Raw genomic sequence first — 144,179 nt, 5'->3', positions numbered from 1 at the left:
GGTGATCACAAAGGCAATCTTGCGGCGATCCGTAGTGTAGGTGGTAGGCTGAAGCTCAAAGGTGAGTTGACACTGGGTAAGGAACTCTCGGCACTCACTGTGCTTGCCGTCGTACCTCTGTGGTGCAGGAAGGCTGGGTTCGCGAGATGAAGAAGGCAGCATGGCAGGTGGCACAGGAGCAGGAGCTGCAGGCAGAGATGTCAGCTGTGCCAGGGTTTTCCCGATTTGCTGAAGCAGTTCCTCGTGGCGAGCAAGGGCCTCACGTTGGCTGGTGAGCATACGTCCATGAGCGTCCATGGTTGCTCCGAAGCATGTCAAAGCTGCCGTAATTCCCTGAAGGTTGGCCGGGTAGACAGTTGAAGCAGCCTCTGCTGAGTCAGTCATGACGGAGTCTTTCTGTTAGGGTTTTGCTGGGATTCGAACCTGGTTCGTTGGTGTGATGAGCTAGCAAACCCCCACTAGGCCACCAGGGGGATGACTCAAATGCAGAGGCGTGAGGCAGAAGTAGAAAAAGTAACAAAAGGTTTATTTATACTATGTACACTATATACAATTCAGGGCAAAACAAAAAAACAAAAACAAAGAGTATAATACAAAAGTTCAAAAGGAAAAAGGCAAAAATGCAAAAAGCTCAGAAGATCCACAAAACACAGTACAAAGGAAACTGGAGATAAACATAACAGCACAAAGACTCCGTGACAAGAGGACTGAACTCAGGGGTATAAATACACAAACTAATTAAGGACACAGGTGAAGATAATCAGGACTAAACAGGCAATTAACAAAAACACAAAACACAGGAACAGTGGCGGCCTCTAGAGGCCAAAATAAACATGACACGAAAAGGAAATAACAGCGGCCTCTAGAGGCCAAAACAGTTCAAGTCCTAACAAAACCTTTAAATTATTGACTTTTTGCTGAATCATTTGCACCTCGAGTAAACTTAATGTCAGTAACAGTGGTAATGTTTGAGTCATTATTAATAATAGCTTGTGATTGGTGAAGAGAATAGAGACAGTTCAACATGAGAGACATCATCTTCACAACCACTATTACACCAAGATGAAAATCTGTTGATGAAGTGTGTGTCATTGTGTCTCTGTAGGTTGTGGGGTTGTGGTGTCTCAGATGAAGGCTGTGCTGCTCTGAGTTCAGCTCTGAGATCAAACCCCTCACACCTGAGACAACTGGATCTGACTAATAATAATCTGGGAGACTCAGGAGTGAAGCGTCTCTGTGCTGTACTGGAGAATCCTCACTGTAAACTGGAGAAACTGAGGTAAGATCATCTTTCTGAGAGTCACAATAACTCACTAAAGCAGCAGTTAATAGTTGTATACAGTGTTGTTTATCAATTAAATTTTTCTGTAAAAGTAAAACATGCAGAACAAATATATTTGTCATGAAGTGATCATTTCTCCTCAGAATCACTTTTACTTTAAAGAAATAATTAAATTTATTTACAATTAAATATGTTTCCATTAAAAATCCAGTCAAGCAGGGATAAATTCTACAAAACCTGACTCTTCACTTAAACCTTTAAATTATTGACTTTTTGCTGAATCCTTTGCACCTCGAGTAAACTTAATGTCAGTAACAGTGGTAATGTTTGAGTCATTATTAATAATAGCTTGTGATTGGTGAAGAGAATAGAGACAGCCCAACATGAGAGACATCATCTTCACAACCACTGTTACACCAAGATGGAAATCTGTTGATGAAGTGTGTGTCGTTGTGTCTCTGCAGGTTGTGGGGTTGTGGTGTCTCAGATGAAGGCTGTGCTGCTCTGAGTTCAGCTCTGAGATCAAACCCCTCACACCTGAGAGAACTGGATCTGTCTAATAATAATCTGGGAGACTCAGGAGTGAAGCGTCTCTGTGCTGTACTGGAGAATCCTCACTGTAAACTGGAGACACTGAGGTAAGATTATCTCTCTGAGAGTCACATGACCTGCTCCTCAGTTAGACACATTCTCTAATAGTGAGACTGAAGCAGAGGTTTTAGGTTCATCATCAGTGTCCTGAGGAGGAAGATTGTTTCTTTTCACTGCACACTGATGATTTGTCACAGAGTCTTTGGGTCAGATGGACGTATGTGAGAAGCTGCAGCACAAAATGGGACTTGATCCGACTGCAATGTTTCTGATTTTTTTTTTTGGAAATTAATTAAAATGAGTAATCATCAGATGGAAAAAAATATGTTCCCAACTGATGGTCTCAGATTTACTTCATAATTTTAGAGTCAAGTTACTGTTCCCAATAAATAGTGTGTTAAGTTCCAGGCTTTTATCTGCATTAGTTTCTGAGATATCGAGGCTTTTAACAGGCAGCGTGGCTCGAATTTTACTGTAAAAAAAAAAGTGCAACAGAAAAACATTACAAAGATCAATTCATTGTTATTTTTAACTTTTCTTTCTGGTTGAATGAAATTTTGAGGGATTAGATTAGATAAAACTTTATTGATCCCTTTTGGGAGTGTTCCCTCAGGGAAATTAAGAATAGTGTGGAATGTAGAGTTTCAACATTATTTTTTTTTTTCAACTTCATCCCAGGATCTCCCTAAATCCAGCCCTGACGTGGCTACAGATAATTGCTGTTTTTTTTTTATTTTTATTATAACTGTTGTTGTTGTCCTCCACAGTATACTGCTGAAGAAATTAAATAATGAAGATGAGCTCAAAGTGCAGACTTTCAGTTTTATTTTGAGGAAACTTGCATCCAGATTGGATGACTGGTGTTGAAATTACAGCATGTAATTACAGCACTGTTTATATGTGGTCCTTCTTTTTTGAGGGATGAAAAACTAATTAGACAAATGAACATCATAAATTACACTGACACATTTTTATTCCTCCGACACTGAGAGGTGAAACCAGTATGTTTTCGGGTTTTCTTTTCATTTTTTTCTGAAACTCTTGTTCGCACGCTGTCTCAAGAACGAGTGGCTGAATGTTTGTAGGATTTATATGGAATAATCATTGTTTACTTCTCTGATTCTACAATAATATAAATCTATAGTGAAATATAAATGCACTCTGTAGACTCTGGAGAAACAAGTTTATTGCCCCGGTGTAGTGCACTATAAGTCTCGTACAGAACCATCGGAGATTCAGTCTCTCTCTCTCTCTCTCTGATTAAAGTTCATGGTCTCTCTGCTGTTCTCTGTTCAGCTTCAGCTGCTGATGGTTTAATATCACACACAACAGAGGAGAGAAACTAAATATAACACTCAGTATTATCATTATTAATTACACTGTTAATGAAAATAAACAGGTGATATTAAATCCTCATGACATTCTGAATAATACAACCCCGATTCCAAAAAAGTTGGGACAAAGTACAAATTGTAAATAAAAATGGAATGCAAGAATTTACAAATCTCAAAAACTGATATTGTATTCACAATAGAACATAGACAACATATCAAATGTCGAAAGTGAGACATTTTGAAATTTCATGCCAAATATTAGCTCATTTGAAATTTCATGACAGCAACACATCTCAAAAAAGTTGGGACAGGGGCAATAAGAGGCTGGAAAAGTTAAAGGTACAAAAAAGGAACAGCTGGAGGACCAAATTGCAACTCATTAGGTCAATTGGCAATAGGTCATTAACATGACTGGGTATAAAAAGAGCATCTTGGAGTGGCAGCGGCTCTCAGAAGTAAAGATGGGAAGAGGATCACCAATCCCCCTAATTCTGTGCCGACAAATAGTGGAGCAATATCAGAAAGGAGTTCGACAGTGTAAAATTGCAAAGAGTTTGAACATATCATCATCTACAGTGCATAATATCATCAAAAGATTCAGAGAATCTGGAAGAATCTCTGTGCGTAAGGGTCAAGGCCGGAAAAACATACTGGATGCCCGTGATCTTCGGGCCCTTAGACGGCACTGCATGACATACAGGCATGCTTCTGTATTGGAAATCACAAAATGGGCTCAGGAATATTTCCAGAGAACATTATCTGTGAACACAATTCACCGTGCAATCCGCCGTTGCCAGCTAAAACTCTATAGTTCAAAGAAGAAGCCGTATCTAAACATGATCCAGAAGCGCAGACGTCTTCTCTGGGCCAAGGCTCATTTAAAATGGACTGTGGCAAAGTGGAAAACTGTTCTGTGGTCAGACAAATCAAAATTTGAAGTTCTTTATGGAAATCAGGGACGCCGTGTCATTTGGACTAAAGAGGAGAAGGACGACCCAAGTTGTTATCAGCGCTAAGTTCAGAAGCCTGCATCTCTGATGGTATGGGGTTGCATTAGTGCATGTGGCATGGGCAGTTTACACATCTGGAAAGACACCATCAATGCTGAAAGGTATATCCAGGTTCTAGAGCAACATATGCTCCCATCCAGACGACGTCTCTTTCAGGGAAGACCTTGCATTTTCCAACATGACAATGCCAAACCACATACTGCATCAATTACAGCATCATGGCTGCCTAGAAGAAGGGTCCGGGTACTGAACTGGCCAGCCTGCAGTCCAGATCTTTCACCCATAGAAAACATTTGGCGCATCATAAAACAGAAGATACGACAAAAAAGACCTAAGACAGTTGAGCAACTAGAATCCTACATTAGACAAGAATGGGTTAACATTCCTATCCCTAAACTTGAGCAACTTGTCTCCTCAGTCCCCAGACGTTTACAGACTGTTGTAAAGAGAAAAGGGGATGTCTCACAGTGGGAAACATGGCCTTGTCCCAACTTTTTTGAGATGTGTTGTTGTCATGAAATTTAAAATCACCTAATTTTTCTCTTTAAATGATACATTTTCTCAGTTTAACCATTTGATATGTCATCTATGTTCTATTCTGAATAAAATATGGAATTTTGAAACTTCCACATCATTGCATTCCATTTTTATTTACAGTTTGTACTTTGTCCCAACTTTTTTGGAATCGGGGTTGTACAATTAATTTTACACTCATCATCTTTCAAGTAAGAATTAATAGTTAAGAGTTAACTATTAACTATTAAGAGTTAATAGTTGTATACAGTGTTATTTATCAATTAAAATTTTCTGTAAAAATAAACATGCAGGCCTCATAGCAAGAAGGTTCTGGGTTCGAGTGCAGCGGCTGGCGAGGGCCTTTCTGTGTGGAGTTTGCATGTTCTCCCCTGTGTCTGTGTGGGTTTCCTCCGGGTGCTCCGGTTTCCCCCACAGTCCAAAAACATGCAGCTTTGGATAATTGGTGTCTGTAAATTGACCGTAGGTTTGAATGTGAGTGTGAATGGTTGTTTGTCACTCAGTGCATTTACATGCACATAGAGAAAATCAAATTTCTGCCGTTGCTCGACTGAAATCGAAGTTCTAAATGGCATGGAAACACCTTAGCTAGGCTGAAATTGAACCGAACTTGATTTCTTGTAACCGAGCTACATGACCTAGATTATGCGATTTTTGCCGAGCTACTTAGTGCATGTATACCCTATCGAGCTACGTAGTCAAGCTACTTACTTCAGCACTGCCCCTTTCGGAAGTGACAAGTGACGAGACCACAAGCGGGAAACACAACAGCCTCGGTCGAAAAAAAAAAAACAGCCTCGGTCGGCATGACACTTCAGATCAACTTCAACTTGGTGCCCATTTTATTAGGAACACTTCTGTTCGTACATACAAACTACAAACACTCTTCTTGTGAACACGGAACTGATAACTTTGTTTATACTCTTGAACAATGTTGCCAGATAATCGCCCAAAATATGTTCAAAACCAACCAAAATGCACTTAAAACCGCCCAATTAGGCGGGAAACCGCCCAATCTGGCAACACTGCTCTTGAATAGCTCTTCTTCATGACGACAACCGGAAGTGTACCAACACGATGGGACGTGTAGCGCCACCTGTGGCTCGGGTGCACAATGTACCTCACACAATAGCTCGATTTCCTTAGTGCATGTAGGATTGGATTTCTCTGGCACCCCTGCTGGGACCCTTTGCTCGATTACCGACAGCAGCTCGATTTGGATGTGCATGTAAACGTACTGAGTGTGTCAGCCCTGCGATGATCTGGTGACTTGTCCAGGGTGAACCCCACCTCTCACCCATAGTCAGCTGGGATAGGCTCCAGCTTGCGTGTGACCCTGTACAGGATAAGCAGCTACAGATAATGGATGGATGGATTGATGGATGGATGTAAAACATACAGAGCAAATATATTAGTCATGAAGTGATCATTTCACCTCAGAATCACTGTTACTTTAAAGAAATAATTAAAATGTCTTTCCTATTAAATATGTTCGCATTAAAAATCCAGTCACGCAGGGATAAATTCTACAAAACCTGACTCTTCACTTAAACCTTTAAATTATTGACTTTTTGCTGAATCATTTGCACCTCGAGTAAACTTAATGTCAGTAACAGTGGTAATGTTTGAGTCAATATTAATAATAGCTTGTGATTGGTGAAGAGAATAGAGACAGTCCAACATGAGAGACATCATCTTCACAACCACTGTTACACCAAGATGAAAATCTGTTGATGAAGTGTGTGTCATTGTGTCTCTGCAGGTTGTCGAGTTGTGGTGTCTCAGATGAAGGCTGTGCTGCTCTGAGTTCAGCTCTGAGATCAAACCCCTCACACCTGAGAGAACTGGATCTGTCTAATAATAATCTGGGAGACTCAGGAGTGAAGCGTCTCTGTGCTGTACTGGAGAATCCTCACTGTAAACTGGAGACACTGGGGTAAGATCATCTCTCTGAGAGTCACATGACCTGCTCCTCAGTTAGACACATTCTCTAATAGTGAGACTGAAGCAGAGGTTTTAGGTTCATCATCAGTGTCCTGAGGAGGAAGATTGTTTCTTTTCACTGCACACTGATGATTTGTCACAGAGTCTTTGGGTCAGATGGACGTATGTGAGAAGCTGCAGCACAAAATGGGACTTGATCCGACTGCAATGTTTCTGATTTTTTTTTTTAGAAATTAATTAAAATGAGTAATCATCAGATGGAAAAAAAATATGTTCCCAACTGATCGTCTCAGATTTGCTTCATAATTTTAGAGTCAAGTTACTGTTCCCAATAAATAGTGTGTTAAGTTCCAGGCTTGTATCTGCATTAGTTTCTGAGATATCGAGGCTTTTAACAGGCAGCGTGGCTCGAATTTTACTGTAAAAAAAAAAAAGTGCAACAGAAAAACATTACAAAGATCAATTCATTGTTATTTTTAACTTTTCTTTCTGGTTGCATGAAATTTTGAGGGATTAGATTAGATAAAACTTTATTGATCCCTTTTGGGAGTGTTCCCTCAGGGAAATTAAGAATAGTGTGGAATGTAGAGTTTCAACATTATTTTTTTTTTTTCAACTTCATCCCAGGATCTCCCTAAATCCAGCCCTGACGTGGCTACAGATAATTGCTGTTTTTTTTTATTTTTATTATAACTGTTGTTGTTGTCCTCCACAGTATACTGCTGAAGAAATTAAATAATGAAGATGAGCTCAAAGTGCAGACCTTCAGTTTTATTTTGAGGAAACTTGCATCCAGATTGGATGACTGGTGTTGAAATTACAGCATGTAATTACAGCACTGTTTATATGTGGTCCTTCTTTTTTGAGGGATGAAAAACTAATTAGACAAATGAACATCATAAATTACACTGGCATTTTTATTCCTCCGACACTGAGAGGTGAAACCAGTATGTTTTCGGGTTTTCTTTTCATTTTTTTCTGAAACTCTTGTTCGCACGCTGTCTCAAGAACGAGTGGCTGAATGTTTGTAGGATTTATATGGAATAATCATTGTTTACTTCTCTGATTCTACAATAATATAAATCTATAGTGAAATATAAATGCACTCTGTAGACTCTGGAGAAACAAGTTTATTGCCCCGGTGTAGTGCACTATAAGTCTAGTACAGAACCATCGGAGATTCAGTCTCTCTCTCTCTCTCTCTCTCTGATTAAAGTTCATGGTCTCTCTGCTGTTCTCTGTTCAGCTTCAGCTGCTGATGGTTTAATATCACACACAACAGAGGAGAGAAACTAAATATAACACTCAGTATTATCATTATTAATTACACTGTTAATGAGAATAAACAGGTGATATTAAATCCTCATGACATTCTGAATAATAAAATTAATTTTACACTCACCATCTTTCAAGTAAGAATTAATAGTTAAGAGTTAACTATTAAGAGTTAATAGTTGTATACAGTGTTATTTATCAGTTAAAATTTTCTGTAAAAATAAACATGCAGGCCTCACAGCAAGAAGGTTCTGGCTATTCTTTAAGTTCGTTTCTTAAGACACGTATTTTTTAGTATGTTACCTCGTTTGTTGACAGTTTCGGCGAACACTTCCGCCTTCTTCAAAACAATCACCAGATGTCGAGTGGTGACGTGCCTTATCAGCTGATGTACTCTATGGAGGCGTGAACGTCCCGCCCAATTTGACAGGTAGTCCACGCCTCCTTCTGTCAGGTCGCTGCCCCAGGACTGCGCTCCAAGTGTGTGACAGCGCGTACGCTCCCTCATCTCGGTTCATCGTCCTCTGCGCCCGCTTGCGTATCGCCACTGCCTCCAAAATCCAACGCTGGTATCTATTCTCTTCAGCGCGAATGACTCTGGCCTCTTCCCAATTCATAATATGATTTTGTCGTTTGCAGTGGTCTGAAATGGCTGATTTTAAGTTTTCTTGGTTTGCTTTTTCTTTTTCGGATCTAGTGAGTCTTTTTGTTGTTTCTTTTTCACATTCTAATTGGTGTTCTTTCCTGCGAGTGTGGAAGCATCTGCCCGTTTCGCCAATATAAACTTTATTACATGAACGGCAAGGGATTTCATATATGACATTGCATTTATTGTCCAGTTGTATTTTGTCTTTGGGGTGAACTAGCAGCTGTCGGAGGTTCTTGTATGGTTTGACCGGGGTGTTGATGTGGTATTTCCTCATGGATCGTTGGATGCGTTCTGTAACTCCTTTTATGTATGGTAATGTGACAAAGCCACGGTTTGTTTTTTCTGTGTTTTTTCTTGTTTGTTTTTTTTCTTTTATTTGTGTCTGTAATTTCCCTTTCCGAATTGCCCACGGTGGATATTGGCAGGTTTTTAATGCCTGTTGGATGTGTTGTTCCTCCTCCTGTCTGTCTTTCTCCTCCGTGATGCTCTGTGTTCGGTCGTATAGTGTTCTGATTACTGACATTTTGTGTGCGATGGGATGTTCAGATGTCCAGAGAAGATATTGGTCGGTGTGTGTAGGTTTTCTGTATGTTGTAATTCTGATATTACCTTCTTCTGTGTGGTGTATTTTTAGGTCCAGAAACGCTATTGTCTTGTCCGTTTCCTCTTCGTGTGTGAATTTGATGTTGCCTGTCTTGTCTATAGAGTTTAAATGATCCGTGAGTTGTTGTGTGTGGCCTGTTTTGGTTATTTCAAGAATGTCATCAACGTATCTTTTCCAGAAGATAGGTTTGCAGTCATCCGGTGCTGTTTCTATGGCTCAGGTTTCCAGATCCTCCATAAAAAAGTTGCATAGAGTGGCAGATAGCGGGTCCCCCATTGCAAATCCCTCTTTTTGTCTGTAAATTGTACCTCTGAATTGGAAATATGTGGACGTGGAAATGAAATGTAATAGTTTTGTTATGTCCTGTGCTGTAAGTTTTGTACGTTTTTTTCAGGGTTCTGTCTGCTTTTAACCGGTTTTCTACTATGTTGAGAGTGTTTGTGACCGGTGTTTTTGTAAAGAGGGATATGACGTCATGTGATACAAAGATTTCATCCTTTTTTATCTTGATTTCCTTTAGTTCTTTCGCCAGTTGTTTTGAGTTTTTGCAGTGGTATTCCGTGAGTCCGAGGAGTGGTTTAATTATGTCTGCCAGTGTCTTGGAAAGGTTGTAAGTAACTGATCCTATACTGTCTACTATGGGTCTTAGTGGTGCTCGGGGTTTATGAATTTTGGGTGTGCCGTATATCCGGGGGGTGATGTCTGCTGTGGGGATGAGGTGGTTGTATGTTTGTTTATCGATTTTGTTGTCGTCCATTAACGGTTTGAGTAATAGTTTTAGTCTTTTTTTCTTTTCCTCTGTCGGGTCTTTTCTGAGTATTTCATATGTGTATGGGTCCGCGAGCATTTCATTCATTTGTTTTTCATATTGATTAGTGTCCATGATAACCGTGGTCCTCCCTTTATCAGCCAGTAGTATTGTTATTTTCTTGTTCTTTGTAAGTGTTCTGATGGCTTCCATTTCCTGTTTAGTTGTGTTTCTGGGTGGCAGTTTAGCTGAGGTGAGGATGCCTGCTATTTCGTTCCTTAATGCGGCTTTCTGTCCTTGGTCCTGTAACATGTTGCATGCTAGTTCCGTAGCCAGTATGAATTCTTCATTCGGGATTTTATTTGGTGTGATGGCATAGTTTAGTCCCCGTGAGAGTATAGTGTGTGCTGCTGTTGTTAGTGTGTGTTTAGACAGGTTGCATATCCATTTTTCATTTATTTGCTTGTCCTTGCATTTATTTTGTTTCTTTTTGATAAGCCTATTTAGTTTTTTAATATGGCGTGTTTTTATTTTTGAGAATTCTTGTTCTTGTATTGCATTTAGATGTTCTTCCATACTTTTTTCCATGTCACTTCTGAGTTTGAACCGGTGTTTGAAATCTTGTGTTCTTTGTGTTATTTCTGTATTTAAATTGTTGATTTTGTTTGTCGTGCATCTAATTCTTTCTCTTACCAGAGTCATTCGTGCTCTTTCGATGGTCCTTTCCGCGTTTCTTGTTGGAATTGGATTTTTTTTATGTAGAGGCTTGCTGGAATGATGCCTTCGTCCCGGCAGCGGAGATTGAAGCGGAGATGGTTTCTTTGTCGCGCCAGTTTTTTCTTTAGTTTTTCCAGGTAGCGTACCTCTTTGGCACAATCTTCTCCATAACTTATTTTTAATATGTAGTGAAAATTCATTATGTCTGATTATTATAACTATTCTTTAAGTTCGTTTCTTAAGACACGTATTTTTTAGTATGTTACCTCGTTTGTTGACAGTTTCGGCGAACACTTCTGCCTTCTTCAAAACAGTCACCAGATGTCGAGTGGTGATGTGCCTTATCAGCTGATGTACTCTATGGAGGCGTGAACGTCCCGCCCAGTCCTGGGGCAGCGACCTGACAGCAGGAGGCGTGGACTACCTGTCAAATTGGGCGGGACGTTCACGCCTCCATAGAGTACATCAGCTGATAAGGCACATCACCACTCGACATCTGGTGACTGTTTTGAAGAAGGCAGAAGTGTTCGCCGAAACTGTCAACAAACGAGGTAACATACTAAAAAATACGTGTCTTAAGAAACGAACTTAAAGAATAGTTATAATAATCAGACATAATGAATTTTCACTACATATAAGAAGGTTCTGGGTTCGAACGCAGCGGCTGACGAGGGCCTTTCTGTGTGGAGTTTGCATGTTCTCCCCTGTGTCCACGTGGGTTTCCTCCAGGTGCTCCGGTTTCCCCCACAGTCCAAAGACATGCAGCTTTGGATAATTGGTGTCTCTAAATTGACCGTAGGTTTGAATGTGAGTGTGAATGGTTGTTTGTCACTGTGTGTCAGCCCTGCGATGATCTGGTGACTTGTCCAGGGTGAACCCCACCTCTCACCCATAGTCAGCTGGGATAGGCTCCAGCTTGCGTGTGACCCTGTACAGGATAAGCAGCTACAGATAATGGATGGATGGATTGATGGATGGATGTAAAACATGCAGAACAAATATATTAGTCATGAAGTGATCATTTCACCTCAGAATCACTGTTACTTTAAAGAAATAATTAAAATGTCTTTACAATTAAATATGTTCGCATTAAAAATCCAGTCACGCAGGGATAAATTCTACAAAACCTAACTCTTCACTTAAACCTTTAAATTATTGACTTTTTGCTGAATCATTTGCACCTCGAGTAAACTTAATGTCAGTAACAGTGGTAATGTTTGAGTCATTATTAATAATAGCTTGTGGTTGGTGAAGAGAATAGAGACAGTCCAACATGAGAGACATCATCTTCACAACCACTATTACACCAAGATGAAAATCTGTTGATGAAGTGTGTGTCATTGTGTCTCTGCAGGTTGTGGAGTTGTGGTGTCTCAGATGAAGGCTGTGCTGCTCTGAGTTCAGCTCTGAGATCAAACCCCTCACACCTGAGAGAACTGAATCTGAATAATAATAAACTGGGAGACTCAGGAGTGAAGCGTCTCTGTGCTGTACTGGAGAATCCTCACTGTAAACTGGAGACACTGGGGTAAGATCATCTCTCTGAGAGTCAAGCAGAGAGAAATTCTACAAAACCTGACTCTTCACTTAAACCTTTAAATTATTGACTTTTTGCTGAATCATTTGCACCTCGAGTAAACTTAATGTCAGTAACAGTGGTAATGTTTGAGTCATTATTAATAATAGCTTGTGATTGGTGAAGAGAATAGAGACAGTCCAACATGAGAGACATCATCTTCACAACCACTGTTACACCAAGATGAAAATCTGTTGATGAAGTGTGTGTCATTGTGTCTCTGCAGGTTGTGGGGTTGTGGTGTCTCAGATGAAGGCTGTGCTGCTCTGAGTTCAGCTCTGAGATCAAACCCCTCACACCTGAGAGAACTGGATCTGACTAATAATAATCTGGGAGACTCAGGAGTGAAGCGTCTCTGTGCTGTACTGGAGAATCCTCACTGTAAAGTGGAGACACTGAGGTAAGATCATCTCTCTGAGAGTCACATGACCTGCTCCTCAGTAAGACACATTCTCTAATAGTGAGACTGAAGCAGAGGTTTTAGGTTCATCATTAATGTCCTGAGGAGGAAGATTGTTTCTTTTCACTGCACACTGATGATTTGTCACAGAGTCTTTGGGTCAGATGGACGTATGCATGGATTAAAGCAAAAAAAAAAATCATCTGACTGAAAAAAAAAAAAAGCTCCATGTCGTTGGCCCCTACCACGTCAGCGATGTGTCAAATTTTAAACGCCGTGTTGTCCATTATCCCCTAGGCCCCTACTTATAGTACATTTACATAATTTTAACAATGACTAAAGCTAAGGCAAGACTTTACCATTGTCATTACTGGCTATAAATGATGAAACATCAAGTTTTCAGCGCAAAGTGCAAATTTATTTCAACAATACTTTAGTAATGCACAACAGTGGTTAAGAGAAAAGTACAAGTGCAGTCGAACTTGAACCATGCTTTCAAAAGAGTGGAACAGGAAGAAAAATAAGAAAATCTGTTGACATAAAACCAGGAAACAAGAAAATTAAAGTGAAAGTTCACTTTTTCTGCTTCTTCGCAGTGAAGCCAAAGGCATCTAGTTTTTTGCCATTGCTTCCATAGACTTTTTTTTATGGCAAACTACACAAAAGCACAAACCTGCCATTTTCATCTTTTTGCACCATGAACTAAATGGCTTGCCATTATCGCCCATTTCATTTCGCCAAGCCCATCTTCACTTATTCTTTACCGTTTTGTCGATGTCTGACACATCTGTGCCTGCATTTAAAAGAAGCACGTCCATGCTGGCAAAACCGAAAGTAATTTGGCGCGCTCTAGTGATGGAAATCGAAGGGCCTATGTCAGGTGAAATATGGCCTTATACACAGTACTTGAGTTGAGGGGGGGGATGTGGGGGGAGGCTAGCCTAGTAAACTAGACCCACTCGCCTAGCGGCCAAAAATATTTTTGCCTACGAGTGGGTCTAGCCTCGCACCATATCAACAAAACACCCCGGGCATCAAATCGTGCCCACCAATCACAACGCAAGGTTTTTGTTTGGATTCTTTGGGCAGGCTTTTGCAGGAGTGATGACAAAGCTGCGCGACGCTGGAGAAAGCACAGCAGGAAAGATGGCTACGGCTAGTGAACAGCGCTCGTTTGACTCCGCTTTGGAATCAGTTTTAGAAGAATTAGACTTGGAGTTTTCGTTGAAACATGAGCAGGAAGAGGCTCTCCGCTCATTCCTTTTCAAGAAGGACGTTTTCGCTGTTTTGCCGACCGGCTATGGCAAAAGTCTGATCTACCAGCTGGCTCCGCTCGCAGCCAAAAGGATGGGGCTAGTTTGTGCAGTACGAAGAATTAATAAACATCTTTGAAACATTACTTTTTGATTGTTTCTTATTTTCCCGTTATTTTAAATTTAATGGAAATTATTTCACCAAACACCACTAAATAAAAATAAAAACTCTCAAAAACAGTTTAAGCAAACCCTTGAAAAACACTTGAAAAAAAAATAAGAGTTATGTGGTACAGACTCCAAACTTGTGGTCATTATCTCCAAACTTCTTAATATCTAGAACCTGTTTATTAATTAATATGCATTTTGAAAAATTATTTATTTCAAGGCCTCCCCCACTGCTTTCTGTCGCTCTGACTACGTCACAGTCACTGTTGCACTGATTGGTCCGAGCGTTGGCCTATACGCACAGAGACAGTTTGAAAGACAGCGGGTTGTTCCTCACACCCCCTTCGGAAATGTCTACGACCGAGACCAGACTAAATATTCACATTTAGTCTGGCTTGCCAGGCTAATCTAACACTGGAACATTTTTAATTGCAGCTACATGCCTGGAGTCTTTCTCTTTTTTTAATTTTCTCTTTGCACAACCACTCAATTGATGTCTGTCCATTTTTCATTTCTACCGCGGTTTTTAAAAAATTGATACATTTCACCGTAGGTGGACTGGCTCAACTGACAGGTTGAGGAAAGGGGGGTTAATGGTCACATAGGCCACTCTTGCTCGGAATTATGATTATTGTTGTTGTTCTTATGAAATTAGTGTTCATAATGAATTATATATGACTATTTAACAATGTCAAGTGTATAACCATTTTAAGTGTACAAACATTCACGAAAAATATTTTTAAAGTTTCTGTCATGTGGTGCCCCCCCACTGGCTGTGAGTGGTTAGTGCCCCTGGGCACTGTGCCGCAGGCCCATATAGTTAATCCGGCCTTGTTGTGCACTTGCGACACCGGAGCCACTTTCCTGAATTTTGAGCTTCGGCGTATTCGCTTCTTTATCTATTTAATCAATGAATTTATTTGTCACATACATTAAATTACTAATGTAAAACATTTGTAGCCTCTTTAAGCAATAGCTGTTTTCTCCACTGTTTTCTGACCTTTTGTGCTTAGTGAATGAGACACTTCATTACACTCCACTGACTTCCAATTCCGGACTTTTTTGAAAATGTAAAATATAGGCCTATGAGATGTTTTTTTGGGACTTAATTCGCGTTGCTCCTTCACTATTAATTTCTGAGACTGACGAGGCACTAAATACTGTGGAATTATTTTCTCCTTACTATGAAGTTTGGCATCTTAAACAAGTGTCGGGAAATCTTGCAGCCCAACTCCGCAGCCTCCAATGTTTAAGCGAACTGCTGAAGCCATAATGTTTAAAGATTAAATTGTAGGCTAATCAAACCAAAGAAAAACACAGCCTTTCCAGGACATTGTCTGCCGAAGCCTGTTTAACCTATAAAAGGCTTAATAGCAAAGGTCTTGCTGCGGCTTCAACTTTTTCACCTGATCACCTTTCAATAGGCAAATATCATTATTACTACTACTACAAAAGCCTAGTATTAGTAGTAGGCAAGTAGTTGGACAGCCAAATTGTTTCATCAGTGGCCTACGCTGAGCCTCCCCGGGACTAGACAGTAGCGTAGGCTTTATTTATTTATTTATTTATTTATTTATGCCTATCTAGCGCAACAACTTATTCCTTTACATATACTCAAACATAGCACAAGAAAGGGTTCAACAACAGGCAATCACAGCAGCTTGGTGAAGTTCTAAATCACATCGGTGTCAGACCTATGGGCCTACCCCCCCCTTTTTTTTTTTCCTCGGATCTGCATCAATCTCATTATTGACCTTTAGCACTCCCAGTTGACGGAAATCCGTCGTAGCGACGGAAAACTTTAATCCATGCGTATGTGAGAAGCTGCAGCACAAAACGGGACTTGATCCGACTGCAATGTGTCTGAAATCACTGTGAAATTTACTACAACACTGTAACTAATCACACAAACTGCACCTGAGACACAAACTAACTGCCCTCTGTGTGAGCTGCAGGGTTTAAAAGCAGCAGTGACATGGTGGAAATGATCTCGGGATATAGAGTTTAAAAACTAAAATGAGACGTTAATGCCATAGAACTGATGCAGTAAAAATGAATAGATAAAAAAAGGCTTTTAAATAAAAATTAAAAAGGAGCAGAAAAGAACTTCCAATAAACTGCAAGCCACGACAACAATCATTTTGTTATTTTGAATTTTTTAATGAAAAGAATTAATGATGATGATGATGATGATGATAAATGTAAATAATCTTCCAGTCCATCTTTGTCAGTGGTGATTTGCTTTAAGCCGACACTGGAAGCCCGGCTTCCCCTCACATTTCATTAAAATGCAGAAATGGAGTTCCGGTGACATCATCATCCTGAATGGCAGCCTAAAGTAGCAGCTCCCTCGCAAAAATAGTTATTTCGCCCCGTTAGACTGTCAAATGTTAGGTTTTCAGGTACTACTTGAACAGACAAGAGGGGTGAGAATGGGTAAGTAGCAAACACAGGCCCACCGACAGGGGGGGACAAACGGGTATGTTGTCCCGGGCCCAGGAATGGGGGGGCCCAGAACTGGGCTCTCATGAAGTTGCGATTATTTTATTTCATTTCAAAATGTGTTGTTTTGGGGGAGAAATGTGCTATATTTGCATTCAATAAATGATTTCTAGATCTTTTGCCTTTATTGTCTTTGAAAAAGGCGTCAAGAACCCCCTACCACCCCTAATGCAAAAATGGTTTGGTCTGACTCTTTGATTAAGGGGAAAAAAACAACATCGTTCGATCATAGCGCTTCGACAATCAGCGTGCGTGCCATTTGCCAACATGCACAAGTCAGGAGCACAGAAAAGAGAAAAAGAGAGGAAGAAACCAAGAGACTCAGGGGCTCACTGCATAAATATTTTAAAAAAGAATCGGATGATGTAGCAGGTACTAGCAAAGGCAGTGGGGCAGCTGAGTCAGGTAAGACCAGTGCTGGGCACGTTACTTTCAAAAAGTAATTAGTTAGTTACTAGTTACTTTTCCCAAAAAGTAACTGAGTTAGTAACGGAGTTACTTTGTCATAAAAGTAACTAATTACCAGGGAAAGTAATTATTCCGTTACATTTTGTTCCCCCTCAAAAAAAAATCAAATTCAATTAGTGTAATCATAATAAAAGTGAATGTTAAATGTGTTTAAAGACTGAAATGGACACTTAACAGAACCAATGTTGGTAACTTGCCAGCGCCCCCTATAACGATCCCACAATTCCTTGCGCGCTCCACCCGGATGTGACGTAAAGTGGAACTGCTTTAACTGTGTCGAGAGCGCCTCGGTTCGCCATCTCGTGTTCTGACTACTGGAGTGGTCGGACGGACTGTTGGCACACTCGCCTACAGTGTTGAGACTAACCGCTATTGTCTGAGAACAGCCTGTTCAAATTAGTTTCGGCCGAACTTTTGAACAACCTGCTAAGTTTCAGTGATATAGTGGTTTCGATTCTAAACCTTTGCAAAGTTTAACTACAGTTAAGTAGTTTTCCACGCTAAGAGGCATTTGCGGACAGCTTCGCTCCTCTCAGCCTTTTCTCGTCGACGCATCACCGGAGGTTTCTCCCGAAGCACCGTGGGCCAGCTAGGCCTCCATCTCCCTGCTTCGTTAGCCGCGGTTGGACGCAACTCGCCGCTAACCTCCTCTCCTCGGACCGCGACACTCAGCGCGGACATTGGAGAACGAACTTCCATCGCATTGAGTAGGCACTTGGGCAAATTTTAATTTGTAGCTTATTCAGATGGTTGTTAGGGTCATGTTTAAGCTTTGAGCTGTTTAGCATACCCGCTCAGACACGGAAGGTGTTTGTTTTTATTGTTTGTTTTTATTGTTTGTTTTGGTTCTGTTTTTTTCTTTGAACGTGTTAGACAGGGTATCTTGCATGATATCTTTCCTTAACTCCATCGCTAGCTTCCCTATCTGATTAGCAGCGCAGCGACAAGTTTGTTACTTTAAGCTCCGAGGCTGGACCGCTACAAGGCCTAGTCCTCTCTATCCAACACCTATTACACACACTCTCTCTCTCTCTCTCTCTCTCTCTCTCTCTCTCTCTCTCTCTCTCTCTCTCTCTCGTTGAGTTCTTTGCCTAGATAGTCTGTTGGAAATTAAGTACAGTGTTTGTATCCAGCTGTAACGTGGTCAGATTCTCCTTAGCAACTTATTGCTAGCTACCTCAGGGTGATACGCTAGCTGGTAGGCTTGTGTTCTCGACTAGGCCTGCCGGCGCCATATTTCCCGACGCCATTTTGTTACCTCCCTCATTGAGTTACCTGTGATACGACACCTAGGCACTGACCGCCATTTTGTTTAAGCATTGCCAAAGTGGCTAGTCATTAGCATCTGCCCACAGATACCTACACAAAGCACACATTGGCCACAGAGCTAATCCTTTGTTCTATTTAGCTAACATTCCTTTGTTTTAGCTAACATTCCTTTGTTTTAGCTAACGACAAGCTAGGTCACACACACACACACACACACACACACACGCCTCCACACACACGCACACACAAGGGATTCTCTTTTCCTATCTCTTTCTCTCTCTTTTCCTCAAATTTATGGTCCAGGTGTAATTGTTCCATTGTTTTGCCTTGTTATTACCTTTGCCCGACATTGAATGTATTTTGTGAGATTATTATTAGTAAGTAGTAGACAAATAAAAGCTAATCAAATTGAATTACATTTTACTTGTTCCTGTTGTTTATTCACAAGGTCAACTATTTAGAACTCCTTTTTCCTTCAGAATTTAGCTTTTGTATACAACTGGGTTTCCCATCTAATGCAGAGCTACCATTAATCTTGAATGTAACCATTCACGGTGAGTATTAAGATTAATAATTTAAGATTTTATGAGACTGATCTTATTAATAAAGTGATTAATTCAATTATCAATTATTACATAATTTATAATTTAATTAATGCTAATTCCACCTACATTAAAGTGGTGCCCCGTGTGAGGAATAGTTTAATGACCTTGTGAATTTCTCAACAATAACTTGTAAACTGCTGTCTACCTAAAATCAACTGCCAAGGTATAACACAGGTGACTTTAATGGTGAATAATTAAGTGTGTTAATCACAGAACTGAAATTCAGCCGTCAACCACAGTTAGCTGATAAACTGGTTTAATTGATTAGTACATTAGAGTAATATCTAATCCAGGTACTTAATTAATATTATTAATAATAATTATTGTTGTTAATTAATATTATTAATTAAGCTAATTAATACAAGTGAAACATTAGTGAAAAACAAAGTAGCTAAGAAACCACCTCAATTATTTAGCAACTTGGATTAAATTAAATTCTAACCTAATCAACACCTAGTATTAATTTCCTTTAAGTTAATTAATACATTTCGAACAAAATGTCGCATTCCCCATCAAGTGAGTCAGAAGGGCCCCTCCTCTCTCTCTTCGACGTTGTAGGTGATTTAGGCCAAGTCCTGGAGGATAGGAGAAATTACTTCTGTGATCTGGACCAAAAGGCTCGCTTTGATGAAATACACATAGCTGTTAGGGAACTTAAGGAGCGTACTATGACTCTCCCAGAAGGGCTACCCAAATTGTTCATGATCTACTATAAGGAAATGGAACATGTGTGTATGACCCTCGAACAAGAGAAAAGAACACTAAAACGACAACTGGCCGAAGCTCAAAGGAGAGCAGACAGCGCGGAGAGTAGCCTCGTGGGCCTGAGAGCCACACAAGATGAACTGAAGCGCGAAATAGAATGCCTCAGAGACGAAGTGACGCAAGCACGTCGCTCAGATGAGGGATCGGCCAAATCCTCCCAAGAACGGAGTTCCGCTCTGGAGGAGGAAGAACCTGAGCTTAGAACGGTAGATCAGACACCGCACTCAAGCTCAATTCGCGTGAAAGCCGCGCGATCGCCACCTCGTGGCGCTGGGAGTTTTTACTTTACTCCCCACTACACCCCCTCGCGCTTCAATATCGCTGCAGCCTCTAACCCGCAGAAAACGCCGCGCTACGTACCCTCAGACTCCTCTGACGGAGAGGCCGCCTACAAGCCGAAACGCAGACATAGGCGATATGAGAGCAGTTCAAATAGCGAAGACAGCGAGGACCCCTACGGGTCAAAATCAAAACGCCTCGTCGCAGAACGCAAAACTAGGATCCGCCAAATCGACGTCCTTGCGAAAGACATAGAGCGTTTTGAGCCGGAAAATCATAGACACCGAAGCGTTAATGATTATTTCCGGGAAATCGAACGTAGCCTCCTGGACCTGCCAGAGGCTACGTCGCATGAAAAGGCCAGACTTGTCTGGAAAACTTTAGGCAGTGGCGTACGAGCATTCGTTGAGACCCTACCGCAGTCAGTTCTCGACAACTACAAGAAAATACGTAAGTACTTGAAAGAGGAATACTCGTTGTACGAGGACGAGACTGCTGCGACGATGGGTGCCATTCTAATCAGACAGAAACGAAGCGAACACCCTCGCGAGTACTACCGTCGGCTCCGCGCGGCATACTTTCAGGGCAGAAGCGAGCCCGGGCTAGAGGAAGATCGCAACTTCAAGTCCCTCTTCCTCCATAACCTTCACCCGTGCATCCGTAACCAGGTAACACTCGCGTGTCGCCAGCACCCCCATACTATGAGAGAAATGCGTCGCACCGCACAACTAACGTGGGAGACGTTCGTCCGACCCACGGACCGCCACGAGGACGATCCCAGAGTCCTCAGCCTATATGAGCAAGAAGGTCAGTCCTTAGGCCTAGAAGGGGGTGAAGCCCCAAACCGCGGACCCCCTTTGGCGAACCCAAACCCCGGCCACCAGACGTCGAGTCAACCCAAAGGTAACTGGAAAGTTCGACAAGCTGGAGCCAAGGGGGGACAGGGCCCCAACGCCAAAGGGCAAGGTAACCGCAAACCTGGCAGTCATGGCCCTAAATCTCAGAGTAGCAGACAGTCAAGGCCCCATCGCAACTCCTCTAGAAGGGGGCAGAGTCCTAAGCTAGCTACCGCTAAACAAGCCAACCAAGAGCCGCTTGGGATGGCAGAACTGAGGGCCGAACTAGCGTGGATTAGACAAGCCGACCAAGAGCCGCTTGGGATGGCAGAACTGAGGACCGAACTAGCACGGGTTAAACAACTGCTGAGCAATAAGAACAGGAAGGGTAAGCCGAGCAAGGACAGGGACGAACCGTCAGCATGACTAGGCCGGGACCCGTCCCCACCACCACGTGTCTACCTCGTGGGGTGGGGAAAGGACCCCTGCCCAATAGGCAGTGATGAGTTGAAACCACCCCCCTCGTTAGTGAAGCCTGACCCGCAGGATGCACCCCTGACGCAGTTTCTTGGAGATTTGGTTAGGAAAGGCAACGCCAAGCGTGTCTATACCCCAGTGGTGGTAGAAGGCAACGTTTCCCTCCAAGCTCTCTTGGATACTGGGTCGGAAATCACCCTGATGTGTTCCAAAGTCTTTGCAGAGGTTTCTGATGCGTGGCGCGCGCAAGGTAGACCCATCAGAACCGAACGTTGTGACGTCAACTTGGTTAGCTTCACCCAGAATCAAGCCCCAGTAACAACCATTGCATGGTTAGAACTCACGTTCCAGGGCATGTCCATCACTCACCCCACTTACATCTGCTCCGTTGGGGTAGAACCGTTCCTCATTGGCCAAGACCTACTTGATAGGCTAGCGCCCCTCATTGACTGTCGTCGTGGGCAACTGTGGGCTCAGGTCGCGTCCCCACAGACCCCAGATCCTCGTCGTCACGATCGAGCCCGTTGCGATGAAGTTAGCGTGGATGCTACTCCACCGATAGCTGAGTCAGGGCAGGTCCTCGAGACCACTCCGCTCCACACTGAGCCGAGTCAAGAAGCACCAAACTCAACCGACACTCTTCTCAACCGCAACGTGCTTGATGGCCACCCGTCTTTCCTTTGCTTTCTTGGCGAATCTGCCCCAACCAGGTACTACCCCTGGATATCTGGCAACATTACTGTCAATGGCGTCACGGCACCGGGCGTCAGGTTAGCGCTTTGGTCAGAGAAGTCAGCCATCAGCCAAACGTGGTTCGACATAGTGCGTCAGAGCACTCCTTCCCATGTCTTTGTGCAGAAGAGCCACCGGCTACTGTCAGCCGAACAACCACAGAGCCCCACCAAAGCTACGGGCGTCTGCGCCGTGTCGCTCGCCATCGGTCAGAGAGAATTTCTCCATTTCTTGAGTGTTGTCCCCGGACTTCCTGACTCACTGGTCATCGGGGCAGACCTCTTGGTCAGACTGGGAGCCCAACTGGACCTAGTCAACCGGGTCATCTGGACCCAAGCCGATGCCGCTAAGCACCCGTTCCAAGCTGACCCGGAACAAATGCGGTCAGGACAAACGATTCCCCAAGCCTGCCATGTCGCTAGCGAAATCGACGTTGTCATTCCCGCTAGGACTGCTGGTTTCCCTCTTAAGCTGGTCATCATGAAAGACCAACTGTTTCGTAGCTCCCAGGCGTTCTTCCAGCCTCTCAGATTCTTCATGGAGCTCGACTTAGCCGTGTGTGGGACTCCGCTGCTTGAAGTGAGTCATCGTTCCGCTTACCTCCTGGTTCAGAACTCCACGCGGGACGCCATCACGATCCCCGCCCGTCAGCCTTTAGGCCTTCTGATAGACCAGGCATTCCATGACTTTGAACTCACCATTCCAGTCATCGGTGAGCTGCCAACACCGGACACTCATTCCGATCCAGTGGAACCTCTCTGGGTTACTCTTCCTTTCCACATGATCCGCGTCGAACCTCACGACATGCTTCGCGATGAGCGCATAGTCATGACCAAAACTGACGCCCCAAAACACATGCTGGTGTACGCTCTTGCCACGCAATCGAGCAACGTCACCCCTGCAACTGAGGTCGTTGATTCAGCTTTAGGCGAACCGTACCCAGGCTTTGAACAAGAAGTTCAACAACAGCTGATGAAAGCTGACAGCCTGACCACGGACACCCAGAGACGACAGCTCCGTGAACTGTTCTACGACTTCAAGGCGATTTGGGCACGAGATTCCAATGACTGCGGAGTCACGAACATCCACACCGTCCGAATCCCAACGGATCCGAACGCTCCACCGACGTTCGTGCGGCAATACAAAATCCCGTTAGCCGCATACGACTCAATACAAGAAACACTGGACACTCTGCTGGAAAAGCAGATCATTCGCGAGTGTAACTCGACGTACAACTCCCCCTTGTGGCCGGTGCTGAAACCGAACGGCAAGTGGTGCCTCACCATTGACTATAGGCAACTGAACAAGCAAGTGCCCTTGTCAAGATGGCCCATGATCCATCTGGATCAAGAACTTGCCAAGGTGAAGGGTGCAAAGTTCTTCTCCACCGCCGACGTGGCAAGTGGATTCTGGACCATGCGCGTGGATCCAGCTGATCAGCACAAGCTGGCCTTTTCCTTTGGGAACCGCCAGTTAACCTTCAACCGATGTCCGTTCGGCTACGCGAACTCCCCCGCCGAATTCAACAACATCTTGCATAAGGCAATGAGTGATGCCGCAGCTCGTGGCAACTTGATCTATGTCGATGACATCCTCATTAGGTCACAGACTTTTGATGCACACCTTGAAGAGATACGCCATGTTCTGTCTCAGCTGTCCAGAGCAGGAGCGAAGCTCTCTGTCACCAAAGGGCAGTGGTGTCACACCAAAGTCGAATACGTTGGGCTGTGCGTCGGGCCAGATGGCATTGAACCCCAGTCGGGGAGGGTGCGGGCTATCCAAGATATTAAAGCCCCATCTAACGTACCCGAACTCAGGAGCTTCTTAGGGGTCTGCAACTACTCCCGACAGTTCATCGAGGACTACGCGGAGATAGCACGACCGCTCACCGAGCTCCTCCGAAAGGATAAACCTTTCCAGTGGAGCGACCCTCAAGAACTCGCGTTCAAGAGCATGAAGCAGAAGCTCTGCTCCGCTCCCTGCCTCGCGTATCCCGACAAAGATAAACCGTTCTTCTTGGAGGCTAGTTTCTCCACCCACTGCCTGAGCGCCGCACTGTCACAGCAGCATGACAAAGATCGCCGTGTCGTAGCATACGCCAGTCGGCCCCTCAGTGCTGTGGAGTTGAAATTTTCAGACTGCGAAAAAGCCCTGCTGGCCACGGTCTGGGCCGTTGAACACTTTCGCAGTTACATTGGTGGCCAGAAGGTGGTGATAGAGACCAATCATCAACCGGTCTCGTTCTTGAACAGCCAGAGGCTGAGAGAGGGAAGAGTTTCGAACAGTCGCATCGCAGCTTGGATGATGGCATTACAGGGCTACGACGTCGAGGTGAAGTACGCCCAGAACCACAAGATGGTGCTTGGCCGAGGCCTGGCGGATTGCCAGCATTGCGATTGCGAGAACAGTCCGGATCAAACTGAACTAACAACCGTACCTGCTCTCCCCTCCGACCACCACTACTATGACGAGAACGTCTGCAAAGACCTCCCCACAGCTTACATAGATGGATGCTCATTCCATCATGAACGCAAAGTCCAAGCCGGTGTCGGTATCGTATGGGTGAACGGCCCTATACTAGGGAAATACCAACATCGACTCGGGGCTAAGACTAGCCAATATGCGGAGGTAGCAGCCGTGCTCATCGTCCTGCAACAAGCTGCCCGTGAGAACATCAAGCAGTTAGTTCTCTGCTCCGATTCAAACTATGCCAGGCATAGCTTCGTCTCACACTTCCCCTCGTGGAAGGTGAAGGACATGAAAAACGCAAGGGGCAAGGAAGTGAAACACTCCGAACTCTTCCTAGCATGCGATCGACTCGTAACCGAACAGGGAATGTGCGTCTACTGGAAGAAGGTGAAGGGACATTCTCAAGTCCCAGGACCTGACAAAGTCGGTAACGATGAGGCAGATGGCCTCGCCAAAGCGGGAGCCGTAGACGGCCCCCTTTGGGAATTCCAGCCGTCATGGCTTCCCGAGACGCCACGCCATAACGTAACCGCGATTACTCGCCGACAGGCTAGAGCAGGTCAAACTGACGCAGTACCCCAAGCGGGAACAGTGCAACTCGGCCGACTGCCCCAGGACGCCGACCTGGTGTCTATGCAGGAAAGGGATCCCGTGATCCACCAAATCCGTAAGTTCCTTGCGGACCCCGTGGCGTTCCCAGTTTCCCCACAAGAGTTGCAACAGTCCCGAGACTTAAGTCACCTTCTCAATCTCAAAAACGGCTTAAAACTCGAGAAAGGACTCCTGGTGTACACACCACGCAACCAGGGACCTCCCTGGTGGGTCGTGCCCACAGATCATAGGGGGGTCATGTTGCAGTACGCTCACGACAGCCCGTGCGGGGGCCATAGGAACGCTCAGGCGACTTACCAGACACTCCAACAGATTGTCTATTGGCCCTTCATGATTCAGGATGTTACCGAGTATGTCAAAGGGTGTTTGATTTGCTGCCAATTCCGACCAGCCCAACCGTTGAACTGCGCCCCCCTGCAAAGCAAAGGCATCTCATTCCCCTGGTCTAATCTCCAGATAGACTGGGTCGGACCGGTGCCGAAATCGGCTCGAGGTAATAAGTACCTCCTGACCGTCACTTGCGCGTTCACGAAGTGGGTGGAATGCTTGCCTGCCCCGAACGAAACTGCAGAGACCACCGCTCTCCTCCTTATGAACCATGTGTTCAGCCGTTGGGGCTTGCCCCTATCCATTGATTCCGACCGAGGTACTCATTTCACCGCAGAGGTCATGAGAGTGTTGTGGGAGATGCTCGGAGTCGAGGCAAAATTCCACATCGCGTATCATCCTCAGTCTTCCGGTCAGGTCGAACGCGCCAACCAAACCATCGTGAGCATGCTTCGCAAGTATGTCAGCCACCATGGCAAAGATTGGGACATCAAACTCCCTCTGGTGCTGATGGCCATTAGGTCCACTCCTCACCGCACCACCGGAGTCACCCCGTTTGAAATGATGACTGGCCGCGAAATGGTTCTCCCCTTACACCTCCTCTACCGACCAGAGGACCTAAGCGTTGCCACTGCGTACACCGCACACCAGTACGTCACCGACTTGCAACGCCACTTGCAGGCCACATTTGCGTGGGCCCAGGAACACCTCGAAAAGAGTGCGAAAGGCCAGAAAGCTTACTACGACAGAAAGGCGACACACCGTGAGTACGAAGTAGGCGACAGAGTCCTATACTTCAATTTCACCAAACCGGTAGGAGTAGCCAGAAAATTCTTACCCCGTTGGTCCGGTCCTTTCGAAATCGTCGGTAAACTGTCCCCCGTCGCCTACCGCATCAAAACTTCGAAGCCCAGCCAGGCGCCTTCGTATAGATGGGTCCATAGCAACCAAATAAAGCTCTTTGAGCAGTCCACACTCCATAGGGGGGTGGACAAACAATAAGTTATAGCCTGCCCAACTTAGTTGCATGCCTCTCAATCCATAAGCGTGCATCTATAAGTAACCACCCTTGTTACCACCCAAATCGGAATAACAAACTCCTGTATGTTGCAGAATGGCCCCTCTCTGGATCCTCGGCATCTTCCTAGTCCTGCAGACCACACGGGCAGGTAACATAGTGGAACCAGGTCCGCCGAGCGGCATCATTCTCCAAGATGCCCCAGGACTGCTTCTCACCAATTGCCGCGTCCACACCCAGCGCGTGTACACCCGCCTTGATCCTTGGGACGTGTATCGTAAGCATTTTAGGTCGCCCACACAAACAAACCTCGAAACCGGACCTGACTCCGAGATTGGGTCCAACATCGAACACGCCAAGCGTACCACAGCTCACATGCTCGAACAGTTACAGAAGTTCATAGTCACTGAGGAGGAACTCAGCGGCAAAACACGCCCTAAACGGTTCCTTGGAGGACTACTTACTGCTGCATCTGCCATCGGCGCTCTGTTCTCACTGGGCCTCTCTGCCGTTAACACCGTTAGCCTGACCGCGGTCAAACGAGAAATGAACATTCTTAAGGAAGAAATGCCAGAAATCCAGGGTAGACTACTAACTCAACAGGAGGAGCTGCAGGGCCTAGGCAAAACCCTGCAGGGAACCATACTAACCGTTAACATGCATTCTACATTAATCACGAACACAGTACATGCCGTAGACAGGCTAGCGACAATCATGAGAAGCGAAGTCAAGTACGTCCGAGTAATCTGAGACCTAATGCAGGACCTGATGAGAGAAGTAAGTAGCTCTCTCAGTACCCTGAGTGGAGGTAAAATCCCACCATATTTGATACCCCTCAGCATGGTTGACAGCATACTCCGATCTACTACCACGACTAACGTTTACTCATCACAGATTCACCTGGCTTATAGTCTTGGCAGTGCTATTCCCATTTTTGTGAACCCTCAAAACCTAGAAATAGGCTTCATCCTCAATCTTCCCGTTATTGAACGGCAAAACATATACAGAATCAAATCTGTCCTTAATGTAGGTTTCTGGAACAATGACGTACACGTACGTTTGCAGACACCTCCTACCATAGCCTATCACGATGACAACCCCTCTATCTACCTCATCCCTAACTTAGACATGTGCACCTCTACCAAAGATATCCACTGGGTCTGCCCCAGCAATCCCTTTATCCGAGACACCACAGACCGTCTCTGTGGATTGACAAAAGTCCCTGATCAGAAGTGTGCAGGCAAATTGTCTATTAAAGATGAAAGAATCGGAACTAGAGTAGAAAGGGCTGGTAATCGGTGGCTAATCAACACTCCCCAAACTGAGATTCTGATATCATATGATCAACATAACACTGCCACTAGAATGAAGATCCCTAACGAAACCTCTCTCCTAAGTGTCCCACTAGGAGCCACTGTTCACGTGGGTGACATCACCCTCCATCACCTTAGCGCTGACCAGTATGAGACTGAGATAGAAATGCCCGATGCCTTCCCAGGTCACGAACTTGAGATAAACTCCACCCTCCAAGCACAACTACTGCTGGAAGGGACCAAAACCGTGCAATTCAATCTTAAGCCCACTGGCATCGCTACCACTTTCTTGAATAACCGCGCAAACCCCTCGTCCGATCGAGGACCTTTAATAAGCCAAATTGCGCTGGGATTTCTAGCTAGCGGTTGGGTTATCAGTCTTCATAGCCATCACTCTACATAGGTACATACTGACACTACACCGCAAACTGGACAAAACGATCTACGCACCTGAGAAATTAGATCGTGGCATTGTCCGATTCTCCATCAGGCCTAAGGCCTCCACTAACTTTCTTGAAGAGTAGGCTTGCTAACACGCTAACTAACCCCTCTTTTCCATTTTCTTTTATGGAGTTTTGATTATTTTTTTTTTTTGGTTTGCTGTGTGAAATGTATGTAGAAGGTAGTTAAGTAGCAATAGTGTAATTGTTTTCATGCCCAAGTGCCTATGCTTTCATGCCCAAGTGCCTATGCATCTTATGGACTGTATGAAATGAATTGAACTGTTGAACTGTGTCTGAAAGACTTTTCACAGAAAGGACCCTTGGAACTACCTCATTTTGGAACTACCTCATTGTGGAACTACCTCATCGTGGGTCGCGGACTAAACACCATGTGCCCATAGGGTATCACTCCTTTCAGCGCCTATGGCCAAGGGGGGAATGTTGGTAACTTGCCAGCGCCCCCTATAACGATCCCACAATTCCTTGCGCGCTCCACCCGGATGTGACGTAAAGTGGAACTGCTTTAACTGTGTCGAGAGCGCCTCGGTTCGCCATCTCGTGTTCTGACTACTGGAGTGGTCGGACGGACTGTTGGCACACTCGCCTACAGTGTTGAGACTAACCGCTATTGTCTGAGAACAGCCTGTTCAAATTAGTTTCGGCCGAACTTTTGAACAACCTGCTAAGTTTCAGTGATATAGTGGTTTCGATTCTAAACCTTTGCAAAGTTTAACTACAGTTAAGTAGTTTTCCACGCTAAGAGGCATTTGCGGACAGCTTCGCTCCTCTCAGCCTTTTCTCGTCGACGCATCACCGGAGGTTTCTCCCGAAGCACCGTGGGCCAGCTAGGCCTCCATCTCCCTGCTTCGTTAGCCGCGGTTGGACGCAACTCGCCGCTAACCTCCTCTCCTCGGACCGCGACACTCAGCGCGGACATTGGAGAACGAACTTCCATCGCATTGAGTAGGCACTTGGGCAAATTTTAATTTGTAGCTTATTCAGATGGTTGTTAGGGTCATGTTTAAGCTTTGAGCTGTTTAGCATACCCGCTCAGACACGGAAGGTGTTTGTTTTTATTGTTTGTTTTTATTGTTTGTTTTTATTGTTTGTTTTGGTTCTGTTTTTTTCTTTGAACGTGTTAGACAGGGTATCTTGCATGATATCTTTCCTTAACTCCATCGCTAGCTTCCCTATCTGATTAGCAGCGCAGCGACAAGTTTGTTACTTTAAGCTCCGAGGCTGGACCGCTACAAGGCCTAGTCCTCTCTATCCAACACCTATTACACACACACTCTCTCTCTCTCTCTCTCTCTCTCTCTCGTTGAGTTCTTTGCCTAGATAGTCTGTTGGAAATTAAGTACAGTGTTTGTATCCAGCTGTAACGTGGTCAGATTCTCCTTAGCAACTTATTGCTAGCTACCTCAGGGTGATACGCTAGCTGGTAGGCTTGTGTTCTCGACTAGGCCTGCCGGCGCCATATTTCCCGACGCCATTTTGTTACCTCCCTCATTGAGTTACCTGTGATACGACACCTAGGCACTGACCGCCATTTTGTTTAAGCATTGCCAAAGTGGCTAGTCATTAGCATCTGTCCACAGATACCTACACAAAGCACACATTGGCCACAGAGCTAATCCTTTGTTCTATTTAGCTAACATTCCTTTGTTTTAGCTAACATTCCTTTGTTTTAGCTAACGACAAGCTAGGTCACACACACACACACACACACACACCTCCACACACACGCACACACAAGGGATTCTCTTTTCCTATCTCTTTCTCTCTCTTTTCCTCAAATTTATGGTCCAGGTGTAATTGTTCCATTGTTTTGCCTTGTTATTACCTTTGCCCGACATTGAATGTATTTTGTGAGATTATTATTAGTAAGTAGTAGACAAATAAAAGCTAATCAAATTGAATTACATTTTACTTGTTCCTGTTGTTTATTCACAAGGTCAACTATTTAGAACTCCTTTTTCCTTCAGAATTTAGCTTTTGTATACAACTGGGTTTCCCATCTAATGCAGAGCTACCATTAATCTTGAATGTAACCATTCACGGTGAGTATTAAGATTAATAATTTAAGATTTTATGAGACTGATCTTATTAATAAAATGATTAATTCAATTATCAATTATTACATAATTTATAATTTAATTAATGCTAATTCCACCTACACCAATTAGTAACGTTATCTACACTACATTAATATTTTTGTGGGACAATGTGAGATAAGACATCTATCAAATGTAATATATTTTTGTAGTTATTAAAATTGTTACTAATTACTGGCCACTGACGAGGACAAACGCTTTGTTCCTCGACATAATGTGCATTGCACGTAAACACTCTTGCCTTTTATTTCAAGTAATGAAAAGTAATGGCTGTATTTCCAGTGTGAAAGCGCAGTGCTGGGCTGACTGCTCGCCATCGCTGTGTCTTCCGATTGAAAGAGCGCGCAGTCGTGCAGTAGGCGTGGCCTACCTATGTATGTTGTCCAAATCTACTCTGATTGGCTTACTGTGCCGTTGTCTCGCGTCTCCCCGCCCCACACTAAAGCAGAGGAAAGAAAGGCTGAACGAGCAGCGTGCCAGATGAGAACAGCTTTAATAAAGTAACGCATAGTATTTTATTGTAAGTAACGGGAACGGCGTTATAACGATGTAAAAAGTAATTAGTTAGATTACTCGTTACTAAAAAAAGTAACGCCGTTAGTAACGCCGTTTATTTCTAACGCCGTTATTCCCATCACTGGGTAAGACAGCCAACTTTTTCCAGCCCCGTAAAGTAACCCCACCCAAGGCACGCGCGGCACGCAATTCATGTTACAAACGAGGGGAGAGCAAGTCACACTGAACACCATATCAAACGCACAGGGCATTGAATCATTTCATAACCACAACGGCTTAATAACATTGTGTTTCATATATCTGATTGAAGCTAAGAATATTCACATTAGCCCGCAATCATATCCCGCCGTTTCTCGAGCGGTGTGTTCTTCTCTGCTTTTCACACTGGACAGTACGCACGCACAACAAAAGTCCGGCGCATTGCATTTCGCACCTGAATAGTTGCAGACTAAGGAAATGATAAAATGTTAAAACTGTAAAAATGTTGAAATGCTAAAATTAAATGGTTGTTGACCGGTTGAATGGTTTTTGAATACCTGTCATTTAAGGGTTGGAGTGAGTAGAGACTGGGATAAGAGAGGTGGGTGTGTGTGTGTGGGTTGGCTGGCCTGGGGGGGGGCCCATTCAGAGCATTTTGTCCCGGGCCCAGCCAAAGCTGTCAGCGGCCCTGAGCAAACAAACAAAGAAAACACCGATGCAGTGCTTTGCAAATGAAAAAATCCGGAGAACAGCTCCCCTACAGGCACAAGATGGCGGAGCTAATGCTAATCCTTACTCAAATGACGCCACAAGTCTGACCAAAGTTTTGGAGGAAATTCGGGACTTCCGAAGAGACACAAAAGAACAACTAAACGATATAAAATCCGAGATCACTAACGTCAACCAAAAAATAGCGGAGGCAGAGGTGCGAATTGAAAAAGTGGAAGACCGTGTTCAAAACGTGGAGCAAGTGTTGAACAAGATGATAAAAGTCATGTATCAGCAAGAAAACAAGCTACTCGATCATGAAGGGCGATCCTGACGGGAGAATTTAAAGGAACAGTCCACCGTACTTCCATAATGAAATATGCTCTTATCTGAATTGAGACGAGCTGCTCCGTACCTATCCGAGCTTTGCGCAACCTCCCAGTCAGTCAGACGCAGTCAGACGCGCTGTCACTCCTGTTAGCAATGTAGCTAGGCTCAGTATGGCCAATGGTATTTTTTGGGGCTGTAGTTAGATGCGACCAAACTCTTCCGCGTTTTTCCTGTTTACATAGGTTTATATGACCAGTGATATGAAACAAAGTTCAGTTACACAAATTGAAACGTAGCGATTTTCTATGCTATGGAAAGTCCGCACTATAATGACAGGCGTACTAACACCTTCTGCGCGCTTCGGCAGCGCATTGATACGGAGCTCAGATAATCAATGCGCTGCCGAAGCGCGCAGAAGGTGTTAGTACGCCTGTCATTATAGTGTGGACTTTCCATAGCATAGAAAAAAAGAGTATTACCAGGAAATGGTTATCACAGGAGAGCCCAACTTTAAATATATGGATGGACATTACAATGGACATTTATAAAATGGAGAAGATAACAGCTTTCGTTCATCACAAATTGGAGAAATTCGCTTCACACTGGGAAAACTGGGTCAAATATGTCACGCCCCATAGGCCTGATTTTTATTTTCACGAACCAGTGACCGTACTAGATAAAAAGGATCACTCCCTACTTGTACATAGGTTTTTGTTTTTTTCTTCTCCTTCTTGTTTGTTTTTCTCTTTTCATTCTTCAGATACAAAACAAAAATGCTATTTTGGCATTTGGGGAAGACAACAGATGTAAGAAATATGATGTACCAGATGTGAATGTCTGATTCTGAATGTTAATAAAAAAATTAATAAATTAAAATGCAGCAATGAAACGTTTCCCAAAGTGTCTATTTTATTCATCAGTCTTGGTGTCATTCAATATTTTAGTGAATCAGATTGATGGAGTATCTCACTGCAATATCGCGCTGTTTGTTCATTAAACTCACACTGTTTAGTGGTGAACAGTGTGGCCTGTGTGAAAAGCCCCTGACGCAGAGCTGACAGACCCCCACTGAAGCCTCTGCATCTATTAGTGTCTGTTAGGTGTTTTAATGGGGAGAAAGACGAAAGCTCATTGGACAACAGGACTTAATGCATCATTTTGAGCCCCGCCCAGACACACGGCTTCACTGGGAGGGAATGGAGTGTGGGCGAACGTGTTTTACACAGAAGAAAAAAAAAACATCTCAGCATGAGAGAGAGAACGGTAATGAAGAATAGACGTTTTCTCTTCTGAAATTAAAATTCTTTCAAATACTTGGAAAAATTCACAAAATGTTTCTTCATAAATAACAGGGGATTTTTAAAAAAATATTTCACTCCTTGTGTTTGTAAAAAATTTTTTGAAGACTTTGACATTTCCTGGTTTTCTTTAATAATAAAACATGGTCTAATCTTCATCCGAGTCAGAATCGTAGACAAACACATTCTGTCTAAAGAAAACAGTCACACTTGTTCTCGTCAGTCCTGAATAAACCATTTAAACATTCACACGCTGGGGTTTAAAAAGTGTGTGAACCTCTGAGCGAACAACTTCTCCAAGAGCTCATTAGAAAGCAAAGCAAAAACATCAAAGCAAATCTTGATGTTCATAAACTGAGGGAGTGAAGTGTGTATCATTGTGTCTCTGCAGGTTGTGGCATTGTGGTGTCTCAGATGAAGGCTGTGCTGCTCTCGCTTCAGCTCTGAGATCAAACCCCTCACACCTGAGAGAACTGAATCTGGTTGGGAATAAAATAGGACACTCAGGAAAGAAGCTGCTCTCTGCTCTTCAGGATGATAAACATTACAAACTAGAGAAACTCTGGTAAGTAATAAACTTTTTAGGTGACTGTTGGAAAAAAAAAAAGAATTTAATCTCATTATAATTTTTCTTTAATTTCAGTAAATGTCACATGACCAGGCCATGAAATGAAACCAGTTTTAGAAATTTTCACTGTGTTCTATTTAATCAACTTTTTCCTCCCAGTTGTCTTTAATGCTGTTTGTTGTTCAGTAAAATTGATTTAAAATTCATCTGAAAGCAGAAGATGGAGTCAGTCAGAGTCTCCAAAATGTCCCGTCTGAGTGCATGAGAGTGATTGTAAATGAACACCTCGTCTCCTTGTGACACCCTGCTGCCTCTGACTCCATCCTGCTGCTTTTGTCTGAATAAGATGATCTCGGCTTTTCCCTGTTTCTGATCAGCAGCACACTTTCTTCTCAACTCTCCTCAAAACTCAGTAAAATGATCATCTTTAATGCCACACTGCCACAAATATGTGATTTAAGGAGCCACTTGACTCACTCTGACACTCCTTCCTGCTCTCCACCTCCACACCGTGTCTTCTGTCGTTCCTGTAAAATTCACCTCGGCTTCCTCTTAAAGTCTGCACTTAAATCTACATGTAGAACAAGAGATCAAACCCACCGCAGTGTTAGTTACTGTTTAAAAAGCTCCAAAGCCTGTGATTGGATAAGAGCAGTGATGTGATGGGAAACGTCTGCTCACTTTCCTGTGAGATCTTGTGGAAGTTCTCGTTTGCTGGAGCTCAATGTTAGAACACAGATGTTATATAAGACTGAATAAATCTCATCTCATTATCTCTAGCCGCTTTATCCTGTTCTACAGGGTCGCAGGCAAGCTGGAGCCTATCCCAGCTGACTACGGGCGAAAGGCGGGGTACACCCTGGACAAGTCGCCAGGTCATCACAGGGCTGACACATAGACACAGACAACCATTCACACTCACATTCACACCTACGGTCAATTTAGAGTCACCAGTTAGCCTAACCTGCATGTCTTTGGACTGTGGGGGAAACCGGAGCACCCGGAGGAAACCCACGCGGACACGGAGAGAACATGCAAACTCCGCACAAAAAGGCCCTCGCCGGCCACGGGGCTCGAACCCAGACCTTCTTGCTGTGAGGCAACAGCGCGAACCACTACACCACCGTGCCGCCCAGACTGAATAAATGTTGAATTAAATTATAAACAGGAGATAATAATGTTTCTCTTGGAGCAGAGATGATTACATGCTGTTGGTCATGAAGTACCACAGTCCAGTGTGTGGGGATTAATCCAGATGTTTTTATTTTATTTTCAGGGTGTGATGAACATCTGTGTGTGAGATGAAGACTCTGGTGTTCCTGCATTTCCATGTTGGGGAACAGACAACACCATTCATAAACACGTCAGTCGTTTAGTTCTAACAAATGAAAGAGACTTGGAGACGTGGTCAGTGTGTGTTCATGGTGCACAGTGAATCAGACTGCACACAATTCTACACTGAATGTGGAACAACTTGTGATCTGCATGAAACTGCCTGGACCTCAGTCCCTTAAAAACCCTGAAAGAGCAGGTGAAAAAGCACAGGGACTCGAGCTGAACCCAGTCAGTGGAAGATGGAGCTGAAATGGACAGGAACAGTTTCAGGACATTGGTGGGATTCTCACCTGACAGGATCGGCATTTGGGGAGTTAATCTGAGGAAGCCCCGAGGAGACTCACTACAAGGCACATTTATCACTTAGTCCTTTGGTTGGTATTTAATATACTCACTGAGCACTTTATTAGGAACACCTGGATGGAACCGCCTTGTTGATGAGAGGGTTCACCGGAGAACGGCCAGACTGGTTTAAGCTGACAGAAAGGCTACAGTAACTCAGATAACCACTCTGTACAATTGTGGTGAGCAGAAAAGCATCTCAAAATGCACAACACACTGAACACTGAGGTGGATGACCACGTTGGGTTCCACTTCTGTCAGCCAAGAACAGAAAGCTGAGGCTGCACTGGGCACAGGATCACCACAACTGGACAGGTGAAGAGTGAAAAAACGTAGCCTGGTCTGATGAACCTCGATTTCTGCTGAGGCTCACAGATGGTGGCGTCAGAATTTGGCACCAACAGCATGAATTAGTGTTCCTAATAATGTGCTCTGTGACTGTAGATTAGATCTTTTTGTTACAGGGTCAGACCAAAGCTGTTCATTTTTGTTCTCTTCTAAACTTTTTTCCTCTAGATTTTAAAGAAATTATATACAGGGATGAGAATTTTCCGCCGATTGGCGGATTTCCGACTTTTACAGACCAAAATGATCGTTTTTGAGATCGATGTAAATCCGTTGAGAATTTTTTTTTTTTTGGGGGGGGGGGGGGGGGGGGTTATAATTAACGATCTGTGGTCGCCTTATAACGCAGACATCCCAAGTCTCCCGGAAGTTCCGGGAGTCTCCTGCATATTGATAGAAGCGAGCAAGAGCGTGCGCGCGCAACATTAAGGTCTGCATCACGGATCTTAGAGTGTGCGCGCGAGGGGGTGCGCAAGGGAGACTGTATGCAGTGTTGCCAGATACTGCTGACGTTTTCCAGCTCAAAATATGTTCAAAACCCCGCCAAAATGAACTTAAAAGCACCCAATCTGGCAACACTGCCTGTGTGCCTGTTCATGTAGCGCATGCCAGACAAAGAGCATCTTGATTGGGTTACTCAGCAAAATAAGCCAATCAGCTTTCAGTGTGGGCGGGCTTTTATCTCTTTTCTCGAGGACCCGAGTTTGAGTCAGTGCAGCCTACAGGATCGGCATGGCAGAGAGAGCGCGCGCCCCAAAAAATATATATCAATTACACGTCATATGTAAGTGTGTATCTTTTATAAATGGGGTTAGCTTATCTAATGTAGCATGTTGGGGAGAATCATAGTATCATATCTATATTTCTGATAAAATTTTAGGTATGATAGCATGTATAACTCTCATACTTATTGCTCATTTCATAGGGGGAATTGCTGGCATGTGCCGCGCGGGAGCGTCTGCCCACATTTTTTAGGCCGAGATGAACTTATAGTTTTTGATTTTAAAAAAATTTCCAATATGTAATGCCCATTGTACATGCCTGTTCTTTAATTCAAAATCACTATCTCGATCTTCAAATTGACCGTATGGTATCTGTATTACATTACACAACATCCTGTCCAGATAAAACCTAGTTAGTCCACACAACAGTTGAAAGGGAAGTGATAAGTGATGTTGAATGTTGCCTGCTTAATATGCAAGACCTCCTGCTACCATGATAACATCAGAAGAAAGCTTAAGAGAATTATATGATAGAACTTTTTTCTGATTTGCACTTCATTTTAAAGGATTGGAGTATTCAAAGATGAATCACAAAAATGCAGAAATATAATACTGTAGAGCTCGTTTATATTAAAAGGTGCATTGATTTTTTGAAATCATCAAATGTGAATTGATTAAAAAAAGTCTCTTGTACCATATTAATCATTTTCACCTGGGAGTCCACCAAGAAGGGGAATTTATTTCCAAATAAATTGCAAATTTTTGCTGATAAAATTAATGGTTTTGGGTAAAAAAAAAAAATAGCCAAAAATAATTAGCCCCATGGGCCCCGCCCCGGTTTTTTCAGACTTTTAAAATATTTTTCATTCTCACCCCTGTATATAAATACCACGTGATTTATTTTCTGTTGTATAAAATTAGTTTCTGTATTTAAACTTTTTTTTTTAGCAAAAAAAGCCAACAGTTATTGAAAATAAATTTATGCGCAACGCTTGGGTGTTAGTACTCGGACGGAAAAATGGATTTCCATCAAAATCAAATCGCGAAACTTTCATTTTCAGTATCTGTGTAATTTCTGATTTATTGTAAGTGTGAAGGCAGCCATAGAAAGTAATGGCTACCCTTTATGTTCTTCTTCTTTTTGTTTTTACATATTAAAATATTGCACATATTTGATATTAATTATGATTGTATTAAAAATGTAATGGACTTTATTTAAAAGAGAAACATTGTAAAGATGGACATTGTAATGGTTTGAGTGGACTCAATCTCCCATGATGTATGTCACTTCCTGTGAAATGTTTTGTTGGGGTATCCGCTGGAGGGAAAGATGGATGCGTAAGAGCGAAACGGGGAGCGGCTTGGTGTGCGAGGAAAGTGTTGTCGTTTGACTACGAAAAAAGAGGGTGCTGGTGAAGGAGCTTGGAGCTGGCTGAGACGAGTGGAGGAAGTGTCATAAAGGCGGTTGGTGACAACTGGACTGGGAATGGTCAGAAGTTTGCAAAGGGAAGTGATGTTTCAGGAAGTGAGTGTGAGGAAATGGAAGAAAGCGGGAGTTATGAACCATGGTCATTTTTATCAATAAATGCAATTAAACGATTATAAATCAATTTCTCAAAGACTCTATTAAAGACTGAAAGTAATGCAATTGGTCTATAGTTACTTGGATCAGAGTCATCATCTGATTTGAATACAGGAATAATTTTAGAGAATTTTAATTTAGAGGGATATGATCCAGTGTTAATAAAAGAGTTTATTAGATAGGCTAAGTGATCACGAATAAGGTGACATGAGGCTTTAAGTAGGTCAACGGGACAAGAGTATAGACCATAAGACTTATTTTGGGGCAAGGCTAGGATTTCATTTTCAATTTCTTGTCTTAAAACTGGTGAGAAGAAGAAAGACTCTTTTAGATCCAGATTCTTTAAATAATCAGAAAAATGTTTATTAGCCAAAGGAATATTGCTAGCTAGTTTAGGCCCGATCGAAGCAAAATGCATGTTCATAATATTGGACAAATTTCGAGGATTGAATTCCAGTTTTTCATTATTTAATGGGTCTTTAAGATGGGAAATGGTTTTCGATCTTTTTTTATTGTTATTAATAAGCGTATTAATACCTTTCCATGTTCGTTTCATGTTTTTTATATTAAGTTCAAAAAAGTAGTTGTAGTAAAGTTTTTTAGAGATATGTATTAGGCTAGATATTTTATTTCTATAGTATTTATATTTGTCAGTATCGCCAGAGCAAAAAAGCTGATTTTTTACTTTTAATTGATCTTTGTATACCCTGTGTTATCCATGGTTTTTGCATTTGTTTTAGTCTCCGGTTGGAAGGAAATTTCATTGGAGCATGTTTATTCACTAAATTGTTTATCTTTTTATAAAATATGGAAAAGGAAGTCTGTATAACCATTACCAAAAAATGACGCTGCGGGGTATTTGGTAAATTCAGATTTGGAAAGTTCATTTACGAAATTATTGATAATGTTATTATAAATAAATCTTGTTTTATGTTTGCTAGTTTGTATTTTGAGTTTGGTTGATGAAATTATACAGAATTGTCAGAAATGTCAGAAATTATATTTCCACTCGAAGTCAGTTTTTCCGTCATGTTCATAAAGATATTATTGATAAGGGTGGCAGAGGTATTATAGACCCTAGTAGGCTTAACAACAGTTGGTAGCAGATAATTACTCTGCAACGTAGTCAGAAAGTTATAACTGTGATGACAAGTTTCTAATTTTAATAGGTCGATGTTGAAATCTCCAAGTGGAAATCTTTCCTTCTTATTGCCCTTGGTAAAATTTTCTATAGATTTCTATAGAAAAAAATCTATAAAAATTCTATAAAATTTCTAAATGAAATTTTATAGAATTTTTATAGACTTTTTGTTGAAATTTTATAGTTTTAATAGAAATTTTAGTTTTAATAGAAACTTTATAGTTTTAATAGAAACTTTATAGAGTTTTAATAGAAACTTTATAGTTTTAATAGAAACTTTATAGAGTTTTAATAGAAATTTTATAGAGTTTTAATAGAAATGTTATAGAGATTATACATAGAAATCTATAGAATTCCTATAGAAAGTCAACAGAACGATTAGTTCTTGAGAATGGTTTATATTTCGTATCTGAACATTTAAAGCATAAGAAACAAGAAAGAAATAATTCCTGCTTTCACTTAAGAGATGGTCGGATTGGGACCCTGCAGTTAGTGGTTGCAGTGTGTAAAAATGAACCTCATCTCATTATCTCTAGCCGCTTTATCCTTCTACAGGGTCGCAGGCAAGCTGGAGCCTATCCCAGCTGACTACGGGCGAAAGGCGGGGTACACCCTGGACAAGTCGCCAGGTCATCACAGGGCTGACACATAGACACAGACAACCATTCACACTCACATTCACACCTACGGTCAATTTAGAGTCACCAGTTAACCTAACCTGCATGTCTTTGGACTGTGGGGGAAACCGGAGCACCGGACACGGGGAGAACATGCAAACTCCACACAGAAAGGCCCTCGCCGGCCCCGGGGCTCGAACCCAGGACCTTCTTGCTGTGAGGCGACAGTGCTAACCACTACACCACCGTGCCACCCGTTTAAAAAAAAAAAAAAAAAAAAAAAAAAAAAAAAAAAAAAAAGAATTGTACTGTAAAAAAAGAATTGTACTGTATATTTCGACGTTTAACATCTACTCGAATAATGTTTCAATTAAATACAGGTATATATAAAGTTAAGGGGCATCAAATTAGAGAGGTTGAAATCACTAATGAATTGATAGCATGTAATTTATCTGATATAGCAAATAAGTATATTTACATGAAAATACAAAGAAAGACGTTTGTTTCACTTCTTCCAAATGCCATTGAGCTTGACTGAAAATTAATGTATAGCATATATCAGCGTTTATTTTGGAAGTACATTTATTAAATTATGTCTTAAACTGTAATTTACATTTGGATCAATTGAGTTGTTGATCAGAAGTGTTATGTGAGATAAAGTAAATGAAATAAAGAACATTTTTATTGGAGATAAGTACTAAAGTTGTTCTTTGGATGCAAGGCCTTTTGTCTCAGACTGGAATTTCTGTAGGGTCTTTAAAATCCACCAAGTTGTGTTTTTATGGAAATAACCATTATGAAATTTATAAAATTCTGTTGGCCCTAATAAAGTAGAGCTTCTATAGAACTCTGTATCAATTCTATAGAAATCGTTTTCTATAGACTACTATTTATATAGAATTCTGTTGAGATTCTATAGAAGCTGTTTTCTATAGAGTACAACTTCTATAGAATTTATACTATTTCTATACAACTTCTATAGAAACTATTTTCTATAGAGTATTAGTTCTATAGCGTTCTATAGAGATTGTATAGAAAGAGGGGTTTCTATAGGATTTTCTATAGAGTTTCTATAGAATTCTAAAAAACATTTTGACAAGGGTGTATAGATCTAAAGTGTTTTCCAGATCCTTCAAAAAGTTAACTGGAGAACTATGTTGTCTGTAAATTATACCACAGATATTTTTTTGATTAGTAATCATAATTTCAACCCATAGGGCTTGAAAATCAGAATTGGAAGTTTTTTTGAGAATTGAATAATTAAGATTCGAACTGATATACATGCCAACACCTTCAGAAGCTAAAGGTGTCGGAACGTATTCAAAAAAGTAGCCGGGAATATTCAAATTAGTTATAGGAAGGGGCGGCACGGTGGTGTAGTGGCCTCACAGCAAGAAGGTTCAGGTTCGAGCCCCGTGGCCGACGAGGGCCTTTCTGTGTGGAGTTTGCATGTTCTCCCTGTGTCCACGTGGGTTTCCTCCGGGTGCTCCGGTTTCCCCCAAAGACATGCAGGTTAGGTTAACTGGTGACTCTAAATTGACCGTGAGTGTGAATGGTTGTCTGTGTCTATGTGTCAGCCCTGTGATGACCTGGCGACTTGTCCAGGGTGTACCCCGCCTTTCGCCCGTAGTCAGCTGGGATAGGCTCCAGCTTGCCTGCGACCCTGTAGAACAGGATAAAGCGGCTAGAGATAATGAGATGAGTTATAAGAGGCAAACTAGAACTAGTTAATTTTGTTTCTGAAATTCCAATAATATCAAATTCGAATCCAAGCTCATTTAATAGATGAGTTTGAAATTTTTCTAAATTTGCATTTAAACTCCTTACATTGTTATGAATTATTGAAAAACTTGCTTCAGAATTATTAGAGGTTAAAGTGCTTTTCAGTTTTTGGAAACTATGTGGCGAATAATAGTTTGAGGTAATGTTATTGGGTCATTCCGTGCCAACTCACCTAAGGGTCCCCACATCACCGTCTCAGATTTTGCTCAAAAAATTCTATAATCAAGAATCATATGTTTGTACCACACATGCAAAATATTAGCTCCCAATTCATTGTAGTTTTGGAACTACTGGCCTTTGAAATTTTGATGTCAAAATACCACATGACGAAATGGCTCTTTCCCCAACTTCAGAGACCCATAACTTTTTATTGCAGCTATCTAGACAGTTGTGTTTGCAGATTCTTACTGAATGATACCCACTCTTTTCAAATCTGTTGTCAGAAAGCCTCTGAAGGACATACGTTTTGCATAATGGGAAGCCAAAAATGACGTTTTGGCCAAAATCACATAAAATTCATTAAAACTCTAGGGGGCATAGTAGAAATATGAAGCTAGTTAGATTTTTTTCCTCACTACATAGTATTTGTAGGGTTGTTATCTGTTCACAGAAACATATTTTGCCATGAAATTTCAATTCCTGAATTTACAAAAAAAATTTTAACATCTTACGTCCTTTCCGAGGGGGCTAAAATAGGGCATTTTCGCCATCTTATTTGGTCATGTGGCTAGGGGTTTAGGATCTTCAAATTTTTTGTGAAGATGCTCTCATATAAGATGTAACTACTCCCTGATTTTTTTTAACAAACACCCCTTGCTTCATATTTTAATAATTTTTTTTGTACATGGACAGTTTCATCATTTTTCACTTTTTTCCACATTCAGAACTCTGTAACTCTAAATTGGAAGATTCCTACTAGCAGCTATTTCAGATTTACATACACTGACACACAAATTTTCATATTTTAGTAGTTGTATGCCCAAGAAATTCATATTTTTCTTTCTATTGGGACCTAAAAACAGCTATTTGGCCAAAAATGACAAAAACGCTGGGCAGCTTTTAATAAACAAGGGAATAATAAAGGGGTGTTTTGCACACAAATTAAGGCTTATAAGAACCTAATCTAGGCATACACATTTCCTGAACAACTTTTTCTGTATTGTATATTATTTTTTGCAATTAGAAAATTTTAGGTATAATTGCAATTTTTGTTGAATATCCTTGGAAAATATAGAAAAATAACAACAAAATTCTGGAGTAGTATTTTTTATATACTTCAAGGTTGTGTAAGCACAAAACATTTAGCAATGAGGTTTTATTTACATATTAACACATTCAATGATCCATGATCATGATGTTGAAAAACATCACAAGATTTGTACATAATTTAAAGTCAAATATGGGCATCCGTGATAATGGGTAATTCATTCACAGGCAGTACAGTTTCATGTGATGTGCTAAGACACTCATAAACTGTCATCTAGTAGTACATAAGTTAAAACTTAAGTCTTTCACAAGTTTGAAGTCATCCTCTGTTAGTTGGTAATGGCGTCCCCCACTTTTTATGTTTGGGGCCTCTACCACACAAAGGACATGAAGCAAAGGCACCCAACATTCATCTTTCCTGCTTTGTGGTGGCCATGAGAATGTGTTGCCTCGTCCTTGTCTCATGAAATTGACATACACATCATTTTCTTCTTCATTTCTGGTGACAATATTTCCAATGTACCATTTTCTGTCATAAACACAGGCAATATATTTGCCTGGCTGGTACATATTTGGTGCAGATTGGGACATTTGGCTTGGGGCCTGTAACTGGGACTGTAAAACTGGTGTGGTTTCAGGTCCTATGTCCACTACCGATGATGGTACCACATCAGAAGAAACCCTTCTCATCTCCAGCTGAGTGGGTGCAATTGGGCAGAAGCTGTGATGAGATCTTGTTCCAGGATAGAAAAAGTCACCACATCTTTAATTTATGAGGAAAATAGCCCATTCCCTCCAGAACTTGAAAAATATCAAGTCAACATTTTTGTCATTTTTGGCCAAATAGCTGTATTTAGGTCCCAATAGAAAGAAAAATATGAATTTCTTGGGCAGACTACTACTAAAATATGAAAATTTGTATGTCAGTGTATGTAAATCTGAAATAGCTGCTAGTAGGAATTTTCCAATGTAGAGTTACAGAGTTCTGAATGTGGAAAAAAGTGAAAAATGATGAAACTGTCCATGTACAAAAAAAATTATTAAAATATGAAGCAAGGGGCGTTTGTTAAAAAAAATCAGGGAGTAGTTACATCTTATATGAGAGCATCTTCACAAAAAACTAGAAGATCCTAAACCCCTAGCCACATTAACAAATAAGATGGCAAAAATGCCCTATTTTAGCCCCCTCGGAAAGGACGTAAGATGTTAAAAAATTTTTTAAAAATTCAGGAATATAATTTTCATCGCAAAATATGTTTCTGTGAACAGATAACAACCCTACAATTACTATGTAATGAGGAAAAAAATCTAACTAGTTTCATATTTCTACTAGGCCCCTTTGAGTTTTAATGAATTTTAAGCGATTTTGGCCAAAATGCCATTTTTGGCTTCCTATTATGCAAAAAGTATGTCCTTCAGAGGCTTTCTGGCAACAGATTTGAAAAGAGTGGGTATCATTCAGTAAGAATCTGCACACACAACTTTCTAGATAGCTGCAATAAAAAGTTATGGGTCTCTGAAGTTGGGGAAAGAGCCAATTTCGACGTGGTGTTTTGACATCAATATTTCAAAGGCCTGTAGTTCCAAAACTACAACATAATTGGGGGCTAATATTTTGCATGTGTGGTACAAACATATGATTCTTGATTAGAGAATTTTTTGAGTAAAATCTGAGACGGTGATGTGGGGGAGTTCCTGAAATTTAGGTGAGTTGGCACGGAATGACCCTATTTGAAATGTGAAAGTCAGGACTGATATCAGGCTTAGGAGAAAAATTTGTTTTAAATAAGTCTAGATCATAAAGTCTATGGAGCTTATCTAAGCAGGTTTTACAAGGAAGATTCTGAGTATTTGACGATAGTAAATTGTTGAATTGACCATGACTTAACATGATGTTCGTATTATAGTAGGGAAGTTCCTTGAGTAAGTTTTTTTTGTTTCTTTAGTGAACACTTATCTTGCTTCATTTAGAGTAATTCCTATCTTCAGTTGTAGATTTGATCACAGATGACGAAGAACTTCTGATCAACTTACTTTGATGGTAATAGATTCATCGTCTTTCTTGAGATACGGTAAATAGCCGAGTTCTTTGTCCAGCAACACTTATAGTCGTGTTTTTTTTCTGGAATTCTTTTGCTTCACTTAGGAGTTGTTGTGATCTTGGGGTAAGGTGATCCATAACTTTAATTTGAGACTTTGTTGGTGATGGAAAACCAGTAATATCAGAAACATTGATTCTTGCTGCCTCCTTCTTTCGATTCATAACTTGTTCCTTTGCCAGTCTTCTCGTAAACTTGCAAATGATAGCTGGAGGGTAAGAAGATGGTCGGCAGTTTGGAATTTGGTGGACTATGTCGATTTCAGATAGAGAAATCGAGGTTGCTCCCATTTTGTGAAAAAGATTCATGCAGATGTCAGCAGATTCTGTTGCAGATTCACGAGGGCCTCCTTGTGGAACACCGAAGATTTTCACGTTATATTGGTAACTATATTTATACATGGTCTTCGATTGCCCCATCAATGGAATAGACTCTTTTGCTAAGTCTTTCTAACTTAGCAGATAACGATTTGAATTCTTTTTCCACTGAAAACTGGGAGGATTTCATATCATCAAATCCTTTGCTCATAAAATCAAGGCTCTTGATAATTTCAGTGTCCTTGTTCGAAGGTGCAGGAAGAGACGCTATCTTGTTCTTTAGTCCTTCCATTTCTTGGCTTAACTCATTGATCTGTAATTTGAGTTCGCCATTTTCTTTTCGTAACTTTTGGATATTATCTTTCGACATTATGATTTCACTTAAGATTTGTCTTAAATATGGAAAAATTCATACAGTAGAGGATAAATAAAACTCTAATTTCTACGGAGCCGAGTTAAAGCATGACCACTCGTCACGCTCAATCGCCCCTATCTCATGCCAGAGACTCAGAGACCACGAGTGGGAGGGAGTCGCGGCGGAAGCGACGCCAGCATTTCACAGGCATACGATACAAGCAGGGAAAAGGAGGGCCGCTGCTCCACAGGTGAAGCCGCACACAGAGGCTCCCGACCGGGAAAACCGTACCCGAGAGGATGCCGCAGGCGGAACCGTCCCTCCCGAGAGCGTGAGCACAGGAAAGCAGAGCCGCACGAGGAGAAGAGCACACGTACATCACACAAACACTCCACGCCTCTCCCACGAGTACGGGACCGCTCTCAGCCCGCTCTCGCGCAGCCTCTCTGATAATAATAAATTATTTATCTAATAATAAAAATGAGTGTGGCAGTGAGGGTGTGGTCGAGTGTCGGCTGTGAACGGAGAGGAGTCAGATTGAACCAGCAGGTAACATGGGACGAGATCCAACTGTGTCTAATTACTGGCTGTCTATTAATGTGTGTCTCTGTGTGTCTTTCAGATGGCCAGGAATGAGAAGGAGAGTGAGTTGAAGTAGTGGCCCTGAAAATTGACCTTTAGAAATAAAAGTGCACCTTGGATTGTAGTGCCTGTCTCCATTTCCTCATTTGTCCCAGCATAAACACTGTCACAATGATATAACCTGTGAATGTGTGTGGGTGATAATATTTCTTGTAAAGTTAGATATAACCTCCCCAACCTATCTATGCCAATCTCCTTTAAAATAAATACAAGCCCCAGGAAATCTTGACTGAGCCCCTGGTCTTTTCAATAGCTAGAAACGCCCCTGCTTGTTAATTAACGTTCATTAAACCCCTTAATACTCAGCCCTAACAGCACAAGTTTATAGGGTGTTAGATATGAAAAATAAAATGTTCCTTTACTCAAGATAGCATCAAGAGAACAGAAGAGAACTACAGGTACTTCGCTTTGTCAAAAAACATGAATGACATTCGATGAATATGTATTCTTATTACAGTTTACTCTTAAGTGGACAGTTGTGTTGTTTTATCAGAATAGTATCTCTGTAAATGAGCTTAGCGACTCAGAGTAACCAGCGCAGCTACAAAAGCAAAATGTTTGTGGCAGATTTGCAGCAAACAAATTAGTTTGCCAAAAAAAATGTTGTCACAAGTTTGCCAAAGTTCACCACGAGACAAACTTCCAGCAGCATTCTGGCAATAATGAGAAGTTTGCCACTACTAGCAAACATTCAGCAGTGGAGGATGTAAGCAGGGTTGGACAACATTTCTGGAGGATGTAAGCAGGGTTGTGTGATCACTGACTGCGCCATCTTGTGTTCACCAAAGGGAAAAACCTTAACACATGAATAAATGTTTACCAATTATACAGAGCAGAAAGACTAATTTTTTTTTTAATAAATTTAAAAATATTTTCTCTCTCTTTTTCTCTCTCTCTCTCTCTCTCTCACACACACACACACCGGCTGCATCGTTTGTGTGTGTGTTACAGAGAAAAGGAGAGAGTGAGAAAAGGAGACAAAGTTCATGTCTTAAATGAAGGGTCACTTGTTCAAATCTGCTATTCAAATCAGCAAACACCTTTGGAACACCTTCGTCTGTTTAGGTCTTCACACTAATATGGATCTGCACCTTGGAGAGTGCTGTATTAATCACACATTTTTTGTGTTTGTTTTTTTAATAACATTGCAGCAAATCATGAAGTATTGTAACACAGTAATAGTGTACGATGGTAAGACAAATGTTGACTATTAACCACAAAAAAAAGTAAAGAGTTCAAAAAATAAATTCACAGCTTACGCAGGTGGCTGTTTGTAAACAGAAAAGATAAGTGACTATACAGTACATGCATGAATATTTAATGTAAGTGAATATAGTTTGATTTTCTTTAATGTTTCTCAGGTTTCAGGCACAATTAAACTGTTCACATCCTGTGGCTCAGTCTTTCACCAAAGAGGTAATTCTTCTGCCAGACCATACATCTGCACGTGTGTCAAGAAAGCTTGGCTTTTTGAAAATGGACACATAAAATCTGCCTTGGGATTTGGCTGTGACTGGGACTCCAACAGAGTAATGCAGGAAATAACGGCAGCCTTCCATCCAATTGTGGAGGAATGCAGGTAAGCTTTTGATCTGTTTTGTCATGTTTACCTGTTTTATGTGCTTTGTGTTTTTGCAATAATAGCATGATGTACTATAAAAGGATAATTTTGAGTGTTTATTTTAAATTGAAATATTTTTGATATTCCCTTTTGCCTACTCATCACTCAGCTCTGTCCTCCCTCTCTTCTGCCAACCTCTGGCTGACTAAAACAGGTTTTCCTCCAGAACTGTCCTGTATTTAGTGCCATCCATCTTTCCTTTAGTCCTGACCAGCTTTCCTGTCCCTGCAGATGAAAAAATATCCCCACAGCATGATGCTGCCGCCACCATGCTTCACTGTAGGAATGGTGTTCTCAGGGTGTTGGGTTTGCGCCACACATGGCATTTCCCATGATGGCCAAAAAAATCAAGTCCAGGGTGTACCTGGCTTCTCGATCATGATCAGCTCGGATTGGCTCCAGCTCACTGATGACCTACAATGGAAATGCAGTATAGAAAATGGATGGAGGGAGAGAACAATATACTCTATAAATGAATATTTTAATTATGTGTTTTAGTGGTGCCTCTACATGTGCCTCTACTCCAGATATGTTTTTTTCATCTTAATTCTTGTTAGTGTCACAATAAAACAACAATTTTTACCTTTAAAGTGGGAGGCATGTTGTGTAAATCAAATGGTGCTAACCCCCAAAAATTCATTTTAATTCCAGCTTGTAATGCGACAAAACAGGACAAATACAAAGGGAGATGAACACTTTTGCAAGACAATGTAAGTTTGATTCTTCAGATACAAATATGTGAAAGATGAATGAATAAGCATCTAAACTATTTAAAGAAGAATCTTGCCAGTAATCAGATCTTGGCAATGACACATCTGGCTGTGAAAAGACCTCTGCACATCCATAAGGTATGAGAGGGTATTTTTGCACTGCCGGGATTTTTTATTTATTAATTTTTATTTTTTTTTTATTGGAGAGTGATAAGTAGCTATTCAGTCACTTTCATCACCTTCTCTCTCATACAGCTCACCGTTTCCTGGCTCTGTGGGGTGGCTTCAGGCCGGTTTGTCTAGCCAAAGGCTGAACACCAGTGGTGCCTGACTTTGATTAACCTGTAACATTAAAATGAGAAAATAACTAAACTTTCCAACCATTTAATTTTTTGTGACTTGTTTGAGACCTGACCGTTTTTTTTTCTTCTCCTACATGTAAAGATTTACGATTGAAGCTACTATAGTAGGCTACTATTATATACAGTATCTTGGCTATACATATCACAGATGTAGGCCTATAAATTAAATATGAAAACATCAGCTGGAGTTTGATTATTGACAGGAACGCTGTTGACCCCAGCAGTAAGTGATTTCCATACCACATTTTTTCCTGCCTTCCTGTGATGCTACTGTTCAGGCTGCCAAAGAGAAATAATTTATTCCATTGGATTTGTGATGTTAACGCTTCTATTCTGAGAGCAGATAAGTTTCTCTTCTTGACCATATTACGCCTCTCCATGTCGTAAAGTCAAGGAGCAAGGCCTCTAAACTGATAATATTTAGGATTGTGATATTTAAATGACGATGGTTTTCACCCAGGGTGGCACGGTGGTGTAGTGGTTAGCGCTGTCACCTCACAGCAAGAAGGTCCTGGGTTTGAGCCCCGGGGCCGGTGAGGGCCTTTCTGTGTGGAGTTTGCATGTTCTCCCTGTGTCCGCGTGGGTTTCCTCCGGGTGCTCCGGTTTCCCCCACAGTCCAAAGACATGCAGGTTAGGTTAACTGGTGACTCTAAATTGACCGTGAGTGTGAATGGTTGTCTGTGTCTATGTGTCAGCCCTGTGATGACCTGGCGACTTGTCCAGGGTGTACCCCGCCTTTCGCCCGTAGTCAGCTGGGATAGGCTCCAGCTTGCCTGCGACCCTGTAGAAGGATAAAGCGGCTAGAGATAATGAGATGAGATGATAATATTTAGGATTGTGATATTTAAATGACGATGGTTTTCACCCAGGGTGGCATGGTGGTGTAGTGGTTAGCGCTGTCACCTCACAGCAAGAAGGTCCTGGGTTTGAGCCCCGGGGCCGGTGAGGGCCTTTCTGTGTGGAGTTTGCATGTTCTCCCTGTGTCCGCGTGGGTTTCCTCCGGGTGCTCCGGTTTCCCCCACAGTCCAAAGACATGCAGGTTAGGTTAACTGGTGACTCTAAATTGACCGTGAGTGTGAATGGTTGTCTGTGTCTATGTGTCAGCCCTGTGATGACCTGGCGACTTGTCCAGGGTGTACCCCGCCTTTCGCCCGTAGTCAGCTGGGATAGGCTCCAGCTTGCCTGCGACCCTGTAGAAGGATAAAGCGGCTAGAGATAATGAGATGAGAGGTTTTCACCCACCACATTTATCAATGCCCAATCATTCTTACACTGTGATTGGCAAGATACAAACGTTTCATGAATCACACATGAACCCTGTCATATGGTGATTTCTACACTTTGACCTGCGCTGGTTTCTACATTAGATTGATAAATGAGGATTATTGTATCATCCTTGTTAGTATAGTGGACAGTATCTCCACCTGTTATGTGGAAGACCGGGGTTCAATTTCCTGACGGGGTTGCTTTAAAACTTTACTGATGTGGGTGGCTCAGTTTAAAGGCATGAAGTTTACATGGGCTGGTCTTGGGCTGAAGTGCCCTTGAGCGAAGTACTGAAAGGAGGTACACAGAACCATGGCCTCACCTTTAGCTTTTGAATGCCTTGAGACCTCAAGTATGGCATCGGAATAGATCATACACACCACCTAGTGGCCAGTGTTAGTAATTACCAGTCATACACTCCGCCTAGTGGCCAGTGTTAGTAATTACCAGTCATACACTCCGCCTAGTGGCCAGTGTTAGTAATTACCAGTCATACACTCCGCCTAGTGGCCAGTGTTAGTAATTACCAGTCATACACACCGCCTAGTGGCCAGTGTTAGTAATTACCAGTCATACACACCGCCTAGTGGCCAGTGTTAGTAATTAGCAGTCATACACTCCGCCTAGTGGCCAGTGTTAGTAATTACCAGTCATACACACCGCCTAGTGGCCAGTGTTAGTAATTAGCAGTCATACACTCCGCCTAGTGGCCAGTGTTAGTAATTAGCAGTCATACACTCCACCTAGTGGCCAGCATGGCTCTAAGGCTGCTGGGCCATAGAAGGTTCACGCTGCACGCTGCATGCTGCACGCTGCACGCTACACGCGTGTAAAGAAAAGTGGACAAACGTAGCATGACTTGCTCTGGGCCATAGAACGGCGTTCACGTTGCACGCTGCACGCTGCACACTTCACGCGTGAAGCATGAAATGAACATGCACACTTTTTTCTAGGCGTGAAGACGGAAATTCCAGTCAATGCATGCGGTCACCGCCGCGCCAGCCAATCAGAACGGGTCTAGGGAGATAACGCTATGCTTTCAGGGGAAAACTTCAGAAAAAATATAATTGAATGGTATAATTGAAAAATAGTTCTTCATCGGGATTGTCAAGCAGATTATAGAATGTTCGGTGAAATTCACCACGGGTTTCTCTCAGAAGAAAGTGTTCTCGGCTCCAAATTCTGTTCCTTTTTCTCTTCCTCTGTCTCAGTAAAAGCAGAATGAGGCAATCGTCGTCATCCGAAGAGTCCATATTGTTGGTTACTCGGTCAAAGTAGAACAGACGCAACACGTGAACATCCAAGCATGAAGTTTAATGGCCCAGGGTCCGGTTCTTCACGTGAACGTGTAGCGTGCAGCGTGCAACATGCAGCGTGCAGCGTGAACCTTCTATGGCCCAGCAGCCTAAGACAACGAGGGAGGCTCAGCCTCCTCTAAAAATGACGAACATCGTGTAGGATGAATTGCGCTAGGCTTATGTTATAGCCGACCTTATAACATTGCTATTTCAGATCCAGAATCATAGAAATATATGTGCTCAACCCAACTACAGTGTGAAATCATTCCGTTATAACTTTCCCCAGTTCGCCTAATGTGTGCATGAGTTTTTTTTTCCCCCTCGTGACAGCACAATGCAGCCCAGCCTCAGTGGACTTCAATGGCATTTGGGAGCTATGCGCTTTTCAATATCAAAATGCAAGACGGTTATTGGACAAATACTGTGAAAATGCCCGCCCACGGAGTCTCACAGACTCCCAGCCTCAGTGGACTTCAATGGCATTTGGGAGCTCTGCGCTTGTCAGTCTCAAAATGCAAGACGGTTATTGGACAAATACTGTGAAAATGCCCGTCCACAGACTCCGAGCCTCACAGTGGGAGGGACATGGCAGTTTCCGCGAGGAGACTGGTGATTGGTGAAAGCGGCCAGATATTTTCTTTGATTGACAGCTCGTTTCAACTATAGACAGGCAGCGGTGAATTTCAGTTCAGTCCCATGCGGATTCGCAAGTGCTGTGGTGTATTGTAAGAGATCAGCTTACATTTCGATTTCATTCATTACATACGGTTTCTACCAGCTTTTTTAGTTTGTATATATTTTCATTGTAAATAAAGTGTAAATATAGTGTTGTCAAGTTTGCTATCTTAGTTCCAGAAATTTTGTTTGAGTGACTGAACTTGAACTTGAGGGGGCTAGTCAGCTAGCAAGAAAGCTGCGCACAGATGCCAATCATTGCTGATTTAATTTTGGCGAAGCCATTTGCCAGTCTTCCTTTCGAGGAAAAAATTAAAGAGCAGGGTAGACCAACGCCTCAAATTGACTTGGTGAAAAAGGTAGGGAATAATACTCGTTCCTTTCAGCTCTCCTGGTACGAGAAAGTGAATTGGCTAACAGCAAGTGACCCACATCAACAACAGTAAATAGGCTACTTGAGTAATATGTCATGGATGGACCAAAAATATAGAATCTATTTAAAATGTTTATGCTGAGTATATTATATTGGAATATATATGTGGCAGGCGGCACGGTGGTGTAGTGGTTAGCACTGTTGCCTCACAGCAAGAAGGTCCTGGGTTCGAGCCCCGGGGCTGGCGAGGGCCTTTCTGTGCGGAGTTTGCATGTTCTCCCCGTGTCCGCGTGGGTTTCCTCCGGGTGCTCCGGTTTCCCCCACAGTCCAAAGACATGCAGGTTAGGTTAACTGGTGACTCTAAATTGACCGTAGGTGTGAATGTGAGTGTGAATGGTTGTCTGTGTCTATGTGTCAGCCCTGCGATGACCTGGCAACTTGTCCAGGGTGTACCCCGCCTTTCGCCCGTAGTCAGCTGGGATAGGCTCCAGCTTGCCTGCGACCCTGTAGAAGGGTAAAGCGGCTAGAGATAATGAGATGAGATGAGATATATGTGGCAGCGGGGGCGTGGTCAAGCGCCGGTCTGTGACAGGAGGGCGGAGCCAGGGAAGGTGAGTGGCAGAATCACTACACCTGACGGTAATTAACCCGTGTTTGTGTGTCTTCCCAGTACTGCGCCCTATTTAAGGAGGCAGAGGGAGAGCAGAGGAGAGCTCTTCCCGGGACAAGAACACAGCGTGTGTGTGTATTTACCCGAATATAACTGTTGTTATACTGAAAAGTCTGGCAATAAAAGCCTATTCTTACCTGAAGCTTTGTCCTGCCGTCCTCCACCCACACCCAAGAGAGCTCTACAGTGGTGCCGAAACCTGGGAGTAAAAGGTGGAGCACCAACTCAGCAGCCCCATGGAATCCTCCCCGTTCACGGACCTGGTCCACGCTCTCGCCACGGCTCAGCAAAGCCAGCACCAGGCGCTCATCACGCTCCGAAAGGAACAAGAGTGGCGCTTCGAAGCCCTGGTGCTGGCCCAGCAGGAAGATCGCGAGGCATTCCGGCATCTCCTTGCGTCAGCGGGGTCCACCAACACCCTGGCCGCGGACCCGTCTCCCCTCACCGTGACCAAGATGGGCCCGCAGGACGACCCCGAGGCGTTCCTCGCATTGTTCGAACAGGTCGCCGAAGCCTCGGGGTGGCCGATGGAGCAGCGCGCGGCGCGCCTCCTCCCCCTCCTGACAGGAGAGGTGCAGCTGGCCGCGCTACAGCTCCCCGCCGACCGCCGGCTGGCCTATGCGGACCTTCGCCAGGCCGTCCTCCAGCGCGTGGGGCGCACACCAGAACAACAGCGCCAGCGCTTCCGTGCGCTGCGGTTGGAGGAAGTCGGCCGGCCGTTCGCGTTCGGCCAGCAGCTCCAGGACGCCTGCTGGCGGTGGCTGAGGGCCGACGATCGCGACGCCAAGGGAATCATCGATCAGGTGGTGCTGGAGAAGTTCATTGCCCGCTTACCAGCCGGAACTGCGGAGTGGGTCCAGCGCCACCACCCGGCGTCACTGGATCAGGCAGTAGGACTGGCGGAGGATCATCTGGCGGCTGTTCCGGCAGCAGGACAGCCGACGACGTCTTCTCTTCTCTCTCTTTTTCTCCCCTCCCTTCTGTGTCCCATCCTCGCCCCATTCCCCCACCACGGAGACGGGGGCCGGCTCCACCCCAGCTGGCCCGCCGCACCCGTGGTGCCCTCTCGTTTCTCCCTTCTGTGTCTGTCTCTCCCCCCCCTCAGGTGAGTGAGCCCCAGAGCACCGGTGCAGAGGGAAAGCCCGGGCCGGTTTGCTGGCGCTGCGGGGAGCCGGGCCACCTGCAACAACAGTGCGCAGCAATAGAGGTGGGTGCGGTGGTACGGATCCCCGACGCGCCAGAAGCTGCCCTCAATCGGGCCAGAGCGTATCGCATACCGGTGAGTGTCCAAGGGGCTACATATCAGGTGTTGGTGGATTCTGGTTGCAATCAGACCTCGATCCGCCAAAGCCTGGTGCAAGATGAGGCATTGAGGGGAGCACAGGGGGTGAAGGTGTTGTGTGTGCACGGGGATGTTCACAGCTACCCTTTGGTGTCGGTCCACATATTTTTCAGAGGGGAAAAATCTATAGTGAAGGCGGCGGTTAATCCTCGCCTTACCCACTCTTTAATTTTGGGGACTGATTGGCTGGGATTTCGGGGTTTAATGACGCGCCTAGTAAAGAGTGGGTCCTGCCATTTGACAGGGGGAGGTCCCGGTGTCGCTTTGGCTGGAACTGCTGTCGCAGAGCCGTCTACGTCATCTCCGCGACAGAGTGAGGAGCCGCCGGCTCCTCCTCTTTCTGTTGGGCAATCCCTCGCGGATTTCCCATTAGAACAATCGCGAGACGAGACTCTGCGACATGCATTTGACCAAGTGAGAGTAATCGATGGTCAAACGCTCCAGCCGAACGCCACCCCGTCCTTCCCCTATTTTTCTATTATGAAGGATAGATTATACCGAGTGACGCAGGACACTCAGACGAAAGAGCGAGTCACACAGCTGTTAATTCCAAAGAGCCGCCGGGAATTGGTATTTCAGGCGGCTCACTTTAATCCCATGGCTGGACACCTAGGGCAGGATAAGACACTAGCCCGGATAATGGCCCGATTCTATTGGCCGGGGATTCGCGGAGATGTCCGTAAGTGGTGTACGGCGTGCCGCGAATGGCAGTTAGTAAATCCAGCGGCCATTCCAAAAGCGCCTTTGCGCCCCCTACCATTAATCGAGACCCCGTTCAAAAGAATTGGGATGGATCTCGTCGGGCCATTAGATCGGTCAACACGAGGGTACCGCTTTATATTGGTTCTGGTGGACTATGCAACGCGATACCCGGAAGCGGTGCCTCTTCGCAATATCTCAGCACGCAGTATTGCGGAGGCCCTCTTCCACGTCATTTCCCGGGTTGGAATCCCGAAAGAGATTCTGACTGACCAAGGCACCTCGTTTATGTCACGAACACTGAGCGAACTGTATGGGCTATTAGGTATTAAGCCGATCCGCACCAGCGTTTATCACCCACAAACGGACGGTTTAGTTGAACGGTTCAATTGCACCGTCAAGAATATAATTTAAAAATTCGTAAGTGAGGACGCACGTAACTGGGATAAATGGCTCGAACCCTTGTTATTTGCAGTGCGAGAGGTCCCCCAAGCCTCCATGGGGTTCTCCCTGTTTGAATTGTTATACGGGCGTAAGCCGCGCGGCATTTTAGATGTTCTGCGAGAAAATTGGGAGGAGGGACCTTCACAGAGTAAAAACGAAATTTAGTACGTTATGGACCTGCGCGCAAAACTCCACATGCTCACCCACCTAACTCAGGAGAATTTGCGGCAGGCCCAGGAACGGCAAGCCCGCCTGTACAACAAGGGCACGCACCTTAGAGAGTTCACTCCGGGAGATAAGGTACTCGTACTGTTGCCCACGTCGAGCTCCAAATTAATCGCCAAGTGGCAAGGACCCTTTGAGGTCACACGGCGAGTCGAGGACGTCGACTATGAGGTAAGGCGAACGGACAGGGAGGGGGCGCTACAGATTTACCACCTCAATCTGCTTAAACTCTGGAACGAGGAGGTCCCCGTGGCGTTGGTGTTGGTAGTTCCGGAGAAGGCAGAGCTGGGGCCGGAGGTTCAAAAAGGGACATTGGCATCACGTACCTCTCCGGTCCCCTGTGGAGACCACCTCTCCCCGACCCAACTCACGGAGGTTGCCCAGTTGCAGGCCGAGTTTTCGGATGTGTTCTCGCCCCTGCCTGGTCGCACTAACCTCATAGAACACCACATAGAGACGCCCCCGGGGGTGGTAGTGCGTAGCCGCCCTTACAGGATACCTGAACACAAAAAAAAGGTGGTTCGGGAAGAACTTCAGACCATGCTCGAAATGGGCATCGTCGAGGAGTCCCACAGTGACTGGAGCAGCCCGGTGGTCTTGGTACCCAAGGCCGACGGGTCGGTCCGGTTCTGTGTGGACTATAGAAAAGTCAACGCGGTGTCTAAATTCGACGCGTACCCAATGCCTCGTATTGACGAGCTGCTCGATCGACTAGGCACGGCTCTCTTTTACTCAACACTGGATTTGACGAAGGGATATTGGCAGATCCCCTTGACTCCATTATCCCGGGAGAAAACGGCCTTTTCCACACCGTTCGGCTTACACCAATTTGTCACATTTCCTTTTGGGCTGTTTGGGGTGCCCGCTACGTTTCAGCGGCTGATGGACAGGGTCCTCCTGCCCCACGCCACCTATGCGGCCGCATATCTTGATGATATTATCATCTATAGTAACGACTGGCAGCGGCACCTGCAACACCTGAGGGCCGTCCTTAGGTCGCTGAAGCGGGCGGGTCTCACTGCCAACCCGAAGAAGTGTGCGATTGGGCGGGTGGAAGTACGGTATCTGGGCTTCCACTTGGGCAACGGGCAGGTGCGTCCCCAAATTAATAAGACAGCGGCGATTGCGGCCTGCCCGAGGCCCAAGACCAAAAAGGGGGTGAGACAGTTCCTGGGGCTGGCTGGCTACTATCGTAGGTTTATACCTAATTATTCGGACGTCACCAGCCCGCTGACTGACCTCACTAAAAAGGGGGCGCCAGATCCGGTCCAGTGGACGGAGCAGTGCCAGCGGGCTTTCTCTGAGGTAAAGGCTGCATTGTGTGGGGGGCCACTATTACACTCCCCTGACTTTTCTCTCCCTTTTGTGTTGCAGACCGACGCGTTGGGCAGAGGGCTGGGGGCGGTGTTGTCCCAGGAGGTGGAGGACCGCCCCATCCTGTACATCAGCAGGAAGCTGTCAGTGCGTGAGGGGCGCTACAGCACTATTGAGAAGGAATGCCTGGCGATCAAGTGGGCGGTCCTCGCCCTCCATTACTACCTGCTGGGGTGCCCTTTCACCCTCTGTTCGGACCACGCGCCCCTCCAGTGGCTCCACTGCATGAAAGATGCCAACGCGCGGATCACCCGTTGGTATCTGGCACTCCAACCCTTCAATTTCAAAGTGGTCCACAGGCCGGGGGCGCAGATGGGCCTGAGTCGGGCGGTGGGGGTATGTGGCAGCAGGGGCATGGTCAAGCGCCGGTCTGTGACAGGAGGGCGGAGCCAGGGAAGGTGAGTGGCAGAATCACTACACCTGACGGTAATTAACCTGTGTTTGTGTGTCTTCCCAGTACCGCGCCCTATTTAAGGAGGCAGAGGGAGAGCAGAGGAGAGCTCTTCCCGGGACAAGAACACAGCGTGTGTGTGTGTATTTACCCAAATATAACTGTTGTTATACTGAAAAGTCTGGCAATAAAAGCCTATTCTTACCTGAAGCTTTGTCCTGCCATACTCCGTGCTCCACCCACACCTAAGAGAGCTCTACAATATATTTTTCTGGATATGAATTAAACACAGCTACAATTTGGAAAACATTTTTAAACAAAAACACAGCCGAGAACATTTCACACTACAGACCTGGATTAAAAGTGAAGGGTTATCAAAATTGTCAATAAAACATTTCTCAGTCAAAATAAGTAAAATATAGGGAAAGTGTCATTGAATGAAATATGTGGCACCCAGCTCTATGTTTGGCTGCCCAAGGTCAGTGCTTGTGCCTATTCCAGAACACTCTGCTGTTACTGCTGAGGTTCCTGACAAAGAGCTGCTTTCAATAATGATCAATTTTTAAACAACATGCCACAATTTTAAAATATAAAATGTTAAAATATACCCCCCCAACACCATCATCATGTATATTGGACAGTAGGCTAATGGGCCAAAAGAACCTGTTATTTCACAGTTTGTGACCCTGCCAACAATCAGCCAGGTCAGAGGCAAGAGTATGGGCAAAATTGATGTGTTTTTTTTCTTTTAAAATCTGGAAATATTAGTGTAGGCTCATTTGTCATGAAATAAAAATTCGTGTATTTTTTTTGGTAAAAGCAAAAACTCGCCTGATTCTGTTAGAATATGATATGAACATAAGAAAAAAATAGGGTGCCATTTTTTTTTTCGCGCTCTAATGCCCTGAAATCCAAGATGGCTGCCATGATACAAAAACGGCATAAATTAGACATTACGATTGATATAAATCTGGTTCCAATATTTTTTTCAGCATCTATTACTTATAAAACTAACTTTAAATAGAGATTTCCACATGGATAACAACTTCCCTGTGATTACTAATCTTTTTATTTTGTGTTTCAGAGAGACTGCCATCTTGAATTAAACAGGGTGGCCCCATAATTGATGTTTGAATGCAGTCGCTGGACGCAGTTTTTCCGCATTAGCTTAAGGTTTAAACATTTGGTGTATATGTGTATACAAAGATGTATTTTCTTTGTATTTGCAGGAAACAATTACCCACAGCAACCATAGCGTAGCTTAGAGTCCATATATTAACCAACATGGCAGAGTCTTCATCTAACAAGAAGTCAAAAACTGTGGACTTTGAACTTTGTTTCATTTGTCAGCTGAGGAGCAAACAAACAGATTATACAAACTATGTGCTTCACCCTTTTTTGCTTTCAGTAGAGAAACTAATTGCATCAACTGTTGTTCGATGTTCATACGGGGAAACAGAGTTCTCTGCATTAAAGGATCGCATAAGTGGTTTGTCTGCCGATGAACTGCTACAGAAAAGTGTTTCCTACCACAAGACATGTTACAAGGATCTCACAAACAGAACACACGTTGAACGAGCAAAAAGGAGGACTTGTGGTCAGTTCTCCAGACACGGATGTCTTGTTGCTACTGGTCCACATGTATCCACACTTGCCAGTTTCTACAGTCTTCCTCACTGGAAAGGGCAGGCTGAAGAGGAACATTTCTGTCTGTAACATATACAACAACTTAGGACAAAAGCGCGCTTCTGCACTGTTGGGTCTTCATGCTCTGACAGGCTCCGACATGTCTGGTAGATTTGCTGGCAGAACCAAAGACTGGTGCTTCAAGGCATTCATGTCTTGTGACGATGAGATCCTGGATGCACTAGCAATGCTAGGAAATGACAACGATCTGCCCTCTGATGCATGCTCTCAGCTGGAACGTTTTGTTTGCGTGCTGTATCGATCAAAAATCCACACAACAGTAAAAGAGCTTCGCTGGTTCCTCTACTCAAATCGTGCAGCCGAAGGAGAAAACCTTCCACCAACTTCTGGTTCACTGGACTTACATATTCAGCGTGCACACTACATAGCCATGATTTGGAGGAAAGCTGATGAAAATCACCCACGCCTCCCAGCACCTGCTGCATTTGGTTGGACATTTGACACAGGTTCAAGTCACTTCTCTCCTGTTTGATGTTTGAATCCACCAGCTCCTGAGGCAGTACTGCACCTGATAAAGTGCGGATGCAAAAGTGGATGTGAAGGAAGGTGCAGTTGTCGCAAAAACAATATCCCATGTACAGAATTCTGTGGATGTTGGGTTTTCACTTGCAACAACAAAACAAGCCAACCAGGGATAAATGAAGAGTGTGAAGACATTTGATATCCACTGCTAAAACTACATCTACTGTATATACCATGTGACTTTTTGCATTTTTTTTGTTCATAAAATCACTGAACAATAACTAACGTGGTTTCACTATAGTTATATAGATTTGTTTATTGACTTGTTCATATAATGTGTACCACGTGACCAATACATTACTTTAATCAAACAGATAAGGTCTTTGAACATTTATTTCCAATATCATTGTATGGACTACAGTGTCGAAATAAGTAGAATTTTGTGTAAACGGTAGCCATTTTGGACACCATCTTGAAATTAGGCATGTAAATCACAACTTTAGCCTAAATTTGATGATTCCATTGGTTTTCTTGTGTCAGAAAACCTATGTTTAGATACTTTGTTTGTAATTATATCATGTGTACTAGCGAAGATATTGAATTATTGCTAAACGGCGGCTATTTTGGCCGCCATCTTGGATTTCGGACCCTTAGAATGTGAAGAAAAAATGGCACCCTAATTTTTTTTAAAACTTATGATATCTTCTTTCAAAATCAAATGAGTTTTTGCTTTTACCCAAAAAATTACACGAAATTACAAATGAGCCTACACTATATCGTAACCGACCAGCCTCCCGTTTGAAAGACTACCAGCCGCCACTGGTGGCCAGTGTTAGTAATTACCAGTCATACACTCCGCCTAGTGGCCAGTGTTAGTAATTACCAGTCATACACTCCGCCTAGTGGCCAGGGTTAGTAATTTGCAGTCATACACTCCGCCTAGTGGCCAGTGATAGTAATTACCAATCATGAACACCGCCTAGTGGCCAGTGTTAGTAATTACCAGTCATACACTCCGCCTAGTGACCAGTGTTAGTAATTTGCAGTCATACACTCCGCCCAGTGGCCAGTGTTAGTAATTACCAATCATGAACACCGCCTAGTGGACAGTGTTAGTAATTACCAGTCATGCCCACCGCCTAGTGGCCAGTGTTAGTAATTACCAGTCATGCACACCGCCTAGTGGCCAGTGTTAGTAATTACCAGTCATACACACCGCCTAGTGGCCAGTGTTAGTAATTACCAGTCATACACTCTGCCTAGTGGCCAGTGTTAGTAATTACCAGTCAAACACACTGCCTAGTGGCCAGTGTTAGTAATTACCAGTCATACACTCCGCCTAGTGGCCAGGGTTAGTAATTTGCAGTCATACACTCCGCCTAGTGGCCAGTGTTAGTAATTACCAATCATGAACACCGCCTAGTGGACAGTGTTAGTAATTACCAGTCATACACTCCGCCTAGTGGCCAGTGTTAGTAATTTGCAGTCATACACTCCGCCCAGTGGCCAGTGTTAGTAATTACCAATCATGAACACCGCCTAGTGGACAGTGTTAGTAATTACCAGTCATGCCCACCGCCTAGTGGCCAGTGTTAGTAATTACCAGTCATGCACACCGCCTAGTGGCCAGTGTTAGTAATTACCAGTCATACACACCGCCTAGTGGCCAGTGTTAGTAATTACCAGTCATACACTCTGCCTAGTGGCCAGTGTTAGTAATTACCAGTCAAACACACTGCCTCGTGGCCAGTGTTAGCAGAGTCCCATATGCATAGAGTGTGGATATATAAAGAAACCCATCGAGTTGTTTTCTAATGGTTTTGGTTCTGTGCCACCACAGGAAACCCAACAACTGAGTCGTGAGAAACCCATCGAGTTGTTTTCTGATTTCTTGCCATGATGAATTTCATTGTACCGCTTACCTTTAACTGACAAGCATAATTTTATAATTTAAAGAAGTGTATGCTTATTTACATATCTGGTTTTCTTTCAGCTCACCAGCAACCAGTTACTTTCTCTTTTGGATGAAAAGAAGCCCAAAGATTCCAGCCTACAGAAATTGTCTAAAAATACAGCCAGATGGCCGATCACTGGAGTTCATTCTGTCTCAACATACTATATTATGTGCATTATTCATTTTGATAACCTTTTAATAAGGACCTGAGACCTTCGTGCAAAACGTGCACACTTCTAAAAAAAAAAATGTTCATCTTTTACAAACAAACAATAACTCTAGAAAACTCTTTAATGGTCTTTCTAGTTTCATAACACAATTTCTTAATGTTAGTATGTTGATAATGCCGATGCTCATCTCATCTCATTATCTCTAGCCGCTTTATCCTTCTACAGGGTCGCAGGCAAGCTGGAGCCTATCCCAGCTGACTACGGGCGAAAGGCGGGGTACACCCTGGACAAGTCGCCAGGTCATCACAGGGCTGACACATAGACACAGACAACCATTCACACTCACACCTACGGTCAATTTAGAGTCACCAGTTAACCTAACCTGCATGTCTTTGGACTGTGGGGAAAACCGGAGCACCCGGAGGAAACCCACGCGGACACGGGGAGAACATGCAAACTCCACACAGAAAGGCCCTCGCCGGCCCCGGGGCTCGAACCCAGGACCTTCTTGCTGTGAGGTGACAGCGCTAACCACTATACCACCGTGCCGCCCAATGCCGATGCTGAGTGTTTTAAATATTTCCTCAACTGCACTTTTTTTTGACAAAACCTCGATCATCTTTTCAAAGTTAAAGCTCGAATCCCCGGAGCTCCATGCGCTGCATTCGGACGAGGAGTCCGTTCCCGGGAGGTTCTAATCCCACTGGGGTTTTATGCCGGGGTTTTGTACCGGGCAGCGGATTCATTGTATTATATTTAGTTTTCAAAATGATATTTTTCCAATATGTTTTTTTTTTTGTATTCTTGTCTCAGCAATGGTGAAATCGAATTTGTAAATAAAATCAGTGCCCTGACTCTACTCATCAGGCCAGAGCTATTCTCTTTCTGTGTCTGTTTTGTACAACATAAGGAAACAGTATAGTAACTATAACGGTAAAGAAATAAAACAAGAGAGGCTGGCTATGATATAAGAAAATTCTACAACCCAGAAACAGATGGGCTTTTTGGCAGTGCCTCAATCTATATATTACCACTTAAAACTATTCCTATGCCATTCTTGAGGTCTCAAGGCATTTAAAAACAAGAAGTGAGGCCATGGTTCTCTTTCAGTACCTTGCTCAAGGGCACTTCAGCCTGAGACCAGCCCATGTTAACTGAACTCCATGTCTTTGAACCGTGGGGTTAACCAGAGCTGACACAGGGAGAACACACAAACTCCACACAGAAAGGCCCCCACCAGCCGCTGGGCTCAAACCCAGAACCTTCTTGCTGTGAGGCGACAGTGTGAACCACTCCATCCCCCTGCTGCACAAGTTAATACATTTTTAAAGTCTCCCCGTCGGGGAATCGAACCCCGGTCTTCCGCGTGACAGGCGGAGATACTGTCCACTATACTAACGAGGATAACACAATAATCCTCATTTATCAATCTAACGTAGAAACCAGCGCAGATCAAAGTGTAGAAATCACCGTATGACAGGGTTCACTTCCGTTTATGAGGGAAAGGAACATACACCCTCCCGACAGTCAATGCGTTATTCGCTTAAAACACATTTGCAAATTGGTAGAATGAGTTAATCATCACATGCAAAATTTGCAATTAATCAAATTAATTGATTATTATTATTCATGAGTTAGTACAATTCTGAACTTCAAATGTTAAAAGTGTGGACTTTGGAGAGATGATGGATCTCTTTTGGTGGAACACAACGGGGCAAAATATTGTGACTCTAATGTTAACCGGAAGTTGGCGCCACTGGGGGTTGGCATTGGGTTTCTGTCCCCACCAGTGTTAATACCAAACCTGCGCCCTTGGCTGAGAGTCTCCCAGCCCCCAATCCAGTGTCACTAACCTGATCCAGTGTTCAGTGCAGCTCAGGTTTCTCTTCACTGACCGCAAATCTTTCACCTTTTACTAAACATTTCCGGGGAGAGGGATGTTAATGAGCTCAGCTTATTTTTGCAGGCTTTGCTCTGGTAGAGCTGGACATGTTTCATGGTCAAATGTTAGAAATATCGAAACCCCCCCCCCCCCCCCCCCACCACACACACGGTGACGTCTCTCTTCAAAAGGATCCAGCTGTTGGGGGCGGAGTCTAGCTGTGTTTACCTTTCTGGAGTTTAATATTTGGAAGTGGTTTATTTAAAGCTGTTGACTACAGCAAGCTATCGCTTTTTGGATTTTTTTTTTTTTTTGGCTAAGGTCAAGTGTAGTAGTTGTTTTTTTTCAGTTTAGTATCTGATATGTTATGTAAATAAGAATGTTATATAAGCAAATTTTTATAAAATAGGAGCTTGTTCTATAGTATTGAAGTGTCTCTAAGAATATAACTTTTGTTCAAAAAAGATGCCTTTTTTTCTTTAATAGATTTCAATGTTTGGTATGTTTTCCTTATAAGAAGAGTAGATGGATATTTTACAGTGAAAAATTTGTGTTAGGACAGGCTTTTACTATTCTATGCATCTTCATGGCGCTGGAGTAGTTCTAGAAATAGTTATCTTAAAAAAATGTTTCTTTGCTTGGTTTAACTTTTCTCCATGCTCAACAAGCAACTGCAGTAATTCTTTTCCCTACTTTTTCATTAAACAGATCACACAACACCCCCTACCCCTTCTTTATCTATCTATCTATCTATCTATCTATCAAGAACGCTTGTTGGCCAGACATTTCTCTGCCTATTTGCAATGGCTAACAAAGCTGCAAAGGTGCAAGAGATGGGCCCAGGCCACCTTACCCTATACCAGCTTTCTGGACCTCCAATACAGTGTTCTCACCGATGCCACCAAACCATGAAAGTTCTGGATGTGTGCAATATTAGAGATATTGATTTCCATAAACAAACAATGCTTGCATTTCATGCAGAAAAGAAAAAAAAAACTTGATTTTTGTAATAGTATTGACTAAAAAATTTGCAATAAGAAGACAGAAGCTGCTAGAAAGTATGTAGAAAGCCTAGAGCCCAGTGTAAGAGCCTACTATATGGCAAAATCGCAGTTAATCAATAGTCTGGAACCATATGAAATGGGAGAGGAGCTGAGTGAAGACAATGCATTGCTGCTGGCTGTAATATACCCACACATCATCAACTACTTAATTTTTTTGCTAAGTCCCCACACTGCTGAGGATCTGAAGTGTTTCAAGGGACTAGAAGCTTATTACCAGATGTGCTGTGGCTGGGTCAGGGAATGAAAAGCATGGAAATTTGGTGACAAATATCTGGTGAAAGCAAAGGTGTGTACTGTGTACATTACATGTACAGTGATATACTGTAGGTCATGAATCACATCCCCTGTGGGGGATGTTCCAGCTGCCTCACTGTCCCCCTCCTCTGTTATCATTGTGGCAGCGCGCGCAGCGGCTTCTTCCCTCTCACTCAGTCCGTGCGCGCCCTCTCTCTGGCCGCATGCGAGCGGAGCAGCAATGGACAGAGAAGCGGCAGCTCAACGCACACAGCCACCCCGGATTACAGCGCACACAACCACCCTGCATTACAGCGCACACAGCCACCCCAGATTACAGCGCACACAGCCACCCCGGATTACAGCGCACACAACCACCCTGGATTACAGCGCACACAGCCACCCCGGATTACAGCGCACACAGCCACCCCGGATTACAGCGCACACAGCCACCCCGGATTACAGCGCACACAACCACCCCGGATTACAGCGCACACAGCCACCCCGGATTACAGCGCACACAGCCACCCCGGATTACAGCGCACACAACCACCCCGGATTACAGCGCACACAGCCACCCCGGATTACAGCGCACACAGCCACCCCGGATTACAGCGCACACAGCCACCCCGGATTACAAGAACATTGGTAGATTGCCGTGGAGTTTTTGTACCGCCGTTGTTTTAAACTTCTAACAGGACTGTATTACTTATTATTAGGATTATTATTATTATTATTATTTTAAAAGGGCAACATTTAATTCGAGGCAAAAAGGGCAGGGGCTCAAGCACCCCTAAAGCCCTATGTGTGCATGTGCCTGCAAACAAGGACGCACTAAGCAGTTTTGAGTTTACATGTCCGAAAAGGAGTGGGCTGAAGTAAAAACTTATTTAATCCCACCCCTCTACTTTAGTCAATATAAATTGATTATCGAGCTTCCTTATATATATATATATATACACACATACACACACACACACATATATATATATATATATATATATATATATATATATATATATATATATATATATATATATACTGTATATTACTTATTATTTCAACTCTTCAGATATCAATTCTCTATGACTATATCCAGGGGCGGAGCTGGGGGGGCAGGAGGGGCCGTGGCCACCCCAGGGCACGCCTTGGCCCCGCCCTGGCCACCCCAGGGCCGGACAATAAAATTTATAAAACCGGTATGTCCCACGAAATGTTAGTTCCGCCCGCTGGATTTTTGTTCCGCCTATTTGGTTTCTGCAGGGATGCATATTACCGTAGCACATAAACGTTTCGCGTGTTCAAGCAGCAGGTGGTATCAGATAGTCATGCTCTAGTCCTACAACACAACAACCTACAAACTACGTGAATGTGCGATTAATTTGGGAGGTAAGTTATTCATCTCTTATACTTTCTTCAAGTTCTCACTTTGTAGATATACAGTTACAATTCTGTCCTCAGACAATTCAGAGTTTCCAGAAATCTCCTGAGTTTCCAGAAATCTCCACTTTGCCTGGGGTTTTCGAAAGTATCCGTTTTCAGTGACTGAAACCTTCGTTTACATGTAAATGCAACCGTATAGATAAATATGTGTCTTTATAGATATCCGGCTACAGTGGGATTTGTGCTGTGTGCACACATAGATATAGATACTAGATACACAGTAGATATAGAGAAGTTGTGTGATGTTTATATTAATGTGTGTGAGATGTTGTGTGTTACTGGTGGGAGTACACATTGATTAATAATTGTCACACTCATACATACACAACACTCAGTGGACATACATTCTCAACACACACTGTCCCCCTACCCCTCTCATGCGCCACATTTCTATATTTACATGTAACACACTCACTCATACACAACACTTATGCACTCTCTTAACACACTGTCTATCTCTCACACACACACAATTTGTGCACTACATTTCTATATTTACATGTAACATTCATACACTCTCAACACAGACACACAACTCATGCACTAAATTTTTATATTTAAATGTAACACTCATGCACTGTCTTAACACTCTCTCTCTCACTCATATATGAACACACACTTCACTCTCTTAACACACACTATGTCTTTCTGTCACTCACTATAAGATACAACTCATGCACTCTCAACACACACCCTCTCTTACACACACACACCACTCATGCATGATGCACTACATTTCTATATTTACATGTAACACACTCACTGGTATACACAACATTCGTGCACTCTCAACACACACACCACTCATGCACTACATTTCTATATTCACGTATAACACACACAACACTCATGCACTCTGAACATACACTCTCTCTCACACACACACACACAACTTATGCACTTCATTTTTGTATTTACATGTAACATATCTTCACACACACAGAGCTCATCTATATCTACATGCAGTGCACATACTTTCCCCCCTGTCTCTCACACACACACACACCACTCATGCACTACACCTCATCTATGTCATGTGTTACATCAGTGTAACACTTGCACTCACTCACACACATGCACGCGCACACACACACATTTTGTAACTCAACACATTTAGTTTGTACAGTACTTACAATGGACAATATCACAACGTGTTGTAAGTGTTTACATATGTTGTATGTATGAGTTAAGTATACAAGTATTTTCCTTTTCCTGAGCAAAGCACTCTTTATTCAAGCCTGACTAATATCCTTACTACTTCCCAGGTGCCTGGGGCAGGTGATCTTTTAGTTTTTACTTCAGCATTTTAGTAGTGATCGTTAAAATCCTGATGCTTAACTAGAGTAAACAAGTTGGATGGTTTCTTTGTTTTGCAGATGCTTTATGTTACATAAATAAATGAATACATTAATTTCTGACCTCTTGGCTCACATGGGTTTTGTTCATGAGTTAGGCACCAGATATGCCACCAGATACATCAGAATACAGGAACTCAAATCTTGCTAATTCAAAATTTCCCGGGGGAGGACCCCCGGACCCCCTCACCTCACCTTTATTTAGTCACAGCATGGCCACCCCCTGTAGATCCTTGGCCCCCCTTTGGCCACCCCATGTAAAAAATCCTGGCTACGCCACTGAATTCAACACTGGGGATTTTGCTGTTTGTGTTTGGTGATGGTTTATGCTGAAAGCCTGATGAGTCCACTTCTTACTGTGGTTATTTTCTGTGTTCTTCAATACTCTCACTCCTGCTATAATTGACCTTAAAAGATGCTGAAAAATCAGCATTCTATGGCACTGTATACATTCGACACAGACTGTCCATTCCAGTGTGTTGAAGCTGAATGCATGTGCACTACCACTACTGGATTGGCATATTCAAAAAATAAATAAATAAACAAACCCATGGCTATTTCTGCCCGGTTTTGAACCAGAGACCTTTCATGTGTTAGATGAACATGATAACCACTACACTACAGAAACTGCGACCTTTGGACCAATCAACTGTTGCCTGGGCCTCAAATTAAGAAGCAATGGCACTTAAGCATTTGTCCCCAGGCCAGGCATGCAGCGTTGGTGGTATAGTGGCAAGCATAGCTGCCTTCCAAGCAGTTGACCCGGGGTTGATTCCTGGCCAACGTGCACCCTTTAACACTTTGTTTCTCTGATGAAAAGCAGGCAGCGTGGCGAGGAAACGGCAGGAACGGATCGGTTGCTTGTCGCTGCCTTGCCAAGGAGGTGAGTGAGGGCCGCTCCTTCTGCTTTCCGCTTGCGTTGCATGCAGTTGAATAGCATCGGTTTGCGCAAACCTGGGCGTGCTTGAAGGACGCGGGCTCCTGCGTGCTTGTCTTTCGTTGGCGGCATGCTGCTTCTTTGCATGTTTTCCACAAACAGAGGACTGCACAGTCACGGTTTGAGAGTCAATTAGCAAATGTGTCTGAATGTTGGCCGGCAAATACTCATTGAGACATGATGAAGCATTCCAGAGTCAATGCCTCTTTGCAGCGTTCTGATGCCGTGTGCAGCCCTGTTGACCTGACCTCACTCCGTAAACGAGCAACGAAGTGGCATTTGAGAACACCACGTTCCCGTGACGAATTGCAATGTCCATGCTTCCACAGTCAACAGAAATGAAGATCGTGAACGATTTTGTTTTTAAAGCAGCTGTCACGGACCTTGATGGAAAACTAGAGAGGCAGGGAATCCTTGCTAACGAGGTTTTGTCCCGATGGTCGTCTGCATGTAGGAGAACATGACAACCACTAAGCTACAGAAAGCAATCTGGTCACGTTAAGGGTCTGTCTTTCTGGCTGTTTCGAGGGTACCTGATTTTAGCAAGGCGATTACTGGACATTAAGGGAAGCAGAGCTCAAAAGGCAAAGCATGGCTCTGCCAGGTTTCTCAGGAGCGTCTATTCGCTTGTCAGGTGAAAGGGGAAACCACTGCACAGCAGAAAACACGCGAAGCTTTTTCAGCGTCTCGGTTTGGGACTGTTCCAAAAGGCACGGACGGAGCAGAGATCGCAGCTCGCCATTTGTTCGCCGCCAGGTTCAAGAAAACGAGCACCGATTCCGCCCGGTTTCGAATCGGGGACCGTTCTCGTGTTAAGCGAACGTGGCAGCCGCTACAGCACAGAAACCACGCGTGTGTTTGCTCTTGCCTGGGCCTCAAGAAGAACACAGATCACGCTTAAGCGACTGTCACGAGGATAGGGGCACGGCCTTGGCGTCGTAGAGATGAGCTGGTGGTCGAGTGTGACGAGGATCAGCACTGAAAAGCGCTGCAACAACATCACGGGAAGAAATCAAATGCCTTGTTTGGACGGGCCAAGGAGATGACTGAGGACTGTTCCTTCCGCTTTCCACGAGCGACGTAAGTAGTTGTTTGCAGGGTTGAATGACATCAGTTTGCCCCTGCGTACGTTCGACCCATGAAGCGGTGAACAACACGGGCTCCTGCGTGTTTTCCTTGCGTTGGCAACAAGCGACAGGTGTATATTTGTCCACAAACAGAGAACTGGAGAGTCACTGTGTAAGATTTGTTCAGCAAATGTGTCCATACCTTGGCTGGTGAAAAGCAAACACTTCCGTAGTTGGCACGGTCAGAGCAGAGATCACAGCTCAGCAGTCACTCAAAAAATAAATAAATAAACAAACCCACCCACCGCTGTTTCCGCCCGGTTTCGAACCGGGGACCTTTCGTGTGTGAGACGAACGTGATAACCACTACACTACAGAAACCTCAGCGCTTGGACCGATCAGCTGTTGCCTGGGCCTCAAGTTCAGAAGCAATGGCACTTAGGCATCTGTCCCCAAGCCAGGCACGCAGAGTTGGTGGTATAGTGGCTAGCATAGCTGCCTTTCAAGCAGTTGACCCGGGTTCGATTCCCGGCCAACGCACACCCTTTAACGCTTCGTTTCTCTGATGAAAGGTAGAGAGCGTGGCCAGGCACCCGGGAGGAAACGGCAGCAACGGATCGGTTGCTCGTCACTGCCTTGCCAAGGAGGTGACTGAGGGCCGCTCCTTCTGCTTTCCGCTCGCGTTGCATGCAGTCGAATGGCATCGGTTTGCACAAACCTGGGCGTGCTTCAAGGACGCGGGCGCCTGCGTGCTTGTCTTTCGTCGGCGGCAAGCTGCTTCTTTGCATGTTTTCCACAAACAGAGGACTGCACAGTCACGGTTTGAGAGTCAATAAGCAAATGTGTCTGAATGTTGGCCGGCAAATACTCGTTGAGACCTGATGAAGCATTCCAGAGTCAATGCCACTTTGCAGCGTTCTGATGCCGTGTGCAGCCCTGTTGACCTGACCTCACTCCGTAAACGAGCAACGAAGTGGCATTTGAGAACACCACCTCCCCGTGACGAATTGCAATGTCCATGCTTCCACAGCCAACAGAAATGTAGATCGTGCCCGATTTTGTTTTTAAAGCAGCCGTCACGGACCTTGATGGAAAACCAGAGAGGCAGGGAAACCGTGCAAACGAGGTTTTGTCCCGACGGTCGACTGCACCTAGGAGAACATGACAACCACTAAGCTACAGAAAGCAATCCGGTCACATTAAGGGTCTGTCTTTCTGGCTGTTTCGAGGGTACCTGATTTTAGCAAGGCGATTACTGGATGTAGAGGCTCGTTCGTAGTGAGACCTTGAGAAAAGTGCTATAGCTTACGCTGACGAAGTCTCTGTCCCAAAGTAACTGTTTCCACTCTCAGTGTCCATGTGCCTTGCAATAAATCCACTTGAAACGTCTTGAAAGTTGAACTTTAATCCTCGTTTAACAATTACAAAGGTTCTAAGATACAGAGAGTCGGTGAGTCAATATCAGAGAGTCAGAGAGTCAGAGGGTCAGAGAGTCAGGTAAGAAAAACTGTTCGCTTCCACGGCTTCTCGAGATCTACCCTGAGAAGCGCGAGACCATTCTTATATAGCTGAATGAATTCTAATTCTAATTCTTGAGAAGTGTGAGACAGTTCTAATTCTTGTTCTAAGAATTCTTAAGAAGCGTGAGGCAGTTCTAATTCTTAACATATGAATTCTGATTCTTTTAACCTTGCCACATATTATTCATCATCTTAATCATGAAATAAACTACTTATATGAAATTACACACTCAAATTAAATTATATATATACCATGTAACATAAATTGTAATTCACATCTATATGAATTCTACTTTGGCCGTTACATACCCGGCCCCTAATTGCTTTCTATCCTAGAAACAATTACAACATTGAATGTACTCAACAGTCCTTTTCATTCTGCTTCTTGAAGCAGGCAGAGTTTGGTGATCGGCCGCTCAAGTTCATTCATCTTCGTCTTGACTCGAACCTTGCGGACGACTCCATGTTCGTCTTCCACAGTCTTCACGATTCTTCCCATTAGCCGTGATCCTCTGGGGGCTGATTCGTCGATGAAGTTTTGCCTAATTCAGGTGGCTTAAAGCATCGTGTTACTCGAAAGTCAGTGAGCTGTTGGAGTTCTTCAGTCCACTTGGTCCATTGTTGTGCGAGGTGTTCTGGCACAGTGTCATCCCAGGCTGTTCTTAGTCTACACAATTCTTGCAAGATGTTTCTAGCAGGTAGTATGACTGGTGACAACATTCCTAGTGGATCATAGACAGAGCTCATTGTAGACAGGATTCCTCTCCTGGTAAAAGGCTTTTGCTCGATGTTCACCTGAAACTTGAAATGATCTGACCGGATGCACCATTGCACTCCCAAAGCTCTCTTGATGGCGAGTGAGTCCTGGTCGAGATCAAGATCTTTGACTTCTGTTGCTCGGTCCTCAAGCGGAATGGTTAACAGCACGTTTCGACTGTTGGTCGTCCATTTTGTCAGTCTAAAGCCTCCTGTTTGACAAATGGCTGTCAAGTCGTGGAGTAGCTTGATTGCTTCCTGTTCTGAGTTAACTGATTTTAGACAATCGTCGACGTAAAAATTGTTCAACACTGTCTCCACAGCTGTTGCATCAAAAGTACTCCTGTTGTCCTCGGCACATCTTCTCAGCGCATAGTTCGCACAGCTGGGTGAAGAGGTGGCTCCGAACAAGTGTACCTCCATTCTGTACTCCTGCAGCTCCTTTGAGATATCCCCGTCAGGCCACCATAAAAACCTGAGAAGGTCTGCGTCTTCAGATGGGACCTTGACCTGGTGGAACATGGCCTCCACATCTGCCATAACTGCGATTGGCTCCTGACGAAATCGTGTTAAGACTCCAACCAGACTGCTTGTCATGTCAGGCCCTTGCAGTAGTTGCTCGTTAAGTGTGGTTCCCTGATATGAAGCACCGCAGTCGAATACCACTCGAAGTTTATGCTTCTTGGGGTGGTAGACAGCATGATGTGGAATAAACCACACCTTTCCATCACTCCTGTTAAGCTCTTCGTCTGAGACCTTGACGGCGTATCCCTTGGTTATTACCTGGTTCATGAAGCTGACGTATTCCTCTCGGAACGTCTGGTTTCTCTGAAGCTTCTTTTTCATGTTGAGCGCTCGTTGCTCTGTCATTGCTCTATTGTTAGGCATTTTCACATCTTTGTTCTTCAATGGCAATCCGATAGAGTAGTGACCGTCAACCAGTTTTGTGGATGTGGTGACTCTGTCCATAAACAGTTGATCTTCCTTTGACATCTCAAGCTGCTCTCCTTGAGCATTCTCGGGAAAATCATATTTGAATTGCTGGGTCCACAATTCTTCAAGTCGAGCCACCGATATCCGATTAATTTGGATCTGTGGGTATCCGTCCTTTGACCAGCTTCCGATGTTCTCACGCAGCGGCCCGTTCACTGTCCATCCCAAGACTGTACGTACTGCATACGGTCCATCTTTCACGCTGCAGATTACCTCTTTTGGCTCTAAAGCCTTTGCGACATCAGTCCCAATAAGAAGATCGATATCCGCCTTGATCAATGGAATTCGTACACCTCGTAAGTGTGGCCACCTATCCACGTCCTCTTGGGTTGGGATATTCTCCTGACTAGCAGGTATGGCCCTTTGTGTAAACACACCAGTGAGCCCGACAAAGTCATCCCCCTCCAGACTGCTGACTTCTAGGTCTGGCAACACCTTGCACGAGACGGTCTTTTGGTCTCCCATAGTAGTAAGTAGGATGTTCACATTTTTTCCTTGCAGGTTAAGGCTGTTGGCTAGCTTGTTAGTGCAAAAGGAGGCGTTGCTCCCTGGATCCAGAAATGCATAACAGGTCAGCACCTTGTTGCCTTTCTTTGCCTTCACTCTCACCGGAACAATGGCGAGGACGGTTCCTACACCCCCAGCCCCCATCTGAGAGCAAGTTTCCCCTGCATCCACGAATCCACTGACCACAGTTTGTTCTTCCTGTAAAGACTCCTTTTTTGGTTCCTCCCTTGAAGTGTCTTCTTTTGTTATGTCTTTAGGTTTCTGCTTTATGTGTAACAGTGTAGGGTGTTTAGCTGAACACATCTCACAGCTCTTCTTTTCTTCACAGGCACTGCTCATGTGTCCTCCTATAAGACAGCTGTAGCAGAGTCCTTTACTCTTAAGGAATTCCAATTTTTCTTTGTGCAGCTTTTTTTGAAGTTTCTTGCACTGTTCCATGGTATGCTCTCCCTGACAGAAGATGCATGGTTTCACGAAAGCCATGTTCATGTTTGGTTTCTTCTCTTTAGCTTTCTTGTTCTCGGCACCAGCAACATCTTTCACTACCCTCTGCTCTTTAGCTTCAGTGGCTAGCGTTATGATGGTTTTCTTGCCAGCTGGTTTTTCAGGTTGGCGCTTTGTTTGACCTGAGATTTCACCAAACACAGGGTGTGCTGCCATTTCAGCCTGTTTGGTTACAAATGACACCACGTCTTGGAACTTTGTTCGCCGATCTTTCTTCTGAATGTCAATGGCGACACTCCTGAATTTCTCCCTCAGCCTGTATGGGAGCTTGGAGATAACTGTGCGCATGTTCGCAGCATTCTCCATCTCATCCAAGTACTCTAGATCCGACATTGCATTGTTACAGTTGATCAGAAACAGAGCATATGCTTCAAGTGCCTTAGCGTCGTCCGACTTGATAGTAGGCCAATTTAAAGCCTTGTCCAGGTATGCCATCGAGATCTTATATTTGTCACCAAAGCGCTCCTTTAATAATTTCTTGGCTTGAGGGTAGCCCCATTCAGGGTCCATATGAAGACAGCTGCGCACTAAGTCATTAGGCTGACCACATGTGTGCTGTTCCAAATAATAAAGCCGATCTTTGCTGTTTTCAGTCTTGCTTTCTATGCGATGCTCAAAAGCTCTCATGAATAGATGGTATTCCATTGGATCTCCTTTAAAAACTGGAATATTCGGCGAAGGCAATGTAGATAGCTTTTGTTGCTTTATTAGACTCTCAGTTATCTCATTTTGGCGTTGCATGACAGAAGCCAGGTTGTCTGTGTTTGCAGAATTGCCCTTTGAAGTAACAGGCTCTTGTCGCACAACAGGCGTTGCATCGGCAGCTATTCCACTACTATGGCTATGCTGAGATACATTACTAGCCCCACTGCTCCTATTGCAGCTGACATGTTGTCTCCGAGTAGCCCTCAGTGAATCCACCCTACTGCCTTTAGAGCCGCTTGACACATCTGAGCCTTCATATTTTCTTAACACAGCTAATCTTGCATTCGATGCAGCGAGCTTTGCTTGTAACTCCAACTCTTCCTTTTCAGCTTTGAGCCGTAGCTCCTGCTCTTCCCTTTCAGCTTTGAGCCGTAGCTCCTGCTCTTCCTTTTCAGCTTTGAGCCGTAGCTCCCACTCTTCCTTTTCAGCTTTGAGCCGTAGCTCCTGCTTTTCCAAAGCCCTTTTCTGTTTCAACACAGCTGTCTCGGTTAACAAAGCGGCTTTCTCCATTTCAACTTTTAAGCGCTCAGAGCGAACCGATGATGCTACAGAAGAAGAGACAGACTTGGTCTTTTTACTCTTTCTGGATGTAACTGAAATGCTATCTTCAGGATTTACCTCATTGTTCACTCTTTCAGACTCTTCTATGCGATGCGTTGCATCCTGTATCCATGATCTAACCTCTTGCACAAAATTGCATTGCTTATCATATCTTGGCTGAAACCAATCACTTTGATCTGTATTCATATTCTCTATGTATCCAAGTTGACTGTACAGGTCTTTGACATCAGCATTTATCTTACTGAATTCTTCTATCAGCTCTTCATACTCGGTTAACGATTCCTTTGTTATATTTTCCACGTTTGCATCATCATACATTAACTCACGCAATTCATTTTTTTTCTCAGTCAGTTTCTTTAGCTTTGCTCTTCCGGAGTCAATTCTTGTCTGCAGACTATTTTCCAATGACCGTTGTGTTGGTTTACGCTGACGTTTTTCCCTCGGAAGGCTTACCGTCTTTTCTTCTTCATCCGTCATGGTTGCTTTGAACGTCGGTCCAGTTTTTCGTTCCGATTCCACTTGCGACAGTCACGTTGCAGCCACGTCCACTTGTCAATCACCAGCCACGAGTGTAGTGCGCGATCGCGAAAGTTCAGAAGTCCCTCGGTAAATCCCTCGATGAATCTTCTTTCCAGTTTCAGCGAACCTCTCCAGCGTTTTGTAATCCGATGTCAAGTGAGTTTTTCTTACTAATGTAGAGGCTCGTTCGTAGTGAGACCTTGAGAAAAGTGCTATAGCTTACGCTGACGAAGTCTCTGTCCCAAAGTAACTGTTTCCACTCTCAGTGTCCGTGTGCCTTGCAATAAATCCACTTGAAACGTCTTGAAAGTTGAACTTTAATCCTCGTTTAACAATTACAAAGGTTCTAAGATACAGAGAGTCGGTGAGTCAATATCAGAGAGTCAGAGAGTCAGAGGGTCAGAGAGTCAGGTAAGAAAAACTGTTCGCTTCCACGGCTTCTCGAGATCTACCCTGAGAAGCGCGAGACCATTCTTATATAGCTGAATGAATTCTAATTCTAATTCTTGAGAAGTGTGAGACAGTTCTAATTCTTGTTCTAAGAATTCTTAAGAAGCGTGAGGCAGTTCTAATTCTTAACATATGAATTCTGATTCTTTTAACCTTGCCACATATTATTCATCATCTTAATCATGAAATAAACTACTTATATGAAATTACACACTCAAATTAAATTATATATATACCATGTAACATAAATTGTAATTCACATCTATATGAATTCTACTTTGGCCGTTACACTGGACGTTAAGGGAAGCAGAGCTCGAGCGTCTATTCGCTTGTCAGGTGAAAGGGGACACCACTGCACAGCAGAAAACATGTGAAGCTTTTTCAGCGTCTCGGTTTGGGACTGTTCCAAAAGGCACGGACGGAGCAGAGATCGCAGCTCGCCATTTGTTCGCCGCCAGGTTCAAGAAAACGAGCACCGATTCCGCCCGGTTTCGAATCGGGGACCGTTCTCGTGTTAAGCGAACGTGGCAGCCACTACAGAAGAAAGCATATATCTGCTATGTCTGCAAATCTTATGAAGACAAGGAGGCTTAGGGACCAAAGCGCAGCGTGTGAAGAAAATGTACCTGGCTCCGCATGTTGCTGGTGTTTTCGTTCTGCTCGCACAGCTTTCTGACCACCAGGGAAGAAATAACAGAACAAAGCTTGCAGGCAAGCAATGTGATCCACCATCTCTGGACTACTGTTTACTTCTGCTGTGCACTGTGCAATGCCTTCTGTCGATGACGCATTCTTGATGACAAATTTCTGCTGAAAACTCATGGAGACCCTTGCTCATGCCAAGGTTCCCAGAAGCCTGACCTAAACCCGTTCAAGAACACGTTCCCTGGTGGTCGGAAATCCGTGCAAGCAGAGTGAAAATAACAGCAACATGCGGAGCCAGCTACATTTTCTCCACATGCTGCGTTTTGGTGCCTCAGCCCACTTGTCTTCATAAGACTTCAAACACATTGTGCAACCTGCACTCCAGCACACAACGTCAGGGGAGGGGAAAGAAGGAAGGAAGGAAATAAATAAATAGGCAGCACGGTGGTGTAGTGGTTAGCACAGTCACCTCACGGCAAGAAGGTTCTGGGTTTGACCCCGGCGGCCAGCGGGGGCCTTTCTTTGTGGAGTTTGCATGTTCTCCCTGTGTCTGCGTGGGTTTCCTCTGGGTGCTCCGGTTTCCCCCACAGTCCAAAGACATGCAGTTAGGTTGAAGTGGGGCGGCCTTGGGCTGGAGTGCCCTTGAGCAAGGTACCGAACCCCTGACTGCTCCCCAGGCGCTCTGGGCTGCCCACTGCTCTGGGTGTGTGTGTGTGTGTGTGTTTGTTCACTGCTTCAGATGGGTTAAATGCAGAGGATGGATTTCACTGTGCTTGAAGTGTGCATGTGACGAATAAAGATAGATAGATAAGCCACCAGCTCTATTTTTGACTCTGTCAGGGTTATGGAAGAGAGAGCAGGAACGCATTCCCCCACTTTCAGAAATTATACAGTTGATATTCCTGCATTTGAGAAATTCACAAAGATCTGCACAACCCCAGTGAAATTCCCTCCATCCACAGTGCATCCTCAACAACCATTTCCTGCTCAAAACTCGTGGAAACGCTAGCTGGGTACTGAGGATAAAAAAAAGCCTGAACAAAACCTGTTTCCTAGTGTTCAGAAACCCAGCAATACACAGAACCAGAGAGATTTTTTCCACACATTAACCTTAAGAGCACAGCCCTCCTTGCTCCTCAAAAACTTCAAGCAGGCAGTAGCTCTTGATATAAAACACCTGAACACCAAAAAAAAAAGAAAAACTTCAAAAAGACAAACAGCTCTATCTTTGATTCTAACAGATTTATGCAAAAGAGGAGAGCACAAACACAGTCCCCCACTATCAGAAATTATGCAGTTGAGGTTTCTGCATTTGAGAAGGTTAGCACAGCCTGAGGGCAATGGCTAGGCCTCACTTTGTGCAAACCACCTTTTTGATCATAGTATTGCCCCTGCCAGATAAATATAAGATTCTTTACCTGGCTGAGATGTAACCCTGCAAGGGTGTAGGCTGCTCCATGAGGGCAGGCAAAGCGTCCGAGCAGGGTTTTGCATAATTTTTGGCCCCCCCTCTTCCAAGTTATTACAAGACACTGGTGGTGATTTCATGTGCGCTCCCTCTACTGGTCAGACAAGATATGGACCCGACAAGACTTTGCACCGACCTACACGTAGCCCTTTCCCACCAACAGGGAACGGGTTCCCTTCTGGTTCGTGCACCAAAGTTTGATCCGTTCGGAGCATTTCGATCAAAAACCCATTGGTTCAGACAGTGGTTTAATTGCCTTTTGTAAGGAGGAGGAGCCCTTACACTCACAGTGGTAAATATCTCTCAAAACATTTTTATTTATCACACCATTGGTTTAATACATATTTTTATCAACTTATGGCCTACTTATTTATATCTCACATCAGTGAACATATTGCTAACTTATTAAGCCTATGTTTCACCATCAATCTACACTGTAATTTGTAAAACTTATTCACAATATACACCACCAATTCACATATTAGCAATAGTTATTTACATCTCATCAATCTACACTATTATTTGCATTACTTGTTTACATCTCACACCATCAATTCACATATTAACAATAGTTCTTTACATTTCACACCATAAATCTACATCAATCAAATCAATTGTTTGCTAAACTTACTTACATGTCATATCAAACCACATATCAGCAATAGCCAGTCATTAGTCAAGTCAAGTCAAGTCAACTTTATTGTCAAATATGCTATACATGCTCGACATACAGCACAGATGAAATATCAGTCCTCTCTGACCCACGGTGCAAACTGGCAATGCAATAAATAAAAATAGAATAATTGAAAAAAACAAACAATATAAACAGTATAAACACTCTAGAAAGGAACTAGACATAGACTAAACACTCAAACAGTATAAACAGTATAAATAAACAGTATAAACACTAGATAAGAACAAGACAGACTAAACACTCAAACAGACAATATAAACAGTATAAACACTCAAGATATGAACTAGACTAAACACTCATACACACACACACACATATATAAATTGGTACAAATAACCAAACAGTCAAGGGCACTTGAGGTATAGCAGGTAAACATGAAACATGAAATAAGCAGTATAAACAAACTAGCAGCTGTTAAGGTGAGGAAGTGCGGAATAGTGCAAATGGGCGAGGTAAAGTGAGATGTATGTGTGTGTGCGCGCGTTGGGGGGGGGGGGAACTGTGAGGATGACATATCAGATGCTGAAGGGGGGTGTGCGAGCAGAATCTGTGCCAGGGGGCAGAAGGGGGGAGGGAGTTGAGCCTCCTGACTGCCTGGTGAAAGAAACTGCTCTTGAGCATGCTGGTTTTGGCCCAGAGACTCCACAGTCTCCTCCCCGACGTCAGGAGGCTGAAGAGGCTGTGAGATGGGTGGGTGGGGTCACCTGCAATCCTGATGGCTTTGAGGGTGAGGCGGGAGTTATATATATCCATAAGAGAAGGGAGAGAGACACCAATGATCCTCTCAGCTGCTCTCACGATGCGCTGCAGAGTCTTGCAGCAGGACACGGTGCAGGCGCCGTACCACACGGTGATGCAGCTGGTCAGGATGTTCTCGATTGTGCCTCTTTAGAATGTGTGCATGATGGGGGCCGGGACTCTTGCTCTCCTCAGTTTGCGGAGGAAGTCCAGACGCTGTTGGGCTTTTTTGGCCAGTGATGCGGTGTTGTTGTTCCAGGACAGGTCTTCAGAGATGTGCACACCCAGAAACTTGGTGCTGCTCACCCTCTCCACTGCAGCACCGTCGATAGATAGTGGAGCATGCTGGGTGTGCTCTCTCCTGAAGTCCATAACAATCTCCTTCGTCTTCTCCACGTTCAGATGGAGTTTGTTGTCCTTGCACCACATTACAATTTAATTTACAACTTTCCAAATAAGACTTAGATCAAGTTTCTCCTGCCTTTCATGTCTCTGTCTACATGCTCCTGGGGAGACTCCCAGAGCGTCTGGGAGACTAGGGATGTCTGAATAATTTAATTTTGTTATTTAGTCTAGTCTTAGTACCCCACAGCAACCTCATAACTTTGGCCGACCAAAGCAACATTGGATTGGGGGTCGAGCGCGCGAGCCAATGGAAAAGTCCAGGCTGCCATTTCTCACTATCACGAGGGAGGTTTGCTAACGCTCCATGCGCAAAGATATGTTAGCGGGCATCCATTAAATTAGCTAACTCAATTTTCTGATATTTACCTAAAAGCTAAAAACACAGAAAACTTTTTTTTTGTCTGACTTTTACTAGACTTAGAATATTATTAGAACATCATCAGAGGGTCTACCATTGGCAATTTATAATAGTCATAAATGGTCTATAGTCACTGGATTTATCAAGATCTGTTACTATTAATAAGATTTAATTGACACAAAATGTGATCATTCATATATACATGCTCAAGAGCATTTCAGCCCAACACCACCCCATGTTAACCAAGCTACATGTCTTTGAACTGTGGGGTTAAGCAGAGCAAACTCCACACAGAAAAGCCCCCGCCAGCCTCAAACCCAGAACCCTCTTGCTGTGAGGCGACAGTGCAAACCACTCCATCCCGCTGCTACACAAGTTATTTTTAAAGCCTCCCCGTCAGGGAATCGAACCCCGGTCTTCCGTGTGACAGGCAGAGATACTGTCCACTATACTAACAAGGATGACGCAATAGCCCTCATTTATCAATAAAAAATGTGGTATGGAAAGCACTTACTGCTGGGGTCAACAGCGTTCCTGTCAATAATCAAACTCCAGCTGATGTTTTCATATTTAATTTACAGGCCTACACCCGTGATATTGGACAGATCACACAGCACTCAACTGTTCCTTTTCAAAATTCAACACCCCCCACCCCGCTTGCTTATCTATCTATCTATCGATCTATCGATCGATCGATCGATCGATCGATCTTTCTTTCAAAAAAGCTCGTTGGTCAGACATTTCTCTGCCTGTGTGCAATGGCTAATAAAGCTGTAAAGGTGTAAGAGATTGGCCCAGGCCACCTTACCCTCTACCAGCTTTCTGCACCTCCAATCCAGTGTCACTAACCTGATTCAGTGTTAAGTACAGCTCAGGTTTCTCTTCATTGACGCATAAATCTTTTGCCTTTTACTAAAGATTTCCATGGAGAGAAATGTTAATGAGCTCAGTATGTTTTTGTCGGCTTTGCTCTGGCGGTGCTGAACGTTTTTAGTCAATAAATGTTAGAACTATTGATCTTTTTGCATTAAAGCATCTCCTACATGCCTCAAAAGCCGATGTCTCTCTTCAAAAGAATCAAGCTGTTGGGGGCGGGGTCTAGCTGTGTTTACTTTTCTGGATTTTAATATGTGGAAGTGGTATATTTAAAGCTATTCACTGAAGTAGTTTATCATTTTTCCGCATTTTAACCATTTTCGAGTGTAATATTTATTCTAATCAATTTGATATCTGATTTGTTCTCTTAACAAGAGCGTTATATCAAGCAGATTTTTTTTGGAACAAGGAGTTGGGATAGGGGTTTGCTCTTTCGGCTCCATGTACTAACCTGATGTAGTTCCTCTATCTTTGTTCTAGAAAAAGTTTATTTTTTCTTATTTGATAAATGGGCTTTTTAGAGTAGGGAATAAAAATAGTAGTTCGGTCCTTTTATTCTATACTCTCATGTGGTATTATAGTAGATTTAGTAATGGTTACCTTATTTTAAAAGGGAAAGAAAAAAATCTTTGTTTTGCCTGCCCTAACTTTTTCCCTATTTTCTGGTTTTCTCCATGCTCAACAACACAGGTGTAGAATTGGGTGTGGGCGGTATGGGAGAGAAATGTTAACAAGTTGAACGTATTTTTGTAGGCTTTGCTCTGGCAGAGCTGAATATTTTTGGTTATAAAGTGTTAGAACTATTTATCTTTTTGCATGGAAGCATCGCCACATACACTCTACAAGGCGATGTCTCTCTTCAAAAGGATCCAGCTGTTGGAGGCGGAGTCTAGCTGTGTTTGCCTTTCTGGATTTTAATATGTAGAAGTGGTATATTTAAAACCATTGACTGCAGTAAATTATTGCTTTTCGGTCTTTGGGTTAAGCGCAAGCGTGTTATCTATTATTAATCTGATATGTTCTGTAAATGAAAGCAACTTTTTTTCTTCCGCTGCTGTAAGGAACATTGAAAAATATTTTTTGTCTATCAAATTGCTCAGGTTTTCAACAGATGCTCCTGGACCTGGGATTTGTTCTGCTAAGATTGGTCCTATGTTTACAAAGTAATGGTTGAAACTATTAATTACCACATCCATATTATATTCATCTTTGTCATTATTAAGAAAGTACCTTAGATAATTTAAAGATCTTGACTCATTTTTTATAATACTGTTCAAAGTGCTCCAAATTACTTTGAGATTATTTCTGTTATCGTTTAATAAATTCTTATAATATTCTTTCTTAGCAGCCCTTATAATATTAGTTTATTTTTATATTTTTTATATCTATCCTCTGCCTCTTTAGTTTTCTGCTTTATGAACTCTCTATACAATGTATTTTTCTTTTTACAGGCATTTTGTAAACCCCTTGTAATCCATGGACATACTGTATGTTTGACTTTTTACTTTATTGAACAATTGGACAATTTTTATTATATAATGATATAAATATCCTCAAGAATTCCTCATATGCTTTATTTATGTCTTTTAGTCGGTATATTTCATCCCAATTTTGTGCCAGCAAGTCATTTCTAAAAGTGTTAATTGATTCCTCTGATCTAAGTTGTCTGAAAAGTTTTGTGTTTTCTGGTTTATTATTCCCAAATTTTGTTTCATAAACTGAGAAAACTGGTAAATGATCACCGATATGATTTATCAATAGTCCACTTACTAAATTGTCATTAAAACTGTGAGTGAATATATTGTCAATGAGGGTGGCTCCGTGTGAGGTGATTCTGCTGGGTCGAGTAATTTTCGGGAAAAAGGCCATACTGTACATTGTGAGTCTAGCTGTGTTTACTTTTCTGGTTTTTAATATGTGGAAGTGGTATATTTAAAGCCATTAGCTGCAGTAAATTATAATTTCTCCGCATTTTGGTTAGGATCAAGTGTAGTATCTATTCTAATCAGTTTAATATTTGGTTTGTTCTTTAAACGAGAGTGTTATATCCAGCAGGTGTTTTTTTTTTTTTTTTTTAGAGTAAGAAGCTGGGACTGGAGTTTGCTCTTTTCATATACCAATCTAATGTTATAGTATATCTGTCTTTGTTCTCAAGAAAGCTTTTTTTTCCTTATTTAACACACTCTTTAAATGAAATTGATAAATGTTTTTTTTTAGAGTAGAGAATAAAAATAAGAATTTGTTCCTTTTATTGTATACATTCATATGGTACTATAGTAGATTTAGGAATGGTTACCTTATTTTAAAAAAGAAAAAAATATATTTTGCCTGCCTTAACTTTTTTTCCCTATTTTCTGGTTTTCTCCATGCTCAACAACACAGGTGTAGAATTGGGTGTGGGCGGTATGGGAGAGAAATGTTAACGAGTTCAACGTAAGTTATTGCTTTTCGGCCTTTTGGTTAAGGTCAAGTGTGGTATCTATTCTTATCAATTTAATATCTGATATGTTCTGTAAATGAAAATGTTATATCAAGCAGATTATTTTTTTTTTAGAACAGGGAGCTGGAATGGGGGTTTGCTCCTATCAACCTGATATTGTAGTATTTTCAGGAATAATGCCTTTGCTCAAAAAAATGATTTTTTAATTCTTATTTGACAAATACGAATTTGACAAAAAACACTCTTTAAGTTAAGTTAATATATATATATATATATATATATATATATTTTTTTTTACAGTAGAGAATTAAAATAGGAATTTGGTTCTTTTATTCTATACGCTCATGTGGTATTATACTAGATTTAGGAATGGTTACCGTATTTTAAAAAAGAAAGAAAAAAAATCTTTATTTTGCCTGCCCTAACTTTTTCCCTATTTTCTGGTTTTCTCCATGCTCAACAACACAGGTGTAGAATTGGGTGTGGGCGGTATGGGCGTGTCCCTACCAGTATTTCTGACTGAAGAAAAAAAATCCCGCCCCGTGCGCGGCACACAAAGGGTTACTGTAGGTTTCCACTGGGCGAAACACCACGCCCAGTTCGCTCATGAATATTCACTCTGGGGGCGTGGCCGCGAAAATAGCCCGCCCTTTTGGCTACCGTGTCAATTAGCAAGTGCGGTTGCAGTGATGATGATAACGATGGTTTATTTCAAACATGTAAACAAACAATGAATAAATAAGCAGATAACAAGAAAAACAAAACAGCATTTGCAACAAGAACACGTAAAATGCCAATAAATTAGAAAATAAACCTTAAATAATATAGGTAATAATAATATATCAAAACAAAAGAAAACAAGACAAAAATACAAACAAGCAGGGACGTGCACAGGATTATAGAGGGGCAGGGGCTCAAAGTCAGAAAAAGGGCAGCAAGTGCATTATTTTTTCCCCCCGGTCCTTTCCAAAATATGGAAATGTAGAATTAAAATTAACGTACTAAGAGGAAGGTAAGTACTTAGCTATGTGTCCTGTGTTGGTGAAAGTGATATGCAATTGCCATTTCTTTTGTGTCAGCAAAATTGTCATTCACATTATCATAGGCTTGGAAGACATGCAAAGCAATAAAACACTGGTGCATTATTAGGCTTTTTTATTGTTAAAGATTTAACATTGAACAGTGAAACCTGAACTTTGAACAAATAAGTAAATAGCCTAATGGACAAAATGATAAAAATCAGTCCTTCTTCTCATAAGGTAGAAGCCTAACATTCCAGGGGCCTTAAAGCAGTAACCTTCTGGGGGCCATGTCCCTGTAGATATTAATGACCTCATTGTGATTTATCGGTATGTCTTTTTCAATCGAGAGGAGAAGGAGATCAGAGAACCTCTCTTCTTTGCATAGGCTTCTGAGTACATTTTTCACAAGCTTTTGTTTTTGTTTTTTTCTGAAACATAACCCACATTTGATTTGAGCACATTGTGGAAGAGGTCGACGACTAGTTATATATACAAGAGGAGAATGTAAGCTTCCCGACGGTATATGATACTTGCATGTACACCGAAGCACGCCCGAGGCAATCGATTGTGAACAGTAACAGGTCAGGTCATGTCGGTTAACAAGCAGATTATTAAACTACAGAGACTTAAATTACTCGCACAAATGTCAGTAGCCCTGAAACGACACAGGCTCTCGGAGACTCACAAGAAACGTGTGCAACAGAAAGAAACGTCGAAATCTATGGATGCTTTCCTCCGACCTAAAAACGACTCTCTAGCTGACAGAGTGACTGCGGCAGAGGTGACGAGTGTGTATCACACTGCCCAACACGCAATATCATATCGGGCAGGAGATTGTGGCACAAAGCTAGCTGCAACGATGTATCAGGACTCCGACATTGCGAAGATGATGGCATGTGGTCAGACAAAAGCAGAAGCCATCGTCACGGACGTGCTTGCCCCTGCCTCCGTCGAAGATTGCTTGAAAGTCCTCAGAAGACCACTGAATGAGCAATGAGAGACAACAACCAAAGTTAAAAGTTATATTAATTGATGTAACAGTGTTGCGTTAGCTATCTAGCTAATGTCAGTGAAAAAAATTAAAAATTAATTTAATTCTGTCTCTTATCTCTCTTCCTTATTTCATTCAGATGCATACATGTCAACCTATACGGAATGTCTGTATTTTATACGGATTTGATTCAATAAACGTAGTATACGGGCGTACAAATAAAGTTATACGGATTCTTTAAAAAAACTTCAATATTTATTTAGAGCTATAATAAATTCCCACGATGATAAAAGAGCGCATAACATTTACAAACGTACTGTACGCCACAGAAAGCACAAACAGCCAGTAAAGAGTCTTATGAAATCGCGCGTTATCTTGTGGTAGCGAGACTTCGTTCCACTTTTGATCATGCGCACACCGCATTGCAAGAATCCCGCCAACCAGGAAGTATTTTGTTTGAAATGCGTATTTCCATCTGAGCGACTTTCACTAGCGACTGAAAAGATTCTGAATGGGCACTCCGGCAAGATCAACACAGACACTTGCTGTGACATGCAGCCTAGTGAGTATTGGTGCAGAGTGCTAAAAAAGCTGTCATGGAGTACAATTCAGAACATTAGAGTGGCACTTTGTGCTTTTGTCGAACATTGGAGCTTTGTATTCATTCTGAAGGTTTATTGTTATTAATATTGAATAAAAAGTAACTGGGATATATCATTGTTAATTATCATTCAAATTTTAGGTAAATTATTTTAATTTGCATCTTATACGGATTTTATAAGGGAAATACGGATTTTGGAGGTTGGCTATACAGGTTTGATTGACCAAAGGTTGACATGTATGCAGATGAGTCCTAAACGTGTCCCCAAAGGCCTAAAGGTGTCCCCAAACACAGAAGAGTTTTTGCTGTGGTTGTGAGTTAAGAGACTTTTTTTTCTACTGTTTCTGTGGTGCTGAGCCACTACAATTCCTGTTAATCCACTGAAAACTAAATGGAGACTTGTCACTATTCCTGCTGTACTGATGCACTGCAAAGCCTCAGACTCAATATTATATTATGATTGATTTAAAGTGAATAAATTGTAATGGAAAATAAATAAAATTGAGTAGCTTCAGTAAATCATAAGTGGAAGTGTGTCTGTCAAGTCATTGAATGGTCAAAATATTATGAATGTTTATTTAAAAAAAAAAACACATTTGGTGGCCTGTTCATGACCATACATCACCAATAACAGCAGAATAGGGTATTATTGATATACCATGTAAGGTAGTATGTGCTAGAAATGGGTAAACCACTATCTGTGAGTCTTCCAGCGGCCGGCGCGGCGCCGTCCCACGTTGTCCCTCAAAAACATACCCCTTTTCCCCCCTTGGGTTTATGAGCAGGTGGTCACCCTACCCTACAAACGCCCAGATGTCATGTCCATACAGTTTGAAAGGGCTAACTGTTAGACCACAGCTCACATGTTCCAGCTGCCTCACTGTCCGCCTCCTCTGTTATCATTCTGGCAGCGCGCGCAGCGGCTTCTTCCCTCTCACTCAGTCCATGCGCGCCCTCTCTCTGGCCGCACACGAGCGGAGCAGCAATGGACAGAGAAGCGGCAGCTCAACGCACACAGCCACCCCGGATTACAGCGCACACAGCCACCCCGGATTACAGCGCACACAGCCACCCCGGATTACAGCGCACACAACCACCCCGGATTACAGCGCACACAACCACCCCGGATTACAGCGCACACAGCCACCCCGGATTACAGCGCACACAGCCACCCCGGATTACAGCGCACACAGCCACCCCGGATTACAAGAACATTGGTAGATTGCTGTGGAGTTTTTGTACCGCCGTTGTTTTAAACTTCTAACAGGACTGTATTATTATTATTATTATTATTATTATTATTATTTTAAAAGGGCAACATTTAATTACAGGCAAAAAGGGCAGGGGCTCAAGCACCCCTAAAGCCCTGTGTGTGCATGTGCCTGCAAACAAGGACGCACTAAGCAGTTTTGAGTTTACATGTCCGAAAAGGAGTGGGCTGAAGTAAAAACTTATTTAATCCCACCCCTCTACTTTAGTCAATATAAATTGATTATCGAGCTTCCTTATATATACACACACACACACACACATATATATATATATATATATATATATATATATATATATATATATATATATATACTGTATATTACTTATTATTTCAACTCTTCAGATATCAATTCTCTATGACTATATCCAGGGGCGGAGCTGGGGGGGGGGGGGGGCAGGAGGGGCCGTGGCCACCCCAGGGCATGCCTTGGCCCCGCCCTGGCCACCCCAGGGCTGGACAATAAAATTTATAAAACCGGTATGTCCCACGAAATGTTAGTTCCGCCCACTGGATTTTTGTTCTGCCTATTTGGTTTCTGCGGGGATGCATATTACCATAGCACATAAACGTGTCGCGTGTTCAAGCAGCAGGTGGTATCAGATAGTCATGCTCTAGTCCTACAACACAACAACCTACGAACTACGTGAATGTGTGATTAATTTGGGAGGTAAGTTATTCATCTCAGACTTTCTTCAAGTTCTCACTTTGTAGATATGCAGTTACAATTCTGTCCTCAGACAATTCAGAGTTTCCAGAAATCTCCTGAGTTTCCAGAAATCTCCACTTTGCCTGGGGTTTTCGAAAGTATCCGTTTTCAGTGACTGAAACCTTCGTTTACATGTAAATGCAACCGTATAGATAAATATGTGTCTTTATAGATATCCGGCTACAGTGGGATTTGTGCTGTGGGCACACATAGATATAGATACTAGATACACAGTAGATATAGAGAAGTTGTGTGATGTTTATATTAATGTGTGTGAGATGTTGTGTGTTACTGGTGGGAGTACATATTGATTAATAATTGTCACACTCATACATACACAACACTCATGCATTCTCTCAACACACACTGTCCCCCTACCCCTCTCATGCGCCACATTTCTATATTTACATGTAACACACTCACTCATACACAACACTTATGCACTCTCTTAACACACTGTCTATCTCTCACACACACACACACAATTTGTGCACTACATTTCTATATTTACATGTAACATTCATACACTCTCAACACAGACACACAACTCATGCACTAAATTTTTATATTTAAATGTAACACTCATGCACTGTCTTAACACTCTCTCTCTCACTCATATATGAACACACACTTCACTCTCTTAACACACACTATGTCTTTCTCTCACTCACTATAAGATACAACTCATGCACTCTCAACACACACCCTCTCTTACACACACACACTACTCATGCATGATGCACTACATTTCTATATTTACATGTAACACACTCACTGGTATACCCAACACTCGTGCACTCTCAACACACACACCACTCATGCACTACATTTCTATATTCACATATAACACACACAACACTCATGCACTCTGAACATACACTCTCTCTCACACACACACAACTTATGCACTTCATTTTTGTATTTACATGTAACATATCTTCACACACACAGAGCTCATCTATATCTACATGCAGTGCACATACTTTCCCCCCTGTCTCTCACACACACACACCACTCATGCACTACACCTCATCTATGTCATGTGTTACATCAGTGTAACACTTTCACTCACTCACACACACACACACAAACACATTTTGTAACTTAACACATTTAGTTTGTACAGTACTTACAATGGACAATATCACAACGTGTTGTAAGTGTTTACATATGTTGTATGTATGAGTTAAGTATACAAGTATTTTCCTTTACCTGAGCAAAGCACTCTTTATTCAAGCCTGACTAATATCCTTACTACTTCCCAGGTGCCTGAGGCAGGTGATCTTTTAGTTTTTACTTCTGCATTTTAGTAGTGATCGTTAAAATCCTGATGCTTAACTAGAGTAAACAAGTTGGATGGTTTCTTTGTTTTGCAGATGCTTTATGTTACATAAATAAATGAAAACATTAATTTCTGACCTCTTGGCTCACATGGGTTTTGTTCATGAGTTAGGCACCAGATATGCCACCAGATACATCAGAATACAGGAAATCAAATCTAGCTAATTCAAAATTTCCCGGGGGAGGACCCCCGGACCCCCTCACCTCACCTTTATTTAGTCACAGCATGGCCACCCCCTGTATATCCTTGGCCCCGCTTTGGCCACCCCATGTAAAAAATCCTGGCTACGCCACTGAATTCAACACTGGGGATTTTGCTGTTTGTGTTTGGTGATGGTTTATGCTCAAAGCCTGATGAGTCCACTTCTTACTGTGGTTATTTTCTGTGTTCTTCAATACTCTCACTCCTGCTATAATTGACCTTAAAAGATGCTGAAAAATCAGCATTCTATTGCACTGTATACATTCGACACAGACTGTCCATTCCAGTGTGTTGAAGCTGAATGCATGTGCACTACCACAACAGGATCGGCATATTCAAAAAACAAATAAATAAACAAACAAACCCACCGCTATTTCTGCCCAGCTTCAAACCAGGGACCTTTCATTTGTTAGACAAACATGACAACCACTACACTACAGAAACTGCAGCTTGTGGACCAATCAGCTGTTGCCTGGGCCTCAAATTAAGAAGCAATGGCACTGAGGCATTTGTCCACAGGTCAGGTATGCAGCTTTGGTGGTATAGTGGCTAGCATAGCTGCCTTCCAAGCAGTTGACGTGGGTTTGATTCCCGGCCAACGTGCACCCTTTAACGCTTTGTTTCCCTGAAGAAAGGCAGACAGCGTGGCGAGGAAAGGGCAGGAACGGATCGGTTGCTTGTCACTGCCTTGCCAAGGAGGTGAGTGAGGGCTGCTCCTTCTGCTTTCCGCTCGCGTTGCATGCAGTTGAATAGCATCGGTTTGCGCAAACCTGGGCGTGCTTCAAGGACACGGGCGCCTGCGTGCTTGTCTTTTGTTGGTGGCAAGCTGCTTCTTTGCATGTTTTCCACAAACAGAGGACTGCATAGTCACGGTTTGAGAGTCAATAAGCAAATGTGTCTGAATGTTGGTTGGCAAATACTCGTTGAGACAAGATGAAGCATTCCAGAGTCAATGCCACTTTGCAGCGTTCTGATGCCGTGTGCAGCCCTGTTGACCTGACCTCACTCCGTAAACGAGCAACGAAGTGGCATTTGAGAACACCACCTCCCCGTGACGAATTGCAATGTCCATGATTCCACAGTCAACAGAAATGTAGATCGTGCCCGATTTTGTTTTTAAAGCAGCCGTCACGGACCTTGATGGAAAACCAGAGAGGCAGGGAAACCGTGCAAAGGAGGTTTTGTCCCGACGGTCGATAACTGGACGTTAAGGGAAGCAGAGCTCAAAAGGCAAAGCATGGCTCTGCCAGGTTCCTCAGGAGCGTCTATTTGCTTGTCAGGTGAAAGGGGAAACCACTGCACAGCAGAAAACATGCGAAGCTTTTTCAGCGTCTCGGTTTGGGACTGTTCCAAAAGGCACGGACGGAGCAGAGATCGCAGCTCGACATTTGTTCGCCGCCAAGTTCAAGAAAACGAGCACCGATTCCGCCCGGTTTCGAATCGGGGACCGTTCTCGTGTTAAGCGAACGTGGCAGCCGCTACAGCACAGAAACCACGCGTGTGTTAGCTCTTGCCTGGGCCTCAAGAAGAACACAGATCACGCTTAAGCGACTGTCACGAGGATAGGGGCACGGCCTTGGCGTCGTAGAGATGAGCTGGTGGTCGAGTGTGACGAGGATCAGCACTGAAAAGCGCTGCAACAACATCATGGGAAGAAATCAAATGCCTTGTCTGGACGGGCCAAGGCGGTGACTGAGGACTGTTCCTTCCGCTTTCCACGAGCGACGTAAGTAGTTGTTTGCAGGGTTGAATGACATCAGTTTGCCCGTGCGTACGTTCGACCCATGAAGCGGTGAACAACACGGGCTCCTGCGTGTTTTCCTTTCGTTGGCAACAAGCGACAGGTGTATATTTGTCCACAAACAGAGAACTGGAGAGTCACTGTGTAAGATTTGTTCAGCAAATGTGTCCATACCTTGGCTGGTGAAAAGCAAACACTTCCATAGTTGGCACGGTCAGAGCAGAGATCACAGCTCAGCAGTCACTCAAAAAATAAATAAATAAACCCACCCACTGCTGTTTCTGCCCGGTGTCGAACCGGGGACCTTTCGTGTGTGAGACGAACGTGATAACCACTACACTACAGAAACCTCAGCGCGTGGGCCGATCAGCTGTTGCCTGGGCCTCAAGTTCAGAAGCAATGGCACTTAGGCATTTGTCCCCAGGCCAGGCACGCAGCGTTGGTGGTATAGTGGCTAGCATAGCTGCCTTCCAAGCAGTTGACCCGCGTTTGATTCCCGGCCAACGCACACCCTTTAATGCTTCGTTTCTCTGATGAAAGGCAGAGAGCGTGGCCAGGCACCCGGGAGGAAACGGATCTGTTGCTCGTCACTGCCTTGCCAAGGAGGTGACTGAGGGCCGCTCCTTCTGCTTTCCGCTCGCGTTGCATGCAGTTGAATGGCATCGGTTTGCGCAAACCTGGGCGTGCTTCAAGGACATGGGCGCCTGCGTGCTTGTCTTTCGTTGGCGGCAAGCTGCTTCTTTGCATGTTTTCCACAAACGGAGGACTGCACAGTCACGATTTGAGAGTCAATAAGCAAATGTATCTGAATGTTGGCCGGCAAATACTCGTTGAGACATGACGAAGCATTCCAGAGTCAATGCCACTTTGCAGCGTTCTGATGCCGTGTGCAGCCCTGTTGACCTGACCTCACTCCGTAAACGAGCAACGAAGTGGCATTTGAGAACACCACCTCCCCGTGACGAATTGCAATGTCCATGATTCCACAGTCAACAGAAATGTAGATCGTGCCCGATTTTGTTTTTAAAGCAGCCGTCACGGACCTTGATGGAAAACCAGAGAGGCAGGGAAACCGTGCAAACGAGGTTTTGTCCCGACGGTCGTCTGCACCTAGGAGAACATGACAACCACTAAGCTACAGAAAGCAATCCGGTCACGTGAAGGGTCTGTCTTTCTGGCTGTTTCGAGGGTACCTGATATTAGCAAGGCGATAACCGGACGTTAAGGGAAGCAGAGCTCAAAAGGCAATGCATGGCTCTGCCAGGTTCCTCAGGAGCGTCTATTCGCTTGTCGGGTGAAAGGGGAAACCACTGCATAGCAGAAAACACGCAAAGCTTTTTCAGCGTCTCGGTTTGGGACTGTTCCAAAAGGCACGGACGGAGCAGAGATCGCAGCTCGACATTTGTTCGCCGCCAAGTTCAAGAAAACGAGCACCGATTCCGCCCGGTTTCGAATCGGGGACCGTTCTCGTGTTAAGCAAACGTGGCAGCCGCTACAGCACAGAAACCACGTGTGTGTTAGCTCTTGCCTGGGCCTCAAGAAGAAAACAGATCACGCTTAAGCGACTGTCACGAGGATAGGGGCACGGCCTTGGCGTCGTAGAGATGAGCTGGTGGTCGAGTGTGACGAGGATCAGCACTGAAAAGCGCTGCAACAACATCACGGGAAGAAATCAAATGCCTTGTCTGGACGGGCCAAGGCGGTGACTGAGGACTGTTCCTTCCGCTTTCCACGAGCGACGTACGTAGTTGTTTGCAGGGTTGAATGACATCAGTTTGCCCGTGCGTACGTTCGACCCATGAAGCGGTGAACAACACGGGCTCCTGCGTGTTTTCCTTTCGTTGGCAACAAGCGACAGGTGTATATTTGTCCACAAACAGAGAACTGGAGAGTCACTGTGTAAGATTTGTTCAGCAAATGTGTCCATACCTTGGCTGGTGAAAAACAAACACTTCCGTAGTTGGCACGGTCAGAGCAGAGATCACAGCTCAGCAGTCACTCAAAAAATAAATAAATAAACCCACCCACCGCTGTTTCTGCCCGGTTTTGAACCGGGGACCTTTCGTGTGTGAGACAAACGTGATAACCACTACACTACAGAAACCTCAGTGCTTGGATCGATCAGCTGTTGCCTGGGCCTCAAGTTCAGAAGCAATGGCACTTAGGCATTTGTCCCCAGGCCAGGCACGCAGCGTTGGTGGTATAGTGGCTAGCATAGCTGCCTTCCAAGCAGTTGACCCGCGTTTGATTCCCGGCCAACGCACACCCTTTAACGCTTCGTTTCTCTGATGAAAGGCAGAGAGCGTGGCCAGGCACCCGGGAGGAAACGGATCGGTTGCTCGTCACTGCCTTGCCAAGGAGGTGACTGAGGGCCGCTCCTTCTGCTTTCCGCTCGCGTTGCATGCAGTTGAATGGCATCGGTTTGCGCAAACCTGGGCGTGCTTCAAGGACACGGGCGCCTGCGTGCTTGTCTTTCGTTGGCGGCAAGCTGCTTCTTTGCATGTTTTCCACAAACGGAGGACTGCACAGTCACGGTTTGAGAGTCAATAAGCAAATGTATCTGAATGTTGGCCGGCAAATACTCGTTGAGACATGACGAAGCATTCCAGAGTCAATGCCACTTTTCAGCGTTCTGATGCCTTGTGCAGCCCTGTTGACCTGACCTCACTCCGTAAACGAGCAACGAAGTGGCATTTGAGAACACCACCTCCCCGTGACGAATTGCAATGTCCATGATTCCACAGTCAACAGAAATGTAGATCGTGCCCGATTTTGTTTTTAAAGCAGCCGTCACGGACCTTGATGGAAAACCAGAGAGGCAGGGAAACCGTGCAAACGAGGTTTTGTCCCGACGGTCGTCTGCACCTAGGAGAACATGACAACCACTAAGCTACAGAAAGCAATCCGGTCACGTGAAGGGTCTGTCTTTCTGGCTGTTTCGAGGGTACCTGATTTTAGCAAGGCGATAACCGGACGTTAAGGGAAGCAGAGCTCAAAAGGCAATGCATGGCTCTGCCAGGTTCCTCAGGAGCGTCTATTCGCTTGTCGGGTGAAAGGGGAAACCACTGCACAGCAGAAAACACGTGAAGCTTTTTCAGCGTCTCGGTTTGGGACTGTTCCAAAAGGCACGGACGGAGCAGAGATCGCAGCTCGACATTTGTTCGCCGCCAAGTTCAAGAAAACGAGCACCGATTCCGCCCGGTTTCGAATCGGGGACCGTTCTCGTGTTAAGCAAACGTGGCAGCCGCTACAGCACAGAAACCACGCGTGTGTTAGCTCTTGCCTGGGCCTCAAGAAGAACACAGATCACGCTTAAGCGACTGTCACGAGGATAGGGGCACGGCCTTGGCGTCGTAGAGATGAGCTGGTGGTCGAGTGTGACGAGGATCAGCACTGAAAAGCGCTGCAACAACATCACGGGAAGAAATCAAATGCCTTGTCTGGACGGGCCAAGGCGGTGACTGAGGACTGTTCCTTCCGCTTTCCACGAGCGACGTAAGTAGTTGTTTGCAGGGTTGAATGACATCAGGTTGCCCGTGCGTACGTTCGACGCATGAAGCGGTGAACAACACGGGCTCCTGCGTGTTTTCCTTTCGTTGGCAACAAGCGACAGGTGTATATTTGTCCACAAACAGAGAACTGGAGAGTCACTGTGTAAGATTTGTTCAGCAAATGTGTCCATACCTTGGCTGGTGAAAAGCAAACACTTCCGTAGTTGGCACGGTCAGAGCAGAGATCACAGCTCAGCAGTCACTCAAAAAATAAATAAATAAACCCACCCACCGCTGTTTCTGCCCGGTCCCAAACCGGGGACCTTTCGTGTGTGAGACAAACGTGATAACCACTACACTACAGAAACCTCAGCGCTTGGATCGATCAGCTGTTGCCTGGGCCTCAAGTTCCGAAGCCATGGCACTTAGGCATTTGTCCCCAGGCCAGGCACGCAGCGTTGGTGGTATAGTGGCTAGCATAGCTGCCTTCCAAGCAGTTGACCCGGGGTCGATTCCCTTTAACGCTTCGTTTCTCTGATGAAAGGCAGAGAGCGTGGCCAGGCACCCGGGAGGAAACGGATCGGTTGCTCGTCACTGCCTTGCCAAGGAGGTGACTGAGGGCCGCTCCTTCTGCTTTCCGCTCGCGTTGCATGCAGTTGAATGGCATCGGTTTGCGCAAACCTGGGCGTGCTTCAAGGACACGGGCGCCTGCGTGCTTGTCTTTCGTTGGCGGCAAGCTGCTTCTTTGCATGTTTTCCACAAACGGAGGACTGCACAGTCACGGTTTGAGAGTCAATAAGCAAATGTGTCTGAATGTTGGCCGGCAAATACTCGTTGAGACATGACGAAGCATTCCAGAGTCAATGCCACTTTGCAGCGTTCTGATGCCGTGTGCAGCCCTGTTGACCTGACCTCACTCCGTAAACGAGCAACGAAGTGGCATTTGAGAACACCACCTCCCCATGACGAATTGCAATGTCCATGATTCCACAGTCAACAGAAATGTAGATCGTGCCCGATTTTGTTTTTAAAGCAGCCGTCACGGACCTTGATGGAAAACCAGAGAGGCAGGGAAACCGTGCAAACGAGGTTTTGTCCCGACGGTCGTCTGCACCTAGGAGAACATGACAACCACTAAGCTACAGAAAGCAATCCGGTCACGTGAAGGGTCTGTCTTTCTGGCTGTTTCGAGGGTACCTGATTTTAGCAAGGTGATAACCGGACGTTAAGGGAAGCAGAGCTCAAAAGGCAAAGCATGGCTCTGCCAGGTTCCTCAGGAGCGTCTATTCGCTTGTCGGGTGAAAGGGGAAACCACTGCACAGCAGAAAACACGCGAAGCTTTTTCAGCGTCTCGGTTTGGGACTGTTCCAAAAGGCACGGACGGAGCAGAGATCGCAGCTCGACATTTGTTCGTCGCCAAGTTCAAGAAAACGAGCACCGATTCCGCCCGGTTTCGAATCGGGGACCGTTCTCGTGTTAAGCGAACGTGGCAGCCGCTACAGCACAGAAACCACGCGTGTGTTAGCTCTTGCCTGGGCCTCAAGAAGAACACAGATCATGCTTAAGCGACTGTCACGAGGATAGGGGCACGGCCTTGGCGTCGTAGAGATGAGCTGGTGGTCGAGTGTGACGAGGATCAGCACTGAAAAGCGCTGCAACAACATCACGGGAAGAAATCAAATGCCTTGTCTGGACGGGCCAAGGCGGTGACTGAGGACTGTTCCTTCCGCTTTCCACGAGCGACGTAAGTAGTTGTTTGCAGGGTTGAATGACATCAGTTTGCCCGTGCGTACGTTCGACCCATGAAGCGGTGAACAACACGGGCTCCTGCGTGTTTTCCTTTCGTTGGCAACAAGCGACAGGTGTATATTTGTCCACAAACAGAGAACTGGAGAGTCACTGTGTAAGATTTGTTCAGCAAATGTGTCCATACCTTGGCTGGTGAAAAGCAAACACTTCCGTAGTTGGCACGGTCAGAGCAGAGATCACAGCTCAGCAGTCACTCAAAAAATAAATAAATAAACCCACCCACCGCTGTTTCTGCCCGGTTTCGAACCAGGGACCTTTCGTGTGTGAGACAAACGTGATAACCACTACACTACAGAAACCGCAGCGCTTGGACCGATCAGCTGTTGCCTGGGCCTCAAGTTCAGAAGCCATGGCACTTAGGCATTTGTCCCCAGGCCAGGCACGCAGCGTTGGTGGTATAGTGGCTAGCATAGCTGCCTTCCAAGCAGTTGACCCGGGTTCGATTCCCGGCCAACGCACACCCTTTAACGCTTCGTTTCTTTGATGAAAGGCAGAGAGCGTGGCCAGGCACCCGGGAGGAAACGGATCGGTTGCTCGTCACTGCCTTGCCAAGGAGGTGACTGAGGGCCGCTCCTTCTGCTTTCCGCTCGCGTTGCATGCAGTTGAATGGCATTGGTTTGCGCAAACCTGGGCGTGCTTCAAGGACACGGGCGCCTGCGTGCTTGTCTTTCGTTGGCGGCAAGCTGCTTCTTTGCATGTTTTCCACAAACGGAGGAATGCACAGTCACGGTTTGAGAGTCAATAAGCAAATGTGTCTGAATGTTGGCCGGCAAATACTCGTTGAGACATGACGAAGCATTCCAGAGTCAATGCCACTTTGCAGCGTTCTGATGCCGTGTGCAGCCCTGTTGACCTGACCTCACTCCGTAAACGAGCAACGAAGTGGCATTTGAGAACACCACCTCCCCGTGACGAATTGCAATGTCCATGATTCCACAGTCAACAGAAATGTAGATCGTGCCCGATTTTGTTTTTAAAGCAGCCGTCACGGACCTTGATGGAAAACCAGAGAGGCAGGGAAACCGTGCAAACGAGGTTTTGTCCCGACGGTCGTCTGCACCTAGGAGAACATGACAACCACTAAGCTACAGAAAGCAATCCGGTCACGTGAAGGGTCTGTCTTTCTGGCTGTTTCGAGGGTACCTGATTTTAGCAAGGCGATAACCGGACGTTAAGGGAAGCAGAGCTCAAAAGGCAAAGCATGGCTCTGCCAGGTTCCTCAGGAGCGTCTATTCGCTTGTCGGGTGAAAGGGGAAACCACTGCACAGCAGAAAACACGCGAAGCTTTTTCAGCGTCTTGGTTTGGGACTGTTCCAAAAGGCACGGACGGAGCAGAGATCGCAGCTCGACATTTGTTCGCCGCCAAGTTCAAGAAAACGAGCACCGATTCCGCCCGGTTTCGAATCGGGGACCGTTCTCGTGTTAAGCGAACGTGGCAGCCGCTACAGAAGAAAGCAAATATCTGCTATGTCTGCAAATCTTATGAAGACAAGGAGGCTTAGGGACCAAAGCGCAGCGTGTGAAGAAAATGTACCTGGCTCCGCATGTTGCTGGTGTTTTCATTCTGCTCGCACGGCTTTCTGACCCCCAGGGAAGAAATAACAGAACAAAGCTTGCGGGCAAGCAATGTGATCCACCATCTCTGGACTACTGTTTACTTCTGCTGTGCACTGTGCAATGCCTTCTGTCGATGACGCATTCTTTATGACAAATTTCTGCTGAAAACTCATGGAGACCCTTGCTCATGCCAAGGTTCCCAGAAGCCTGACAGAAACCCGTTCAAGAACACGTTCCCTGGTGGTCGGAAATCCGTGCGAGCAGAGTGAAAATAACAACAACATGCGGAGCCAGCTACATTTTCTCCACACGCTGCGATTTGGTGCCTGAGCCCACTTGTCTTCATTAGACTTCAAGCACATCGTGCAACCTGCACTCCAGCACACAACATCAGGGGAGGGGAAAGAAGGAAGGAAATAAATAAATAAATAAATAGGCAGGCAGGCAGGCAGGCAGCACGGTGGTGTAGTGGTTAGCACAGTCGCCTCACGGCAAGAAGGTTCTGGGTTTGAACCCGGCGGCCAGCAGGGGCCTTTCTGTGTGGAGTTTGCATGTTCTCCCTGTGTCTGCATGGGTTTCCTCTGGGTGCTCCGGTTTCCCCCACAGTCCAAAGACATGCTGTTAGGTTGAAGTGGGGTGGCCTTGGGCTGGGGTGCCCTTGAGCAAGGTACCGAGCCCCTGACTGCTCCCCGGGTGCTCTGGGCTGCCCACTGCTCTGGGTGTGTGTGTGTGTGTTTGTTCACTGCTTCAGATGGGTTAAATGCAGAGGATGAATTTCACTGTGCTTGAAGTGTGCATGTGACGAATAAAGATAGATAGATAAGCCACCAGCTCTATTTTTGACTCTGTCAGGGTTATGGAAAAGAGGAGAGAGCAGGAACGCATTCCCCCACTTTTAGAAATTATACAGTTGATATTCCTGCATTTGAGAAATTCACAAAGATCTGCACAACCCCAGTGAAATTCCCTCCATCCACGGTGCATCCTCAACAACCATTTCCTGCTCAAAACTCGTGGAAACCCTAGCTGGGTACTGAGGATAAAAAAAAAGCCTGAACAAAACCTGTTTCCTAGTGTTCTGAAACCCAGCAATACACAGAACCAGAGAGATTTTTTCCACACATTAACCTTAAGAGCACAGCCCTCCTTGCTTCTCAAAAACTTCAAGCAGGCAGTAGCTCTTGATATAAAACACCTGAACACTAAAAAAAAGAAAAACTTCAAAAAGACAAACAGCTCTATCTTTGATTCCAGCAGATTTATGCAAAAGAGGAGAGCACGAACACAGTCACCCAGTATTAGAAATTATGCAGTTGAGGTTTCTGCATTTGAGAAATTCATGAAGGTTAGCACAGCCTGAGTGCAATGGCTAGGCCTCACTTTGTGCAAACCACATTTTTGATCATGGTATTGTCCCTGCCAGGTAAATATAAGATTCTTTACCTGGCTGAGATGTAACCCTGCAAGGGTGTAGGCTGCTCCGTGAGGGCAGGCAAAGCGTCTGAGCAGGGGTTTGCATAATTTTTGGCCCCCCCTCTTCCAAGTCATCACAAGACACTGGTGGTGATTTCATGTGCGCTCCCTCTACTGGTCAGACAAGATATGGACCCGACAAGACTTTGCACCGACCTACACGTAGCCCTTTTCCACCAACAGGGAACGGGTTCCCTTCTGGTTCGCGCACCAAAGTTTGATCCGTTCGGAGCATTTTGGTCAAAAACCCATTGGTTCAGACAGTGGTTAAATTGCCTTTTGTAAGGAGGAGGAGCCCTTACACTCACAGTGGTCAATATCTCTCAAAACATTTTTATTTATCACACCACTGGTTTAATACATATTTTATCAACTTATGGCCTACTTATTTATATCTCACATCAGTGAACATATTGGTAACTTATTAAGCCTATGTTTCACCATCAATCTACACTGTAATTTGTAAAACTTATTCACAATATGCACCACCAATTCACATATTAGCAATAGTTATTTACATCTCATCAATCTACACTATTATTTGCATTACTTGTTTACATCTCACACCATCAATTCACATATTAACAACAGTTCTTTACATTTCACACCATAAATCTACATCGATCAAATCAATTGTTTGTTAAACTTACTTACATGTCACAACATCAAACCACATATCAGCAATAGCCAGTCATTAGTCAAGTCAAGTCAAGTCAACTTTATTGTCAAATATGCTATACATGCTCGACATACAGCACAGATGAAATATCAGTCCTCTCTGACCCACGGTGCAAACTGGCAATGCAATAAATAAAAATAGAATAATTGAAAAAAACAAACAATATAAACAGTATAAACACTCTAGATAGGAGCTAGACATAGACTAAACACTCAAACAGTATAAACAGTATAAATAAACAGTATAAACACTAGATAAGAACAAGACAGACTAAACACTCAAACAGACAATATAAACAGTATAAACACTCAAGATATGAACTAGACTAAACACTCATACACACACACACACACACACACATATAAATTGGTACAAATAACCAAACAGTCAAGAGCACTTGAGGTATAGCAGGTAAACATGAAATAAGCAGTATAAACAAACTAGCAGCTGTTAAGGTGAGGTAGTGCGGAATAGTGCAAATGGGCGAGGTAAAGTGAGATGTGCGGTCCCTGAGTTCAGTGCGTTAATGAACGATGAGATGTATGTAGGTGTTTGGGGGGGGGGGGGGGGGGGGGGGACTGTGAGGATGACATATCAGATGCTGAAGGGGGGTGTGCGAGCAGAATCTGTGGCAGGGGGCAGAGGGGGGGAGGGAGTTGAGCCTCCTGACTGCCTGGTGAAAGAAACTGCTCTTGAGCATGCTGGTTTTGGCCCAGAGACTCCACAGTCTCCTCCCCGACGGCAGGAGGCTGAAGAGGCTGTGAGATGGGTGGGTGGGGTCACCTGCAATCCTGATGGCTTTGAGGGTGAGGCGGGAGTTACATATATCCATAAGAGAAGGGAGAGAGACACCAATGATCCTCTCAGCTGCTCTCAGGATGCGCTGCAGAGTCTTGCAGCAGGACACGGTGCAGGCGCCGTACCACACGGTGATGCAGCTGGTCAGGATGTTCTCGATTGTGCCTCTTTAGAATGTGTGCATGATGCGGGCCGGGACTCTTGCTCTCCTCAGTTTGCGGAGGAAGTCCAGACGCTGTTGGGCTTTTTTGGCCAGTGATGCGGTGTTGTTGTTCCAGGACAGGTCTTCAGAGATGTGCACACCCAGAAACTTGGTGCTGCTCACCCTCTCCACTGCAGCACCGTCGATAGATAGTGGAGCATGCTGGGTGTGCTCTCTCCTGAAGTCCATAACAATCTCCTTCGTCTTCTCCACGTTCAGATGGAGTTTGTTGTCCTTGCACCACATTACAATTTAATTTACAACTTTCCAAATAAGACTTAGATCAAGTTTCTCCTGCCTTTCGTGTCTCTGTCTACATGCTCCTGGGGAGACTCCCAGAGCGTCTGGGAGACTAGGGATGTCTGAATCATTTAATTTTGTTATTTAGTCTAGTCTTAGTACCCCACAGCAACCTCATAACTTTGGCCGACCAAAGCAACATTGGATTGGGGGTCGAGCGTGCGAGCCAATGGAAAAGTCCAGGCTGCCATTTCTCACTATCACGAGGGAGGTTTGCTAACGCTCCATGCGCAAAGATATGTTAGCGGGCATCCATTAAATTAGCTAACTCAATTTTCTGATATTTACCTAAAAGCTAAAAACACAGAAAACTTTTTTTTGTCTGACTTTTACTAGACTTAGAAATAAAATATTATTAGAACATCATCAGAGGGTCTACCATTGGCAATTTATAATAGTCATAATTGACATTAACATTGACTTTTGGCATATTAAAGTATGGTCTATAGTCACTGGATTTATCAAGATCTGTTACTATTAATAAGATTTAATTGACACAAAATGTCATCATTCATATATACATGCTCAAGAGCATTTCAGCCCAACACCACCCCATGTTAACCAAACTACATGTCTTTGAACTGTGGGGTTAAGCAGAGCAAACTCCACACAGAAAGGCCCCCACCAGCCAAACCCAGAACCCTCTTGCTGTGAGGCGACAGTACAAACCATCCCGCTGCTACACAAGTTATTTTTAAAGCCTCCCCGTCGGTGAATCGAACCCCGGTTTTCCGCGTGACAGGCGGAGATACTGTCCACTATACTAACGAGGATGACGCAATAACCCTCATTTATCAATAAAAATTGTGGTATGGAAAGCACTTACTGCTGGGGTCAACAGCGTTCCTGTCAATAATCAAACTCCAGCTGATGTTTTCATATTTAATTTATAGGCCTACATCCGTGATATTGGACACAACACGCAACTGTTCCTTTTCAAAATTCAACACCCCCACCCCGCTTGCTTATCTATCTATCGATCGATCGATCTTTCTTTCAAAAAAGCTTGTTGGTCAGACATTTCTCTGCCTGTGTGCAATGGCTAATAAAGCTGTAAAGGTGTGAGAGATTGGCCCAGGCCACCTTACCCTCTACCAGCTTTCTGCACCTCCAATCCAGTGTCACTAACCTGATCCAGTATTCAGTGCAGCTCAGGTTTCTCTTCATTAACGCATAAATCTTTCGCCTTTTACTAAAGATTTCCATGGACAGAAATGTTAATGAGTTCAGTATGTTTTTGTCGGCTTTGCTCTGGCGGAGCTGAACGTTTTTAGTCAACAAATATTAGAACTATCGATCTTTTTGCATGAAAGCATCTCCTACACGCCTCAAAAGCCGATGTCTCTCTTCAAAAGGATCCAGCTGTTGGGGGCGGAGTCTAGCTGTGTTTACCTTTCTGGATTTTAATATGTGGAAGTGGTATATTTAAAGCTATTCACTGAAGTAGTTTATCATTTTTCCGCATTTTAACAAGTTTCGAGTGTAATATTTATTCTAATCAATTTGATATCTGATTTGTTCTCTTAATAAGAGCGTTATATCAAGCAGATTTTTTTTGGAACAAGGAGTTGGGATAGGGGTTTGCTCTTTTGGCTTCTTAACCTGATGTTGTAATACCTCTATCTTTGTTCTAGAAAAAGTTTATTTTTTCTTATTTGATAAATGGGCTTTTTAGAGTAGAGAATAAAAATAGTAGTTTGGTCCTTTTATTCTATACTCTCATGTGGTATTATAGTAGATTTAGGAATGGTTACCTTATTTTAAAAGAGAAAGAAAAAAAAATCTTTGTTTTGTCTGCCCTAACTTTTTTCCTATTTTCTGGTTTTCTCCATGCTCAACAACACAGGTGTAGAATTGGGTGTGGGCGGTATGGGAGAGAAATGTTAACGAGTTGAACGTATTTTTGTAGGCTTTGCTCTGGCAGAGCTGAATATTTTTGGTTATCAAGTGTTAGAACTATTTATCTTTTTGCATGGAAGCATCCCCACATACACTCTACAAGGCGATGTCTCTCTTCAAAAGGATCCAGCTGTTGGAGGCGGAGTCTAGCTGTGTTTGCCTTTCTGGATTTTAATATGTAGAAGTGGTATATTTAAAACCATTGACTGCAGTAAATTATTGCTTTTCGGTCTTTGGGTTAAGCGCAAGCGTGTTATCTATTATTAATCTGATATGTTCTGTAAATGAAAACAACTTTTTTTCTTCCATTGCTGTAAGGAACATTGAAAAATATTTTTTATCTATCAAATTGCTCAGATTTTCAACAGATGTTCCTGGACCTGGGATTTGTTCTGCTAAGATTGGTCCTACGTTTACAAAGTAATGGTTGAAACTATTAATTACCACATCCATATTATATTCATCTTTGTCATTATTAAGAAAGTACCTTAGATAATTTAAAGATCTTGACCCATTTTTTATAATACTGTTCAAAGTGCTCCAAATTACTTTGAGATTATTTCTGTTATCGTTTAATAATTTCTTATAATATTCTTTCTTAGCAGCCCTTATAATATTAGTTAATTTATTTTTATATTTTTTATATCTATCCTCTGCCTCTTTAGTTTTCTGCTTTATGAACTCTCTATACAATGTATTTTTCTTTTTACAGGCATTTTGTAAACCCCTTGTAATCCATGGACATACTGTATGTTTGACTTTTTACTTTATTGAACAATTGGACAATTTTTATTATATAATGATATAAATATCCTCAAGAATTCCTCATATGCTTTATTTATGTCTTTTAGTCGGTATATTTCATCCCAATTTTGTGCCAGCAAGTCATTTCTAAAAGTGTTAATTGATTCCTCTGATCTAAGTCGTCTGAAAAGTTTTGTGTTTTCTGGTTTATTATTCCCAAATTTTGTTTCATAAACTGAGAAAACTGGTAAATGATCACCGATATGATTTATCAATAGTCCACTTACTAAATTGTCATTAAAACTGTGAGTGAATATATTGTCAATGAGGGTGGCTCCGTGTGAGGTGATTCTGCTGGGTCTAGTAATTTTTGGGAAAAAGGCCATACTGTACATTGTGTTGATAAAATTGTCTGTCATTTTGTGTTTATTTGGATTGAGCAGGTGAATATTGAAGTCTCCGCATATGAAAACTGTTTAGTGACTCACTTTTGAAAACATTTCCTCTATCCAGTTATTGAAGACCTCAATACTAGAATCTGGAGCTCTATATATACAACTAACAATTACATTTTTATGTTTCCCTCTGCAAATTTCAACTGTTATGCATTCCAGTGTGTTGTCAATTACTGTTGATATACTTTCCATCACACTGAATTTCAAGTCCCTATCCACAAATATGGCCATGCCCTCTCCACTCTTGTTTTGTCTATTTATGTAGTTGAATTCATAGCCCTCCAGCTCAAAGTCCGTGCCTTTGACGTTATGTATTCAAGTTTCAGATATTGCTACGATGTTGAACAGATGCGAAAACTGATATAGATATTCCTTGATGAGATTGAAATTTGCATACATGCTTCTGCTATTGAAGTGGATAATTGAGAGTTTGCCATCAGCTTTAATGCTCCAATTGAACTGTTCATCAGTGTAATAACAGCAGTTTTTGTTAATGGCAGAGAAGAAATTATTGTCCCGGTCTATATCATATTCCAAATCCTGTGATTTGTGATCAGTGTACACAAATGATTGTAGTTCCAGTAAATCCTGTTCCGTAATCCTCTGAGATGTGTGGCTTATGGTCCTGCTCATGATGGTCACTGATACTTTTCCAGGTCCTCGATATTTTTAACAACCAATACTTTGGCCTCCTCAGGTGTACCATTTAGCTTAATAAACACCCTGCAGTTTGTCATCCAAGTATTCTGAATTTTCCTCTGTTTCTTTAAGGCATGTGCATTCCTGGCTATATCTGCATTTTGTTTGGTCAGATGCTCGTTAATGTAGACCCTGGATCCCTTTAGCTTGTACGCTTGCTTTAATAGTGCGGTCTTATGTTTCCTGTTGACAAACCTCATGATGATGGTCTGCTTGTCGCTGGTGTTCCTCCTTGGTAGCGGGTGGCAAGCCTCAATGTTATCGCAGTCCAGGTGAATTCCCTCGGACTGCAGGAAAGCAGATACCTGTTGCTCCATGGAGCTCACATCCAGCTCTCTGGGCTCCCCCCCGTGCTGATAGCTTTAATCAGCGGGGGGGAGCCTGGGGAGCTGGATGATAGATATTTGGGCTCCGTGGAGCCCGGGGAGCTTTGATAAATATTTGGGTTTAATCCAAACAGTGGCTGTTTTCACAGATGTGCTGCTTTGAATGTGGCAAAAGAAATTTGATCTTGACTTGGCTGAAAGTGCAGATGATTCAGATGGTTTGCAAAATGACAAGAAAGTTTTTCTCTGTAAAATGCAAACAACGCAGCAGTTGGTATTTTGGAGAATGCGAGCAGTGGTCCCACTACGGCTTACATGCAAAGCAAGTGCTCTACCACTTGAGTTAATTCCCCTGCTGTATCTAACGGTTTGTCCAACTAACAACCGCAAGCCCCACAACACTGCCCTTCCTGGCCTGCTCATTGCTTTCTGCAACCATGCCTGAGTTTCCATTGGTTGTTTGTTTATTTTCACATGGGCGACTGCACGGAAGTGGACTTTTGTTCTGGAGGAGTGTATTCTGACTCCCATTTGCATGAATACCAGGTGGTAAGCTTCAAGGGTTTTGCCACTAAAACAACCCAATCTCCTCACATGGAGTCCCTGGCATGCTTCTCACACTTTTGGGGCATGCCTCAGGAAGCATTTGTTGCTTCATTGTTCAATGAGAGCAGTTGGGTGGAAAGTGGTGAAAAGTGCCTTTTCAGGACAGCAGCTTTAAGAATACAAGCAGGTAGGCATCATATTTTCAGTTTGTGAAAGCTGTCTCAGCTGACTTTGCACTCGAGCAAGAGTTAGAATTTCATAGTGGATGGTGTGAATATGACAAGCCTGTTGAAAAATGTGAGTTGGAGATACTGAGGTCAGTCGGCAATTCAAGAAAGAAAGCCAAGCAAACTGAAAGGAATCTGTGATAGCTCACCTTCGGAGCTCATCAGAGGAGCATATCAGCAGAAAAGTAGCGTGCAGTTAGTTGATTTGGCCATTGTTGCAAACAGTGCCAAGGTTGTGGGTTTAATCCAAATAGTGGCTGTTTTCACAGATGCGCTGCTTTGAATGTGGCGAAAGAAATTTGATCTTGACTTGGCTGAAAGTGCAGATGATTCGGTTAGTTTGCAAGATGACAAGAAAGTTTTTCTCTGTAAAATGCAAGCACAGGGGCAGCAGGTGTTTTGGAGAACGTGGGCATCGATCCCACTACCTCTTACATGCAAAGCAAGTGCTCTACCACTTGAGCTAATTCCCCTGCTGTGTCTAAGGGTCTGTCCAACTAACAACCGCAAGCTCCCCAACCTGCCCTTCCTGGCCTGCTCATTGCTTTCTGCAACAATGCCTGAGTTTCCATTGGCGACTGCCCAGAAGCAGACTTTTGTTCTAGGGGAGTGTATTCTGACTCCCATTTGCATGAATACCAGGTGGTAAGCTTCAAGGGTTTTGCCACTAAAACAACCCAATCTCCTCACATGGAGTCCCTGGCATGCTTCTCACACTTTTGGGGCATGCCTCAGGAAGCATTTGTTGCTTCATTGTTCAATGAGAGCAGTTGGGTGGAAGGTGGTGAAAAGTGCCTTTTCAGGACAGCAGCTTGCTTTTCACCAGCAGCTTTAAGAATACAAGCAGGTAAGCATCATATTTTCAGTTTGTAAAAGCTGTCTCAGCTGACTTTGCACTCGAGTGAGAGTTAGAATTTTATAGTGGATGGTGGGAATATGACAAGACTGTTGAAAAATGTGAGTTGGAGATACTGAGGTCAGTGGGCAATTCAAGAAATAAAGCCAAGCAAACTGAAAGGAATCTGTAATACCTCACCTTCGGAGCTCATCAGAGGAGCATATCAGCAGAAAAGTAATGTGCAGTTAGTTGATTTGGTCATTGTTGCAAACAGTGCCAAGGTTGTGGGTTTAATCCAAATAGTGGCTGTTTTCACAGATGTGCTGCTTTGAATGTGGCGAAAGAAATTTGATCTTGACTTGGCTGAAAGTGCAGATGATTCAGCTGGTTTGCAAGATGACAAGAAAGTTTTTCTCTGTAAAATGCGAGCATGGGGACAGTGGGTGTTTTGGAGAATGCGGGCATCAATCCCACTAGCTGTCTCAGCTGACTTTGCACTTGAGCGAGAGTTAGAATTTCATAGTGGATGGTGGGAATATGACAACCCTGTTGAAAAATGTGAGTTGGAGATACTGAGGTCAGTCAGCAATTCAAGAAATAAAGACAAACAAAGTGAAAGGAATCTGTGATAGCTAACCTTCGGAGCTCATCAGAGGAGCATATCAGTAAACGCTGTCTAAGCTGACTTTGCACACTAGCGAGAATTAGAATTTTAGATTTGATGCTAGTATGATCTTTTATTGCCATGATGGAGTTTGTGGAGGAAATGCAGCTGTTGCTAATTAGACCTGTTGCACTGGAACAGATTAAATATCCACCCTGTTGCACTGTGTGCAGGAGGAGAACCTGAAGACGGTGCTGATGAACCTGACCAGTGCCTCGGTGCAGACTAACAATGTGGGAACCAAGCAGGCAGACACCGTCTACTTCTTGGCCATAACACCCCAATTGGTGACGGAGGTGGTCAAAGCTGAGAGTCCGGATGGCATCCTGCTCTCCATCGGCAGACAAATGGCACTCAACTGTGGTGAGACCTGTTCTGAATTATATCTCTACATGTGTAGATATAGAGTGACAGCTACAATTATCAACAGTACATAATTACTGACTCCTTTTCAGATTTACCAATTGAAAACAATTTTACAAAGGTGAGTTTCAGTTCCAACAGTTTTTATTGGTTAATTAATCAACCGGAAGACACCCCTCACCCTTTGATCTTGTCATCTGATGACACAGCTCGTTACCTGAGATGGAATTTTTTTTTAGCATGATGAGCAAGTTGAGGAAAACCCGGATGCTATCATCACATGTAAGTATGGTGGAAAGATCATGGACATTGTTTTTACTTTTCAAATTCACCGATATTTCATGATATCCTTGTCGAAACCTACTTTGTTTCTTACTCTTTCATTTGACAGTTGGAATTTTGTATCTTATCACACATTTGAGAAGTCATGTGGGGTGTTGATCATCGTGATCACTTTCACCGGTGTCCACCATTATCGACACCCTGTGGAATTAAGTGACATTTACAACTGTTATGGATCGATCTTTGTGTAGCATTGTTGAAGCAGATGAAGTACTTTAAAAAAATATAAGTGCTGTGATTTATCATAATTTTTTCCTGATTCATAACAGAATGGAATGCTTAGAGAGTATTTGGAATCCGATTGAAATAAATAGAATTAGACCAAAATCAAATTCCTAGCATATATATATTTATATATGTATTATAAATTACATGCTTGAAATATTCAGGTTTTTCTATTCCATTTTGATATTTTTTTTTGCAGTTTGTTGTAAATATCTACCATATATTACAATATCAGACATTTTATATTTTTAGATATAGAAATATAAAGTTTTGGTTCGAGAACTGACATGCGACCTTTTACCTGGATTTTCATGTGGTTATAATATCAATTGCCTGTTGACATTCATTGGTAAACTACAAACCTAGAAATTAATGCAAACAACAGTGAGTGATTTAACAAAATGTGATGTACAAAAATACTTAGATAGTGGGTAGAAAGTGGAACAAAAAGATTTTCTGACACAAGTTAAACATTAGTTCATTTGTTTACAAACGTTCGGATTACTTCCTCATTTACCTAAGCACTGACTTCGATATATTTATATAAAACATATTTTGGACTTAATACAAGTCTATATAAAAAAAATAAATAAAAACTGTTTTGTTAACTTAATTCCACATACCATTTAAAAAAATCATTCTCATCTCGATGTCAATAATTGTGGAATGGTGTCACATCATCTGACAGGCTAAGTAATCGTGAATCAACTTATTTTTTTTCCAATGGAAGTTTGAGTGACTATTCATGCACAATTTATGTATTGAAAGTCTCTTCTACTTTTGCAATGGCCAAAAGATCATTAAGGTGTCGATGATCTAGATACTTAAACTTACGACCTACGATACCCTGTGGTAGGAGTGGTGCTGTTTCAGATTGGCGTGCTGCAGCAGTACGGTGTAAAGGTTTTGGGCACACCTGTAGAGTCCATCATCGCCACAGAGGACAGACAGCTGTTTGCTGACAAGCTGAAGGAGATCGATGAGAGGATCGTCCCCAGTGTGGCTGTGGAGTCAGTGAGCCCTGCTCTTCTCTCGTTACACTCCACACATGTATATCCAATATCCAGCACACGATATTCCCAGTCACCCACTTTTTCAGGCCTATATAGATCAAATTGGTGTGCTTTTATACAAATGTTTGCATGTGTAACATTATTTATGATAATATTTACTCAGCATGTAATGATATATTGCAATGATAAATCGTGATACATATTTATGACAATTTGAATAAATGAATTACAAAACAATATCAACTGTGAGCTACTGCTCACTTACGTATCCCCTCGCTCTCGCTTATATCAGAATACAAGCAATTGAAGGAATAGGACACTTATTATGAATGTTGACTTCAACAAATAATTAACCCAGAAACAAGTAAGTAAAGAGCAGTGTTCTCCCCAGGTATTTCAAATAGCATCCTGGTAAACTGTCATTTTGAAATAGCATTTTGCTTCTTGAAATAGTGTCTAAATTCACCCTATATATTTCATAAATACATTCAGTCGGTAAACAGATAGTCGATGTGCGACAGACCTGAAAACGGTATACACAGTATAGAACCCCAAGCTGAAGTTCAGTACCAAATATCAAGCAGTTGTGATTTGTAGTTGCTGAGAAGTGTTTCGAAAATTTTGTAAATCTACCCTATATGTTTCGTAAATACATTCATTTGGTAAACAGGAAGTCGATGTGGGACAGACCTGAAAACGGTATACACGGTATAGAACCCCAAGCTGAAGTTTGGTACTAAGTGGCTATGATTTGTGGTTGCTGAGAAAAAGGGTGTTTCGGATGGACGGAGATACAGACGGATGGACGGAGGTAAACCAGTATATCCCCCCTTCTTTGGAGTGGGGGTATAAAAAAATGAATTGTGATTATCAGGCTGTGTAATCACTAAGATAGATAGCTCCCAAGCTGGGAATTTGTTTTGTTGCAGCAGCAAGTTATCAAACATGTGAAAAGAAAAAGAAACACTGTGCAACATAAAATAGAATTTAAAAAAAGAACAAGCTGACTTTACAATATACAGATAAAAAAATACCTATATATGCACTTTGTACATGTGACTGTGCATTAATAGTGCAAAAATCAAGAATTGTGATAAAAAACTGTGCAAATGACAGTAAACCCAAGATTATGTCTCTTCAGGTAGCTTTTTTCTTTTGCCATGACCCGGATTTGAACCGGGGTTGCTGCAGCCACAACGCAGAGTACTAACCACTATACGATCATAGCAAACTACTCAGACGTAATCAGATACTTACTTTCAAGACCATATCACTCATAGTTTTCAAGTTCTGCTCCAGAAACAAAACCTCCCCCTCAGACTAACCTGAGAGACTAAGTCTGAAATTGTTTCCATGGAAACATGAAAAATTAAAACTTCTCAAATTTCTTAGTATGAAAAGGCACATCTACATCACCTTGTTAATATGTATACCAAGTTTCAAATCCGTATCATGAATAGTTTTGGATATATGCTCCGGAAACAAACATTGCTCTTAGAAACTAAGTCAAAATCCATTTTTTATGTAAAAATTTGAAAAATACTTGAGAAAGTAGCCAGAATGTACAGTCCACAGCCCACTCTACGATTGACACACTGCATTATTTAAAATGTGTGTCCTTTTTTTGTGAGGCAAATAGTAAACGGAAGCAAACTGCAGCGAGGAACTAAAGTTGTGAGTGATGTTCCAGTAGGTTCTGTGGGCTGTTTTGAGGATCAGGACAGGGGCTCAGTGGTGAGAGCACTGGTCTAGTAAACCAGGGGTTGTGAGTTCAATCCTCAATGGGGGTCTGTAAGGGGTGTTTTGAAGGTGGAAAGATGATCCAGATAAAAGCAAGTATATTGTGGACACTGCCCTCTGAAGGTTGCTCATGATTTCTCATCACCTGAAGACCACTTTCTGCTGGTGAGAATGGCCCCGTATGGACAGTTTGATGATCAGTGAGATCACTGTGGATGAGACTGAGGACCTGAAGGTGTCTTTGGTGTGCAATTTCTGCAAAACAATTTGCACTCAAGTCTCCATCAATGCACATAGTCAGGTGGTATTTGGAGGCTACTTTGCAAAATTTACCAAGTCTTGTTTTTGGTAATAATATACAAGTTCAGATATAAATTCATAAATCTGGACTTCTTGTAATGTTTGTAGGCTGCTGTTTCATAGTTAATTATGCAGGGGAACTTTGCACATAAAAAGAGCCCTGAAACCACATATAGGAAATTGGTATAAAAGTATTACATCATTAATATGCAATTATTATATCCATAATAGGTGTTATTTGTGGCACACAACCTTTTTACTGAGGTCAAAAGCAGGATTCATACATTAGATGCCCATTTAACCCTAAAAGGACCTAAACTACTGAGTGGGATCAGTTAGAACCTCAGAGGTGGTGTGCTGCTCAGTCTATTCAACTGACATAACTTTTTGCTTTAAGAGTTTGTTACTCTATAGATTCTTTATCTAAAAGTATGTTTGTTTCAAGATTGATGAAAAAAAGTGTTTAACAAGGTGACTGATTTTCTGTTTGGGTCCCATAACTCTGTGAGATTTGTTGCAAAAATATTTCAGCAAGTTAGTCGCTTCTTTGTGTGTCTATCTTTGCCTATCTGTATGTTTGCATGCTTGCAGGGCCGTGCAAAGACCTTTGGAGGGGCAGGGGCTCAACATTCGAAAAAGGGCACTTGGAACAAATTTTTCACACAAGTTAACTTTATTCAAAACTAAATTTCAATTGCAACTGAACATGCTGTGTGTGTGTGTGTGTGTGTGTGAGTGAGATCCATCTAAATGCTGTAGTATTCTTCAAAGCAGCAGTCTTCGGTTTGCCATGTTCTTGAAAATGTCTATGACAACACTGTATTCAATTTGGATATCTTTCTCAATTGCCAGCAGAAGAAGGTCTGACAGCCTTTCTTCATGACAAAGTTTTGTCTTCACTAGCTTTAACTTTGAAAAGGAACGCTCTACCGTTGCAGTTGACACAGGTAGTGTTGTAAATGTGTGCTGTAAATGAAGCACACACCCTGTAAAAGGGTGCTGTAAATGAAGCACAGTTTGGAATGCCTCCTCACTATCTTCAGCCTCTTCCTGAGGTGTGTCCCTATTATCTTCAGGCTCTTTCTGAAGTGTGCCCCTGATATCTTGGCTTTCTGTCTCAGTCTCACACACACTTTCTCTTTGCTGTTCTTCACAACTTTCCTGGTTCTGTATAATTTCTGCCTCTGGATTTTCTACATCTTCCACACTCTCTGCACTCTCTTCCTCGGTATCTCCTTCCTCCACATCAACATCTCTCTGTGACTTCGCTGTTTCCTGCACACTTCCTGCGCCTCCTGCGCTAACTCCAGCTTCTGCCTCAACCTGTTCATCTGATCTGGAACTTTCCACTCCTGAAAACAAGTAACAGTTTGTTATTTACCATTCAGTAGTCTATTCAGCAATCACTTCAATGTGAGCAACTGGTACATTAGTTCAGAATTGACAACATGCATCTGACTTATTACCAACATTTTCATACTGTATTTATTGAAGCATTAATATGAAAATATAGTTGATCTTGGTAACAAGACATGTCAGATAGTTCTTGTTCATTCTGAAGTGAAGATTAGTCTGACCTGTAGTTTTCTTTCTGACCCAACTGGACAGAGATCCACTGCCTTTTGCTGCCTCCTGCAGCTCCTTCTCTTTCTGCTTCTTTATCCTCTCTTTCCTTGGCGTCTTTGCATAATGCAGGCTTTCACTTATTTAGAAAACGTTTCCCTATGTTTTAACTCAACTAACCTAAGCTACTATAACATAATAGTCTTGATAGAATATGTTGTGGACATCGTCATTCAGCCTTAAGTTTTCGAAGCTGCTAGAATATGTTATTAACGCCGTCGTTCAAACTAAAGTTTCCGAATCTGCCACGTTAATCAAATGGATGGAGCAAACAGTTTAAATATAGCCTAGGCGACTTCATTAAATTACAAACAACCCTATGCATTTACTGTTGTGTTCTAAGCTGCACAATATTGCATGTTCAGATAAGAAATGAAAGGAGACTTTCAGTGTGACCTTACCATGCCATTCCTCGCACTGTCTCCCACTGTCAGCCACCTGCATGTGCTTTCTGCACAGAGGTTCACTGAATGCATGGCGTCACAGATTGATGCCCGCATTTACATAGAAAAATGTTATTTTATAAATCTATAATTTCATATATTATTGTCAAATTGTAGAGAATATTGATGTTGGAGCTAACTTATCTTTTACAAATATTAAAAACAACAACAACAACAAAACAGTCCCTATGAAAAGGACACTTTGGACAGCAAACAGAAAAGGGGCAGGGGCTAGAGCACCTGTAGCACCGGTTCATTGCACGTGGGTGATATGCTCCCTGACTAACAGTTGATAATGTCAACAAAAAAGACTTCAAATTAAGACTATAATGAATTCAGAAATAATTCATATGCTCATGAGTTCTTGGTTAAGCAATAGACCCCTTGTGTGTGGCGTCAGGTGATAATTTCTTCTGGGGGACAACCAGAGACCATCTTTCTTGTGAGCAACGCGTAATGGGTCTTAAATATGGTTCATTTTTGCACTGGTTTTGGTTGTCTCCCTGGAACTTTGTCTTGAACTTCTGATAGTGGCTGAGTAACTTGAATCAGGCATTTCTTGAGAAAGGAAATATCTCTGAACTGGGAGTAGGAGAGGTTTTTCACTGACAGTTTTTATCTGTAACTGTCAGTGAATCCCTTTGTTTCACTCCAGCTTCGATAGCCCACAACAGTGATGGCATGTGAGAAAAGTTCTCTCCAAGGCCTGCCATACAGTTGTAGTTTGCGGCCACAATCTTGCTATTTTATTCATCGACAATTCACGGAGTTAGAAGTTTTTCAGTCGTTCTTTGCGAGTGCTTAACCTGGAATAGAACATACAGTAGGTTGTATTCAGTCATGTGACTTTTGCTTGCGAGTTTAATTCCGGTGAACATGGGCGTCACCACCACTGAATGTGAAGGGGACGTGTCCCCGTCACAATTCATAATTCTTCGTTTGGGCCCCCCCATATTTAACATAAAATATGAGTTCACCCAGCGCCGTTTCTATTGCTTCGTGAAAGAATCCATTCCACTTGATCGATAAGAGAATACACAGACCACTGAAAATCCACTCCGGGTTTTCCAGGTGTTACCTACAACAACTCAGTCAAAATTTCCCCACAGGACAGGGTTTTTTTGTCCCAATGTAAATGTTAGTGCAGTTAGCTGGCTAGTCAATGTTAGGAGATGTATCAGATAGCTTAATGTTAGCTATCATTTAATTCAAACCCAGTAGGCCTCCCTGACTGTAATGCCAAGAATGAGGTCAAGTCTGCTCTGATGATATTTACTGATTCCCTGTTGTGATTTGAAGAACTTGTTTTGTCTGGTCTTTGCCAGTTTTCTGGAAAGTAACATGGGAAATCAGTGTATGGAGAAGGAATAGTAGAAAGGAAAGCAATGGAGAGAGATGGATGTTATGCCAGGTGGATTGTGAAGGAAAGGGGGATAAAAGTTATGAAGTGGTAGAAATTGTGGTGGCACCAATGTAAGAAGGAGTGATATCTATAAATCTATTTGTTATACTAATCTGTAAATGTTACTGTAGTACCACCATTGCATGTAGGTTGACAAAATTGCACTTGTTCATTGTGTGAAGTTCTCTTTTATGTGTCGTTGCTTGACACAGTGTAATTTTGTGTTATGAAGACTGCACGATGCCATGCCATTTTGTTATGAGTATCACTAAATCGGAAAAAAGTAAAATGTACCCACGAAAGTCACTGTTGGTGGTTAACAAAATTGCACCTGTTCATTGTGTGGAGTTATTTTTTATGTGTCACCGTTGCTTGACACGGTGTGATTGTGTTATGAAGTTTGCATGATGCCATGTCATGCCTGTTCATTGTGTGAAATTATGAATATTGGGTAGCACTTTATAATAACAATCCGTTATAACTAGTTAATAGATCATTAGTAAACTGTTAATTAATGAGTTATTAATGACTTGTTAAGTGTTTAATAGTTCATTAACGATTTATAATGATGCCTTATACCGGTATATTATTGTCAGTCAGAAAACACATCAAATGTTAAAATGACACACAAAAACATTTTTTTTTAAACAAAGGCACCATTCCTGAAGATAGTACAATACCAGATTGATGTGTGGAGCAGAAGCAGCAAGCCCCTATTTTAGCTCCCTGTTCAACATCTTTATTTAGAGAGCATATCAGATATTAAAGTGATCAGAACAGATATTATACTTGCTCTTAATCAAAAAGCAATAACTTTCTGTATTCAATGGCTTTAAATATACCACTTCCAAAATTTGAAAATATTAAAATCCAAAAAGATAAACACAGCTAGACTCCACCCCCAACAGCTGGATCCTTTTGAAGAGAAAGACATTGTCTTGGGGGCTTGTGTGTGTTTTTTCCATGCCAAAAGTTCAATATTTCTAACATTTGACCACCAAAAATGTACAGCTCTACTAGAACAAAGCCTGCAAAAATACATTGGACTAACTAGCATTCCTCTCTCCAGAAATCTTTAATAAAAGACAAAAGATTTACGCGACAATGAAGAGAACCCTGAATTACACTTAACATTGGGTCAGGTTAGTGACACTGTATTGGAGGTGCAGAAAGCTGGTATAGAGAGCGTGCACGTGACGTTACGAGGTCATGTGATATTTGTTTATCCGCCATTTTGGATGGCATGGCCACGCATAGAACTTAGACGAACACGTTCTAATTATCAAGTGTGTGGGAGTAGATCTTTTGAGAATGGTTATATCTTGTTCAACATTTGGTTTTACCAATAGACAGGGCCAAAAGGAGGGCCTGTCATTTTATAGATTCCCCGCAGACAAGGAGAGACGCGCAAAATGGGTGTCCGCTGTGTGAAGAGAAAACTGGTACCCCAGTTCTACCAGCCGAATTTGTAGTGAACACTTCATATCAGGTAGGTGTAATCTTCTAATTCAATACTCCTAGTACATCTGTTAAGTTGATTTTCGGATTGAATGATAACTGCATACTTAGAAACTAGACAGTCTCTAACGTTTAAAATGGCTATGCCTAGCCCTACTACCCTGGCCTAGTCTATGACAATGTTTTATCTTTTTGGCTCATATAGGCCTTTGAAAGGCCAGTCCATAGTAGGGATGGCGAAAACTAAAAAAAATCTTGACCGACCACCGAGCCTCATTAGCCGGTTAAAGTCGGTTAACCTATGAGTTTAAACAGGGTTGTAAACAGCGGATGCGCCTTTTTCATGGCTGAATCGCGCAGATCTGATTTTTTTTAGGGGGGGCGTTGGAGTGTCTGAATAATTTAATCAAAGTAAATTATGTATTAAAATTACTAAATGAGCAAATGCTGTTACAGTCCATGAAACATAGGAAGTATTAGTATGAGAAAAAGGCAGTTGGTTAGAAAGCTGTGCACATTTGTGCAGCTTCCGCGCAGGCGTGTGCGGCTTTCTGATTTTCTGTTTTTCAGACAAAAACATACATATTTACAACCCTGTCATTATCTGGAACTGAGTTTAGATTACGAACATTCTTAAGATAAAACATCCTGCATAGTCTCTATGATAAACGTCTTAATGCCACTTACCCATGAGGTTATCAAGTAGACATTCTTCTTCAGGACCTTCCAGAGATATAGTTGGGATACCCATCCCGCAACAAAATATTTATAAGCTTCCAGGCTCTTGTAAGCTTTGAGGGCTTTGCCAGTGTAACACGATTCATGATTAACGAGAAAATTGTAAATGTCGTGGTAGGCCAGATCGGGCAAATCGCCGGCACTGCAGCTCCGAATTTCCCTGAACAAAGATTGCAGCAAGTTGTACGGATCTGCAATCCCCAACCTGGAACACTTTTCCACGTAACGCTGCCTCACGTCACCTTCAAGATGCTGAACAAACTTAGACAAGTAATCGCGCGATGTAGATGGGGTATTTTCTGAATTTTCTTGGGGATTACTGCCTGGATCCATTACGCTCGCGCAAGGTAAACTATCCTGATGCCGTCCAATGTGACAGAGTGGGCGGAGTACACACGTGCGGGTCACGTGACTGCACATCCTCTATAGGGTAAGGTGGCCTGGGCCAATCTCTTACACCTTTACAGCTTTGTTAGCCATTGCACACAGGCTAACAATTCATCATATTTTGACTCCCATTTGCATGAATACCAGTCGGTGAGGTTCAAGGGTTTTGCCACTAAAACAACCCAATCTCCTCACATGGAGTCCCTGGCATGCTTCTCACACTTTTGGGGCATGCTTCAGGAAGCATTTGTTGCTTCATTGTTCAATGAGAGCAGTTGGGTAGAAGGTGGTGAAAAGTGCCTTTTCAGGACAGCAGCTTGCTTTTCACCAGCAGGTTGAAGAATACAAGCAGGTAAGCATCATATTTTCAGTTTGTAAAAGCTGTCTAAGCTGACTTTGCACATGAGTGAGAGTTAGAATTTCATAGTGGATGGTGGGAATATGACAACCCTGTTGAAAAATGTGAGTTGGAGATACTGAGGTCAGTCAGCAATTCAAGAAATAAAGACAAGCAAACTGAAAGGAATCTGTGATAGCTCACCTTCACAGCTCATCAGAGGAGCATATCAGCAGAAAAGTAGTGTGCAGTTAGTTGATTTGGTCATTGTTGCAAACAGTGCCAAGGTTGTGGGTTTAATCCAAATACTGGCTGTTTTCACAGATGTGCTGCTTTGAATGTGGCGAAAGAAATTTGATCTTGACTTGGCTGAAAGTGCAGATGATTCAGATCATTTGCAAGATGACAAGAAAAATTTTCTCTGTTAAAAGCAAGCTGGCAGTTGCTGTTTTGGAGAATGTGAGCCTTGAGCTCACTACTGTTTACATGTTAAGCAAGCGCTCTACCACTTGAGCTAATTCCCCTGTTGTGTTTGAGGGTTTGTCCAACTAACTATGGCAAGCCCCCCAAACTGCCCTTCCTGGCCTGCTCGTTGCTCTCTGGAACCATGCCTGAGTTTCCACTGGTTCGTGCAAAACGTGCACACTTCTAAAACAATATTTTCATCTTTTACAAATGAACTATAACTCTAGAAAACTCTTTAATGGTCTTTCTAGTTTCATAACACAATTTCTTAATATTAGTATGCTGATAATGCCGATGCTGAGTGTTTTAAATATTTCCTCAATTGCACTTTTTTTCTTAACAAAACCTCGATCAAACCTTTTCAAAGTCAAAGCTCAAATCCCCGGAGCTCCATGCGCTGCATTCGGACGAGGAGTCTGTTCCTGGGAGGTTCTAATCCCACTGGGGTTTTATCCCGGGGTTTCGTACCGGGCAGCGGATTCATTGTATTATATTTAGTTTTCAACATGATATTATTTTTCCAATATGTTATTTTTTTTTTGTATTCTTGTCTCAGCAATGGTGAAATCAAATTTGTAAATAAAATCAGGGCCCTGACTCTACTCATCAGGCCAGAGCTATTCTCTTTCTGTGTATGTTTTGTACAACATAAGGAAACAGTATAGTAACTATAAGGGTAAAGAAATAAAACAAGAGAGGCTGGCTATGATATAAGAAAATTCTACAGCCCAGAAACAGATGGGCTTTTAGGCAGTGCCTCAATCTATATATTACAGATTTTCTGGGGAGAGGAAAGTTAATGAGTTCAGCTTATTTTTGCAGGCTTTGCTCTGGTAGAGCTGCACATTTTTGGTAGTCAAATGTTAGAAATATCGAACTTTTTGCATGGAAACCACACACACACGCCCAAAGCGATGTCTCTGTTCAAAAGGATCCAGCTGTTGGGGGTGGAGTCTAGCTATGTTTACCTTTCTGGATTTTAATATTTGGAAGTGGTATATTTAAAGCCATTGACAGTAGTAAGTCATCGTTTCTCTGCCGTTTGTTTTAGATGAAGCATAGTGTTTGTTTTTATCACTCTAATATCTGACATGTTATTTAACTGATGATGTTATATTAAATAGATTTTTAGACCAAAGAGCTGGAGTTGGGGTTTGCTTCTTCTGCTCCACTCATCAACCTGGTTTTATAGTATTTCCAGGAGTAGTGCCTTGTTCTAAATACAAAAAAACAGATTTCTTATTTGATCTATTCTTTAAATAAAAATAATAAATGAGTTTTCTAAAGTAATGAGTGGGAATAGAGCTTTTTCTATTCTGTCTGTTCACATGACATTGTAGTAGATCTAAAAATTGTCTTGTTAAAAAAATAACTAAAGAAAAAAGTTATTTCTTTGCTGGGTTGATCTTTTCCCCATTTCCTGGTTTTCTCCATGTTCAACCAGCTACTGGACCGTTAGTCTGCAGTAATTCTCTCCCCTAGGTCACAACCGGCCGTACGATTTTTTGGCATTTCCCAAATCACTGCATTTTTTTTTTTTTTTTTGTTCATCGAGAAAGACGCGCGTTGGCCGTAAGTTTGTCTTGCAACCTGAAAAAAACGTAAGCGCCCGTAGAGTTTGTTTGACATGACAAAGAACCTCTGCGGCCGGTCTGCGGCCAGTCTACGGCTCGAAAATCAGCACATCACACGCGCACCCTCTGTGCGTTTCTTGCGTTTTTTGCACGTAGACCGGCCGTAGGAGCATGTAAGGCCGGTTGTGACCGAGGCTACAGATCACAAAACACCCCAACCATTTCTTTCTTTCTTTCTTTCTTTCTTTCCATCAAAAACACTCGTTGGTCAGACATTTCTCTGCCTGTGTGCAATGGCTAATAAAGCTGTAAAGGTGTAAGAGATTGGCCCAGGCCACCTTACCCTATACCAGCTTTCTGCACCTCCAATACAGTGTCACTAACCTGGTTATGTATAACCTAGATTTTGAGTGGTGTAAGGTGCTGTGTTTAGGTTGCAGTTTCTTCTGGAAGTGTGGGTTTGAATCCCACTTCTGTTATTTGCTATCGCGGGTTATTAACAGGCCATGGGTTTTATGCTTATGGTTTGCGTTTAGTGAATGCTTGTCGGGAGTTTTGCCTGCACGTGGGTGAAAATGGAAGCTTCAGCTAGCATGCCTTTTCAAATAAATTTGTATTTTTTTTTCAGTTTGTTGTGAATATCTGCCACATATTACAATATCAGTAGGTATTTTATGTTTTTAGATGTAAAAATATAAAGTTTTAGTTCGTGGAACAACGTGACGTTTGACTTGGATTATCATGTGGTTACAATGTCAATTGCCTGTTGAAATTGATTGATAAATTACAAAACTAGAAATTAATACAAACAACAAAGAATGATTAACCATGTAGCCAGCAGTCAGGGTTCCGAGAATTTTTTTTCCAACAGGTTGATGATTTCAGGTAAAACCTTCAATCATGTGGTCATGTCTCATCATCTCTAGCTGCTTTATCCTTCTACAGGGTTGCAGGCAAGCTGGAGCCTATCCCAGCTGACTACGGGCGAAAGGCGGGGTACACCCTGGACAAGTCACCAGGTCATCACAGGGCTGACACATAGACACAGACAACCATCCACACTCATGGTCAATTTAGAGTCACCAGTTAACCTAACCTGCATGTCTTTGGACTGTGGGGGAAACCGGAGCACCTGGAGGAAACCCACGCGGACACGGGGAGAACATGCAAACTCCACACAGAAAGGCCCTCGCCGGCCCCGGGGCTCGAACCCAGGACCTTCTTGCTGTGAGGCGACAGCGCTAACCACTACACCACCCATGTGCTCATGTGCTGCTGGGATTTCATTACATCATTCAAAGGTTTGACAGTGAAAACAACCTGTCTGTGTCATGGTGTAATGGTTAGCACTCGGGACTTCGACTCTAGTGATCTGAGTTCAAATCTCAGTGGAACCTGTAAAGCCTTTGTTTGTGGCTTCTGAGCTCACATGCACAGACTGTCTCAACTGTATGCTCCTTTCGGTCAAGCAAGCTGTCACGTCCCAAACCCTTTGTTTCCGTTAAAGTGCCAGTCTTCTGAAAATTATATTACCCCTGGGAATTATACCTGATAAAACTAGGCATGTTTAATAGTTTACTGTCTAAAATGTATTTTAATACGAGACCAGGAACATGTTCTGTTTATTTGGTAAAGTTTGGCTCTTTGAGTCCACCATTACATGAACGCGTTCCTGGTAAGTTACTGTTTGTTCAAAGAAGTGACATCATATGCGAAATGCTTAAAAGTTAATGGGCATTTCTGGCTTCGTCTGTTTTGCAAATTGGAGCACGTTTTTAACTATTTTTTTTTATTTATTCTGCAACAAAACTAAAACCAAAGCATGCCTCCTAAGGGGTGTGTCCTTCAAGGCTGTTCAAGTGATATTTAGTGTCAATGCAAATTTGCAGCGTTCTGATGCCGTGTGCAGCCCTGTTGACCTGACCTCACTCTGTAAACGAGCAACCAAGTGGTATTTGAGAACACCACCTCCCCGTGACGAATTGCAATGACCATGCTTCCACAGTCAACAGACAGGTAGATAATGCCCGATTTTGTTTTTAAAGCAGCCGTCACGGACCTTGATGGAAAACCAGAGAGGCAGGGAAACCGTTCAAACGAGGTTTTGTCCCGATGGTCGTCTGCACGTAGGAGAACATGACAACCACTAATCCACAGAAAGCAATCCGGTCACGTTAAGGGTCTGTCTTTCTGGCTGTTTCGAGAGTACCTGATCTTAGCAAGGCGAGAACTGGACGTTAATGAAAGCAGAGCTCAAAAGGCAAAGCATGGCTCTGCCAGGTTTCTCAGGAGCATCTATTCGCTTGTTAGGTCCAAGGGGAAACCACTGCACAGCAGAAAACAGGTGAAGCTTTTTCAGCGTCTCGGTTTGGGATTGTTCCAAAAGGCGCGGACGGAGCAGAGATGGCAGCTCGACATTTGTTGGCTGCCAAGTTCAAGAAAACCAGCACCGTTTCTGCCCGGTTTCGGATCGCGGACCGCTCTCGTGTTAAGCGAACGTGGTAATCAATACAATACGGAAACCACGCGTGAGTTAGCTCTTGCCTGGGCCTCAAGAAGAACGCGGGTCACACTTAAACAATTGTCACGAGAATAGGGGCACGGCCTTGGCATCGTAGAGATGAGCTGGTGGTCGAGTGTGACAAAGTTCAGCATCGAAAAGCGCTGCAACAACATCACGGGAAGAAATCAAATGCCTCGTTTGGAGGGGCCAAGGAGGAGACTGAGGACTGGTCTTTCCACTAGCAATGTAAGTACTTGTTTGCAGGTTTGAATGACATCAGTTTGCCCCTGCGTACGTTCGACCCATGAAGCGGTGAAGAACACAGGCTCCTGCGTGTTTTCCTTTCATTGGCAACAAGCGACAGGTGTATATTTGTCCACAAACAGAGAACTGTAGAGTCACTGTTTAAGATTTGTTCAGCAAATGTGTCCATACCTTGGCTGGTCAAAAGCAAATACTTGCTTCCGTAGTTGGCACGGACAGAGCAGAGATCACAGCTCAGCAGTCACTCACTGCCGAGTTCAAAAAATAAATAAATAAACCAAACCAGCGCTGTTTCTGCCCGGTTTCGAACCGTGGACCTTTCGTGTGTAAGACAAACGTGATAACCACTACACTACAGAAACCTCAGCTCTTGGACCGATCAGCTGTTGCCTGGGCCTCAAATACAGAAGCAATGGCACTTAGGCATGTGTCCCCAGGGTAGGCCTGCAGCATTGGTGGTATAGTGGCTAGCATAGCTGCCTTCCAAGCAGCTGACCTGGGTTAGATTCCCAGCCAACACACGCCCTTTAACGCTTCATTGCTCTGATGAAAGGCAGAGAGCATGGCAAGGAAACAGCAGGAACGGATCGGTTGCTTGTCACTGCCTTGCCGAGGAGGTAACTGAGGGCTGCTCCTTCTCGCTTTGCAAGTAGTCGAATAGCATCGGTTTGCGAAAACGTAGGCGTCTTTTGTTGGCAGCAAGCTACTTTGCCTATTTTCCACAAATGGAGAACTGCACAGTCACGGTTTGAGAGTTAATCAGCAAATGTGTCTGAATGTTGGCCGGCAAATACTCGTTGAGACATGATGAAGCATTCCAGAGTCAATGCCAATTTGCAGCGTTCTGATGCCGTGTGCAGCCCTGTTGACCTGACCTCACTCCGTAAATGAACAACCAAGTGGTATTTGAGAACACCACCTCCTTGTGACCAATTGCAATGTCCATGCTTCCACAGTCCACAGAAATGTAGATTTAATGCTCGATTTTGTTTTTAAAGCAGCCGTCACGGACCTTGACGGAAAACCAGAGAGGCAGGGAAACCGTTCAAACGAGGTTTTGTCCTTACGGTTGTCTGCACGTAGGAGAACATGACAACCACTAATCCACAGAAAGCAATCCGGTCACGTCAAGGGTCTGTCTTTCTGGCTGTTTCGAGAGTACCTGATTTTAGCAAGGCGATAACTGGACGTTAACGAAAGCAGAGCTCAAAAGGCAAAGCATGGCTCTGCCAGGTTTCTCAAGAGCATCTATTTGCTTGTTAGGTGCAAGGGGAAACCACTGCACAGCAGAAAACACGCGAAGCTTTTTCAGCATCTTGGTTTGGGATTGTTCCAAAAGGCACGTACAGAGCAGAGATGGCTGCTCGACATTTGTTCGCTGCCAAGTTCAAGAAAACAAGCACCGTTTCCACCTGGTTTCGAATCGCAGACCGCTCTTGTGTTAAGCGAACGTGTTAACCAATACAATACGGAAACCACATGTGTGTTAACTCTTGCCTGGGCCTCAAGAAGAATGCGGGTCACACTTAAACAATTGTCATGATAATAGGGGCATGGCCTTGGCATTGTAGAGATGAGCTGGTGGTCGAGTGTGACGAGGTTCAGCATCGAAAAGCGCTGCAACAACATCACGGGAAGAAATCAGATGTCTTGTTTGGACGGGCCAAGGAGGTGACTGAGGACTGTTCCTTCCGCTTTCCACGAGCAACGTACCGTAAGTAGTTGTTTGCAGGTTTGAATGACATCAGTTTGCCCCTGCGCACATTCGACCCATGAAGCCGTGAACAACACAGGCTCCTGCGTGTTTTCCTTTCGTTGGCAACAAGCAACAGGTGTATGTTTGTCCACAAACAGAGAACTGGAGAGTCACTGTGTAAGATTTGCTCAGCAAATGTGTCCATACCTTGGCTGGTGAAAAGCAAACACTTGCTTCCGTAGTTGGCACGGTCAGAGCAGAGATCACAGCTCAGCAGTCGCTCAAAAAATGAATGAATAAATAAACCAACCCATTGCTGTTTCTGCCAGGTTTTAAACAGGCGACCTTTCGCCTGTTAGACTAACTCGATAATCACTACACTACAGAAACCACAGCTCTTGGGCTGATTAGCTGTTGCCTGGGCCTCAAATACAGAAGCAATGGCACTTAGGCATGTGTCCCCAGGGTAGGCCTGCAGCGTTGGTGGTATAGTGGCTGGCATAGCTGCCTTCCCGGCCAGGCGAGGGGCATAATGGACTGTAAGAAATGGGGAAGAAAAGAAAAAAGAAAAAGAAGAAAAGGGGGGAAAGAAGGGGGAAAAGAAGAGAAAAAGAGGAAAAAATAGTATCAAGTGTCTTGTCCCCTTTCTCCACCCCTGACCCAGTGTTGGTGTACAGTTGCACTCCTGGTGGATCCTGGATGCTGGCAAGGTGTTTCTGCTGTGTCTCCCACACTCGAGGCACGCTCTTGTGATTGATGAGGTGCAGTCCAGTGCTGTCCACCAGCTGCCACATGGAGTCAAGCAGACTTTTGATGAGTGTACGGGTCTCTTCTATCCCCCAGGTTGTCCTGCGGCAGTGCCTCGCTAGCTTACTTGTGCTGATGGTTGCCAACACCTGAGCATCTGTTGGCTCATAGCCAGGGTGTTTCTTCTTCAGCTCTGCCTGCTTGGCCTCCTTCAGATGACAGATATCCTGCTTGTTCCACTCAAAAATTATGCTTGACAATTTAGAACAGAACGTACCATACAGTGGATGGTGTTCTGTGGTGAGACCGTCAGCGAACCGCCTCATGAAGTGGAACACATCCAAATGCACAGTGGTGGTCCATGGCCGAAACCATCCTTAGCATGCACTTCCTCAAACCACTGGGCCAGGGGCAGGGGATGGAAGGCTGGTGGCGGCGCACAAACATCCTGGGGCTGGCTGAGGCAGGATTTCTTGTGTAGCTGACAATCTGTTAAATAATCACAACATCTCCTTGCCCACTCCTCACCTGCAATAGCTGTCTTCTGGAACACGTTGGAGCAAAAATACCACCAGCTAGCAGAGGATGGTTTCGATCCATCGGCCTCTGGGCCCAGCATGCTCCCACTGTGCCACTCTGCTGACCTCACACCCCCAGATGGGACTCGAACCCACAGTCCCTGGCTTAGGAGACCAGTGCCTTATCCATTAGGCCACCAGGGCTCTGCCGCGACAGGATGAAAAAGGGCAGCCTCTCAAAAAGCCTAGGCTCGTTCCATGGCCATCTCTCATCTCCGCGACAGAAACTTCTTTTGTGTTTGCTCAGTTTGAAATACCATTTGCTGGGTCTGCACCAAAGTCAAACGCTTGCAACATCCGACTTTAATGTCAGCACGTCCTCATTCCAGTCACAAATGGCTCACAAGGCATTTTACCCCGACTTAAGTAAGTAGACTTTTCTTTGGAAGCATGTACACTGCCAGTCGTAGCCAAGCAATTTTACACTGGAAAGCACAGCTTTGTACTTAATTTACACAGGCCGCATAATGTTGCGGTGGTTAGCAGTGTCAACTCACACCGAGCAGGGTCTGGGCTTGAGCCTAGTGGGTGACCGGCAGCCTTTATGCCTGGAGCATGCACGCTCTCTTCGTGCCTGTGAGGATTTGCACCGGGTGCTCCGGGTTCCTGCCCCAGTCCCTAGACCTAGAGAAGGTCAAGCGAAAACTCTGAATAGCCCAGAGGTGTGATTGTGTCTGGGTTACCCCTGAGATAGCTCATGGGTACAGAAAATGAACGACTGTACGTGTACAATTCAGGGCACTTGATTAATTACGTTTTATGTCTTGTGCTTAAGAAGAACATGTGGAAAAAAGTTAGAAAACCATGAAATCACTCTGATTTTTCCTGATTCACTGACCAGGATCTTTGCTGCCCAAAGAGCTCTGATCTGTGAGTCGTACACATGGGTAACATACTGTGACAACAATTGGTAGATGCGGTGGGCCTTATTTCACTCCCATAATGCCCATGTGCCTGTCTGCGTGATACAAAGCACTGACCAATGGCAAACTAGTGACAGAGCACTGAAAATCAGGCCTCCTGATGGACAATTTTCGAGGCCAGCAACCAAATTTCTAGTAAGACAGATAGATGACGTTTATTGCCTCTGCTGGGAATTTTGGGAAGAAAAGTGGCTAGAAAGAGCAGCGGACTGTGTCGGCGTCTGGGCCCAGCGCGCTTCCGGTGCGCCACTCTGCACACCCCACAGGGGTCTCGAACCCACAATCACTGGGTCACAGAGAACATTGGAGTAAAATTTGGCAGACTCGGCAGAAGATGGTTTCGATCCATCGACCTCCGGGCCCGGCATGCTCCCGCTGCTGACCTCTCACTTTCTGTGGGTCTGGAGCCTGCAAAAGCTGTGTTCTGGAAAACATTGGAGTAAAAGGACCACCAACTAGCAGAGGATGGTTTCGATTCATCGGCCTCCAGGTTATGGGCCCAGCACACTCCCACTGCGTCACTCTGCTGACCTCACACCCCAGGTGGGACTCGAACCCACAGTCCCTGGCTTAGGAGGCCAGTGCCTTATCCATTAGGCCACTGGGGCTCTGCCATGACAAGACAAAAAAGGGCAGCCACTCAAAAATAGCTAGGCTCGTTCCTCGGCCATCTCTCATCTCCGCGATAGAAACTTCTTTTGTGTTTGCTCAGATTGAAATAATTTGCTGGGTCTGCACCAAAGTCAAACGCTTGCAATGTAATGACATTTCAGTATTATGGGTAGACCATAATATTGGTCTCATGGTAAAATAGCTCGTGCTATTTTACCGTTAGACCATTCACTATACACTATGTGTATAGTGATTGGTCTCACAGTAAAATAGCACGAGCGCTCGAGAACTTTTTTGATATGTTGTAAGGCTATAATTTTACTTAGCAACAGAATGTATCTGAATTCTGATTGGTTGTTGTTATATTATTGCCCTTCTGTTGTGTCCTTGAGCCCAGAGCGCAGGGGGGAGAGAGGGACAGGGTTCTGCTGAAGCACACATAGTGTTCTGGTCAAGTTAAATTGTGTAAAATGTGTTTCTTCAATTCAGAACACGCTTAAAAAAGTTTTCAAAAGAGAGGCGGAGGAACCAAACATTTCTGATCAAGATGGCGGAGGCTGTTTTGCTGATTCCGTGAAAATGTTTGATTTGATTAAAAGGTGTCTGGGCCACGAACAATGTCCACATCACCATCGGGTTGTTCTTGTTGTTTACATGTGTCATGTTACAGGAACTTGGTCAGGGCTCTGCAGGTCTTAACTGAAGCGCTTCAAATTCAGGGTTAGCGGGCTGCTAAAGTTTGCAGGCACTTCACAAACAAGACTCGGTGCAATATTAGCCAACATTAGCACAATCTGATATGATTTAATAATGTCTTTGTGACCTTAATGCACTTCAGTTGTTGTAGATATCAAGTCGGATTGTTATTTACATGCTACACAAACTTAGAAAACAGTCATATTCATCTGTTGTCGTTTTTACACACTGAATCCGAACTGTTGTTAACCGATTCATTTTACAAGCTAATCTAACGCTACATTCCTCAAGGACAGTTTGCTCGCGAGCAGCCGCTCACTGCACTGCGACCGCACTTGCTAATTGACATGGGCTTGCCGTTTTCGTGACTACGCCCCCAGAGTGAATATTCATGAGTGAATTGGGCGTGGTGTTTCACCCAGTGGAAACCTACAGTAACCCTTTGTGTCCCGCGCACGGGGCGGGATTTTTTTCTTCAATCAGAAATATTGGTAGGGACACGCCCATACCACCCACACCCAATTCTACACCTGTGTTGTTGAGCATGGAGAAAACCAGAAAATAAGGAAAAAGTTAGGGCAGGCAAAATAAAGATTTTTTTCTTTCTTTTCTAAAATAAGGTAACTATTCCTAAATCTAATATAATACCACATGAGCATATTGAATAAAATAACCAAATTCCTATTTTAACTCACTACTCTAAAAAACCTATTCATCAATTTCATTTAAGAAGATTGTGTTAAATAAAGGAAAAAAAAACTTTTTTTGAACAAAGGTACCATTCCTGGAGGTACTATAACATCATGTTGATGGCTGTAGCCAAAAGAACAAGCCCCTATTCCAACCAACCATTCTAAAAAAAATTTGCTTGATATAACATCCTTGTTTAGAGAACATATCAGATATTAAATTGATAAGAACACCTACTACACTTGATCTTAACCAAAAGGCTGAGAAGTGATAATTTACTGCAGTCAATAGCTTTAAATATACCACTTCCAAATATTAAAATCCAGAAAGGTAAACACAGACTCCGCCACCAACAGCTGGATCATTTTGAAGAGACACATCGGCTTGTGGGGTGTGTGAGAGAGGCGAGTGCTTCAACGCAAAAAGATCAATAGTTCTAACATTTGTTGACCAAAAATGTTCAGCTCCGTCAGAGCAAAGCCTCCACAGCAATCTTTAGTAAAAGGCAAAAGATTTATGCGTCAATGAAGAGAAACCTGATCTACACTTAACACTGGATCAGGTTAGTGACACTGGATTGGAGGTGCAGAAAGCTGGTATAGGGTAAGGTGGCCTGGGCCAATCTCTTACACCTTTACAGCTTTGCTAGCGATTGCACACAGGCAGAGAAATGTCTGACCAACGAACTTTTTTGAAAGAAAGAAAGAAAGAAAGAAAGATAGATAGATAGATAGATAGATAAGCAAGTGGGGTGTGGGGGTGTTGAATTTTGAAAAGGAACAGTTGAGTGCTGTGTGATCTGTCCAATATCATGGATGTAGGCCTATAAATTAAATATGAAAACATCAGCTGGAGTTTGATTATTGACAGGAACGCTGTTGACCACAGCAGTAAGTGCTTTCCATACCACATTTTCCTGCCTTCCTTTGATGCTACTATTCAGGCTGCCAAATAGAAATAATTTATTCCATTGGATTTGTGATCTTAAAGCTTCTATTCTGAGGGCAGATAAGTTTCTCTTCTTGACCATATTACACCTCTCCATGTCGTAAAGTCAAGGAGCAAGGCCTCTAAACCGATAATATTTAGGATTGTGATATTTAAATGACAATGGCTTTCACCCACAACATTTATCAATGCCCAATCATTCTTACGCTGTGATTGGCAAGATACAAACGTTTCATGAATCACACGTGAACCCTGTCATACGGTGATTTCTACACTTTGATCTGCTCTGGTTTCTACGTTAGATTGATAAATGAGGGTTATTGTGTCATCCTCGTTAGTATAGTGGACAGTATCTCTGCCTGTCACGCAGAAGACAGGGGTTCAATTCCCTGATGGGGAGACTTTAAAAATGTATTAGCTTGGGCAGCAGGGGGATGTAGTGGTTCACACTGTCGCCTCACAGCAAGAAGGTTCTGGGTTTGAGCCCAGCGGCTGGTGGGGGCCTTTCTGTGTGGAGTTTGCATGTTCTCCCTGTGTCAGCTCTGGTTAACCCCATGGTTCAAAGACATGTAGTTGGGTTAACATGGGGTGGCTTTGGGCTGAAGTGCCCTTGAGCATATGTATATGAATGATTCACCACATTTTGTGTCAATTAAATCTTATTAATAGTAACAGATCTAGATAAATCCAGTGACTATAGACCAAACTTTAATATGCCTAAAGTCAATGTTAATGTCAAATATGACTATTATAAATTGCCAATGGTAGACCCTCTGATGATGTTCTTCTAATAATATTCTAAGTCTAAGTTAGTAAAAATCAGACAAAAAAAGTCAGACAAGTTCGTTAGAATCTAACATCTGGTCTGGTGATCTAACCTTGTCAGATATAGGGTCATCCAAATTTCGCTCCATTCATATGCACGCTTGATCTGCGCATGCACGCCTCCGGCATTCACTCCAATCCCCCCGTTACACCGATCAGTGTACTGACCTGGGAATTGGCATATACCACGGGGTACACACTTGAGTCCATCCATACAATGTCAGACACATGAAAAGCAGAAAGTCAACTATTAATTTTCGTCAACATAAACGTATCAAGTTATATATTTTTTTAACTAATCATGTGTAGTAAGGGCGGGTGGGAGATTTTTATGTTGTCAGCGGGAGGTCGGGAGGATTTTCTAAATGTTCCCTAAAGCGGGAGATCTCCCGCCCACGGCGGGAGAGTTGGAGCCTCTGTATATAGATTGAGGCACTGCCTAAAAGCAGAGCTCCCATCTGTTTCTGGGTTGTAGAATTTTCTTATATCATAGCCAGCCTCTTTTGTTTTATTTCTTTACCATTATAGTTACATTACTGTTTCCTTATGTTGTTCAAAACAGACACAGAAAGAGAATAGCTCTGGCCTGATGAGTAGAGTCAGGGCAGTGATTTTATTTACAAATTCGATTTCACAATTGCTGAGATCTCATCTCATCTCATTATCTCTAGCCGCTTTATCCTGTTCTACAGGGTCGCAGGCAAGCTGGAGTCTATCCCAGCTGACTACGGGCGAAAGGCGGGGTACACCCTGGACAAGTCGCCAGGTCATCACAGGGCTGACACATAGACACAGACAACCATTCACACTTACAGTCACACCTACGGTCAATTTAGAGTCACCAGTTAACCTAACCTGCATGTCTTTGGACTGTGGCGGAAACCGGAGCACCCAGAGGAAACCCACGCAGACACGGGGAGAACATGCAAACTCCACACAGAAAGGCCCTCGCCAGCCACGGGGCTCGAACCCAGGACCTTCTTGCTGTGAGGTGACAGTGCTAACCACTACACCACCGTGCACATTGCTGAGATAAGAATACAAAAAAAAAACCATCTTGGAAAAATAAGATCATTTTGAAAACAAAATATAATACAATGAATACCCTGGGAACGGACTCCTCGTCCGAATGCAGTGCATGTAGCTCTGGGGATTCAAGCTTTGACTTTAAAAAGACAATAGAGGTTTCATTAAAAAAAGTGCAATTGAGGAAATATTTAAAACACTCAACATCGTCATCATCAACATACTAATATTAAGAAATTGTGTTATGAAAGACCATTAAAGAGTTTTCTAGAGTTTGTTCGTAAAAGATGAACATATTTTTCAGGTCCTTATTACACGGTTATCAAAATGAATAATGCATGTAATAGCGGGGCTCCTGCACCCAAAAGCGAGTGGAGCCCCATAGGCATAGAGTGTGGATACATAAAGAAACCCATCAAGTTGTTTTCCGATGGTTACGGTCCTGTGTGTGCCTGCCACCATACCAATGTTAGTAATTACCAGTCATACACACTGCCGAGTAGCCCTTCCATCCATTATCTTTAGCCACTTATCCTGTTCTACAGGGTCACAGGCAAGCTGGAGCCTATCCCAGCTGACTATGGGTGAGAGGCGGGGTACACCCTGGACAAGTCACCAGGTCATTGCAGGGCTCACACATAGACACAAACAACCATTCACACCTATGGTCAATTTAGAGCCACCAATTAACCTAAGCTGCATGCCTTTGGACTGTGGGGTAAACCAGAGCACCCGAAGGAAACCCAGACAGACACGAGGAGAGCATGCAAACTCCACACAGAAAGACCCGCGTCGGCCGCTGGGCTCAAAGCCAGGACCTTGTTGCTGTGAGGTGACAGTGCTAACCACTACACCACCGTGCCGCTCCCGCCTAGTAGCCAGTGTCAGTAATTACCAGTCATACACACTGCCTAGGCGGCACGGTGGTGTAGTGGTTAGCGCTGTTGCGTCACAGCAAGAAGATCTGGGTTTGAGCCCCGTGGCCGGCGACGGCCTTTCTGTGCAGAGTTTGCATGTTCTCCCCATGTCTGCGTGGGTTTCCTCCGGGTGCTCCGGTTTCCCCCACAGTCCAAAGACATGCAGGTTAGGTTAACTGGTGACTCTAAATTGACCGTGAGTGTGAATGGTTGTCTGTGTCTATGTGTCAGCCCTGTGATGACCTGGTGACTTGTCCAGGGTTTACCCCGCCTTTCGCCCGTAGTCAGCTGGGATAGGCTCCATTCTTGCCTGCAACCCTGTAGAACAGGATAAAGCGGCAAGAGATGATGAGATGAGATGACACACCGCCTAGTGGCCAGCGTCAGTAATTACCAGTCATACACACTGCCTAGTGGCCAGTGTTAAAGTATAGTATTGACCCATCCCACGTGACGTCACAACAAATGCGGCTGCCATTTTGGACATGAACTACCAGTAGTCTACCACAGCCAACAATGAGGAACGACGGCGAAGCATCGAAAGGAATATAGCCATCAAAGAAAGTTTTTACTTTCAGCAAGACTTCCATCATGCCATTATATTGTTGTGCACCTGGATGTAGTAACCATCAACACACAAGGCAAGATTTATCATTTTATCGGATCCCGACAGATGCTGACCGACGGAGAAGATGGATGGTCTCTAAAATATTGGCAAAATGATGTTTATTGACATAGCAATCGTGTGTAACGGGAAGCATTTGCATATCCGAAGTGTTGTGTTTACATCAAAGATAAAATAAACCGATATGACAACGACTGCTGCTGCCAGGTTGGGGACACAACTAGTAGAAAGGAAGTGTGCCAACAGTGCCAACACATTTCCTTTGTGGTCAATTCTGCTTTAAGGTAAGATGCATTTAATTATTCATCTGCTGTGGGTTTGGAATCGGTAGCCTGACCAATTCGTTCATGTTTGTGGTGCCATTTGTTTGTTGACGCGTGTTGAAATGGAAGATTGGTTGTTGACATGATTTCCAGTGATGCTTTGGTGCTGCTGTGGATCAGATGTGTTGAGTAGCCTGACTGTTTTTTTTTCTTGCATGTGGTATCATTGTTGACGCGAGGTTGTTTTTTGAACATGCCAATGCGGACACGATTTCCCCTGATGAGTTATGACTTCAGACACGATGCGTGTGTGGAGTCCGCGTGATATGTGCGTAAGATAGGCTTCTCATGTGTTTGGAGATCCGCGCTCTGAGACAAGCGCAAGTGCAAGCACCCCCCCCAAGGGAAAAAACGGGACCCCCCAAAAATATCGGCATAGTTCGAACACTGGGTTGGAGAAAGTAATGGCAAATAGTGAGTGCACAAACCATAGAAGGTAAACTGTACACAGCGCCAGTGCAGTGTGATGGTATGTCTACTTTTAGATTGTGTTAGCTTATCAATGAACACACTCATCACTCGACGAGTTTCACGTCTTTACGACGGATACTTAAATGTGTGTTAGGTATTATTGTTGCAGTCTAAGCAGTCATTGTAGCAGCTAGATGAGCGAGAACCGAAAGGGTCTGTGCCATAAACCGTTATTTCTTCATGTCCAAAATGGCAGTCGCGTTTACGAAGGTCACGTGAGTGGGAAGGGTCAATAGTGTCGTCAGACACATCAAGCAACATGTGAACTGGTGCCTTTTGCTATTTTGGATTTTTGAAAAAAGTATTTTTCAAATTTTTACATAAAAAATTGATTTTGACTTAGTTTCTCAGAGCAATGTTCGTTTCTGGACCATATATCTAAAACTATTCATGATCCAGATTTGAAACTTGGTATGCATGTTAACAAGGTGATGTTACATGTTCCTAACATTTTTTTTAACGCTTCACCCTTACCCCCAACTGCTCTTTGAGTGCTGTAGCATAGCTGGCCACTGCTGTGGGTATGTTTGTGTTCTCAATGCTCACTTGTGTGTGTTCACTGCTTCAGATGGGTTAAATGCAGAGGAGAAATTTCACTGTGTGCTTCAGTCTGTGCTTGAGTGTATGTGTAACAAATAAAGGCTTCTTCTTCTTCTTAAATCTACTCGGCTCGATAACACATGTTCAGTACTGACACAGATACTAATAAACAATCCTGTTGTCATTGCAGTGTGATTCTTGCTGTCTACAAAGATCTCGTTTCTCCGTAAATAAAAACAAAAGCATGTCACATAAAATGATCAGTGATCAGGTTTATTTTACACCCAAATGCTTGACACTCGGCATCTTTAGCGTTGTTTACAACAATTTAGAAGCAATGTGGCCACGAACTCCACTAGCCTCACTAAATCATGTTTAGAGCGCTGTTTGGAGTGAAAGCATCTGACTGCCATCTTACCACTCACATTGTGGAGCAGCATGGCCATTCAGACTACTGGAAGCTACACAAAACTTTTTCTGTATTTATAGACTGAAAGAGATTCTCTCACAACATGAGCAAAATGTGCGCTGTTCAATTAATACTGTATCTTCAGCTACTATTAACACATCATATCCATCTTCCATCAAATACTGCATGGAAACACAATAAACTCTCTCAACAACCTCTCTCTTCTCCTTTCAGCATTTCATCCGCGTGTGCTATAGCCAAAACAGCTGGAGCATCTGTATCTAGTGTTGTACAAAAAGCAGCTCCTCCTTCTTCAAATACTGCATCAAACACAAACAGCCTTTACACCCTCTCCTTCAACTAAAGCATCAGGGTTTTAGTAAAAAATGACAGTAATTGCTGTAACTGATTCCGCAGTGCCAAATACATTACTGTTTCTGAAATGTGATCAGGAAGTTTTACAGGGGCACAGCAGATATATATTGGGGCACGTGCTCCAGTAAAATGGGTCTGGCGATGCTGAAGGACAACTCATAAATTCAAGCAACAGGCTAAATGCAAGCTTGACACTTACTGTGTGGTGAGCTCTTTGGGATGGCGCTTCTGACTTTTGTTTCCAGATCGTAGGAACTGCTCCGCGTACCAGACATCGCTCAAATCCTTCTATGTGAATCTGCATGACAAATTTATCTTTTTCAAAATGTATGGAGCAAACACCAAACCGTCCTGTCAGCTTGAAGTTGCCTCTCTTCGTCGGTACAAATCAAACCCATTCATTTTGCAAGTGTCCTGCCGACTTTGGGCTACAATGGATCAAAATTCTGCTTTTTTAATCGGCTACACTTGAACAGCCTTGAAGGACACACCCCTGAGGAGGCATGCTTTGGTTTTAGTTTTGTTGCAGAATAAAAAAAAAATTGTTAAAAACGTACTACATTTTGCAAAGCAGATGAAGCCAGAAATGCCACAAACTTTCAAGTGTTTTGCATATGATGTCACTTCTTTGAATGAACAGTAACTTACCAGGAATGCATTCGTGTAATGGCGGATTCAAAGAGCCAAACTTTACCAACTAAACAGAACACGTTCCCGGTCTCGTATTAAAATGCAATTTAGACAGTAAACTATTTAACATGTCTAGTTTTATAAGGTATAATTTATAAGGTATATTAAGAAATGTGAGAAATTTAATTTTTTAGCTCACCTGGACCAAAGGTCTGGTGGGCCAATGCCATGGGCTGCTGAGGTCTGTGTAAAGAGGTAGGGTTGGTTTCCTGTAGCAGAACTTGAAAACTGTGACAAATAATATCTTGAAACTTGGTATATAGTTGGTGTATAGGGCAGAGGATATAGATGACTCTGTCTTCTTGTTTGTTTATTGTGGCTGAGATTTAATGTGTTCTTTATGTGTGTCTCTTGCAGGTCTGTTTAATATATTTTTGAGCCCAAATCTGATTGGATGTACTGTATCTATGTTACACTAAAATCTGGTAAAGGATGTTCGAAGCACTTTCAGAGAATTGTATAAAATAAAACCACCGCGGCCTCCACACAAGGAGGTTGGGTTTGATTACACACAGCTGCAAAGGAAACAGAAACAAAGAGACAGGGACAACCAACACTGCATGAAAATCCACAGCAGTGAAGAAACCACATTACCTGACTTAAATGTAAATTATTTAGAGTATGCAGACATCTTATATCTACCTCCATTCATGCAGTATTTCAGTATCTACAGAGAATTAATGACGTATCATGGCCCTGTAAAATGTCTTTAGGAGGCAGTTAGTCACAACACCATATTGGGGTAGGGTTTTTACATTACTCAGAGCATATTTACTGTTGATATCAGGTGACATGTCAAACAACGTACATGATTTCAACAATATTTACAGGGTCATAATAGACATTAATTAGAACAAACACCAAATATATATATTTTTCCTGGTTATATATTGGGAAATGAAACAAGCTGCTGATACTAAAAGCTTTCAGGTGAGTAACAGCACAATCATAAACCAAAACATTAAAGTGCCATTCCACCATTGGATGTATTCTTTGGCATAAAATACAATATATTTTATGACAACATGACTAGACAGAGAAATCTTTTAGCTTCAAAATGATATATCAAACATTATATTTTGACAACGACAAGTATATTAATTTTGCGACCAAAGTCACCTACCCTTTTAATTTCCGCGCGGTAGTGAAACGTGATGTCATCGGCAGGTTCCCCTTCTTGTGTACCACGTGTCGGTCTATTTTTAGACCAGGAAACTCCCAAAGTGAGAGAGTCATTTCTCCTCGTATATGGGGGCCAAAAAAATTGCAAAAAATTTTGAGTTAATCTTTCAGTTAGCTAGATTTATTGGTATTAGCTAGATTTATTGGTATTATTTTTATCGCGTGCTATCCGCCATTGCTGATAATATGTGCCACGTCAGATGTCATGTGGTACACAAGAAGGGGAACCTGCCGATGACATCACGCACGGAAATTAAAAGGGTAGGTGACTTTGGTCACAAAATTAATATACTTGTCGTTGTCAAAAAATTATGTTTGATATATCATTTTGAAGCTAAAAGATTTCTCTATCTAGTGATACCATTTATATATGTTGTCAAAATATATTGTATTTTATGCCAAAGAATACATCCAATGGTGGAATGGCACTTTAAATGAAAAGAGAATGTCTGCACTTTTTCCTGACCTAATCTGAAACAGAGAAAACACCACTATGCCCCATTGAATGGCAAACACCACGAGGAATTTCAGACATTCACAGTGAGTATCTGATATTTACAACATACAGAAATGTGATATCTGTATTCCAGCTGTTAGAAATTACACAAGCTGCCAAAGTGTTACACTCTGACAATTCAAATAACCAAATTTTACAAACATGGTGAGCAGAAAACCATCTCAAAATGCACAACACATCGAACATTAAGTTGGATGAGCTACAACAGCAGAAGACCACATCAAGTTCCAATCCTGTCAGCCAAGAACCGGAATCTGAGGATAGAATGGCAATAGACTCACTGAAACTGGACAGTTGAAGATTTAGAGAAAGACGAGGAGAATTTTTTCCCCACTAATCTTCAACTGTATAATCACCAGCGGCAGCTTGTGGACTAGCAGGACTAAGCCCTCCTGTCTTTCAAAGAAAAAAAATCAGTATAATATTTCATTTTTTGGCTTCTACATTGTCTTATTTTGGTTAACAAATGTTTTAAAGATTACTATTTTGGACTTTTGTGAAGCCAAGTACAAGAGCACCATCATAAAGAAGAAGAAAAGAAAAACAAACAATGATATAAAATGAGGCTTTGAGCAAACTGAATGAGCCCAGCGTTGTAGATTCACTCAGCGAATCAGGAACAGCCTTGTCAGATGATTACACAGAGTGACACGCCCCCTAGTTATAATCTCCATATGGACTAATACTAACCCCATTTCCAGAAAAGTTGAGATATTTTCCAAAAAGCAATTAACACAAATATCTGTGATGTGTTAATTCATGTGAACCTTTATTTAACTGACAAAAGGACAAAGAAGAGATTTTCAATAATTTTACTGACCAACTTAATTATATTTTGTAAATATAAACAAACTCAGAATTTAATGCCTGCAACACACTCAAAAAAAAAGTTGGTTTATCTAATGGTTATTAGATGGTTTCAAGACGGCGGCATGTATGGATGCAGCAGCCCCTTGCAAACTCAATAACATGGTGTTTTGAAATGTTTCTTCATCTATGTCTACATGTTTGTATATGTTAAGACACAAGTACAGTCGCCAGTGTCTGGTGAATATTGGCAGAACAAGTGAACACAGCTTGACAAGCAGCACAAGTACAAAATCTTTAGAGCCTCAGCCAACTCTGCCAGATCACAACATCACTGACTTCAAGTACTGTTTCCTATCAGGAGAGGGGGCACTGCAGGCATTGTGAGAGGAAGCAGGAAAGGGGAAAGTGCAGAGGGACACGGGCTAGGCTAGCAGCTCATCCGAATAGACCGGCAGTACCATCCATCATATTCGCCAATGTTCGTTCCATAGACAATAAGATGGACCATGTACACTTTCTGAGAGCCACCCAGTGCAACACGAGAAAATGTGTTTGTATTTTCACAGAAACATGGCTAAATAACACCATCCCGGACTCCGCCATACAGCTAGACTGGCTAATGTGCCACATTGCTGACGGAGCCTGTGGAGTGGGAGGTAAGACCAAGCAATGCTCAGTGTTGGGATATGATAGTGGTTTCTAAACACTGTTCAGCTCTGGTGGAGTTTATGATTATGAAGTGCTGAACTTTTTACCTGCTGATGGAATTTACAGCTATTTTGTTAGTAACTGTATACATTCCACCCAGCACTAATAACAGCAACAGAGAGGCAGCACTAAGTGAACTGTACCAAGCTATCAGTGAGCAAGCGCCAGCCCGCCCAGATAGATTTCTTATTCTTGCTGGGGATTTTAACTCTGCCAATCCAAAGTCTGTTTTACCCAAGCTACACAAAGATGTTGATTTCCCGACAAGAGGAAATAATATACTGGACCTTGATTTCACTAACAACAAAGGAGCAGACAAGGCTGCCCCCCTCCCCCACCTCGGACTCTCTGACCACATCACAGTTATGCTAAAACCAGCATACAGGCCAAGGGTGAAAGTGACCAAATCAGTTCTGAAAGCGATACATGTGCAGCCAGAGGTGCTACTTCTGCACTTCAGAACTGTTTTGACATTACAGACTGGGACAGTGATGCAGGCAGCCATGTACAACCAAAACATAGACCTACTAACCCTTCACACATCTTCTTCAGTCCTCTGCCTTCTGGAAAAAGGTACCAGAGCCTCCAAGCTAGCTCCACCAGACTGGCGAACAGCTTTATATACCATGCTGTCGGGATGCTGAATTCTCTCTCTCCCCTATCTCCAAATAACTCAGTCTGTTACTACAATTCATCTGTAGTATTGTCAAGTAATAAAGCACTTGTCACTTTATGACACTTCCTCACCTCAACGTCTGCTCACGACTCATCCTGTAAATGGATCATGATTTGCATATTGCAGATACTCCCATATCCTTAGCCATTTTGCACTGTTATTATTACCATTTGCACTAATATGTACAATTTGCACTATTTCTGCTTGTGTGGTATTGTATGTGTGTGCTTTTTTTAAAATCAATGCTTGTTTTGTTTGTGTATTTATGTTTACACCGAGAGTCTTGGAGAAACAATATTTCAATCTGTGAAAAAGCCCGTTTGCATGGCTCCGTCCTCCGTTGCATAGTTGCTCTGTTCACTGAATGAGTTCTAGTGCTCCCTTTTTAGTGAGCTCAGTCAGCAGGCTGGTAAAGTCCAAAAAATTAGGAAAAACCTCCTGTAATAGCCAGCCAGCCCCAGGAACTGCCTCACCCCCTTTTTGGTCTTGAGTCTTGGGCAGGCCACAATCGCTGCACTCTTATCAATTTAGGGACATGACCCAAGTGAAAGCCCAGATACTGTACTTCCACCCACCAAATTGCACACTTCCTTGGGTTTGCTGTGAGTTGTGCATATTTCAGTGATCTCAGGACTGCCCTTGGGTTTTGGAAATGCCACTGCCAATGTCCCTGTGTGCTCATGACAGGAATTGAATTATGATGCAATGGCTGGAGCACACCTCTGCGAGCAGGGACCTAATCTGTGAGCAATGTCCACTGAGTAAGCCAGCTGGTCCACGATGTCCAGGGAGACGTGTTTGAAAATGTCAACGATGGTATTCTTCACGTTCTCACCTGGTTGCTCCGGAATGCCAGACACTCGTAGATTCCATCTTCTTTTATAGGCATCCAGGTCGCTGCATTGTTTCTGAGGACACTGTTCTCTTTTTCTAAGATGTGGACTTTACTTTGTAAGGCGATGACTTTATTTGTCACGTCTTCTACCTGTTTCCCCATAGAATCAAGGACGTCGGTGACACTTTTAATGGAATTTGTATTATCTTTAACCATTGCCTCAAGTGACTGCAGCCGTTTGAGAGATTCTTCTTGCATCTTTTCAATTCTTTCCATTATTTTTAGCAAAAGCAAGATGGGCACAGCCTCTTTATAATCCTCGTCACTGGCACGTGTCTTTGACTTTTTGGCTGGTCGTGGTTTCGGAGTTTCTGGTAGTGGCACCAAACACTGTTCCATTCTGTCTTGTAAACCATCTGGTTCAAACTTTTCACTCAGAGACTTTCTGGCATAGAAATGCATTACAGCACAGCTATCTTCCTCTGTTTCCATATTGATGGATAACCTGAAAAAATAGCAAGTATGCTTACCAACTCCTGTTGGTTTAGTTTGTATAGTGTTTTCACTTCTCCTTTAGTTAGCAGGTTCACTGAATGGTTAACTCAAGGCGCTAGCTGGATAACAGTGAATAAAATGAAAGAAAACAAGGATTAAAAAATTGTTTCTGTGCGAGGTCCTTGTAGTCGCTATTTAGTTTATCAATTAGGTTCATTCTAATCAGCCCTTAAGCATATTTAGCAATTCAGCACATTAGGTTTCGTTCATCATGTTGCAGAGCTCCACAAATCACATATTACACTGACACCATCTTGGCTGCCCCCCTGTTGCTCTTCTTCTTCACGAGCAACTTGGCTTGTATATTTGTCCACCTCTTTCTCCGTGGCTATAGGTTCTAAATCATCCTCAGACAACCAACCAAAGATTGAGGATGAATTTGAAGAGCCTTTTTGTCTCTTTCAAAAGAATTGGTTTCAAGAACGGACGCCACTGCAGAGAATAGTATAGAGTCCATGTGGACACAAAAAAAGGCATTGGTGCACATTACGTCACGCATGCAGCACCGCTAACCTGTAAATCGCTGCGATCTAATAATGGCAGACAAGCTTTTAGTGATTTTTGGAGCAGAATTCATATGCAAAAATGTATTTTTGAACCAATTTTTTATTTATACACTAACTTAGAAGAAGAAGAAACCTTTATTTGTCACACGCACACTTCAAGCACAGTGAAATTCATCCTCTGCATTTAACCCATCTGAATTAGTGAACACACGCACACACACCCAGAGCAGTGGGCAGCCACACTACGGCACCCGGGGAGCAGTCAGGGGTTAGGTACCTTGCTCAAGGGCACTTCAGCCCAAGGCCACCCCACATTAGCCTAACTGCATGTCTTTGGACTGTAGGGGAAACCAGAGCACCTCAAGGAAACCCACGCAGACATGGGGAGAACATGCTCCACACAGAAAGGCCCCCACCAGCCACTGAACCCAGAACCTTCTTGCTGTGAGGCAACACTGCGAACCACTACACCGCCTTTTAAAATTTTGAGCCAGCCAGGAGTCAAACCTAGAATCTTCTGAGCCGTAGGCAGACATGTTATCCATTGCGCCACTGGCCCTATAACCTTACAGCCTATTTGAGCACATCACACACAGAAAGCCAGAGATTTTATGAAGTAATTTTCATGAGACTAGCACTTTAAGAACGATGCAGCCAGCGTTCCTTTAATTTTTTTTTCTAACAGGTGAACAATTTAAGGTCAACCCTGGGCTTATCCAGGATTTCAACCTTGGACCTCTCACAAGCGAAGCGAAAATCATACCAGACAAAGCCAGACGACCCACACAAAAGTGCTTATGTGCTACTGGAATTTCATTATATCTTTCAAAGGTTTGACTTTTCATGTCTGCAGGATCCTGCTCAACGTTTGAGATGGTTGCATGAGATGTGCGGAGGAAAGCAGGTTCATGTTACTTTTGCTTTCTTCAGAAAATCTCTATGGCTAACCTGACCAAAGTGCCAGGCTCATTGGTATGGGAGTTAGAGCACATACTCAACTGTAGTGACAGGCACTCCATCACACCTTACACATGCTATTTGTCTTGTGATACGCCAAACTCATACGCAAGGTATTTTGAAGAAAGGTTTAACTGCAGCCTAGCCAAAGTTAAAATCAACATTTTGTGATTTGATGTATCCAATGCCTCCAATATGGCTGACTTCCAGTTTGATGACATGTGAAAATACTCTATTTTTGAGTGATTCAAGCAACTCAAGATACATTTTATAGTTGATTAAAGTAAAGTTACTTTCAAAATGAAGCACAGTTAGATTAATTGTGGTGTAAGTGGTTAGCACAGTTGCCTCATAGTAAGAAGGTTCTGGGTTTGCAGCTGGTGGGGGCCCTTCTGTGTGGATTTTGCATATTCTGTATGGGTTCTCAGGGTGCTCTGGCTTCCGCCACAGTTCAAAGACATGCACTTAGGTTAATATGGGATGGCCGTGGGCTGAGGTGCCCTTGAGCAAGGCACCTAA

The 144,179-nt window shown here is 43.3% G+C and overlaps 2 protein-coding genes, 19 non-coding genes and 4 pseudogenes across 36 annotated transcripts in view; 11 read left to right on the top strand and 14 right to left on the bottom strand.

Moving 5' to 3' along the window:
- Positions 1-36,028, top strand: part of LOC132892138 (NACHT, LRR and PYD domains-containing protein 12-like) — a 445,190-nt gene extending 409,162 nt beyond the window's left edge. For 11 of the 16 annotated variants that reach the window (XM_060930602.1, XM_060930582.1, XM_060930560.1 and 8 more), the window contains 7 exons: positions 1,106-1,279; positions 1,747-1,920; positions 6,514-6,687; positions 12,043-12,216; positions 12,491-12,664; positions 33,537-33,710; positions 34,990-36,028. In XM_060930602.1, the coding sequence (XP_060786585.1) occupies positions 1,106-1,279; positions 1,747-1,920; positions 6,514-6,687; positions 12,043-12,216; positions 12,491-12,664; positions 33,537-33,710; positions 34,990-34,996 (1,051 nt within the window). In that variant the 3' untranslated portion in view covers positions 34,997-36,028. The other 5 variants (XM_060930552.1, XM_060930573.1, XM_060930598.1 and 2 more) reach the window with 5 other exon arrangements.
- A 27,245-nt stretch (positions 36,029-63,273) lies between these two features.
- Positions 63,274-63,345, bottom strand: trnad-guc (transfer RNA aspartic acid (anticodon GUC)). The gene has a single exon. It is a non-coding gene; the product is annotated as a tRNA-Asp (tRNA).
- A 467-nt stretch (positions 63,346-63,812) lies between these two features.
- On the top strand, positions 63,813-63,926 carry LOC132896331 (U5 spliceosomal RNA). The gene has a single exon (XR_009656001.1). It is a non-coding gene; the product is annotated as a U5 spliceosomal RNA (small nuclear RNA).
- A 6,305-nt stretch (positions 63,927-70,231) lies between these two features.
- Positions 70,232-70,304, bottom strand: trnav-cac (transfer RNA valine (anticodon CAC)). Its single transcript has one exon. It is a non-coding gene; the product is annotated as a tRNA-Val (tRNA).
- An 87-nt stretch (positions 70,305-70,391) lies between these two features.
- trnae-uuc (transfer RNA glutamic acid (anticodon UUC)) lies at positions 70,392-70,463 on the top strand. The gene has a single exon. It is a non-coding gene; the product is annotated as a tRNA-Glu (tRNA).
- Positions 70,464-78,334: 7,871 nt separating this feature from the next.
- LOC132896950 (U1 spliceosomal RNA) lies at positions 78,335-78,489 on the bottom strand (annotated as a pseudogene).
- Positions 78,490-81,613: 3,124 nt separating this feature from the next.
- LOC132895749 (U5 spliceosomal RNA) lies at positions 81,614-81,728 on the top strand. The gene has a single exon (XR_009655827.1). It is a non-coding gene; the product is annotated as a U5 spliceosomal RNA (small nuclear RNA).
- Positions 81,729-81,916: 188 nt separating this feature from the next.
- Positions 81,917-82,092, top strand: LOC132898806 (U2 spliceosomal RNA; annotated as a pseudogene).
- A 1,487-nt stretch (positions 82,093-83,579) lies between these two features.
- Positions 83,580-83,682, top strand: LOC132898611 (U2 spliceosomal RNA; annotated as a pseudogene).
- A 380-nt stretch (positions 83,683-84,062) lies between these two features.
- LOC132898173 (U2 spliceosomal RNA) lies at positions 84,063-84,244 on the top strand. Its single transcript, XR_009656462.1, has one exon. It is a non-coding gene; the product is annotated as a U2 spliceosomal RNA (small nuclear RNA).
- Positions 84,245-86,524: 2,280 nt separating this feature from the next.
- Positions 86,525-113,729, top strand: LOC132884242 (carbamoyl-phosphate synthase [ammonia], mitochondrial-like). The gene is made up of 4 exons (XM_060918063.1): positions 86,525-86,637; positions 108,823-109,009; positions 110,433-110,590; positions 113,625-113,729. The coding sequence occupies exons 1-4, from the start codon at positions 86,587-86,589 to the stop codon at positions 113,727-113,729; spliced, it is 501 nt and encodes a 166-aa protein (XP_060774046.1). The 5' UTR covers positions 86,525-86,586.
- trnav-cac (transfer RNA valine (anticodon CAC)) lies at positions 92,216-92,288 on the bottom strand. The gene has a single exon. It is a non-coding gene; the product is annotated as a tRNA-Val (tRNA).
- On the bottom strand, positions 93,971-94,043 carry trnav-cac (transfer RNA valine (anticodon CAC)). Its single transcript has one exon. It is a non-coding gene; the product is annotated as a tRNA-Val (tRNA).
- On the bottom strand, positions 95,726-95,798 carry trnav-cac (transfer RNA valine (anticodon CAC)). Its single transcript has one exon. It is a non-coding gene; the product is annotated as a tRNA-Val (tRNA).
- trnav-cac (transfer RNA valine (anticodon CAC)) lies at positions 97,466-97,538 on the bottom strand. Its single transcript has one exon. It is a non-coding gene; the product is annotated as a tRNA-Val (tRNA).
- On the top strand, positions 97,626-97,697 carry trnag-ucc (transfer RNA glycine (anticodon UCC)). The gene has a single exon. It is a non-coding gene; the product is annotated as a tRNA-Gly (tRNA).
- LOC132896924 (U1 spliceosomal RNA) lies at positions 100,064-100,227 on the bottom strand. The gene has a single exon (XR_009656208.1). It is a non-coding gene; the product is annotated as a U1 spliceosomal RNA (small nuclear RNA).
- On the top strand, positions 103,397-103,510 carry LOC132895917 (U5 spliceosomal RNA). Its single transcript, XR_009655879.1, has one exon. It is a non-coding gene; the product is annotated as a U5 spliceosomal RNA (small nuclear RNA).
- A 3,014-nt stretch (positions 113,730-116,743) lies between the features above and the next one.
- On the bottom strand, positions 116,744-116,908 carry LOC132898232 (U2 spliceosomal RNA; annotated as a pseudogene).
- A 198-nt stretch (positions 116,909-117,106) lies between these two features.
- Positions 117,107-117,219, bottom strand: LOC132896622 (U5 spliceosomal RNA). The gene has a single exon (XR_009656113.1). It is a non-coding gene; the product is annotated as a U5 spliceosomal RNA (small nuclear RNA).
- A 3,289-nt stretch (positions 117,220-120,508) lies between these two features.
- Positions 120,509-120,699, top strand: LOC132897970 (U2 spliceosomal RNA). The gene has a single exon (XR_009656423.1). It is a non-coding gene; the product is annotated as a U2 spliceosomal RNA (small nuclear RNA).
- A 3,413-nt stretch (positions 120,700-124,112) lies between these two features.
- trnav-uac (transfer RNA valine (anticodon UAC)) lies at positions 124,113-124,185 on the bottom strand. Its single transcript has one exon. It is a non-coding gene; the product is annotated as a tRNA-Val (tRNA).
- Positions 124,186-128,302: 4,117 nt separating this feature from the next.
- On the bottom strand, positions 128,303-128,375 carry trnar-ccu (transfer RNA arginine (anticodon CCU)). Its single transcript has one exon. It is a non-coding gene; the product is annotated as a tRNA-Arg (tRNA).
- Positions 128,376-129,845: 1,470 nt separating this feature from the next.
- Positions 129,846-130,037, bottom strand: LOC132897703 (U2 spliceosomal RNA). The gene has a single exon (XR_009656364.1). It is a non-coding gene; the product is annotated as a U2 spliceosomal RNA (small nuclear RNA).
- A 155-nt stretch (positions 130,038-130,192) lies between these two features.
- LOC132896661 (U5 spliceosomal RNA) lies at positions 130,193-130,309 on the bottom strand. The gene has a single exon (XR_009656130.1). It is a non-coding gene; the product is annotated as a U5 spliceosomal RNA (small nuclear RNA).
- Between the last annotated feature and the right edge of the window lie 13,870 nt (positions 130,310-144,179).

This window comes from Neoarius graeffei, chromosome 1 (genome assembly GCF_027579695.1).
Source record: "Neoarius graeffei isolate fNeoGra1 chromosome 1, fNeoGra1.pri, whole genome shotgun sequence".
In the NCBI taxonomy this organism is placed as follows: Eukaryota; Metazoa; Chordata; class Actinopteri; order Siluriformes; family Ariidae; genus Neoarius; species Neoarius graeffei.
This window is presented reverse-complemented; position numbering and strand designations above follow the sequence as displayed.

Excerpts from the sequence above, each read along its gene's own strand:
- LOC132884242 (XM_060918063.1), top strand. The coding sequence starts at position 86,587 with ATGGGCACTCCGGCAAGATCAACACAGACACTTGCTGTGACATGCAGC. Across the intron at positions 86,638-108,822 it reads TTGCTGTGACATGCAGCCTA|GAGAACCTGAAGACGGTGCT; the intron begins GTGAGTATTGGT and ends TGTGTGCAGGAG. Across the intron at positions 110,591-113,624 it reads CCAGTGTGGCTGTGGAGTCA|GGTGCTGTAAATGAAGCACA; the intron begins GTGAGCCCTGCT and ends ACCCTGTAAAAG.